The following is a 144,179-nucleotide window of genomic DNA, read 5'->3' on the forward strand; positions in this document are numbered from 1 at the left end:
TTTCACTTTTGCTGGTTGACGGTAAGCATTCAACCTGGCTATCAGAGGTTGACGCTCCCGAATTGTGCAACCGAGGGGACCAGTCCCTTAGTATCCGGGGAATACAGGGACAATCTCTATGGAAGTGGTCTCCTCTACATATGACACATGGCGATTTAGGCCCAGTCTGTGCTGTGTGTGGGTTTTTGTCAAATGTCTTTTGCTTGCCCCCAGTCGCCTTAGGCTCCTTCTTCTTCTTCTCCTTCTTCTCCATGGGAGCTTGGCTTTTGCCGGCTCTACCCTGTGAAGATGAAGGATTGGAGGAAGGGTTATAAGAAGTAGAAGGCTGGTGGGCAGTTCTAGACTGATCTAACTGTCGACTCGACTGTTCAGGAACCATGGTGGTCTGAAATACATTAGTTGAGAAAAGCCAAATAGGTAGGCCAATTGTCAGTCCTGGAAGCGATAATGTGGCCATGTGGGGCGCACCAACTTCTCCCCAAGAGGAGAATGGACTAGGATTTCCATCATGTGGAGTTCCTTGGTTGGGGCGTTCCATGTTCTCAACTTAAGATCAACGCGGGAATAGGAGGTGATTATGTTCCGTTTAAAATAAATTTTATAACGACGCTTAGACACAACTTGCTTTTTCACTTTTTAAGAGTCGAGAAAAAGCTAAAGATGACTCTAGTCTCCTTCGATTTTTTAACGAGCCCGAAGTGACAAATGCTCGGATGGAATTTTTCAGTTATAGAGTTTGAAAAAGGCCAAAAGAAACTGCTCTGGAGTTCTAGGCAGAGGGTGTGCCAAACTTTTCGCAAAACCACAGAATACGTTTTACGGTACGAGTGGTCGATCTTCGTGAATGTTGTGTTCACTGCATTGCGATCAGTAGGGCGGCCGACACGGTTTCCTATTGGATAAAGGCTTTATTCCTATAGGGGTCTCCCAATATATACGCGACGGTACGTGGGAGCACAAGTCCGTATTGATACTTATCGCTTCACCGTGGAGGAATCACCCAACCACTCAACGCTAAGATATCACGTTTAACGACGCCGGAGCACGTCTCTAGCTTAGACCTCTATGTGTTTGTGTTATGTTTCAATGCGTTGTTATGTAAATTCAATTTATTTTAAGGTTGATCTTGTTTAGCAGTTTGCCTTTATGGACCACCACGAGATGTATGATAACACTCCTAAATGCAGTCTAAGATGATAAGCAAGCTTTTCAATCTTTCAACTTTGAAAACCTTAACTACTGAGGGAAAAGAAAGATAACACCTTTTCACACAGATCATAGAGCACACACTAATGCATTTTCCCTAAATCAACATGCAGACTATCATAATGCACATGCACAATGCAAGTATTTCTTTTCTCTTTCTTAATGTTGGTGTAATACAAAAAGAAAGCTGTTGTATAATTTTGAATTCAATTTCAAGTGAAAGCAAACAAGCTTGTCCAAAATCAAAAGACACCTTAAGATTTACTTGTTTCGACACTAGAAATATAAAAATTCAAACCAAATGACGAAAGCAAAAGCTCAATCAGCTATGAACAGCAAACAAACTAACTCTTAAGATCAAAACGACACTTTATCACAGGTCTAGATCTAAGAGGCCACAGCAAGACTCGTTCACTTTCGTTATGGGAAACTGTAAATGTACAAGAAATACACAAAGAACAAACACAGTTTCTTTATACAACTGAGGCGGAATAGTGACAAGGGAAGTTGGTTTCAGATAGGCACATTGACTGGTAACAAACAGCAAAAACAAGAGTGAAAACAAGGCAAGAACCAGTAGGAAACCCCAGTAGCACAAGGCAGGACTGGTCCAGCGCAGGTGGAACACTGCCTGTTTGACCTTCAGCGCAGGTAGCCCCTTCGGGAACTGCGCTGAAATGCAAACAGCCTTTGTACAGCCTGCACTGAAGAACGAAACTTTCGTTTCTGGTGGTTTCCGGGTCACAGATTGCTCAAAAATTCACAGTTTTTGCTCACATCAGAAGCTATCAGTCAAGGACACACTAAGGGATGACAAGGAGGATGAAAAGCTATCACTAAGATCTTATTAGAGTCCTTGTGGATCAGCTCTTCAAATCATAAACTTGCCCAGAAACTGAGCTAGAGTAGCTACCCTCTACTTTGCATTTGAAAGATTCAAACACAGTTCGATTCGGTACTCCCTTTGTTTATGAAATGAATAGCAAAAACACAAACAACCAACAAGATACGATCCCCAGCGGAGTCGCCAATTTGTTGTTGGGAAAAGTATCCAATACGGAATGACCCTATCCCACTCTAAGGGTGATAGTACCTCAGCAACAACTGAATGCAAAGCTATTCAAGATTACTTCTTTATGAGATGAGAGAGAGAAGAAAAAGGGGATCCACTAACCGTTATCTTCCGCTAATGGTTGATCCAATCTTCCCTCTTGCTGCTTGCTCCTAGCTCCTTGCTCTTTCACCGGCCCAGCTACACAAAGATCTTGTAAAAGCACAAGAAAAGGAAACTACAAGAAGCATACATCCATAACTGATTCAAGGATTAGAATAAATCAAATATACAAGCATCAATTCACCATAGAGACACATGCATATAGAAGAACCTCAAATACTTTATTAATAGAAGAAGTAAAGTTCTGAGAGTGTTACAACCATAATAGGCCCAATCCAGCAACACCTCCCAGCAGAAAGAAATCTCCTCTTCACCTCCTTCAAAGCAATCACCCAATAGTTCTATACTCAAACCAACAGCACTTCCTTACTTGCACAAAATTCCAGCCTCCTCAGACCTCATGAGAGAGCTCTATATATAGGAGATTTGGAGAAAGGATGAGTCAGCTTGAGGCTGGCATGAAGCTGACTAGTGTCCTCTCCCACTTCAGTTAAACTTCAGTTCTTGAGTCCACTTGGAGATTCTTGCTTCCACTTGGAGATCAAGACCCTCTTACTCATCACAAGGCGAATTCCTTGACCTAAGTGTCAGTTTGGAAGCTTCCTGGGCAATTGACACCTTGCAGAATGATTGTGCCACTTGGCCAATCTCACCCAGCGCAAGTAGCCTTCATTAGATTTGACATTCATCGCAGGTACAGAGTGGAGCAGTTGACATTCAACGCAGATGCTCAGTGGAGCAGCTGACATGATCCAGAAATAGCCTGTTTTTGAGTGTTTTCAGGTGGAGAACTGATTTTCAGTGCTGTGGTTTGCTGACCTTGTTCCTCTAGGGGTAGGAACAACATGTTTAGGGACTTTGGATCCCTCAGATTATCGACATTTCATGCTTCATGCTGTTAGGCACAAAAATGTCTATAACAGGGTGCAAAAGGAAACAAGAAAAGAAAAGAAGAAAGACAAAAGAAAAACAAAGTAAGCAAATTGAGAAATAAGAAAAAAGAAGCAAAAACTACTCCTACTCCTAACCTAAGTAGAGGATGGGCCAACTCATGTGAAGTGATACTTCCAATGCAACCATCGACACATTGTTTGGCCCATGTAGGAGAAAGTGTGATTGACAAGAAAGATATGCAAGCAAACCAACCGACAAGAAAGATACAACAATGTAAACAAATATGTTTGAAGCTTGAATGCATCCACTAAAAAGTAATGCTTGAAATCACATGAAAGGCACTCTGCGGATGTATGATGGTGTCCTGTCATGTTGTGTGTGGAAGACAAGCATGTACAAACCTTCAAACTTGAAAGAAGAGCAAACATAAAGAAAGAAGAAAACTTCCGTTTTACAACAATTCTTTCTATGTTTGACTCCTCCAATGCATAAGCAATAAGATTGTGTGATTCTGGTGGAGGATGCGAAAACTATGAGATGGTTGGACTTTTAGTTTAAACAACAGAGCGATGAGGAGCCTAGGGAGATTCAACATATTTTTGATCAGAAGTGTATCTAACCTCAAGTATACGAGAACCTAACATAACCATGAGCTCAAGATGAAGTGCCTCGACAACTTGAGGGGTTTCCACTTAATCAAAAGATGGATTTGTTAGTCCCTTACAATTTCCTAGGCTGAAAGGAGATCGAGAAGAGTAACCTCAAACCACTTCAGCTCAGTAGCTAGCCCTACTGAGCATGAGAGGGATCTCTCAAAGTTTCTTATCAGTGAAATGACTTTAAAGCAAATAAGTTTTAGGCTAGATATGTATAATTGTTTGTGTATTGGTGAAAATTTAGATTTTAGGGTTTGTTGGACTAGGGTTTGGAGCCACAAATAGGTCTAGGCTATAGGAGTGCAGAAGCAAATATGGAAAAGAGCTAGATGTCAGAAGACCATGGTGTATTTAGAATATTGTCAATGTAGTATAGAAGAGAGAGTGAAGAAGAAACTAATGAGCATAAATAAACATGATTTCATTAGCTTAGGAAGACATAAACATAACTATGAAAACCAGATAAACAGAGCTTGAGAACAAGAATTCTGTATATTTCACTGTAAGGAATCCATAGAAAGAAGAGATATCATGTAGATAAATATTTTTTAACCATTAGAGAACAAATAAAATGAAGAACAAACACCATGAATTCATTGGGCTAGAGTTCCTTAAAAATAGCTGCAATTGTCTCTGTATTAATTGAAAACATGATTACACGCAAGCCTCCTCCAAAAAAAGTCCAACCCTTCTCACTGAAAGAGAAATGATACATATAGAATCTCTTAGACCACTTTCACACCTTCAGGAGTTGAATTCCTAGGTGGAGGAACTGACTCCAAGATTTTCTCAACCAACAGGTGAGAGTGAGAAGGTGAAACTCAAACACTTCTTAGAGAGTTTGTTTAGGAGTTTTCTTCCTTTATGAGGCCTAATAAACATAAAAAACAACCTATCATGTACATTTATTCATGCCTACATCACCTAGCCTCGAAAAAAGTGCCATTACATAAAGATTTTTGACTTTGACTAAGTCAAACTAGAAACTAGAAATTTTACATAGTGAAATTTACAATTTAAAACACAGAAAAATGTAGAAGCACAGCGCTGACTTTGAGCTCACTTTTAAGTGCCTTCCTGAGGTCCAAATGAAGATATGAGAGAACATTCAACTATCCCTTCAAGTCTAGTTTCTAGAACAGTTTGAATTTTTTAAAATGACCGATTGGAAGGCCTTCAAAAATCCATTCTCCCAAGGTCACTCAGGGACCATAGCGCATGTCAAAAAAGGGTTTAGAAAGCTAGATTTTTGCCACTTTTCTCAAAATCTAAGCCACCTCTGTAAAATATGAGAAAAAAAAAAATTAGATGATAGCAAGAGCTTTCCAAAAATATAGAGTTTTCCTAAAATATATGCCTGAGGAAAAATTGCAACGCCAAGGCACTGCGCTTTTGGAATTGCTAAATTTCTGAATGAGGCTTCAAAATTCACAAAAAACCAAAACTACTCAGAATTTGCTCAAAATTGGCCAAGAGCTGTAACATTATAGATGTTAAACCTTCATATATGCTTCAGCAAGCATATCCAAGTTTCCTTCATCTTTTTTATCCTTTTTGGCTTCTTTGAGCTTGTTTTCAAGCTGATTGACCTTGACATTGCAAATCATGTTTTCAACCTAGTAGTGGTGTGCCATGTGCCTTAGCAACTTATTGTCTCTGCTTTCATTCTGTAGAAGCTTCTCTAAGTGATCATTCACCCTGTTGAGCCAATACTCCTTGTCTTGATTGACCTCAAGAGCAATTATGTCCTCTAGGTCTAGCTCTTCATTCAACAAAATGTGTTCCTCTTCTTCTTGCAATGCCTTCTTTAGCCCTTTTGTTCTTGGCCTTTTCCTCTTACCCTTCCCTTGTGTTATTTCAAGCTCACTTGACTCTATGACTTCTTTGCCCTTGCCAACCTGCTGCAATAATTTGGTTTGCTCTTTTTCCATGATCAATTGCTTTGCTTTGAGCTGACTATTCTCCTGTTCAAGGAATGAAATGATGTACCTTTCTCTCTCCATGTTTACTGTGAGCTCTTTGATATGATAGTCTTTATCTCTGATCATCTGTTGCATGCTTGAAGTCTGATCCTCTACCTCTAAATCAACCAGCTCAAATTCATGTTCAACCATGTCTTTATCCCGCATTGTTGATACCTGCTTTACAGATGTAGAAGGCTTGGCCCCTTTCTCACAATGAGAAGAAAACACAAGCCTCTTCCCTCTCTTGTACATCCTAGTCACCTTAGTCTTATGTGATTTTGTTCTTTCAACTAATTTACTAGAGGACCCCACTTCCATTTGCTGTGTTGGCATGCTAGAGGGTTGAGCTGCTACATTGGCTTCATGCCATTTTAGGGTTGTTTCCAAAAAAGTTTCCCAAGTCATACCTTTCTCTACAATTTGATGAAGGACTATAGTCCTGTTTAGACTATGATGAAAAAGGCTAGGGTAGTTCTCTTTTTTCATCTGAATCCTCTCTAACATTTTGGCAATGCTCCTACATAGGTAGTTGCACATATTGAGTGCCTTTTGAGATGTAAAGTGCATTAGGAAGAGAATATGATAGGCATATAATTTGGAGAATCTTCCTTCAAATGTAACGAACTTCATGACAATCTTCATCAAGGGGGCATACTTTTCCAATAAGTACCTGAAAGGCATAAAATGAGCATGCTTTTCCCTGTATGGTGTTTTCAAGAAGGGTCTATAATATCAAGATCTAGGCTCATCCCCTTGAACCAATATTCACCATCGTCTGGTAGCCTGTTAGGTCCCTATAATACTAGTGATTCCCCCATTACTATTGTCATTGTATCCCTTATTGTTATTTTTGTGCCCCTATTGTCTCCATATTGTTATTATTGGCCCCATAGAGCCCCACTATTGTTATTTTTGCGTCTTTATATTATTATTGTTAGGTTAGCTGGTTATATTGTGACCCCTTAGACTCCTATATATAGAAAGGAGGTTTTTTCATTTGTATCATCCAAGAATTGTTCATTTGTGTAATGTAAAGGAGGTTGCCCCCTCGAAGACGCTGAATTATAAGGCGTTGATCTATCTTTTTATCTTTTTGTGAGCTGGTTTCCTAACATTTGGTATCAGAGCTTTGGATTCTAGGGTTTCGCTGCTCCAAATAGGTCATCGTGGAATTTTCGCTATAAATTTTTTCTGCGACGCTTCAGAAGCGAAAAAAACCTCATTTGAGATGAAATCGTGTTGAATCTCGAGTCCAAATTTCAAAGCTTGTCTCACTATATTTTCGGAGATATGATATCAGGAAATTAGGGTTTTTGCAAGCTCCAAAATTTAAGCTAAAACAGGTCATCGTGGGATTTTCACTATAACTATTTCGCTACAAAGTTTCAGAAGCTAAAAGAAAAACCCATTTGAGAAGAAATTGGTCTGAACCTCAACTCTGAATTTTAGATCCTGTCTCGCTATATTTTTGGAGATATAGTCTGAGGAAGTTAGGGTTTTTGCAGACCCCTGAATTACATTCCAAACAGGTCACCGTGGGAAAATCGTCATAACTGTCTCTCTGAGCATCAGATTGAAATTTCGTAAGAAGTTACAGAAAGAGGACGGACTTTAGTTTCTTGTATATATTTTTCAGATCCAAAGGTCAAAACAATGACACGTGGCACTTCATACAAGTTCGCTCTTCTAAAAAGGTATATAATCAGGTCATCTTGGGAGATTGTGCATAAATCTTTCTTAGAGAATCCAATTTTGATCAAACTGGTGGCATTGGAAAGAGGACACAGAGGGCTACGGTAGGTCACGATTTCAGAACTGGAAGAGCTGAAATCACAGAAATACATCAGATTCAATATCAGGCTCCTACAAAGTGAAAAAAAGGTGTGTAGTGTTTTTTTTCAATTTTTGCATAAGCTTGTTTTGAAAGAAAGAAAATGGAAACACCTAGTAAACAAATTGAAAGCTCTAGCATGACTCATGAAGAAGAGGAATAAATGCAACATGATATATCAAAATTACAAGACCAAGTACAAAAAATGGCACTCACACAAAAAGTAACAGAAGCTAAGATGGATGATTTAAAGAAAGACGTAGAATCTAAGATGGATGGTTTAAAGAAAGGCATAGAAGCTAAGATGGATGGTTTAAAGAAAGTTATAGAAGCTAAGGTGAATGAAATGAAAGCTAAGATGGACAATGTGGAAGCTAAGATGGATGGCGTGGAAACTAAGATGGACGATTTGAAGACAGATTTGAAGACAAGCATGGAAGATTTGAAGACAGATTTGACAAAGTTTCTACAAGAAATTCTTACTAATGGCGAAAGTGTAGTAAAGGAAACTCGTGATGAGAACAAAATAAATGTTAATCATAATTACATAGACTCTAATGTTGGATCGAAGAACCACCCTGTTCCAAAGATTGATATGATGAAGTTTGATGGCAAGGATCCTGGAACATGGATACTACAAATGGAGCAATTTTTCAATCTCCATAATGTGTAAAACACACAAAAGGTACGCACTGCAACTTTACATTTGGAACCAAATCAGTTTGTATGGTATCGATGGCTTTGCTCTCGTAAACAAATTGTCACTTGGGCTATTTTTATAGATGAAATGATAGCACATTATGAGGATACAAAAAGCAACACTTTTTTTAGCCAATTGATGAATCTCAAACAAAAGGGTTCAATGATGGAGCACATTGAGGACTTCCAAAAATTGAATATAAGGGTAAAAGATATTCCAGAGGAGCATAGGATTCATATGTTCATAGGGACTTTAAAAGATAACATCCAACATGAGGTTCGCCAACCCGATTAATTGGAGAAGGCATTCAGGTTGGCAAGAAAAATGGAAAGAAAAATTATGGCAACAAGGAATCCTACCACTCACAATCATAAATATGGAAGTGTTGTTGCCCCTAGCCATCCACAACCAACAAGGTTGACACCACAACAATTGGAAGAAAAAAGAGAAAAAGGGCTTTGTTACAGTTGTGATAGCAAATACACTAAAGTTCATAAGTGTGCCGAGAAGAAATTATTTTACATAGATTGTGAAGAGGAGGAAGAAAATGAACAAGAAATGTCAAAAGAAGAGGATATACACTAGGAAAAAAACCCTAGAAAAAGAAGAAACGAATCCGACCATATCTTGTAATGCATTGGTTGGAATTACCACTCCTCAAACTATCAAGATAGAAGGGCATATGAAGAAGAAAAAGGTAATAGTGTTGATTGATTTGGGAAGTACCCATAATTTTATTCATTATAAGATAGCCAAAGAATTGAATTTCTTCCTATATCCAGCACCAGAGCGTCAAGTGATGGTTGCAAGTGGAGGAACCATAAATCTCTTAGGAAAGTGTCATAATATCAAGCTATCCCTGGGAGAATATGTATTGAATAGCCCAATGTTTTCCATTCCAATGGGTGGTGTTGATGTTGTACTAGGAGTCCAATGGCTACAATCCTTGGGTACAATAGCTTTTAATTTTCAATAACTTTTCATGAAATTCTCTTCAGAAGGAAAGGAAACTGAATTAAGGGGTATCGCAGGGAAACCGGGAAAGATAATTAGCTCTAATGGAATGACAAAGCTTCTAAAGAGAGAACAAAGCACAATTATGTTCACTAGAGGTTCCCACATAGAAATCATCCATTTCTCCAAATCTCCAAAAAGTCTTGGACAATGATTCCAAGGTATTTGAGATTCCCAAAGGCCTCCCACCTATTCGTGATCATGATCATGCTATCAATTTGGTTCCAGGAAGTGCTCCTCCAAACATCAGGCCTTACAAATATCCCTATGTCCAAAAGAGTGAAATTGAACGTATGGTTGTAGAAATGCTAGAGGTTGGTATACTTCAACCTAGTCAAAGTTCTTTCTCTACTCCAGTAGATTTGATTCACAAGAAGGATGGATCATGGCGCACGTGTCCAGATTATAGGGAGCTCAACAAGCTCACTATTAAATATAAATTTCCCAATCCTGTCATTGATGAATTACTGGATGAATTGCATGGATCAATTTACTTCACCAAGTTGGATCTTTGTTCAGGATATCATCAAATCGGAATGAAGACTGAAGACATTCCAAAAATAGCATTTAGAACTCATGACGGTCATTATGAACTTTTGGTCATGCCTTTTGGCCTTACTAATGCACCTTCTACATTTCAAGGCTTGATGAATTCCATTTTCAAACCCTTAGAAAATTTGTGTTAGTATTTTTTGATGATATACTAATCTACATCAAGTCTTGGAAGGATCATGTCCAACATATTGACATGGTGCTCAAGCTATTGGAGGAGAAACAATTATATGAAAAAATGTCCAAATGTTTCTTTGGAGTACAAGAGGTGGAATATCTGGGTCATATTGTATCTCATGAAGGTGTTAAGGTAGACCCTAACAAAATTAAAACCATTAAGGAATGGAAAATTCCCACATCCATAAAGCATCTAAAAGAATTTCTCGGGTTGACAGGGTATTATCGCAAGTTTGTTAAGAATTATGGGAGAATAGTAGCACCTTTAACAACATTATTGAAGAAAGATGCATTCTCATGGACTCCAGAAGCAACGAAGGCCTTTGAACATCTTAAAAAGGCAATGTGCCAAGCACCAGTCTTAGCTACACCAGACTTCAAAAAAACCTTTATTGTGGAATGTGATGCCTCAGGAAATGGAATTGGTGCTGTTTTAATGCAAGAACAAAGACTCATTTCTTTCGAAAGTCATCCAATCAAAGGAAAGTATTTACACAATGCTATTTATGAGAAGGAAATGCTGGCAATACTACATGCACTTAAGAAATGGCGACCCTACCTAATGGGAAGACACTTCAAGGTAAAAACAGATCATGATAGTCTTAAATACTTTTTGGAACAAAGATTATCTTCAAAAGAGCAACAAAAATGGGTCACAAAGATGTTGGGCTATGACTTTGAAATCATCTACAAAAAAGGAAAGAAAAATGTTGTGGCAGATGCACTCTCAAGAAAGGATGAGGATGTGGAAGCATTTCTTTGCGCCATTTCTATTATCCAACCAGATTGGATAAACGAAGCAAGGGATGAATGGAAGAATGACGAGGAAGTGTGGGCACTCATTCAAAAGATACAACAAGATCCCAGTACATCTGATACATTTATCTGGAAAAATTATTCATTATGGTACAAGGATCGGTTATACCTATGTAAGAATTCTGTTATGAAACCAACTCAAGAAAAGATAGAAATGATAGATCAACGCCTTAGAATTCAGCCTCTTCGAGGGGGAAACCTCCTTTACATTACATAAATGAACAATTCTTGGATGATACAAATGACAAAACCTCCTTTCTATATATAGGAGTCTAAGGAGTCACGATATAATCTAGCCGACCTAACAATAATAATATAAAGCCACAAAAATAACAATAGTGGGATTCTATGGGGCACAGAAGTAACAATATGGGGACCATAGGGGCACAACAATATTAATAGGGGGTATAACTACAATAGTAATGGGGTAATCACTAGTATTATAGGGACCCAACATGCCCCTCTCCTTCAAAAAAGTGTTGTCCTCAACGCTTGAGTAGTTCTGGATACTTCTGCATAAAATTCTCATCCTCCCATGTGGAATCTTCAGCGGATAACTTCTTCCACTTGATAAGATACTCTGAAATTGATCGATTTCGTAGCTGTCGAGTTCTTGTTTCTGTGACTGCTTCCGGTTCCAATATAATTTTTCCTTCCTCGTCAAGTTCTGGCAATATTGTTTGAATTGGGAGCTTGTCGCCTATAACCTTCTTTAAACATGAAACATGGAAAACTGGGTGCAATCGAGAAGCTGCAGGAAGCTCCAATTTGTATGCCATAGTACCAATCTTTTGCAACACCTTGTACGGACCATAATACTTTGGTGATAATTTATTATCCTTCTTAGCTTGCTTTAGGGACATTTGCTTATATGGTTGTAGCCGTAGGAATACCCAATCACCTACATCAAAACTTCTTTCACTGCGATGTTGATCTGCCTGTTGTTTCATTCTATTTTGTGCCAACACGAGGTTATCCTTTAAGAGTTGGAGGACTTGTTGTTGATGTTCGATGTGATGTTCCACTGCCTGAACCTTAGAATTTTCTCTTAAATATGATGTGATGGATGGTGGTTGATACCCATAAAGTGCCATAAATGGGGTCATTTTTGTTGCTGTATGGAAGGAAGTGTTATACCACCATTCAGCCAGAGGCAACCATTTGACCCATTGTGTCTGTTTATCAGATACAAAGCAACGAAGATATCCTTCCAAACATTTGTTTACTATCTCAGTTTTCCCATCAGATTGAGGATGATAAGATGAGCTATGAGCTAACTGAGTACCAAGACAAGAAAATAATTCTGTCCAAAAATTTCCAGTGAAAATGGGATCTCTGTCACTTACAATAATCTTTGGGTTTCCATGTAGCTTTTGAACTGTTTCCATAAATGCAGTAGAAACTGTACTGGCTTTAAATGGATGTGATAATGCACAAAAGTGTGCATACTTGGTAAGTCTGTCAACTACCACCATGATGACACTCTTTCCCTCAGACTTGGGTAAACCTGTGATAAAATCCATTGAAACCTCCTCCCAACGTTGGCTTGGAATGGATAAAGGTTGTAATAGACCCGGTGTCTTAATTGTTTCAACTTTATTTTGTTGGCAAACCAAACATTCCGCCACAAACTTTTGAATATCTGATTTAAGGCCATCCCAAAAAAATTCCTTCTTAACCCTGTGGTAAGTTTTTAAAAATCCTGAGTGCCCTCCTAAGGGAGAAGTGTGCAATTCCATAAGAATCTTTTGTTTTAGCTGGGAATTCTTACAGAGGTATAAGCGATCTTTGTACCATAACGAATCATTTTGCCAGCTAAATGTATCAGACGTACTGGAATCTTGTTGTAGCTTTCGAATAAGTGCCCACACTTCTTCGTCATTCTTCCATTCCTCCCTTGCTTCGTTTATCCAATCTGGTTGGATAATAGAAATGGCACACAACAATGCTTCCACATCCTCATCCTTTCTTGAGAGTGCATCTGCCACCACATTTTGCTTCCCTTTTTTGTAGATGATTTCAAAGTCATAACCCAACATCTTTGTGACCCACTTTTGTTGCTCTTCAGAGGATAATCTTTGTTCTAAAAAGTATTTAAGGCTATCATGATCCGTTTTTACCTTGAAGTGTCTTCCCATTAGGTAGGGTCGCCATTTCTTAAGTGCATGGAGTATTGCCAACATTTCCTTCTCATAAATAGCTTTGCTTAAAAACTTTCCCTTGATTGGACGACTTTCAAAAGCAATGGGTCTTTCATCTTGCATTAGAACAACACCAATTCCATTTCCTGAAGCATCACATTCCACAATAAAGGTTTTTGTGAAGTCCGGTGTAGCTAAGACCGGTGCTTGGCACATTGCCTCTTTAAGATGTTCAAAGGCCTTTGTTGCTTCCGGAGTCCATGAAAATGCATCTTTCTTCAATAATGTTGTTAGAGGTGCTGCTATTCTCCCATAATTCTTAACAAACTTGCGATAATACCCTGTCAACCCAAGAAATCCTCGCAGATGCTTTATGGATGTGGGGATTTTCCATTCCTTAATGGCTTTAATTTTGCTAGGGTCTACCTTAACTCCTTCATGAGATACAATATGACCCAAATATTCCACCTCCTGGACTCCAAAGAAACATTTGGATCTTTTTGCATATAATTGTTTCTCCTCCAATAGTTGTAGCACCCTGTCAACATGTTCAACATGATCCTTCCAAGACTTGTTGTAGATTAGTATATCATCAAAAAATACTAACACAAATTTTCTAAGGAATGGTTTGAAAATTGAATTCATCAAACCTTGAAATGTTGAAGGTGCATTGGTAAGGCCAAAAGGCATGACCAAAAATTCATAATGACCCTCATGAGTTCTAAATGCCGTTTTCGGAATGTCTTCAATCTTCATTCTGATTTGATGATATCCCGAACGAAGATCCAACTTGGTGAAGTAAATTGATCCATGCAATTCATCCAGTAATTCATCAATGACAGGAATGGGGAACTTATCTTTAATAGTGAGCTTGTTGAGCTCCCTATAATCCGGACACATGCGCCATGATCCATCCTTCTTGTGCACCAATACTACTGGAGCAGAGAAAGAACTTTGACTCGGTTGAATTATACCAGCCTCTAGCATTTCTGCAACCATACGTTCAATTTCACTTTTTTGGACATAGGGATATCTGTACGGCCTGATGTTTGGAGGAACACTTCCTGGAATCAGATGAATAGCATGATCATGATCACGCATAGGTGGGAGACCTTTGGGAGTCTCAAATACCTTGGAATGATTGTCCAGGACTTTTTGGAGATCTGGAGAAATAGATGATTCCAATGTGGAAACATCTAGCGAACATAATTGTGCAATTACACCTCTTTGCTCCTTTTTTAGAAGCTTTGTCATACCATTAGAGCTGATTATCTTTCCTGGTTTCCCTGCAATACCCCTTAATTCAACTTCCTTTCCTTCCGTAGAAAATTTGATGAAAAGTTCTTGAAAATTAAAAGCTATTGTACCCAAGGATTGTAGCCATTGGACTCCTAGTACAACATCAGCACCTCCCATTGGAATGGAAAGCATTGGGCTAGTCAATACATATTCTCCCATGGATAGCTTGATATTATGGCACTTTCCAGAGCAATTTATTGTTCCTCCATTTGCAATCATCACTTGACACTCTGGTGCTGGATATAGGAAGCAATTCAATTCTTTTGCTACCCTACAATGAATAAAATTGTGGGTGCTTCCTGAATCAATCAACACTATTACCTTTTTCTTCTTGATTTGTCCTTCTATCTTGATGGTTTGAGGAGTGGTAATTCCCGCCAATGCATTACAAGATATGGTCGGATTTATTTGTTCTTCATCTAGGCTTTGTTCCTGGAGTATATCCTCTTCTTTTGACCTTTCTTGCTCCTTTTCTTCTTCCTCTTCACAATCTATGTAGAATAATTTCTTCTCAGCACACTTATGACCTTTAGTGTATTTGCTATCACAATTGTAACAAAGCCCTTTTGCTCTTTTTTCTTCCAATTTTTGTGGTGTCAACCTTATAGGTTGTGGAAGACTAGGGGCAACAACACTTCCGTCTTTATAGTTGTGAGTGGTATGCTTCCTAGTTGCCATAATTTTGCTTTCCATTTTTCTTGCTAACCTGAATGCCTTCTCTAATGAATCAGGTTCCCAAAGGCGAACATCATGTTGGATATTATCCTTTAAAGACCCTATGAACACATCAATCCTATGCTCCTCTGGAATATCTTTTACCCTTATGTTCAATTTTTGGAACTCCTCAATGTGCTCCATTATTGAACCCTTTTGTTTGAGACTTATCAATTGGCTAAAAAAAGTGTTGCTTTTTGTATCCTCATAATGTGCTATCAATTCTTCCGTAAAAATTGCCCAAGTGATAAATTGTTTACGAGAGCAAAGCCATTGATACCATACAAACTGATTTGGTTCCAAATATAAAGTTTCCATACGTACCTTTTGTGTGTTTTGCACATTATTGAGATCGAAGAATTGCTCCATCTGTAATATCCATGTGGCGGGATCCTTGCCATCAAACTTCCTCATATCGATTTTTGGAATATGGTGAGTCTTCGATCCAACATTAGCGTCTATGGAATCATGATTAACATTTCTTTTGTTCTCATCATGAGTTTCCTTTACTACCTTTTCACCATTAGTAAGAATTTCTTGTAGAAAATTTGTCAAATCTGTCTTCAAATCTGCCATGCCTGTCTTCAAATTTGTGTTCAAATATATCTTTAAATTGTCCATATTAGCTTCCATGCCATTCATCTTAGCTTCCACGCCATTTATCTTAGCTTCTGTTAACTTTTGTGAGCGTGACATTTGTTGCACTTGTTCTTGTAATTTTGATATATCATGTAGCATTTCTTCCTCTTCTTCATGAGTCATGCTAGAGCTTTCAGGTTCCTTACTAGGTGTTTGCATTTTCTTTCCTCGGGGCATCAGTTACCGATAATAATGCTCTACTATGCCCTTTGAATTCCTTCAAAATAAATTTTCAAACCAAGCTTAAGCAAAAATTTAAAAAAATCTACACACCTTTTTTCACTTTGTAGGAGCTCGATATTGCCTCTGATGTATCTCTGTACTTTCCAATCATCTAGTTCTGAAATTACTACCTATAGTAGCCCTATGTGTCCTCTTTCCAATGCCATAGGTCTGAACCAAATTGGATTCTCCAAGGAAGAGTTATGCGAAATATCCCACAGTGACTTGATTATAGACTAGTTCAGTAGAGCAAACTTGTACGACGTGCCACGAGTCCCTGTTTCAACATTTGGATCTGAAAAAAACTTATAAGAAACTACAGTCTGTCCTCTTTCTGTAACTTCATATGAAATTTCAATCTGATCCCCAGAGAGAAAGTTATGACGATTTTCCCCAGGTCACATGTTTGGAATGTAATTCAGGAGTCTGCAAAAAGACCAACTTCCTCATATCATATCTCTGCAAATATAGTGCGAAAAGATCTGAAATTAGAACCCAAGGTTTAGCACGATTTCTTCTCAAATGGGTTTTTTTTGCGACTTCTGAAACGTCACAGAAAACAAGTTATAGAGAAAATGCCACGATGACCTGTTTGGAGCAGCGAAACCCTAGAACCCAAAGCTCTGATACCAAATGTTATGAAACCAACTCAAGAAAAGATAGAAATGATAGATCAACGCCTTAGAATTCAGCCTCTTTGAGGGGGAAACCTCCTTTACATTACATAAATGAACAATTCTTGGATGATACAAATGAAAAAACCTCCTTTCTATATATAGGAGTCTAAGGAGTCACAATATAATCTAGCCGACCTAACAATAATAATATAAAGCCAAAAAAATAACAATAGAGGGATTCTATGAGGCACAGAAGTAACAATATGGGGGTAATAGGGGCACAACAATATAAATAAGGGGTATAACTACAATAGTAATGGGGTAATCACTAGTATTAAATGGACCCAACAAATTCCCAACTCAAACAAAAGATTCTTAGGGAATTGCACACCTCTCCCTTAGGAGGGCACTCAGGATTTCTAAAAACCTACCACAGGGTTAAGAAGGATTTTTTCTGGGATGACCTTAAATTAGATATTCAAAATTTTGTGGTGGAATGTTTGGTTTGCCAACAAAATAAAGTTGAAACAATTAAGACCCTAGGACTATTACAACCCTTATCCATTCCAAGCCAACATTGGGAGGAGGTTTCAATGGGTTTTATCAAAGGTTTACCCAAGTTCAAAGGAAAGAGTGTTATCATGGTGGTAGTTGACAAACTTACCAAATATGCACACTTTTGTGAATTATCTCATCCATTTAAAGCGAGTACAGTTTCTACTGCATTTATGGAAACAATTCAAAAGCTACATGGAAACCCAAAGATTATTGTAAGTGACAGAGATCCCATTTTCACTGGAAATTTTTGGACATAATTATTTTCTTGTCTTGGGACTTAGTTAGCTCATAGCTCATCTTATCATCCTCAATCTGATGGGAAATCTGAGATAGTAAAAAAATGTTTGGAAGGATATCTTCGTTGCTTTGTATATGATAAACAAGCACAATGGGTCAAATGGTTGCCTCTGGCTGAATGTGGTATAACACTTCCTTCCATACTGCAACAAAAATGACCCCATTTATGGCACTTTATGGATATCATCCACCATCCATCACGTCATATTTAATAGAAAATTCTAAGGTTAAAGCAGTGGAAGATCACATCGAGCATCAATAACAAGTTCTCCAACTCTTAAAGGATAACCTTACCTTGGCGCAGAATAGAATGAAACAGCAGGCAGATCAACATTGCAGTGAAAGAAGTTTTGATGTAGGTGATTGGGTATTCCTATAGCTACAACCATATAAACAAATGTCCCTCAAGCAAGCTAAGAAGGATAATAAATTATCACCAAAGTATTATGGTCTGTACAAGCTGTTGCAAAAGATAGGTACTATGGCATAAAAATTGGAACTTCATACAGCTTCCCAAGTGCACCCAATTTTCCTTGTTTCATGCTTAAAGAAGGTTATATGTGACAATATTCCAGTTTAAACAATATTTCCAGAACTTGATGAGGAAGGAAAATCATATTGGAACCTAAAGCAGTCAAAGAAACAAGAACTCGACAACTACGAAATCGATCAATTTCAAAGTATCTCATCAAGTGGAAGAACTTACCCGCTGAAGATTCCACATGGGAGGATGAGAATTTTATACATAAGCACCGAGAACTACTCAAGCATTGAGGACAACACTTTTTGAAGGAGAGGGGCATGTTAGGTCCCTATAATACTAGTGATTCCCCCATTACTATTGTCATTGTATCCCTTATTGTTATTGTTGTGCCCCTATTGTCCCCATATTGTTATTATTGGCCCCATAGAATCCCACTATTGTTATTTTTGTGCCTGTATATTATTATTTTTAGGTTGGCTTGGTTATATTGTGACCCCTTAGACTCCTATATATAGAAAGCAGGTTTTTTCATTTGTATCATCCAAGAATTGTTCATTTGTGTAATGTAAAGGATGTTGCTCCATCGAAGAGGCTAAATTCTAAGGCGCTAATTTGTCTTTTTATCTTTTGTGAGCTGGTTTCCTAAAATATTCCGGTAGAAAATGAAATGGAGGCCACTGAAAAAGTGAATTCAACACCAGCAACAATATAACTTTCACCTTTCAACTGCGTTGGAACCCAATCTGTCAATTGTTAATTGAAACCCACTTCACTCACCCTTTTGCAGAAATCCAAGCAACTCACATCTTCAAAGCACTATTTGATAAAGGGAGATGAGTTGATTTCATTGCAATTTTATGGCTCACATCTGATGATTTTCCCTCCCTTGTGATGTCTCTTCCTCTCTCAGGGTGAAGATTCTACTTCCATGACAATAGTAACCCTAGCAGCAGGAAAATGAGAAAAATTGTGAGGTATGAGTGGAAATTGGAATGATGGGTAGGTGAAGTTTGATGAAATGGTAAAGGAGGTTTGAAAGAGGTGGATATGATCTATAGAAAACTGATGAAAAAGAATGAAAAAGAAATGGCAGAATGATATGATTATGAGAAGGAAAAAAACAGAGGTTTTAGTGAAAATGCCCAAAATCCCTAGGAATGAACTAGGGTTTCACTTTTAGTGAGGTAAATTTATGTTTTAAGGTTGATTGAGTGGTTTAAATAGTTTATCTAACATGTATAAAGGTGTAGGGCAAGATTTTACATGTTAAAAATCAAGAAATGAAAATGGCCATCATCAACCCTATCATTTTTCATGAAAAACTCACTGCAAAACCCTAATTGGAGAAATCTTTGGCATGAAATGATTTTGAAAAAAAAAGAAGCAATTGGAATGATGTACTTACTTGTATCTTAGCTTAGGATGCAATGAAATCATGTTAACAAGCTTTAAAATTGATTTTGGGAGAGATTCAGGCAATTTCTAGACAATCTGGCCCAAGCACAATGCAGTTAGCCTAAGTGTAGCGCAGTGTTCCTGAGCACAACGCCATGCCTCCAAGCGTAGCGCAGTGTCTCTGAGTGCAGCACCTTGATATTTTTTCCAGTTTTGCCTATGGAAACTAGTTTTTCTCTCTTTTGGGTAGGAGATCTCGATATAAAAGAGTGAATGAGAGGTAAATAAGACAAGTTTGGGGCTTTTGAGTTTATATAGGAAAATTAATTTCTCCTTTTAAAAAGAAATGGGACCCACAAACCTTTGAAAAACTGATTTTTTCACTTTTGAAAATAGAGTCACCTTTAAGGCTGAAACCTGAGCTGTGTTTTCACTTTCCTGAGCACTGGAACTTCTTCTTTTGGAGGTTTTCAAACTGAAAGCATGATGAATTTGTGATAACTCAACAAATCAATGTCAAAGAGCTGTTTGTGATGCTCTATTCAATGTTGGATTTATTCATGATAATGATGGACCTTGGAAACCCTATCGACCTAATGTATGACCTGAAACTGAATGAAATGATGATGATGACTGACTTGCTTTTATTATGACACCTTCATAGAAATGTGATAGGTGACCAACATGAGTGAATTTTCAAAAGACTGAACTCATTTCTAGATTGACCAAACAGTGACCAAATTTTACTATGTAAACCTAGTGACATGAAAAAAAATTGATTTTGATAGTCCTGACAAGCTTAGTAAAATCACATTTGATCTAGGTGACAAGCTAACAAGACTGACACTCACAGGATCATCAAAGACCAGTTTCCTAGAAAGATCAACAATAGGTCAATCAAAATTGTGATCAGATGAATGAATGAAACGATCATGACAACCACGATCAAAAAACTCAAAGTGATGGACAGTGGCATCCTCATGATTTGATGAATTAGAGAGAGGGGATGATGAACAACGAGAAATTTCACCCTCTATGTTTCCGGAAATGTAAAACGATAGATTGGGTGGATTTGGGAAACTAGATTTGTCCTCTCATCAATAGAATGAAGAACTGACATCCCACATATTCAGCGAATGATCAGAAATAGAAAAATTTGGAAATGATTTTTCATGAGATGGAACATAGATAGAAAATCCATGGAAGATGTCAGGATAAAGAGGACGAGGTGCAAACAGAAGGAGGTCATCCTTCACCGCAAATTGTTGTTCAAACTCCCACACATACTCATTAAAAATAATAGCGCATGTTTGATATTCAACACCAACTTTGTCCAATACTTTATCCTTGTGAATATCACATGTGAGATCCGAGATGGATGAACACAACACACCAAAATCCAAAGGATCAAAGGAACCAAAGGATGGAGAGTGAGGAGATGAAATCACATGAAAACCATCGGGCTTTTCGACCAAACCTACGTAGAAATCCTAAACAGGTGGGGTAGGAGGAGATGGTGACAGATCAACAGGTGGATGCTCAACTTCTCCCACCTCGACCTGTGGAGCTAGAACTGTTTGATGAGAAGGGGACGGAGGATCACTTGGGACAACAACCTTGTCCATCTCAGATTTAGAATCTTTAACACCGAGGTATGTTGGGAGAGGTTTGAAAGAGTCTAACATGTGTGGATTGTTAGAAATTTGAACAAGACACTGAAATATTTTCTCCAAAATTTCCAATCAACTTCATCTTCAGGAAATTCATAACAACAATGAAGAAAATGATTGTGAAAATTCTGAAGAGATTCATCAGGTGATTTTTGCAATTTTATTTTTTTTTATTAAGTTCTTTATGGTTTGTTGACGCCTCTAAAATCCTAGCACCAACATTGGGGATAACCACCCAGTCTGGACCTTAGTATAGCTCCTTTTCCATTTGGTATGGTGGCTCCAATTGGATATTATGGGAGCAGTTTCCTAGTAATGTATGTTTTGATGGATGATTGTTTTATAATGTATAATGAAGAGGATAATTGTTTTAACCTATAACTCAAAATATACAAATATACTTATATAACCCAAGTATTCTATAAACAATGTGATTTTTTATTATTCCTAATAGATAAATATTCATATAGATGGCTTACTTATCAATAGAAAGATGCATTCACATATAATGATTACTATGTTTAAGAAATTAAACAAAGTGACTATAAAAACATATTGCATTCATAACATTGTATATCATTGATATATATCTCTGAAATATAACAATTATAAATCTTTAGAAATGACATGATAAAGAATTATTTGAAGAGCATACATATATCAACAATAGCAACTTTTAAAAAAGAATGCTTCATCACATAAGGAAACAAAACAAAAGAACAGTGATAGAAATACCACATGCATTTGAGTCTTTCCAATGTAAATAACACTCTGATTCCACTTTCTTATTTGAGAAAACTTCTAGGAGATACAAAAGTGCAGGTCTTGAAAAAGTTTCTTCACAAAAATGTAGAACCTTGATCCACTACTGATAAAAATATATTCAGAAGTACAAAAGTGTAACTTCTCAAGTCAATTTTTTATGCAAATTGAGGACCCTTTCTTAAAAGACATGAAAGGGTTTAAATAATAAAATAAAAAACTAACTATCAATAAAAATTGCTTTGAGCTATTGAAACTGCAAACATGAAAATTTGGGATTTGATTTATGAAAATAACAGTGTGATAGCCTTTGAACTGATTCATTGTATCTACTTCTTCTCTTGCACTTGCAGCTGACAAATTGAGAGCATTTGTTGAATTTCCAGAGGATGACTCAGCCTGGAATGTAGTTGAGCTGTGTATGTAGCATCTGAAAGTTCAGGAACCATGAGATTGACTGCATCAGCAAGGAATTTTGTGGCCATCTGCTAGCTGTGCGGCTTGACTAGGAAAAACCAAAATGCATCCCAAGTCAAGTTTTGCACTTTGTCGATTTGTTCTTCTCTGCTGGCCAGATCTTGTCTCCATTGATCTTCTAGCACTTTTGCTTTCGGGAGCTTTCCTGAAGAGAAATCGGAGATCAAGTTAGCTCCATATAAGCTATCATTTACCAATTCGATCACACTGTTCATTGTAACCTTGGCTCTGGAAGTAGCTCTTTCAGCCTTTATTAACTTTGATTCCCACTCCGAAAACAAGATTTCTTTGTGCGATTCTTGGATTTTTGGTAGATTAGTAACCATGCCTTCTTTTGAACTTTGTGAAGAGAGAAATTTTGTGAACTTATCATCTGCGTTTTCAACTTCTTTCCTGGTGTCAACTACCTGTTCAATGAGTGATGCAGTGATAGTGCACAATGGGTCAACCAATCATATCTTATGGCAAAGGATATTTAGTTTCTGAGATAAGGCTTTGGTCACTTCCAGGGCTTCTTTCTTGAATTCACCAATCTTCGGATAACCTTTGAATTTCTCTCGCTGTAATTTCAGCTGTGAAATTGTTCTTCTTTAGCCTTCTTTTCCTGCTGAATTTCCACTTGAAGCTTGTTGAGTTCTTGAGACAACTTTTGTTGTTTCTAGAGAGCCTGCTGATTGATCCTTTGTTTCTCCAGATTTAACTGTTCTTTTAGTTGCTCATTCTGTTGTTTTTGCTCTGCTAGTTGTTGCTCAAGCTGACCGATCGTCTGCTGTTCCACTACCATTTGCTCTTCAAGTTGGGTGATCCTTTTCCTTAACCAGTTGGCTAACTTCGAAGGCCTTGTCCATTGTAGCCGCTGTATAGGCACCTGCATATTGAGATAACTTGGTTAAATCATCAGAAGGATCGACTTCTGAGTCTTTCCATATAACATTCATCAGTTCATCTTAAGGATTTGAGAATGTTCCCTGGTCAATTTTTCTCTTTTTTCTCTGCCTTTTGACCATAGCCCTATGCTTTGGAATGTAAAATACATCCAGGGGTGGTATTTCATCTACCTTCAATACAATATCTTCTGAAGGATTCTCTAGAATTATTTCAATATCATGCTGAGTGTTATCTGTGCTGACTGCCCCTCCAATTGTAGTACTAGTAACAATAGGCTCCTGTGTTGCGGGTGATTCTAGTATAACGATGTTTTTGGAGTCATTGTGGTTCTTGATCATTTGATCAAATTTCTCCCATTCCTTGATTAAGCTGGAATCAATGTGCACATTGGTATCTAGGAGCTTGCTAATCTTTTCATTTGTATGCTCCTTTTCAGGACTCTTCTCAGTAATTTGTTCTTCATCGTGGCCTTCTTGTTGCACCATAAGGGTAGTGTTTGTAACCTCTGTGTCCTGAACTTCATAAACTTATCTATCCCCCCTGCTCCCAATTTGATCCCTGCTAAATGTTTGACCTGTGTAAACAACTCAGCTGAAGCGAACAAGTCATCATATTCATCTTTCTCATGTTCAAATTTGGTAAGTTTCACCTGAGTGGTAAAGTTGTAAGCCACATTGTTTGGGTCATACTGTCTCTTAGGAATGACTGCTAATTTCAGAATTTTTATCTTCTCTGCTTCTTTCTTTGCATGTTTGAAATCATGCAATGAGTAAGTACCACAGCGGAGGGGAAATGAAGGCCACATTTGTTTCTTGGACTCTTTGAGGTTCCTGGACATTCCTGTTTCTGTTATCTAGTAAGCTATTTCTCTGGCCAATAACTTATCAGGAATGTAAAAGGGGAGAACATGTGGATCTGTGGTGCTGCCAAAAAGCCTGACATAGGGGAACTTTTCTTCACTGAACCAATAACCGATTGATGTTAGGTCAATGCTGGCCTCATCAAATAACTGAGGAGAAGGTTTGTTGAATATGGCATGATGGACGGGTAAAACAAAACCATGGCAAATTCTATATATATGATCTTTATTATGGGCCTTCCATAAATACTTATGATAAATGTGAATAGGAGTTGGATCTTGAGGAGTCCATTTCCAACCTAAAATGGGGAAGTCAGAATTGAAACAAATGGTATCCATAATGTAGGCGCTCATATAAATTGGGGGTATTATTCGGGTAGTTACAAACTTATTTCCTCTATAATCAAGGATTTGGTTGGCTATTTTATCTGATAAAATGGTTGCCCAATCCATGATATAAGAGTTAATTGCTGCTTCCATTAAAGGTACCATTTCGATGGAAAAGCTCATTGAATCAGAGGCTCCAAAGAGTCTACATATTATAGTGTCAGCATAGCAATAGGGAGATGCTGAGTCCACGGAGTACAGACCAGAGGATTCATGCTTATGATTGTTTGGGAAATGTATCCATTGCTTGATAGGGTCTGACTCTACCTCGTTTTCCTTGGCGAAAGATTCTAAAAATGCCTTGTTGTAATGTTTCTAGGGGTCCAGCAAATGATACATCTTCTTGACATCTTCTACCTTGAATGACCCGAACATCCTTCCATCGGCAGTAAAGAATGCTCTATCGGTTATGTTGATACTTTCTATTACCCATCTCACCAAGTCATTGTATGGTAACACTTTCGCACGAGCTGCTATTCTGTGGAGGAAGGAGTTGGCTAAATCCTTAAGAGTATTTTCTAATTTATCACTTGAATCAGTTGTTCCTCCTTCTTCTTCAATTTCAGTTGGATCCTAGGCTTCGAGTAGATTCTATATGCCTTCCCATGAAGTCTTGCCAAGGCCTAGATAGGTAGTATCAGCTATCAGCACCAACTTTGCTGGTTCATCTTTCGCTATGACAGGGACCTTTACTTTTCGAGATTTCTTAGTCATTTTTGCTGAACTGATGATTTCAGATTCACTCTGCAAAATGAAACAGAAGGATGTAACAATGGAAAAACTTGTTCAAATCTAATACACGGTGCGCAGGACTAACAACAATTAAGCGTAATAGATGCTACGGATCTATGATATATTAATCCACCACAGATGAAATCCTTGAAGGATTCAACCATAACTGCTTATTAATGATTTCCCCGTAACTTCCAATGTGAAACTTTAATGCCGTGATGGTATGTCACATCGCAAATTTATAACGGTCCTTTTTAGAATGGGTATCGTGACTTCCCGATCGGCGATTAGCGATAATCGCATATCACAGATTGGGAGTTACAAGTGTCGTGCTTAAATGGTTCCTTTGCATGGTTGTGATTGCAATCAGTGGTGAGCTGGCATGGGGAGGCGACATGCTTTTAAAATTGATAAATCGTTTGAATTTTCTTTATAATTGACTTATAACTTTAAACCGCACATGTTCGTAATACTTCATGTTTTTCCTTTATTGAAAGCACGCTACATGATAATGAAATCGCATCGGAAGATTTCAAAGGGGCTTTTGGGATGTGTTTTATGATTTTAGCGATGCGCGATTGTGATCAGCTTATCGCATCGGAGGATTTCTATGGAACACTTGGGACGACTTCTTGATGAGTAGCGATATGCGATTTCTGATGGAGTTATCACATCGGCGGATCTCAATGGAACACTTTAAGTCCACCATTGAAATAAAGGTTGTGTATGATGCGACATATTCCCTTAATAATTGCTTTCATTCAAGAAAGCTTTATGATAAGATTTTATTATAATTCAAATAGGATAGGACTTTATCAAGAGGACTTTCATGGGTTCGATGGATCTGCAAATTGCGATTGTGATTTAACCTATCCTAAAAGAAAATTTTATATGACCTATTATAAAAAATTATTTTCAAACATTTTATTGATTTTATTTATATTCTAAAGGGGACCCATTTCTTATTAAAGTTTTATATAAAAATTTTGAAATGGGGAGGGTTGTTGTATAGCACAACACGGTAATAAAGAATGAAAGCACGATATAATTCTCTGAACATGTGATCAAAAGAGTATATAGAGGCTGAGGGAAATGTGTGACACCATTTCTTTACACGCCCTTTGAACGTGAAAGAAAATGACACACAAACAACACCATCCAAGCGGACATCATGCCTATCACAAAAGCCAACAATGGAAACTGTGTGCCTAAACAAGGGTGTTCCATTATTGCCATTGAACTTATATTTGGAAAATTCATCTATAATGTTTCTTGGTGCTTCAAAATAACACATCATGAGAGAAACATGTCGGGGTTATGATTTCAACAGAAGTCTTGAAATATGTGCAGAAATTAAAAAATACTTCAAATGCTCATCTTGTCATCCGGCCTTCCTTCTAGTGCCGGAAACGTTGACATTGCTAGGCCCACCAACATTTAGGGGATCTCCCTGATATGAAGTCCCAACTAGACCTCAAACCGTTTGGAGTAGGAGTCCCAATAGCCGGTGCTAGTGTAATGCCTTGACCGCAATAGCGCGTAGAGGTAAGTAAGATAACTTTGGGTAAGAGCAAGTGTGTGACCCTGCAGAGAGTCAAGTGCAATGCATGAAGGTTCTGACACATGAAGGGGAAAAGGAAGTGCACCCCTTAGAACCCTGTAATAGTGCGCGACTTGAAAGGAACACACGAGCGGAATGACATCACAAGCTAAAATGTAGAATAGTCCACAAATTAAAGTGACAAGTTGATCCAATGACGTGCATTCAAAAAGATTCATACAATTGCATACAAAGTAGTTCATAAGCAAATGCGTAAGTTAAACAACATACATTGCTAAAGCAACTGGAATAGTCCAACTACAATAACAACATATGCATTAAATCATGTTGGCTATGTTATTATTATTATAAGTGGAAGTTTCATCCATACATACACCATTGACAACCACTAGCCCCGATAGTGGAACATTACAGTCAAGAACACCTGCTCCTCTAAAGAATTATACTCGCTCTACATTGTGGAGAAGCCAAGGTTCGTCACAATACTCCCAAGCCTTTTCTAAGCCTAAACCTAGCCAAAAGCTTGGGTGACCCTTGACATTCCCCCTTTTGACTCTTTGACTACCCTCATGACTCTTCAAATTATTTACAAATAACTCATTACATAACATACTTACCTTTCACATTCCACTACTGATACTTGAAATTTCACTTACAACATGTTTACAATAAATATTACAGTTTACACATGTACCATGTGAGACAAAATAGGCTAGAGAAAACCTTAGAATAAAAAACACTATGACTCCGAAGTTTGGGGAAAGACTAACTCGGAAACATCCACTTGGTGCTTCTCAGTCACATATTGATGCCAAGCTTGGTACAGTGTGATGATGTCCCCAAACTGCTTGATGGTGTCTTTCTGATAGCAGACTCTTGCCTCCATAGCATCTGGGTATATGGTCTTGGAACCTGTATCCAACTTTTCATGAAGCATGTGCAACATGGTGTTGACCATGACAGGTCCACCAATGTACTTCTGCATGTTAGGTCAATATAGTCGACGCTTCCGCCATATTAGTTTTATGAGTGGTTAGATTGGTATATTCGATGCCATAATATATAACATCAAAGGACGAATAGGGTGGGAACAGAAGTAGGTTAGGAAGGATAGGAGAAGATAGATTAGTTGGAGCCCAATAGGGTCAGGAACTCAGGGGAATCTCATCTAAGCTATTGGAACATGTATTCCTTTGTTTATTGATTACTTATGTAAATGGTTGCAATGAAATTATTACTTATTTAATTTTTGGTAAATAAATTTTAATGGTATATTATCATCAAATAAATGTTTAGATATAAATAAGTTATTTCTCATCTTATTGTGTTTAAAATTAGATAAGTTTAGTTTTTAGTTAGAGGACCTTAGGAAGGAGCCTCACAAGAGGCCCATCCAATAAGGACTATACATTGTAAAAATGAAAAATAAATAAGTTTCATGGTAACTTATTAAGATTTCATGAAATAAGTAATTATCATGTAGAGCACATATTAATGTTATGTAAAAGAACTATCACATATCATCACATGACCAAGACAGATTAGACTTCATTTATGATTAAATAAGCCTTCTTTTATTCACATTTGAAAAATAATCTTTTTAAATGTCTACTAAAACTAGGTGAATAGCCGCAATACATTTGGCATGTTATGATGGTTCAGATATTGACTATGTTGAACTAACCTGTAGACTTCTCAAGTTTAGATGGTGCACAACACGAACGTGTAGCACTGCAAACACTAATGTGTAGGAATGGAAGTGGAGACACACGGTGCCCAAGAACAGGTAATGATACAGGAGTATCTACGAAAAACATTAATATAACTTAAGGTGGTGTAAAAATATAAGTGTAGAAATAAAGCTACGTGTCCAAGATAAACCGTGACTAAAACAGAGACACAAACCCCCATTATATCACACAAAAATATTCATACAAATTATAAAATCATTAACAAATATAATGAAAACTATACAAATGAGCTATGAAGCTAAATAAGGAATCTTTCCATAAAAACATTTAATGTAGAATTAAGTTTGATGAGCTAGGAGGATTATCAAATATTCTAGTCAAATTTATTATACAAACGATCTACAATAACTGAGAACTTTTTAACAATTTGAAACAAGTAATACTTGCAATATGGATAAATACTCGAATACTTTACACTTTGGGTAAACTGTGATTTCATCATATGAATGAAGAGACAAGTGTGAAGAAGCATTAAGAATTTAGATGATGTTTTGCAGCACAAAACAAATATGAACCATATGAAGTCCAAATTGTTATTCAATGATTCAATAGAATCTACAGTGCGAGATTTTTAAACAACATCCTACTCGGGCAAGTGTGGCTTTAAGGATTTGTACACAATATACTAGACAGATTAGGATAAACCTTCATTAGTTTACCACTACTACAAGTCAACAATTCTGTAGGCTTTCTGGATCTGTGAATACTTGCAGGATTCATCACTTGAGCCTCCAAAGCATTGGTTGAGGAAGAATGGTCAAAGGCAGAACGCTGCAGAGGTGTGACAATCCTGAATGGAAATCGAATGGTAATGACAACAACAATGCTTCCTTCTAACATCAGGATGACCTTGTTCCTGGAAAGAGGGAAAGATGCATTGAAGTGGAGGTGGATGCAACACAGTTAAGTAAAAACTCATTTTGCTTTGCCTCAGTCGTTGTTTGTCATGTTCCCCTTTATCAGATTTCCAAACTCACCCTTCTCCCCCTGCTTAAATGCCCACTATGATAGTAGAATTTGCTTGATCTACTTTCTCTATTATGAAAGTCAATGTTCTCCCTTCCCCATCATCTCCACAACCAACATACCATAACAGTAAACATCACATTCTTCACCACATATCTTGGGTAGCCTATGAGACAATCAAAATCTGCAACTTTCAGCAAAGAATGGGAATAAAAAAAATAACACCTTGGGGCTTCATATCACAATGTCAGATAACATTTATGCACTCTTCATGTAGGTATACGACTGCAATGAAACAAAATTGTTTCCAACCAACTTATAATCATGGTCTCCATTACATATCAGGAAACCATTAACCATATATTCATACATCAAACCTCTTTTGGATCCTAGAGACAAAAACCCAAAAGACCACTCTAGCCACTTCATCGTCTTTTGTAACCTGAAGACAACAACACAAAGATCATTATAGCCACTTCGGCGATGAACAATCATTTACTCTCTTGAGATTCATCCAAAATTGACTGCCACTGTAAGCTTCCTTTTATAAACTGTTCAACAAGATTACTACAATATATCGAATATAAAGAAACGTAAACAATGGATCAGTTTCTCACAAAAAAATGGGAGTTATAACATAATCATTTTACTCTAGTTGAAAGCTCCACTTCATCCAAGATTACAGACGTTATTCCTCTGGTTGATTAGCTCATGATTCCATTTCGGCTACTAATAACAACTGGCTTTTTAGATCACGACATTTTTGAGGGTACTCCCTTCAGACAGGGGCACCAAGAGATCTATGACTCCAGATCAATGAGGATCCGTGGGACCTCACCCTGTCACACAAGATCTCAGCAGCAATTCCGACTTAGATCCGTTCCTTGGAGACAGGCTAGGTTCTCCAACATTCAGCAGTGTGTGAACCCCACAGGAAACGATTTAGTGGACAGTCTGCACTTGCCATTGACCCTTCATCGGGCCAACAGACTTTGTTGAGTTTATTTAGTGTTATTCATTCAGCCTCAGATGTTAGGAGAGATATGGGTCTAATCCTCAGACCTATTAGCTCTTGGATCTTCTACGCTAAGGCCAAATGTTGATTTACTTCATGCATTGTATCTTTTATAGGACATCGTTCTTCCACTTTGTATACACATCAATGTACTCAACAGTTCCTTGGACCTATTTTGTAGTCATTAGTTAGACATAAATAAATTATCTTATCTTATCCATAAAGGTAGTAACTGTTAACTGTACTGATTTACCAAAGTGAATTGGACAAATGAGGTTTTTTGAACAGTTAAAAAAGGAAGAGATTTTGGATAAATTGAAATAGGGAGAGTGAATCTATGGTGGTCTCTTGGGTTATTGTTCCTAGGGATCCAAAATAGCTTTGATGTATGAATACATGTTTATCAACGGAAACCATTACCACGAGTTGGATTGGATCAGAAATAGTTGGCATAGCTTGGCTATATTGCATCTTTGATTGTGACATAAAGCTCTACAATCTTATTTTTTTTTACCCACCTCTTGCCCAAAGTTGCAGACTTTGGTATAGCGAAAAATCATATAGAAAGTAAGATCACATCTCAGTTATTCATGGAGGCACACTAGGTTTCGCCTCCCCAGAGATATGGTAAAACATGTGTATGACTTGTCACTGAGAATGTGATGTTTACAACTATGGTATGTTGGTTATGGAGATGGTGGGGAAGATAGAACATTGACTTTAGTCAGAGAAAGTAGATCAAGAAAATTCTACAATCAGCGTGGGCATTTAAGCAAGTGGAGAAGGGTGAATTTGGAAATCTAAGAAAAGGAAACATGACAAAGGAAGACTAGGATATAGCCAAAAAAATCACCCGAACTATAGTACATCCCATTCAATATATCTCACTGAGTCCGTCCATGAAGGAACACATCCAAATGTAGAGGGACGAGCAGGAGGTGCTGAATCCATCCTTGTTTACACACCTATGCAGTTTTGTTCCCCTGATAACAATTTTTATTTAACTTATGCTTTGGAGGTTCAAATGATAAATCCAGCACACATTAAAACTGTCAAAATCTCCAATCAAGGCAGTATTCAAAATATTCTGCTAGGCTATGTTCTACCTTTTGAACCCTAGTGACTGAAACGGTTGAAAACCATGATCGTATTGGGAAGAGCGCTCCATTCGGGACCAAGCATCAACATCTCTTATAACAAAGGAGTTGTCTTCTCTACAACAAGTTTTGCACTTTAGAACACCTTCAATGGTAGATGGTTTCATAGCGGGAGATATCTCGGAGCAGTTTCGATCCCACGATCTCAACCTCCAGTGTTGCGCAGAGGGCACCATATTTCGATCATACCCACTATTTTGTCGATGTCATATCCCTCTCCCAGTGGGAGCACTATGTTAGAAAATTATATATTATGGAGCAATGGAACACATAAAATATTGCAGAAATATAAACACAGAAAGTGCATAAAACAAGAGAGACACAGATATACGTGGTTCACCCAGTTTGGGCTACGTCCAGCCCGAACAGCTAGTCCTTCCTTTCTATTATCCAGCAAAATGAAGAGACACAACCTACAGTAGATCCGTTGTAATATCCTCTGTTTTCTCTCATAGTCTCACCTCTCTATTTCCCGCTCACAGAATACACATCTATCACACAGCCTCAAATACAATGCCCTCATAGAAAGAGAGGGGTTGCCTTCTAGAGCAAAAAACCCTAAACTAAACATAAGTTCTACTGTCAGATCATCCGCCTAATGAACGGCCTAGATTGACTAGAAATTACTATACTTTTACAAGGCAGCGAATATTTTACGGGCGGCGTTGCCACCCCCATTTCGAATTGGGGTCCAATGTGGTGATACCTTTGAATATAGAAGATAATCAGGCTCCACACCCAACACACTAGCCCATTAAAAGAAATAATTATGTGGATGCGAGCCCTATGAAGGCTATCCCACCTAGCGGAATGAAAAAATTAACAACTATATTAAACCCATTGCCCAGATCGGGTTCCTAGAAACCCTTGAAGGGCCAAAAATCATGGCCTTGGCAGCTCATCTTTAACAAAACCCTTGTATTTCATCTCAAAACCCCAATCGTCTCATTCAATAGGAACAACGGCTCTATCACATGCAAATGAAAGATCTGGGGTTTTAAGAAGTTCTACATCAAAATGGACAAAACCCAAAAGGCAACAACTACCAACCGTCTCTTTATCTATTCGCTTGACACAGAACTAGTGGAGATATTTGAGAAATCCTTCTTAGGAAAGTGTCTAACACTGACGTTGAATTCTCTAGAAAGCATTGTTATTGTGAAGACAAGGCTTTTGGACAAGGTGGGACTTTTCTCTAGATCAACACAGGCCGATATTTATTCTCAAAAGTAGTTTTACCCTCACTGATTCAATGGATACCTCTTCGATCTTGACAAACTGGGATGATGACACAAGGCTGCTGTCGCATGTTACCAAGAAAAAAGTTTCCACTTGAAACATGCATAACCAACATTGGCTTAACATAGCTATGGAAGATGGATTACATATTAAAAAGAAAATTTGGATGAAGCAAAATAAAAAGTGGTTGAGTAAGTGGAATATCAAGGTGCATGAATGCCCTAGCACCAATGAGGAAATAAAAAAAAATTGTGATGGAAAAATTTAGCACTGCCATGTGGAACAATCACAATAGGCGTAAAAAAAAATACTACATCAAAGAGTTCAATCAAACTTAAAAATACTGCATCAAAGAGTTCAATCCAACTTGTGACCATAGTGAGAAAACATATTTAGGAGTAGCTATTAAAGAAAAAGCAAGGGTGCTAGTGGCACAATTGAGGACAGTGTCACATCATATTAGATGTGAAACTGGGAGGTGGAAGAACCCCAAGGAAGTGTGGGAAGAAAGAACTTGCATTTTTTGCGATAAGGGTGTGGTGGAGACGGAATGGAACTTTGTCATGGAGTGTGCAACATATAAGGATATCCACATTTAATATGAAAACAATCTAAATGTTGACAACATGCACCATCTATTTGGAAAAGATAAGATTAATCATATTGCTAACCATCTAGTCAAGACTCATAGCCGAAGATCCGACATCAAAAGGAATATGAAGATGAGTTAAGGTTGTTATTCTCTGGGTCCCTTAGGCTGCTTAGCGTCGTGGATGTCATTAAAATCATTCATTCAGTCAGTCACTTCCGACATTGGTATAAAGGACAAAATTAGAAAACTTTTGGGATTGAATGATGGCCCCAAAATTCCTACAACATTCTCGATTTGGGGTGGCTAGCGTTGGACTAAAAACGACCCCATAATTCCTGCATCCTTCTTGATTTGGGGTGGCTAGGGTTGGGCTAAAAACGACCCCACAATTCCTGCATACTTCTCAATTTCGGTTAGACTAAAATTGACCCCACAATTCCTGCATCCTTCTCGATTTGGGATGGTTAGGGTTGGACTAAAAATGACCCCACAATTCCATCATCCTTCTCGATTTGGTATGGCTAGGATTGGACAAAACATGCTCTCTCCCAAGTAAGATTTAAAATTGACTCTTCTATGAACGTTTTTCCTTTTGTTAGGCATCAAATTTTGGTTATTTCAAAATAAACATGTAATCCTTGTTTTGTTAATAATTTTAAATAAGCCCACGGGGCTTTGGATTGACGGTGAATGGGTGCGTTGTTAAGACACTCCTTGCGATAGGTCACTGGTTCAATTCCCCGTGGGTACTTAGTTTAGTCTTAGCCTAGAAAAAAAAAAAAAAAAAAAAAATTAAATAATATCATAATGAGGGGAGTATAAAAAGATGGAAAGTTTCAAATTTGTACACACACACACACATATATATAAACACCTTCATCTTTGTCCTATGCAGAATTTGCATACAGATTTCTTTGGTATTGGTCGCTCTTCATTATCATAAAGACTCTTAATGTAGATGAATCCAGAGCACAAAGAAAACAAGGACAAACGAGGACAAGCTTTCCATGATGATTTCAACAATGTAGAGGTTGGTGGAATCGAGGATGAATAAACTACGGTAATCAGAAGAAAATGTTGAGGAAAGTGATGAATAATACTTGGTATTTTTAGATTTGATGATTCATTGCCACTTGCACACTATGGTCATTCAAAGCACAGAATTGATGAGAGACAAGTCAGACCTCGCATTTACTGTTAACTACCATCCAAGAATAGTTCACTTTTGACATAGATATTTCCCAAATCTCTGTTTTGTGCATGAGTATCGATCGCTTGCCCTCACGTCAACACCCCGGTCATTTCAAGAAACAAAGCTTGGTTCGTGGACACTGTACACTTCGGAGCCGAGGCCATTGTCGCCCCCCAATGACCAACTCCTGTACAAATTGTGCCTATTCAGGGTCTCCACTGGTTTTTTCTCACATAAGTTTTTCATGAATTTCCCACACAATTTTAGTGTATTTGTCAGAAAATACTTTCCCACACAAAATTTCAATGTATTTGTAGGAAAATTTCCCAACACAAATTAATCTTTGAAGGAGAAGTCTAACCATTTTACAACTTGGGCTTTCTTTGACCACCATTATTAGAGGAATTCTACTATATAATTTTTTTATAGAATTTTTTCATTTTGTTATATGATTTTTTGAATTAATCGGGGAAAGAAAGTTTAAATTTAATACAATTGATGTTTATATGATTTCATTCTATTATATTTGGATGTTTAATCTTTGACGGAAAAGTCTAATTATTTGCTTGAGGGAAATGTTTTTTCTTGGGAAATTACGCTATAGATGCCATAATATTTAATGTTTTTTTATAGTCTTTTCTCACATATACAGACCATATCTATAATAGCATATTTGCATATGCTATATCTATATCTGATGTTTTTTTATAGTCTTTTCTCACATATATAGACCATATCTATAATAGCATATTTGCATATGCGAAAAACAGGTGTATAAGTGAACGAATAGCTTGTACCAATATGGAAAAATAAGAAAATTGGAGCTTAATATTTTGAATGTGTTATGCCGTGAACTCACTCTTTGCAAAAGTTATTACATTTTGTAGCTTATTAATGATTATAAATTTTCACTTTTGGATTCAATGCAGCGAACAAACATTCCAGACCATACATGTTTGATGAGAATGTTGAATATGTGAAAATATTTTAGGTATGTAGTTTGTTTTTTTTTGGGGGAATTACTTTTTATATATATCTATATATCCAAAATTTAATTTCTTTATATGATGATATTGAATGTAGTTTTTGAACATTTATATAGTTCATACATATTATCTAAATTTTATTGTCTAATTTATTTGCAACAATATCTACAATCCCTATTTTCATATAAAAACAATTATGAATATAATTTACAGAAATTAAAACAAATTGGTAAAAATAAATATTAAAAATCATGTAAAAAATACTTTAAAACCAGTCAAATTTAACCATTGTTGCCAAGTATCTTTCCCACCGCCTCAAAAATACTTCATCATTTCATAAATGTAAAGTTCATGAAGTTTTAAATCAATGTTGTTCATTAAAAATGAAAATACACTAGATTCCAATCCAGTGAAGATTATAAATATTTTAAAACTTATATATATATATATATATATATATATATATATATATATATATATATATATATCTCATAATATTATTAAAGTTTTAAAATTATGCTGAAGGAAAGTCATCAAATCCTTTATCATGTTTTTCTCACATTGTCGTCAAAAATCTCATCCTTTATTATGATTTTTTCAAAAATCTTAACTTTTGTTATGATTTTTTTCAAAATTTATCAAAGCTCTAGCTAGATTTATAAAGAAAAATAACTTAAAAACATATTATTAAATTTATAAAAATATTATATAAAAATAAAGTATTTTTATTATAAACATTGTTTAATTATTTTCTATTTAATTTTTTAATTTAAATTTAATAATATTTTTTTGGGAAATTGTAATTTATTGTTATTTAAATTATATATTTAAATAAAATAGATTTAATACTTTAAAAAAATGGGACACTCAAATTGTGTTAATTATACATTTCTAACTTGTAATTTCAATAAATACGTACTAGCAATTGCACCTGATGTTGCAAAGGAAATGTCGTAAGGCAGTATAATAAGTATAGTAGTAAAGAAGAATGGAAACTGTGGACGAGGCCATGCATATAGCTAGAGGATATGGCATTGGTGGTGGGAATCAAGAAATCTCCAATGTTGTTTATGTTTTTGTATTGTACAGAAATTTACTATATGAAAATGCTGGAGGCAAATCTAGTACTAGACACATTAGGGTTATCATTGAAATATTGCCTGCATATTTCTTGTTTGAACTCTGGATCCTAAACAACTTCCCTTAGATTCAATTCATCTACCTTGGTAACAGCTACTAAACAACCCTTTCATACATCAAGCAACCCTCAAGCTATAGAACCAAAACTTACTCGGCTCATGCGACAAACTCTGTCCATTTGCTCCATTTGCAATCAAACAAGATTTGATTCTTGAATGAATAAACGTAGCATTATAGGCTTCAAAATCCATTTTGGAAAGATTTATGTTTCATCCTGGCAGCAATATCTATAAGGATGGGAGTGCAAGGACTGGCTAGTAATGCCATAGCATAGATTGAAATTTCAACTGGTATATTTGGTGTCACAAATTAAGGTTTCTGTTCTGTCCAATCACAGTTGTCTACAATTTTTCCACAATTTTTCCAGACCCTTTTCCAATTATCTTCCCAAAAGATCCCTTGGCTGAGATTCCTTTGAAACTGCTGCTCCCCTCACTGAAACTCTTAGATTGTCTTTGGGAGGGACAACCACTAGTTGTGTTATGCTACTGTGATAGAAAGGGCAAGCTGGAGGAGGATAATATGTTGTGGTAGGATTAGGTTTATTGTGACAACATAGTGTTAGAGTGCAGAGGGCACACATTTGATGCCCACAATCTTAAACTTCAATGGTACACAATTGATCAAAGCAAATGCAGCAAACCTCATATTCACTAGCATCAGAAAAATTATCTTCAATGTCATCTTCTTGATCAGTGGAAGAAGACACTGAAGAGGCAGCTCCAAACGGAATGCTTTTCTCCCTGGCTCGATTGGCCTCCATAAGGGCCTTTTCTAACAAGAGCTTAGCCTTTGGATTGAGTTGATTATGAATTTCCATGGTGTAGGCCAAACTAATGGTTCTGCAGAACTAGGATTCAGTAAGGTTGCACAAGCAGAGTGTTTGTACTTAAGAGCTACCGCATATGGGATGCATCCAGACGCATCTCGTTGAATGTAGTCAACACCCCAAGCCAACAATTCTCGCACAGAATCCAAGCAGCCTCCTCGAGCAGCAAGGTGCAGAGGCGTGATCCCTGGTCGTCCATGAGCTCCAGTGGTTGCACAAACTAAAGCCCCATTTCTCAACAGCAACTTAACAACCCCTGCATGTTTCATTCGGGTCGCAAGGTGTAATGAAGTGGCTCCAACCCCATCTCTCACATCTACAAACCAAACAAATTCCCAAGATTCTGCAACGGGGGTAGACTGGGCAGTTGAGAGAATATCTTACAAGCAATTAGCGTGGCCATAGTTTGTAGCATAGTGCAAGCAAGTTCTCCAATGAAATGAGTCAAATAGCAATATATTTGCACCAGCTTGAAGAAGCCTCTCAATGCAGGAAACCTTCCCATACATGGCGACCATCATTAGAGGAGTCTTTTTATTGCAACTCGGTGCATCAAGATGCAAATTCTGGTCCAACAGATATGACAGGACATCAATCTGGTCATTTGTAGCAACAATATGCAATGGAGACATATTTTCATAGATGGTGGTCTCTAAGATCAAATGGGGCTCTCGCTCAAGAGAAACCTCCTCCCTTTGCAAATCCCCTTGTTGGATGGCAGAGAAGAAGGCATGTTCATTGGAGACACTACAGCTCAGAGCCTGACCCATTTATTACCAAATCTTGCCTATTGAATCCCCAATGCCCTGAGCCCCTTATCAACACCTCTCAAGCATTTGAATCCTGAAAAATCTAACTCGAGACTCTTGAAACCAATCGTGTAATCAATCAATCAATCAGTGAATCCCATCTCTGTTGCATCAGCAAAAGACAAATCCACTAAAAGAACAAATACCCAGCTACAACAGGTTTCTAAACATGCATAAAAAATGATACTATCTATCTGCCAAGTTCCATGTACAAATAGTTTGACATCCACTTACGACTAGAAAGCAATCCAAAGTAGTATGGATTATTTTAAGTTCAAAGGTCTCATGAGCTACTATACTACAGATTCCATTATTCTTTTGTCAAACTGCAAACCTCTATAAACAATGTAACCAGTGAAAATACTAACTAGTTAAAAACAGAAAATTGAAAATTAGTGCGCACATGATGCAGAATACCAGCTCCTATGTAGAATGAATTTAGGTAAATTTTCACCAAGAAATCGTGCCACAAAATTAATTACTGTGGAGAATTCAATGAGGATCAAAGAATTAAAGGGAGCTTTGTCTCTGTTTCATTTCCCAGGTCCTAATGCAACTTCAGAACTAAATTGGAAAACGAGAGTAAAAATAGCTTTAGATGCAACACAAGGTAGTTTTTTCATGTCCTCTTTTCTGTGATGTACTTTATAAAAATTTAAACGTCGGTAGATGTCTACTCTATGCTTCAAAAGGAAAACGACATATTTTTCATGCAATTTCTTATGTAGATTTCTACTTTTATCTCTTAAAGGGAATTAATGCATAACAATATCTCCATTTTTATTCAAAGGATTGGAATACATGCACGTAGATTGTACCCCGAAGATTATTCACAGGGATGTGAAAACAACGAACATTCTTCTAGACAACAATTTAAAAGGAAACCTTGGTGACTTTGGTCTTTCAAAGGTATGGATTGATGAGGAGGATGGGGAGCCTTCTCATGTTACCACTATAGTGAAAGGAACTGCAGGATACCTTGATCCAGAGTATATCATACACATAACTTGTACCCTCTTTACAATAATAGTGATGGTGAAGGAATTGTATTTGTTGTAGAATCTGAATTTTTCATTTTTCTTGCCATTCTTAGCTCATATTTTCTTTCGGTTTTGTTTAACAGGTATTTTAGCACTCAAAGGTTGACTGAGAAGAGTGATGTGTATAGTTTTGGAGTAGTTTTGTTAGAGATCATGTGCGGTATTACTTCCATCTAAGAAACATCATTGTGGGTCATACAGATAAAATAAGGGTTTTCATATGATGTTAGAGTTGGATCTGTCTCTGCAAAGGACAAAAGTGGGAGTTGGATCTTCATCCTCGTAGCAATATCTATAAGTATGGGAGTGCAAGGACTGGCTAGTAATGCCATATCATAGGTTGAAATTTCAACTGGTATATTTGGCATCACAAATCAAGGTTTTTGTTCCATCCAATCACTGTTGTCCACAATTTTTCCAGACCTTTTTCCACTTATCTTCCCAAAAGATCCCTTGGTTGAGATTCCTTTGAAACTGTTGCTCCCCTCACTAAAACTCTTAGATTGTCTTGGCTTGTTGGTCTTTGAAGAATCATTGTTCGTGCAACTCTCTTTGGGAGGGACAAGCACTAGTTGTGCTATGCTACTGTGACAGAAAGGGAAAGCTAGAGGAGGAGAATATGTTGTGGTAGGATTAGGTTTATTGTGAAAACACAGTGCTAGAGTGCAGAGGGCACACATTTGATGCCCACAGTCCTAAACTTCAATGGTACACAATTGATCAAAGCAAATGCAACAAACCTATTCACTAGCCTGCATATTGGCACAAACAAAGACAATCAATCAGTTGCAATGATAGTCACTTGACATTTAAAGAAAATAGATAACCTGTACAACTTCTTAGTCTGATATTTTACCAAGTTCTAACCAAACAATATACATTTGAGATTAGAAGAAAGAACGCACATCATAAATATTATCTTCAATGTTATCTTCTTGATCAGTGGAAAAAGACACTAAAGAGGCAACTCCAAACATGATGTTTTTCTCCCTTGCTCGATTGGCCTCCATAAGGGCCTTTTCCAACAAGATCTTAGCCTCTGGATTGAGTTGACTTATGAATTTCCACAATGTAGGCCAAACCAATGGTTCTACAGAACTGGGATTTAGTAAGGCTGCATAGGTAGAGTATTTGTACTTAAGGGCTACCGCATATGGGATGCGTCTGCCAAGTAAAACACATTAATCAATAGTCTACGGAAATCTCTTGGTAAATTCTCTCTTTTTATCTCCTATTACAGTAGTCCTATTTGTAACAAACTAAACATATAATAAAGTTTGAGTAAACAGGAGGAATGAAGTTATGCCCTCAGAGAGAGTTAAGGGAGTTCTCACCTAGATGCATCTCGTTGAATGCGGTCAGCACCCCAAGCCAACAATTCTCGCACAGAATCCAAGCAGCCTCCTCGAGCAGTAAGGTGTAGAGGCTTGCTCCCTGGTCGTCTATAAGGGAAAAAACATACAAATAAGGGTGGGTTTGATTAAATCTTGAGGCGGAAGGCACCTTGCCTATTCAGTCACAAACAACAAAAATACAAAGTTTCCTTTCAAGTTCGGATAGAGCACATGTTGTTCAAGAAAGAAAGATCCATTTGACACAAATTTTCAAGAAAAAAACCCAATTTTCACGAAAGAGGCACACATGTTATTAAAATGAAGAGCAATATTTCAGATGTGACAACTATGGTTTCAATGATACAAAGAAACTAATTACAAAATTGGGTGTCTCTATCTCTTACCCATGAGCTCCAGTGGTTGCGCAAACTAAAGCCCCATTTCTCAACAGCAACTGAACAACCCCTGCATGTTTCATTCGGGCTGCAAGGTATAATGAAGTGGCTCCAACCCCATCTCTCACATTTACAAACCGGGAAAATCCCCAAGAGTCTGCAATGGGAGTAGAATCAGCGGTCAACACCCCAAGCCAACAATTCTCGCACAGAATCCAAGCAGCCTCCTCGAGTAACAAGGTGTAGAGGCATGCTCCCTGGTCATCTGTAAGGGAAAAAAACATAGAAACAAGGGTGGGTTTGATTAAATCTTGAGGTGGAAGGCACCTTGTCTATTCAGTCACAAACAACAAAAATACAAAGTTGACAATATTTCCTTTCAAGTTCTGATAGAGCACATGTTGTTCAGGAAAGAAAGATCCATTTGGCACAAATTTTCAAGAAAAAACCCAATTTTCATGAAAGAGGCAAACATGTTATTAAAATGAAGAGAAATATTTCAGATGTGAGAAATATGGTTTCGATGATACAAAGAAACTAATTACGAAACTGGGTGTCTCTATCTCTTACCCATGAGCTCCAGTTGTTGTGCAAACTAAAGCCCCATTTCTCAACAGCAATTGAACAACTCCTGCATGTTTCATTCAGGTCGCAAGGTGTAATGAAGTGGCTCCAACCCCATCTCTCGCATTTACAAACTGGGAAAATCCCCAAGAGTTTGCAACAGGAGTAGACTATGCAGCTGAGAGAATGGCTTCCAAGCAATTAGTGTGCCCATAGTTTGCAGCATAGTGCAAGCAAGTTCTCTGATGCAACAAGTCAAACAACAATATATTTGCACCAGCTTGCAGAAGCCTCTCAATGCAGGAAATCTTCCCATACATGGTGACCATCATGAGAGGAGTCTGTTTGTTGTGACTCAGGGCATCAGGATGCAACAATTCTCGCACAGAATCCAAGCAGCCTCCTCGAGCAGCAAGGTGCAGAGGCATGCTCCCTGGTCGTCTGTAAGGGAAAAAACATACAAACAAGGGTGAGTTTGTTTAAATCTTGAGGCGGTGTGAACCTTGCCTATTCAGTCACAAACAACAAAAATACAAAGTTGACATAATTTCCTTTCAAGAGAGCAGCCTCCGCCCTTTGCAAATCCCCTTGTTGGATGACAGAGAAGAAGGCATGTTCATTGGAGACACTATAGCTAAGAGTTTGACCCATTTATTACCAAATCTTGCCCGTTGAATCCCCAATGCCCTGAGCCCCTTATCAACACCTCTAAGGCATTTGAATCCTGAAAAATCTAACTCGGGAGTCTCAAATAACTTACCAGACAACCTTGAGAAAAGTTTCACCTTGCTTGTAGAATCTCGGTCCGTGGAATACCATGGTGAAGGTGTAGAATATTTGTTCGTGGAATACCATGGTGGAGGTGTCGAATGAGACATTTCATGTACACCAAACCCTCTTAGGCCGCGATAAGTAAAATAAAAAGATTAAGTTTCTATTGTTATTGTTTCAGTTATAACCAATTTTTTTATTAACGGTGGCAAACATTTTAATCGTCTAACATCAAATCAGACAAATCATAGTAAGACAGGTAAGACAAGAGAGGAGTTGATTTCAGAGGGGAATGCCTTACGGCATAACTAGAGTTTGAGCAAAATTATCTAAAAATATACTAGAAAATAATAGAAACTTAAAACTATATTATTCCAAAATTATCATATTTAAATAAATTCGCTTTCATCTTATAAGGTTCAACAATGATGTGTGTTGCTATGACTATGATGTAAGCTTATTATAACATCATTGAGCACCAAGATTTTTTATCATCATTATAAATCTAGTAACAAATTAATAAATGTGATATAGTCTTGAATCTAGATTTGAAAGCATTTAATTTCAATTTTTTGTTAAGATAAAATAAAAAATATGGATGTAAATACAACATGTAATTAGCTATATGAAATGATCATCACCATAAAGGTGAAAGTGATATTAGTAGTGGTATTTTTTTTCCTGTGGAAAAAGTCGTAATTTCCATTAATAAAGATGAAAATTATATTCTGTATATGCACAAACATTACTTTGATATGGCACTGCCTATCCAACCAAAAATGAAAGAAACTGTGCATTCCTCATCGCAAGGAGTTCATGTAATTCAAAAACACTTATAATTTAAACTGTCTATCCTCTTCTTAGAGGGATAAATAGTAACCGATGACTATTTATAATATAACAAAATTATAAGGATTATCATCAAAACTGAGTAAAAACTGTTTTATTTCCATGCTTCTGTTATAGTGCTTCAGGGTCTACAAATGCCCTGTGATTAGTAGTGGTATTATATATTATATCTTTCATAATAATATAAGAACAAGAGTTGCATGCAACAAATGTCTCCGAGGTTTGTAAATATTGCAAGCTAAAATAAAAATAAAAAATTAAAGATAGTTAGCAAGTGGAGTTATATTCTATTCCATTTAATTTACTATTTTTATTTTGGGTGTACTAAATAAAAGAACACATAGTATTACACATAGATATTTGGACTCTCGAATCCTTATTTAATAGTTGTTCATTTATTATTAATGTTTGCAATATCTGGTTGTGTTGTCGAGGATTTTGGAAGTCATACCCCTAAATTTTAATGTGTAAAAACTTGATATCTATGTTAAGGGTCAAACTTGTAGTGCTTATGGTTGCAAGAAACACTTAAAAAAGTTCAAATATGAGCATTCAAAGAAGTTCACTATGTTGGATCAAGAAAATATTAATAATTTAGTGTTAGTTCATTAGAATCTTCCATATTTGGAACCATAATTAGAGGCAATGGAGATGTTGAAGAAATTGGGTTAGTTGAGGTCAATCCAACATCTCATTGGATCATTGAGTGTAACAACCCTGGTGAAAATTCCATGTAATAATAAAGGCAAAATAATAACAACGGTTATGGGACACTTATTCCAAGCTGAATGTTGGGACAAAACATCCTAGTGTGGGTGTTCATTTGGTTTATTATGGCTAAGGAAATTGGCAAAGGAAATGGAAAAGGCTTTGGAAAGGCATGAGGCATTAATTATCATTTTATTTATGAAAATAATGGAAATTAGTAGAAAAAGAAAGAGAAAGGTCACAGGTTTCCTGTGAGGAGGAAAATGAAGAAAATAAAGACCTCATTAATAAAAAGGTTTCTGAGGATCAGTTGGTACCTTTTGTTAGTTCAGTTTTGGAGCTCTCTCTTTATTCTTTGTCTCTCACACACTCTTGGACACTTAGATTTTTCTTGGAACACTTCAGCATTGGATCAAGAAAATTAAAGAAGGCAAAGGAAAGCAAGGATCAAGCAAGGAAGAGCAGGATCTAACAACTACAACGAGATTATTTGAAGGTATCGATTTTCATGTGTGATTTCCTTGCTAGTTTTGGAATGCATGGTTATGCATGTGTGTTCTTGGTTCTCTTGTTGTCATTGGCATGGGTTTTTCTAGGTGTGACAATGTTTTTTAGCCTAGCCTTTCCATTTCTGGATAGCCTTGGTGTGATGGGGTTCTCATGTTTGGTTGAGTTGGATTTCCAAATGGATTTGAAACTGAGTGAGGTGGATCTCTGAAAGAAAGAACACATGGCCTAGTGATCCTTGAATCATATTGTGGATTGTAGTAAAGCCTTGGCCTAGTAACCCCTGAACTGGACTGTGGGTTGCAATACAGCCAGATTTTGGGTTGCCTCAGTGGGCCTAAGAATCCTTGACTGATAAATGGAGGGATATATGGTAAATCCTAGAGGTGGGTTCCCTTGATCAGGCCTAAGAATCATTGGTTGGTGAATGGCAGGATATACAGTAAATCCTGGAGGGTGGTGTCTCGATTATGGCCTAGTGATCTCTGAATCAGACTGTGGATTGTGGTAAATCCTAGAGACTAGGAGACAGTAAAATTCCTCACGATGTAGGTGGAGAAATCCAGTAGCATCCATGCTTATTTGGTTTTTTTTTTTTGTTATGATTCCCACATTCATGCTTGGAATATGGAATGGGGGTGATTGGCTGAAAGAAATATTTGGTTCAGCCAATCTATGGTCGGGTGGTTCGTGGAAGTCCCAAACCCAGTTGGATTTTTCATTCATTAATAAGAGTTCCTTCTCCTTGGTATTTCATGTGTAAATGTATTGGGTTATATGTGGATTCTATGGTTGTTGTATCCTTATTATTTATGTTGTTTATATGTTGGTTATGAGCGTGTTTTATGACAGTGATGATGTATGGCTCTCATCATGTTTTGATTTATAAATGAATGAATAATGAATATATGACCTAATAGATGATAATGCAGCTAATGTGATAAGGCATCAATTCTTCTTAGTGATGTTTAGATAAGTATGAGACTCTTGTGCTCAGATCTATTTTATGACTTGTAGAATGCATATTTGTGATATGTTTGAAGAAATGTCTGTCATGGATCGTAGGGGTTTAGTCAAGTATTTACTCAAGTATTTGCATTTGTATCATTGTTTCAATGTTACTTTTAATTTCTGGAAGTTTCATGAAGTTTTGGGCAGTGGCCTGATACCTGGCCCTGAAAAAGTGGCATAGAATTCAGGGTCGTTGGCTCTAAACTAGCTGAAAAAGACCCCAATCACTTGCATGCCCTTGTTGTGAGAGTAACTAGAGGGCCCCAGTCGCATGCATGCCCATGTCATGGGAGCAACTGAGGCTCTAGGTTGTCTCAGGGGTTGATCACCTGGAAGGGTTGGTTGGCTCCTTAGGGTTATGTAGCATGTGTAGAAGGTCAGATTGGTTGTGTTGTGTCAGTTCCATTTCCTTAACTAAACATGGGGAGTTGAATAAGATCATAGTAGTCTCTCGTCACATGTTTACCCCAGTGGACCAGTTAACTTGGGTAAATGTGGTAGGAGGGTGTTACAGAGGGGTATCAAAACATGGTTCACCCCTTGGACTAGATGGGCGGCGTGTTGGTCATGCATTCATATCGGTGGCATATGTGTTCTCTATGCTTGTGGTTTATGTGCTTGTTGAATATGCATGGTGTTAGTCATGGTTGTAGTGGTGTCACCATGTGAAAGTTGATGGTGTTGATGTTGGATGTGTTTATCATGAGTATAGGTCGGTTATGCACATTAGTGTTTGTATGTATCGAGTATGCATGTATGTCTTACATATGTTTATTATGTACACATTGACATGGTTTTAGTTGTCATGCATGAGGTCATGATGGGTGGTTGATATGGTCATGCATTGATGACTAAAATATGGTTAGGATGACATCTATATGTTGTTATGATTATATTTATACATGTATTGCGCTAATATGGTTGATCTTGCAGATGAGATATCCTCCTCGAACTATATTGAGGTTTTCTTATTATGTTTATATTTTGGTTTAGCTGACATGATATACTTTGAAAGAAGAAAACAACAAAGATGACTAGCAAGATGGTAGACTACAGTTCCTGAGACTCTCCTTATGGATCAGATGAGCAATGTGGTGTTGGGCATTCTTTCGACTTAGCAGACACATTGAGAATCTTGAAGGAAGAATTAAGGATTTACAAGGCAGATAATGACATAATCATGCAGGCACAAGAGAAACAAGTAGAAGTCAATGTGGTAATCCTTTAGAGTTTGTTAGAATTGCAGAGAAAGGGACCACTTCAGATCAACCATGGATAGGAGAACAAAACAAATGGGGCATATGATAGTAGATCTCATGGTGGGCACAGGTTGGATAGGGATGACATGGTTAGAGATGGCAGGTTCTTGGATACTTCAGATAGGAGAGGTGATAGACACAGGTACTATTCTAGTTCTGGTTTTGACAAGCACAATTATCGTCATCGTTATCGCCGTTACAGGAGTGATAGGGGATATTTTTCGGATGAGTTTAAGAAAGCTAGGCCACCTACTTTTGATGGATATTTGAAGAAGCTAGAGGATGCAAAGGCTTGGTTACTTGGGATGAAGAAGTTATTTGAACTACATGAGTACACAGAGAATATGAAGGTCAGAGTAGATATCTTCAACCTCAAAGGGAAAGCAAACATCTGGTGGGATGATGTAAGATAGGTCAGAGACATCAGGACAAAAGACTTGAGTTGGCATGAATTCAAGAAACTCTTTAGGAATAAATACTTGTTAGAAAGGTACTACGATAGCAAATCCAAGGAATTCTATGAGCTCAAAATGGGATCGATGACAAATGAGGAGTATACGACCAAGTTCTTGGAGCTTTCGAGGTATGTACCATATCTTAAGGATGAGAAAACTAAAGTTCAGATATTTGTCAGTGGATTTCCATTATAATTTAGAGATCGGATTGAGTAGGATGAGCCTCGGTCACTTGAGGAGGTTATTGGGAAATTGAAGCATTATTATGAATAGTCAAAGCATAAGAAAATATCTCAGCAAGTAAGGAAAGGGAAAGGTAAAGGTAAAGGTAAAGCTTCCTCACTTGAGATTCCTCACAAATTTGGCCTCTTCTTCATCTGATTCACTGCATGAGTTAGGATGCTCATCCTTGCACTTATTTTCTTGCACTTCTTTTCTACTTTGAAGGTTGATTCTTTGGCTGCAAACTTTCCCTTATAACTCCTCGTCTCATAGGTAGTGAGTATTCCAAGGATTTGATTTAGAGAGAGAGGGATCAGATTTGGTATTTCTTCAATGGTTGATACCTTGGGATTAAACCTCTCCAGAAGAGATCTTAGCACTTTTTGACCTACCACCTCTTCATCCATTTTCTCATCAAGTCCTCTTATGGTGTTCACAACTTCATCAACTCTTAAAAAATACTTTGCAATCTCTTCATCACCATGCATGCTCAAAGATTCAAATTGCATCCTAAAGCCTTGGAATTTAGCTTTCTTTACCTTGTTGTCTCCTTCATAATAGTTTCTCATCTTCTCCCAGTGATCCAGGTGGCTCCAGAAATGCTCAGATTTAGAAGTGGCTTCAGAATAACTCAAAAATAAAAATTGTCGGATCGAAGCAAAATCAGGACTAGATCAAAGTGCTCGTCACCCTGATTCCAACGGTGTGAATGACACTCAAATTCGAGCTCATATGGTCGAGTTATTCACGGTCAAACTTGGGCAAGTGGCAGGGTTAACGAGGCAACAAATTGACCGAGACCCGACTCATGGAATCTGGTCACCAGAATGAGCGAATATGTTAGGTACTTAATTTTCCCAATAACCCTTATTTTTGTCAAAGTTAAAAAGGGTCAGTTGGTTTTATAAGAACCAAAAATTATTAAAATATGGGTGGCGGGTTGCCACCCCCGCCACACCCGACCTTGTAACAGATCATACAAATGGCGCAACGACCAGTGGTCAATGCAAACATTAAACCATATAAATATAACATAGTTGTTATATGGCCCACGACCATTGGAAAACAAAACCATATGTGGAGCCAACGGGGCTCGAACCCGTTGGGCCCACCCCCACCGGACGACCCCATATTTAAACTTAAAACAAAATCCAATGCAAAAAAAGTTTCACCGCTGGTTATGTTAAAAGGTACATTACCACCAACAGATCAGTTAAAAAAATGTTACCAAGTTGGGGGTCGGTGGGGTTTGAACCCTCGACCTCCCAAATCCAATCTTAGCACCTTACCATTGGATCAAACGGTCAACATTGTAATTTCCACCACAACAATTATATATATTTCTTTGCTAACCAGTCAATGGGGGAGAACCGATGGAGGTAGAATTGTGCACGAAGGCCAAGGTGAAATCATGCCCAGTGGAATCTTTCCCAGTCAGAGGAGTGGAACCCTGACACAAGAGAATCTCAAGATGTCGAAAAGATTCCTTGGGAGGTAAATTTTTACAGTGACAAAATTTGATGTGTTTATAGTCATTTTTGCAAGTTTTCTCGCCAGGAGTCCAACCGTGCATTCAGAATCTGCATCTGAGCAGTGGAAATTCAGGTGCCCAGTAGCATAGAATCTTTGAAGAATATTATGGAATCTTAAAGATTCCCTTGGAGGCTGAATTTTGCTAGTGTCAGAATGTAGCCGACTTTATACTCATTCTTCATAGAATTTCACAAAGAGCATAGTGGTGTGCTCAGAATCTTCATCAGAGCAGCAGATCTTCCGAGCATCTTCAGGAGGGAATCTTCAAGATTCCTGAGGGCCCAAAATTTGACGGTGTCAGAATTGGACAAGTTTATAGTCGATTTTACACCACTCATCGCCAGGAATTCAGTGGTGCAGTCCATTTCAGCAGCCGAGCTTTTCATTTTCGGCCATATTCGAAAGTGGAGGTATATGATGCAGTTATGTTATGCATCCTTTTTCTTTGTTGAGATGATGTCTTATTGTTGAGATCCCTGTGTAACACTATGTTGAGGGATAATTGTTGCCACATTATTGTGAGAATGTATTAGCTTGTCATGCTAAAAGAAGACCCATTTTGAGTGAGAATTTTTGTAGGGAGAACGTCTCGTGGAGAGACACACCACTCTTGTTGAGGGTATTTGTCCTTGTTATGACAAAGAACATGCCATGTACATCATCATCATTAGCAAAAATTAATGAAGTGACCTCCACTATCTTGACACCGGGCCTAGAGGCGTAACCCACACTGGGTGAACTCCGTTATCAATGTGTTTTGTGTTCTTGATTTGTTGATCATCATTATGTTTCCTCTTGTTTAAGCATGCACATGTGATTGTTTTATGCTCTTTTAAATGCAATTCTAATAACATCACAAAAGTAAAAGGCCTTGGATAATTCCAGTAGCTGAAGAGATCTAGATCAAGTTTGGTATCAGAGCGGTCTTCTTGTTGATGTGAATTGCGAGTATGAATGATTGAACATGCAAAAAGAAATAAAATGGAGGATAACAGAGATATGTACGAGGACCTCCTCAGGATGTCCAAAATGGTAGACATAATATACGTAGCTTATGAGGAGAAGATGGCAAGAGAGGAATGGGAGAAATAAAGAGTAGAGGACGATGCTCCATCTACCCCTTCCAGTGAACATTCATCACCTTCATCATCTTCTCATCATTCGAATGAGGAGATCATGATCCAGATCTTGGGGGGAGGCCCCCAATATCTGAAAAACTGCAATGCCAGAAAGAAAGGGAGAGAACACATAGTAAAGAAAACCACAAAGAAACTTTTTTTTATTAAAACATATAATAACTATAGAGGCTACATTATGGTGGACAATCTGCCCTTTTACAAAATGTGACTTTTTACTTATAGCTTTTTTTTATTACAGTATCATAGGTAAATTCCATGGGTGGGTAAATACCATAGGTGAATGAATATCATCAGTTGATATCACACACAATACCATGGGAAAATACCATGGGTGAATGAATACCATGGATGGATACCACTTACAATACCATGGGTAAATTCCACAGGTGGAGGAATACCATGGGTAGATGCCATTTTCCATTCGGATCATTCCTCCCTCCTTAAGAAGCAATGGTCCCCATTGCATGAATTTCCCTCCTGAGAAGCCTGTGTTGAATCTGAAGAGCCACTAAAGAGAAGGTTTTTGTGTAGTTAACCCATAACCATGATGAACGAAGATCCGAGAATAGAGATACCTTGTAATGCTTGTGACCAACTATGATACTGATAGTGTGCGGCCTAGCAAATGGTCTTCGATGAAGTGTGGATTTGTGGATGACCCATAACCATGACAAACAAAGATTTGAGGATGGAGATACCTTGTAATGCTTGTGACCAACTGTGATATTGATAGTGTGTGGCCTAGAAAATGGACTTCGATGAAGTTTGGATTTGTGGATGACCCATAACCATGACAAATGAATATCCGACGATAGAGATACATTGTAATGCTTGTGACCAACTATGATACTAACAATGTGCGTCCTAGCAAATGGACTTCGATGATATGGATTTTGTACAGTTGATGCATAACCATGATGTTGATTATTGTTGAAGTAGTATGTGCCTACATAGCCTACGGTGGGAGGAAAATTCTCTAAAGAACCCGATCCAGATGCTAATATGTTGAAACTGATGAATGTGAAGTAGGTGCCTACTAAAGTGGGGTGCTCTCCAAAGGGAACCTGCTTTGAATGCTGCTCCAGGTTTAAAATGGGCATAACTTGATCAATATAACTCGGAATATTAATTATAGCCCATTTTTGGAAATATAATGACCATTTTGAATCTTCCCATGTGGTTGAAATCCCGACTTGGACACTTTGGAAACTCAAATTTGCGCTGCAACTATCCTGCCATCACAAAAGTTCTAAAAAAAATAGTTGATTTTTAATCAATGATATCTCCCTCTTTCGAACTCTGATTCAACCAATTTTTTTTTGAAATTGGGTTATTTTTCAAGAGGAACTCAGATCTATTATCATTTTTTTGAAATTTGGCACAAAAATTGATATGAGAGCCACCATACACAGATTGCCATCAGAAAAAATTATGCAACATAGTTTATTTTAAATCAGCGATATCTTCTTCATTCGGACTCCGATTCGACCGATGTTTGTTTTGAATTTGGGTATTTTTCACAAGGAATCTAGATTTGTTATTTATTTTTGTAAATTTTTCACCAAACATTTCAGATATGATCTTCAAACTCGCTGCCCAAAAAAAATCCTGCAAAAAAATGAAAAAAAGAAAAAAGAAAAATTCTTCTCGCTTTGCCCAAGAAAGTGCCCTATGGAGGTCATAGCACGTGCCTGAAATTTGTTGAATATTTCTACAAAAAATTGAAACTGAAATAAGCATCAAACCCTCATTCCCATGGAATCGTAACCTGACTATGATACAACTGATTCAGATCTTGGGGGGAGGCCCCCAAGATCTGAAAAATTGAAATGCTAGAAGAAAAGGAGAGAACACACAGTAAATAAAACCAAAAAGAAACTTTTTTTATTAAAACAAATAATAACTATAGATGCTACATTGTGGTGGACAATCTGTCTTTTTACAAAATGCGACTTGTTACTTATAGCCTTTTTTTGTTACAATACCATAGGTAAATTCCATGGGTGGGTATATACCATGGGTGAATGAATACCATCGGTTGATGTCACATACAATACCATGGGAAAATACCATGGGTGAATGAATACCATGGATGGATGCCACTTACAATACCATGGGTAAATTCCATGGGTGGATGAATACCATGGGTAAATTCCATGTGTGGATGAATACCATGGGTAGATGCCATTTTCCATTCGGATCAGATCAATCAGAACCTTCAAGCAGAGAATTTTGAATTGAGGAGGCTTCTACAAGAGGAGAAAGAGGAGAAATAAAGACTGCAAATTTAGCTACGAGCCACGGAAGAGGCCTTGGCAAAATTGAAGCGCAATGAAGGCTTAGCAAAGCCATCATCACCTATTTCAAAATCAACAGTTGAGGTAAACAATGTTGATCGTTCTTCAATTTCATCTTCACATAATGCTATTTCTATTAGAAATGTGGAGGTACCCATTTCAGGAACTAGCATGAGTCTCCTTACCAAGATGGTGTATAAAGGAGGAGGACTTGGTGTTGATGGCCAAGGCATGACTCAACCATTGGAGGTTGTGCAAAGACTGCAATTTGCAGGTTTGGGGTACACCGAAGGAGAGAGCTCAAAGGTTTCTGAAGCATCCAAGACATTGTTGAAACCGTCGAGGAAAGAGAATGATGGGAACACATCACCATCCTCCCATGGCAGTGCACATTCCAGAGGAAGAGTTAAGGCAAGCTCTCATCGCCATAATTGCACGAGAGGCAACACAGAGAGGTATAACAAGTCTCAGTATTCTAGATTTCATTTTCGATTACAAGTATTTTGTTAATGATGAACATAAATCATGGCATATAAAAACATGTAGTTTTTTTTGTTTACATAACCTTGTGGTTGCTCAGTGCTGGAAGAGAATGGAAGCAAGAAAGAGGATGAGGCATAAAAGGCCTTTTCCACATAAGGGAAGGAGGCAGGTTAAGCAGGTCTGGAGGAAGAATACTTTTTGTAGTCATTGCAATAGAGGTGGCCATCAAAGAGCCACATGTTGGAGGCTCCATCTAGAGCAATGTCTTAAGGACAAAGCACCTGTGCAGAAACCAGTTGGTGAAGTTGTTCAACAAACAAATCCACAACATTCATGGTGCTCTGCTTTATTAATTAAAAAATGGTTACTAGACACGATAACTTGTCATGGCCTCAATTTGTAAATCATGTGTTGCGACTTAAAATGTAAAAGTGATGATGTGTTTTCCATCACTTGTTGAAGCAACAATGATGTTTTGGCCTTGTATTGATAGTTGGGGTATTGTTTCCATTTTGATGTAAACTTGACCACAAAGTATGTGTTATAAACTTGTGGTAAGTATGGGATGATTGGGTCATGATTGGTCATGTAATTGAGCATGTAATTTGCAAAATATTGTACTACATCTTTGTAGAGGATGCAGGTGTCGGCTCATCGCTTACATCTCCAAAGAACAAAGGTGAAGGAGAAGGAAGGGTGACCTGTGATGACACTTGTGATGCAGACACTGTACACGACAATTGTAGATTATGTTCATGCTTTTGGAGGACCAAAATATTCTTAATGGGAAGGAATGATCCAGGTGGATCTAGACACATTCAGATTCAGAAGTGGCTTCAGAATAGCTAAAAAATTAAAATTTCCGGATCGAAGTGCTCATCGCTCTGATTCCAACGCTGTGAACGACACTCAAATATGAGATCATATGGTTGAGTTATTCACGATCAAATTTTAGGTCAAACATGGGCAAGTGGCAAGGTTAATGAGGCAGCATATTGACTGAGACTCGGCACATGAAATTTGGCCACCGGAACGGGCGAATTTGTTGGGTACTTAATTTCCTAACAACCCTTATTTTCATCAAAGCTAAAAAGGGCCAGTTGGTTTATAAAAAACCAAAAATTATTAAAATATGAGTGGCAGGATGCCACCCCCACCACCCCCACTAGAGAATGTCATAACAAAAAAGAAAAATCAATGATATGATTGGGGTGGAAGGTGGCCAAACCCCGCCACCCCGACCTTGTAACAGATTGTATAAATGGTGCAATGGCCAGCGGTCAATGCAAACCTTAAACCATATAAATATGACAAAGTTTTTATATGGCCCACGACCATTGGAAAATGAAACCATATGTGGAGCAGGTGGGGCTCGAACCTGCCCGACCCATGTGGGTCGGCCCTTGCCAGGCGACCCAATATTTAAACTTAAAACAAAATCCAATGCAAAAAAAAAAAAAAATTGCTAACTATGTTAAGAGGTACATTACCACCAGTGCATATGTTGACCGTTAGCAGATCAGTTGAAAAGGTCGGCGAGGTTTGAAACCCCGACATACCAACTCCAATCTTAGCACCTTACCATAGGATCAAATGATCAACATTGTAATTTCCGCAAAACAATTATATATATTTCTTTGCTAACCAGTCGACGAGGGAGAACCGATGGACCTCTGGAGCAGAGAAGCGGAACAGAAACAGAATGGAGGCAGAATTGTGCATGAAGGCCGAGGCGGAACCTTACCCAGTGAGAGGAGTGGAACCCTAACACAGGAGAATCTCAAGACACTAAAAATATTCCTTGGGAGGTAAATTTTTACAGTGACAAAATTTGATGTGTTTATAGTTAAGTGGGCCTAATGGTTAAGAGCATGTGTTTCCTCCTAAGAGGTCACAGGTTCAAAACCAGAGGGGGGTAGAGTATGTATGCCTTCGTAGACTTAGCAGTCAAATCGCTGCGTGGAGGTGGGTCCCTTGTCCCACAAACAAGGGGGTCTCATACACCAATCTGGTGTCTGGGTTGGCTATGACCTTATAAATGGATATTATTATTATTAGTAATTTTTTGCACGTTTTCTCGATAGGAGTCCAACCATGCAGTCATAATCTTTATTTGAGCAACAGAAATTCAGGTGCCCAATAGCACAGACTTTAAAGAATATTGTGGAATCTTAAAGATTCCCTTGGAGACTAAATTTTTCCAGTGTCGGAATGTAACCAATTTTATACTCATTCTTCACAGAATTTCGCAAGGGGCATAGTGGTGTGCTCAAAATATTCATCCGAGGGCCCAAAATTTGATGGTGTCAGAATTGGACAAGTTTATAGTCAATTTTACACCACTCATTGCTAGGAATTTAGTGGTGCAGTCAATTTCAGCAGTCGAGCTTTGCATTTTTCAGCCATATTCAAAAGTGGAGGTATATAATGTAGTTATGTTATGCATCCTTTTGCTTTGCTGAGATGATGCCTTATTGTTGAGATCCCTGTGTAACACTATGTTGAGGGATACTTGTTGCCACATTATTGTGAGAATGTATTAGCTTGTCATGTTGAAGGAAGACCCATTTTGAGTGAGAATTCTTGTAGGGAGAACGTCTCGTGGAGAGACACGCCACTCTTGTTGAGGGTATTTTTCCTTGTTATGACAAAGAACATGCCATGTACTTCATCATCATTATCAACAATTAATGAAGCAACCTCCACTATCTTGACACCGGGCCCGGAGACGTAACCCACACTAGGTGAACTCCGTTATCAATGTGTTTTGTGTTCTTGATTTTTTTATTGCCATTATGTTTCCTCTAATTTAAGCATGCACATGTGATTGTTTTATGCTCTTTTAAGTGCAATTATGATAACATCACAGAAGTAAAAGTTATTGGATAATTCCGATAGCTGAAGAGATCCAGATCACCCATATAGTTTTGGTAGATGTGCAATCCATTACTTTGACAAGCTTTGTTCCAGATAGGCTAGCAAGTAGGGCATGCATTGGTTTAGCATTGCATGACAACTCCAACTTATGATATTTGGTTATCATTGTTGGAGGTCTTATATATTCTTCTTCCACATCATCCCATACATAAGCTCCAAGTGATTGAATATAGGTCCTCATCCTCACTTTCCAGAACACATAGTTTGTTCCATTGAACATAGGTGCCTTATTGGTAAATCCTCCTTCCTAGTTCACCATGGTCCTTGATCTTTATTCCATCTGTTAGACTAATCAGAAGTAATGTTCTCTGATACCAATTGTTGGAAACTAGGACAATATTGAGAGGGGGTGAATCCATATTGTAACAATATTACAAATTAAAAAAAATGTTACTTAGTCCACACCATTGAATACTTCAACAATAACTTAAGTAACCGTAACACACATGAACAAGTAATTCTCAGAACTACTCTTTAATTTATTCACGAGGCAAGTTACAACTTGCAAGTACAAAGTACTGGCTATGACCAACAAGAAGCTACAACTTCCCAGTTTATCAGCTACAACTGAATGGAGCTACAACCCCACCTATTCTCCAGCACCCACTGGAAGAAGCTCCAACCCCTAATCAACAAGATACAACTTTCTTTGACACTTGATGTTCCATTTTTCATCTATTTTCGTACTAGGACCATGAATTCCTTCTCTTATTTTCTAACAAATAATTTATCCTTTTCACCCCTCAAAAATCACCTACAACAATCTCTAATTACTATGAAAAACACCACCTCACCATACCAACACCTCCCTGCTTCAAAAGCTTTGTCTCGAAATCAATTGGTACATTCTGCTTGATGATGCCTTCTTTTATAGATTTTCTTTTGCTATCTTTGACTTTGAATTTGTGCATGAAGTCTTTATTTTTTCCTTTGTCCCACTTCTTCTGTATTTTAAACTGTGTTTGTTGTTTTGGGCTCCATCTCTAAGTTAAACTGACCTTCTTTTCATTTTCTTCCACTTAAACTGAGTTTTTCTTCTATTTTTATGCATTCTCGTTTTTTACAGAGTTTAGCAGTACACTTGCTATTTTTATCTATATTCAATTCTGACTTAACTGCCAAAACTGTAGTTAAACTAGCAGTTCCATTGTTTCTTCCCTTAAGCCCCTTTTCCTTGGCCCTTTTTCAGTTTTTTGCCATAGAACTGGTCTCTGCGACCACTTTCTAAGGCCCTCGACATTAAGCCCTTTCAAGTCCTGTTGGGAGCCTTTTTATTTTGTTAATGCCTCCACGCAGTTGGTCACACCTCTATGTGAGGCGACCAAGGAACACTGCTTAGCTTCTTCCAAGATCCTCTGCGACTCTTTTCAACTGTCACTCCTATGGTCAGTCCTTGTGGCATAAGGCATGGTGAAGGCACTTAGCCCGTAGCTCCCAATTTGGATCTTCTATTTAATTTAATTCTTTAAAAGTTATGGGATTCTATGATCTGGGGTTATCCCCACACTCTATAGCCGTTGTGCCCTTGATCTCAACTGTTGCATGGAAGTTGTGCTTGGTGCTAAGTCTAGAGCCCCCTTTAACCCATTGGTGTCTTGCTATTGGGTTGATGTGTCCATGAGGACCACCTAATGCTCTCTCTATTGGCTACCTCTTCTAAAACTATGGCCCAACTCTCTCTGCCCAACGCTGTTACCAAATTTCATCCAGCAAACCTGTCAGTGAAATGCCTACGGGATGAGTTGTCTTGTGCATCCTCCCAGTGCCTTTTTAATTGGTTGCTACTACTGTCAATAGGTTGATGTGTCTCGACACTCATTCCCTAACAAAACCTCTTGTGCACCATTTTAAATCTTTCGAGCTTATTCCTCTGGGTTGACATCACCATGACATCATTGCTGCCACATGTCGTCCTCTGAGTGGTGACACATGTCACATGGAAAAGGGCCACTTGGGTGCCCAAAAATGTTGAATCTTCCTGCCATGTGTCCACCTCCTATCAGATGATGCTAATGTCATCCTTTGTTGTCATTCAGGCCAATCATGAGCCGCCACCTGTCTTGTTGTCAGAGAGGAGAGAGGATGTAATATACCTTCCATTACTGTAACCTTATTTGGTTTATATTGGTGGAAAAGCCATGAAAAAAATTGGATCGATGATGTAAATGAATAATTATTAATAAATAAATAAATAGAGTGTATGTACTTGGGAATGAGACACTTAGAAATGAGATTCTTTCCAAAACAAAAGAATATAATCTCATAGGTAAATGAGATTGGAAAATTCTTCATGATAAGAATTCTAGATAATATTCTAGATTAGCTTAATGGATGGGAGAGAAAGATCCATTAAGTTGCTTAGCTAGAGAAAGATGCTAAGCTTGGAAAAAAAACATAAAAGCATTGCGGGAGAGAAAGGTGGGCTTTTATGGAAAATCCTAGGCAAGTGGATAAAAAGGTCCACAAAAGCAAGACACCGCTAAAAGGAAACTTTATCATGGAATATAAGTATTAAATACTTGAGAAAAGGATCAACATGTTGTTGATTCCTTGGCAAGACACTCTTGGCTCGAGGGGAACTGGTGGAAAATTCAAGCTTGGGTGGTTAGTGTCTTGCTCTAGTACAGGTTCAGTTGCAATCTTGGCTACTATTATCTGGTTAGATATATGAAGGGTTATGAAGTTTGTTATATAACAATTAGATGTGTAGCAAAGCATAGTTAATCTTATTGTGTTAAAGCTTACATAGACGCATGTTCAAATTGGAATATGTTCTAGGTTAAATTACCAAAGAATGATGAATGTTTGTTGCACTGGTTTGAGTAGAAAATAGCTAATTATCTTGATTATAGTAAGAGCATGCTGGATAGCGCTTAGGTGGGATTCAATTGGTATCTTTTACTGTTAAATTAGGAATAAATTCACTGTGAAAGGAAATATAGGTAAAGGGATTAACTAAGTATATTTTATTGAACACCATATTGGCAAAAATCGTAATAGCATGAATTATGATCGTGAGCATGTTGTAGCTAGATTTGTCCAACTCTATCTAAATGGGAAGGTGAAAAGTAATTTCGCAAGTTCAAGTTTTATTTTCTTAACTACTGTTATCATATTTAAGATCCATAATTGGATAGGCACAATAATATGCTGAAGAATTAAAGGACATGTTCAACTAGAGAGTCAAGTGAAGGTGGATTGGTTTCCTAAGAGGAGGTTAAATTTAACCATTAGTCGAATTGGTTAATCTGTTATATGGTTTCTTGTTCTCGAAACTATGCTTTTTATTACATTGAGGTGTGTTTTATACTTATTATTGTCATCGCTGCTAAATAAATAGGATAATTCGGGGAACAACCAGAAAATAAATTAATCTTTAGTCTCACGTATGAGAAGACAAAGGAAATATATTTCAAAATTCGTTTAAAAATTGTAAATATAGACCACTGAATTGTAAGGGGGTCAGTGGCTAATTTCAAATAGGGACTCCCTTAATTATTTCTAGCAATAATTACTATAAGAATAAAGAAATGAGATACTAGTGAAGATGTGTAGTATAGTTGATAAGCATAGATGAGATATGCGTTGAGCACCGAACTTAACTCCTTGCAATTAGAAATAGTATACGTAGAAAATGTGTGCACTGCTAATGAGACAAAGCAAGAATCTCACATCAATTACATACAACACACAATTAAAATTAGAGTCGAAATAGATAGAAATGAGCAAATTAAATAAAACCAATACAAATTCTTAAACAAAGACTTAACTGCACCCCTACTATCCATGACATACATTTTTCCAAACATGTCACAAATATGCATTTTACAGGTCATAATAACATATTTGAGCATAGGGGTCTTATACTTATCTAAGAATCACTAAGAAGCATTGATGCCTTATCACATTAGCTGCATTATCATCTATTAGTCATAGATTCATTGCTCAATAAATTACAAGTTAAAACATGATGAGAACCATACATTTTCACTGTCATAAAACATATTCATAACCAACATATAAACAACAAAAATAATGAGGACCCAACAACCATAAATGCCACATATAATCTAGTAATTTTATACATGAAGTACAAAGGAAAGGAACTCTTATTAATTAATGCAAAAGCCAACCTGGTATGGGACTACCACGTTCCACCCAACCATAGATTGGTTGAGCCAAATCTCTCTTTACCCAATCACCCATGTGCCATATTCCAAGCATGAATGTGGGACTCAAACCAAAAGAACCAACCAGGGCTTCCCGAGGCTAAACCACCTCACCCTCATCAATAGAATCAAGATTTACCACAATCCTCACCAAATCACTAGGCCATAAACAAGCATGGATGCCACCATATTTCTCCACCTACACCGTGAGGAATTTTCCTATCTCCTAGTCTCTAGGATTTACCGCAATCCACAATCTGATCTAGGGATCACTAGGCCATAATCGAGACACCACCCTCTATGCTTTACCATATATCCCGCCATTCACCAGTAAGGATTCCTAGGCCTGATCAAGGGAAACCACCTCTAGGCTTTACCATATATCCTACCATTCACCGGTCGAGGATTCCTAGGCCCACCAAGGCACACAATACATGGCTTTACTGCAACCCACAGTTTGGTTCAAGGTTCACTAGGCCAATGGATTTACCGCAATCCATACTCTGGTTTAGGGGTCATTATGCCATGTGTTCTTTCATTCAGAGATCCACCTCACTCAACTTCAAATCCATCTGACAATCTAGCTAAACCAAAACATGAGAACCCCATCTCACCATGATTATCCGGAAATGGTAAGGCAATGTTGAATAACACTGTCACACCTGGAGAAACCCATGCCCATGACAACAAGAGAACCAAGAACACACATGCATAACCACGCATGCCACATCTAGCAAGGAAATCACACATTCAAATCGATACCTGTAAGTAAACTCGTTGTAGCTGTTGGATCCTGCTCTTCCTTGCTTGATATTTTCTTCCTCTTTGCCTTCTTTTCCTTTCTTGATGCAATGCTGAAGTGATCCAAGAAAACAAGTGTCCAAGAGTTTGTGAGAGAGAGAATAGAGAGAAAACCCTAAAAATGAACTGACCAAAAGCCATGAACTGATCCTCATAAGCCTTTTTATTAATGTGGCCTCTATTTTCTTTCATTTTCCATTATTTTCCTTCTTTTTCCTCCTCACATGCAACCCGTGACCATTTACCTTCCCTTTCTCCTAATTTCCATTATTTTCATAAATAAAATGCCAATTAATGCCATTTTTCCTTTCCAAAGCCTTTTCCATTACCTTTGCCAATTTCCTTAGCCATAATAACCGAAATGAACACCCACACTAGGATGCTTTCCCAACATTTAACTTGGAATAAGTGTCCCATAACCGTGGTTATTATTTTTCCTTTATTAACTTTTATTACATGGAATTTTCACCCTTAGGGGAACGTCGTCCTCAGTTTTCAATGACCCCTAAAACCAACAATACTGCTGAAAGTAAAACATATTTCCCATGGAGCTTTATAACTTAACTCCTTGCAGTATTTACAATGATCAACTTGCTGAGAAGCAAACCTACATGAAAACCATAATGACATGACACCCATACCACTTATTGGATCTTTATAACACAACTCATGGTGGTATTTACATCCATTACATATTTACATTACCAAAACACCACATCAAACATATACCCAAAACATATACCAAAAAATATATCAAGGAAATTCTCTCAACTAGTGAATAAACAAGGATGCATATCCCACATCTGATCCGTCATCTCCCATGTAGCTTCATTGGACCCAAAGTGCTTCTGTTGCAATTTAACCTGCTCGATTGCTCGATTCTAGAGCATGAGGACCTTTCTCTGCAATATACACTGAGGTTCCACATGGAATTATCCAACTGGCTCCACCTATAATACAAACCAGTCAATCACATGATCAACATATTTAACATACTTCTTAAGTAATGACACATGGAAAACATCATGGGCTTTCACTGTCAGAGGCAGTGCAAGTCGATAGGCTACTGGTCCAATCCTTCCATGAATCTTGAAAGGTCCACAAAACTGAGGTGCCAGATTGGCACACGATCCAATCCGAAAGGAGCTCTTCTTTGACTTGATGCACAAGTACACATGTTCCCCAACCTGAAAATCCTTGAACAACCTGTTCTGATCTGCATAACTTTTATGAATGTCCTGTGTTTCCTTTAGATTCTTCTTGATTACCTACATTTCCTGTTCCATTTCTGCTAACATGTCTGGTCCAATCAATATCCTATTCATCGGGTCACTCCAACTGATGGGAGTATTACAACTCCACCCATACAATGCCTCAAACAAACTCATCCTCAGTGATTTCTGGTAACCATTATTGTAAGTGAACGCAACCAATGGAAGGTACTCCTCCCATCCCCTCTGTTGATTCATCAAATACATCCTCAACATGTCCTCCAATATCCTGTTGACCCTCTTTGTCTGTCCATCTATCTGTGGATGATAAGTTGTACTGAAGGCCAAATTTGTACCTAAACCTGCAAACAAATCCTTCTAAAAATTGGATGTGAACTTTGCATCCCTGTCAGACACAATCTTCTTCATAACACCATGCAATCTGACCACATCTCTGATTAAGACCTATGCCACATCACTAGATGAATATGTAGTCTTCATTGGAATGAAGTGTGCTACCTTAGTCAATGTGTCCACCACAACCATGATGGAATCATGTTGTCTAGATGTCCTCAACAAACCTGTAATGAAATCCATGGAAATGACCTCCCATTTCAATTATGGAATCAGATTCGGCAGTAGTAGTCCACCTAGATGCCTACACTCTGCCTTTTCCTACTGACAGTCCAAAAATCTAGCCACAAACTCTGCCAAATCCTTCTTCAGATTCGGCCAATAATAAAACTTCTTTACTGCTATCAATGTCTTTTGGTAGCCTGGGTGACCTGAATATGATTTCACATGAAACTCCCTCAATATAATCTTCTCGAGCTAAGTGTTGTCTAGAGCATATATCCCCTCCCTAAATCTGATCAAGCCATCTGCTAAGGGATGATAGTATGCATCTTGCGTACCTATGCCTACACCACTATCTGTAACTGTACTTGTACTCCATTGTCACTTGTGCATAATCTCTCTATACCTGTCATCCTACTGACCTGCATGTAAAATCTGATCCTATAAGTTTGTCCCATAAGAACTCATAACTGCAATGTGATTTACCTGTACCCTTCTACTAAGAGCATCTGCAACCTTGTTCTCTTTACCCTTGATGTACTTGATCTCAAAGTCAAACTCATTGATCATGGCCAACCATCTATCTTTCCTGACATTTAGATTCAGTTGGTCAAACAAGTATCTCAACCCACTGTGATCACTCATCAATACAAACCTCCTGCCAAGAAGATAGTGCCTCCACATCTTCAATGCATGAATGATCATTGCCAACTCAAGATCATGTGTCAAATAGTTCTACTCGTGCTCATTCAGTTTTCACGACTCATAACATACTACATGTCCCTCCTGCATAAGGACTCCAACAAGTCCTCTCTTGCAAGAATCTCTACACACTAAAAACTCTTTGTCCAGGTCTACAATATTTAACATTGGAGCGTTTGTCAACAACTGATTTAACTCCTCAAAACTTTTTGCATATTCCTTTGTCCATTCAAATTTTTTACCTTTCCTCTGCAATGAGGTAACAGGATGTGCAATCTGAGAGAAGTTCCTGATGAACCTCCTATAATAGCCTACTAGTCCCATGAATTATCTTACCTCATCCACATTTCTAGGAGATGCCCACTCCATGATATCTCTTATCTTCTCTAGATCTACTGTTATGTCTTCCTTGGAGACCACATGCCCCAAGTAATGTACCTATGTCCCAAAGAAACTCCATTTACTAAGATTAGCATACAACTAATTCTCTCTCAACAATCTCAACAATGTCGCTAAATGTTCGACATGCCCTTCCTCATTCTTAGAATATATCAAAATGTCATAAATGAATACAATAACAAACTTGTCTAGATAAGGACGCAAGACACTATTCATCAAGCATATAAAGGTAGTTGGAGCATTAGTCAAACCAAATGGAACTACAACAAACTCATAATGCCCATACTTGGTCCGAAAAGTTGTCTTGTAAATGTCCTTTTCCTTGGTCTGGAACTCACAGTGTCATGTTTCTCGGAAAATTTATGTTTTCTCTATAATAGTTTCTTTTTCTCCCAAAATCCTCCTACTGTTTCAATGTTTGTTTTATCTCCCCTTTTGAAATCAATGGCAAAGGGACATGCTAAGGATGAATTCTTATAAAGTGACTACTTGTCCATGTTGCATAATTGTTCATGTATCTTCCTGTGGACCTTATCCTCTTTATAAAATAATTCTCCCCTTGAGAATATTCTTCCATGTCATGTAAATCTCCCCTTGTCAATAACTTATATTTTGCAAAATATTCCTGCTATGTACATCTTCCTCTTGATCTTAAGCTGAAATCGATGATCCATTCCTTCCTATTATACAAATCCTCTAGTCTACAATATAAGGCCTAATATGAATGGCTCAGGTTCCCTGGACTATTTAAATACCTTGTCAAATGGTCATACTCCCTTTGTATACATTTGCAACATGATTTTCCCAATCACCTTGATCTCTTCTAGCAAATGGAAACCTCCCTGCCAATGATCATCCTACCTTCATAATTTTCTTCTTCAAGTTTTATTTCACACAACTACATTCTTGAAGAAGCCTTCATCACTGGATTAAGTCTGAGAGAATATATCTAACCTTGGTTTATCCTGTTTCATTCTCCATTACTTGATGTTCATTCTCGAGTTATTAGAGATTCCTTCTCCCTTATACCATCTCAAATTGATTCTATAGTCACGAGCTATGTGTCCTTCTTTAAGACACGTGTAACACCCTCTGTTGGGCTTGAAAATGAACAAAAATGAACCAATGACCTGTTTTCATAAATTCTAATTTGATTGCTCATATATCTGAGCCTGGGAATTTGATCGTATCCTCTATACCACATCATAGGTTTTTCAATCCTATGCTTTGTTTCCAAATGTTTTGCATGAGAAACAATGACCAAAAAACATATTTTGATACATGGATGCATGAAGTTGTCTTGATGAGGTATATCTTCTGAAGTTGTTCTTTGGAAGAGATTCATCTATTTAAAAATTCTTTATTCCTCTTCCATTGTTGCTTGTGGATTTCTTGAGAATATTTTCTATCATGGAAGGCTCCATACTTTCATTCTAATTTTTCTTACTTGAGCTAGATGGATCTTGTTGATTCTTGATACCTTTCTAAGAGTCATGAGCATGTTTGGGTTGATACATCACTTTCTTGGGATCATCAAATGAGTTGTTTCTAGATCTAATGGATGTAGGTACCCGGTTTTTAGGTTTCTTTACATTTGATGTTATTGAGATATCTTTATCTATAAATGTCTCATGATCTTCCTGATAACCAAGGCATATTTTGATGAGAGGAGATCTTTGGATGATGAGGATGTGATTTAGAGACTTAGACCCTTTGAGAAGTTTTAAGTTGTGTTTGAGTTGCTCCAATTCTTCTCTCAAAAGCACAATTTCTTCTTCTATTTATTCACAAAGTTCTTCCTTTTTCTTCAGTTGTTCAAACATAAACTCCTTTACTCTTTTGGCTTGTTCTAACTCAACCTTGAGAGAAATAATGGAATTTGTATCTCAGTCTTTGTCTTGCAGTTGTTGTTCTAGTTGATCCACCATATTTCTAAGACTTTTTATTTGCTTCAATGCACTTCTAATTCCTCCTTCATAATTTGTTTATGCTTCAGTGAAGAAAAAATTATCACCTCTTTCATCATCAGTCACACTTTCACTACATTCGTAATCATTTTCTTCTTTTGAGAAGTTTTTCTTTTTTACATATCATCTTTTCTTTTAATCCTTAGACTTAAACCTCATTTCATCATCACTATCATTCATTTTTGTGAAATGACATTTAGAATCATAGCATCCTATTCTTCAACATTCAAAGAATATAAAAGGAATCTTGCATTTAAACTTTTTGGTTCCCTTCTTTTGCTTTCTAACGAACTTGGCTTCTTCTTTATCATGATAGATTCTTCTTTATTCCTACACTTTCTTCCTTCTTTGGCTACTTTGATTGATATTTCTTTTATTCCTAACATTTCCTTCTTTGTCCTTAGTTCATATGTTGAGAGTGTTCCACGAAGCATATCCATGTTTAACTTATCCATGTCTAATAGCTCTTTAAGGGATGATACATTGGGATTAAATCTTGAAGGAAGAGATCTCAATATTTTTCGAACAATAAAATCATCCTCGACTTCTTCATTAAGGCTTGTGATAGAGTTGAAAACCTTTTCTACTCAAAGAAAATATGAAGCAATATCCTCATCCTCTTCCATTTTGAAACTTTTGAATTGAGCCCCTGTAATATTGTAGCTTGGCTTCCTTCACCTTCTTGTCCCTTTCATAAAGAAATTTGAGCTTGTTCCATAGATCATGGGATGACTTGCAATGCATTACTTTGACAAATTATGTATCTGATAAACCACTCAAAAATGGCATGTTTATCTATTGCATTGGATTAATAGAGGCCCTTACATCTTTATCATTCGATGGAGAATCTGTAACATGATAATTATTCTCTATGTTGCCCAAGAATCAACTCCAAGGATATGAGGTAGGCTTCCATTCTTATCTTCCAGAAAACATAGTTGGATCCATCAAATTGAGGAGGATTTCCTGATGATATGATAGAGGCCATCTTACCTAATATCAACCTTCCAGTTATTAGTTATTCCTAAAGGAATCCGCTCTGATTTCAATTGTTAGACCAAAGAGTACACTAAGAGGGGGGTGAATCATGAATTGGAAAATTCAACCTTTCAAAACTATTTCATCAACAACTAAATATATAACAATGCATCACTAAATAACATGCATCATGACAATGAATAAAACTACACATCAAGTAACAATCATAATATCAACACATGAAAACACCATCTTTTACATGGAAACCCTTGCGAGATAAAACCACAAGTATTATTATCTTCAATCTTCAATATTCAATTTACAATGTTTATTGAATCAACTAGAAGGAGACACCCATCCCCTGAAAAATGCAAGCACTGAATTACTTTAGGATACAACCTGATTGAGGCACCGACCTCGAAATGATGCAAGCACTGACTCGATATAGGCAACAACCTAATTGAGGCACCAACTTCTGATGATGTAGGCAACAACCTTATTGAGGCACCAAATTTCAATAATGTAGGTGTTGGGAGCTTGAAAAAATTGAAAGGGGGTGAATCAATATTATGTTATGTGGATCATTAATTAATCTTTTTTCCCTTTTATTTCACAATTAATTGAATCATTAATTAGCAACACCAAATATGATCAACAACAATTAAACCATGAGCAACATATAAATATCAACGCGCATAAATATGAGAGATGAAACACATAAAACACATTAACATAGGATATAAGGTGGAAACCCTTCCAGGAGAAAAACCACCATGTTCTTTGTCTACTTCATCTTCTTATTATTATAAAATCTTTTGTTTACATCATATCATTGGACACCACCAGTGTGCAAGCCTTAACTTGTGATGAATCTGAGAAACCACTCACTCTAGGCCACTACCTAATGGAAGCCACCATTTCCTCAACTTTGTAGGGAACCACCTGCTGGAACCCACCACTCACTCAACTATGTAGGCCATTGCCTGTTGGATTCCCTAACACCCAATAGTTCCTCTAGCCACCACCAAAGGGAAGTTGCCACTCCCAAAGTTTTCAGGTCACAACCCAAAGGAATCCACCACTCCCTGAATCAGCAAGCCACTACTTGCAAACAAGCCATCATTTTCCCATTAAAGACCCCAAATGTCAAGCTCTCATGGACCACTTTTCATCCATTTTCAAACTAAAACCCACCTACAACAAACTCAAACAATTGTAGGCCACGTTTCATCCTATTTTAAGACTGAGCCCACTAATCTTCTTAGATCAAACTATTGAATCCAAAACAAACTCTATCTCTATAATACAAACATTATCTATTCTCATAACACACACTTTACTCATCAACTCTAACATATCAACTCAACAACATAGTCTCAAGACACCTCTCACTCAACAACATACATACATCAATATATGACAATACATGGCTCTTTGTTGCATATACACCTCTTGTTTCTCATTAAACTCAAACTCAAACAACTACACCATACATAGCAACAATATCAAACTCCAACTCAACAATAACATCAATAAGACCCAAACACCCTAGCAACCACAATATAAACTGCATCCTCCATGAAAATACAAAAACAACAATATATGTAGCATATAACTACTACAACGATACATAACATGCTCAACTATGCACTCCTGCAACACACTGTTAACAATGATTAGACATTATGAACTCTGTCTCTAAGAAAAAACTATGTCCATGTGCACTCTACAAGTGTAAACAATTCATTTTGACATCGATCCATCTCTGTCACACCATGTGCACACACTAAACATCAACAATTAATCAATCCATGTGTAGGTACCTCTAATCTCTTTCCAATCATTCTGCTACACTAATCACTTTCCATCACACTGCCTAATCTATCAATCTCACATACAGGAGCGCTCAACTTATTCCAATTGCAATCTACAGAAAAGTATGCTCTTTGTCTATGTGCACTTTCCAATTAACTCTCTAACCATGTGCATTATCTAACCTCCGAATCGATAATCAAACCACAGTTTAAATTATTTCTTTCATGTTAAAACATACTAGATCAGGGTAATGAGATAAGTGTGTTCCACTACATCTAATGACCAAGTTGATCCACTAACACCATAACCAACTAATCAATGTGTTCACATGCATGGAGACCAAATCAAATCATTACTAAATCAAACCATACATTATTTTCCACTACATCGCTCTAGAGTTAATCACTTGTGGAAACCATGGGAAAAATGTTAGTTTAGCCCAAAGTATTTAATTTTTCACCTTAAAGCCAATGTCGTGGGCATAAAATATGAATCCTAGGGCGATTACTACTAGAACAACAAGGCAAGATCGCGACATTGCAGCAATACCACTTGGTGACAACTTTAAGACCAAAAAAGTCTATGTACACATGGAAACTTAAAATTTCTCTACCCAAATATGCCACCAACACTTCAATCCACTTCCTCATACACCTCTAGAACCTCTGCAACACCAAGAACACATCAAATTTGATCAAAACCATGCACAAGGTCATATGTCTATTGACACCAATTCCTAACTCAACTGGATGACTCCCCATGGTTGAGATTAATGTCAACACTATGCTGCCAACAATCTCCCCTTTTGTTATTGCTAACAACCTTTAGCCACACTACCAAACTGGTCATCTTTCCAAACCTGACTAGCTGGTCTCATTCTTACTCTAGTGGTTGACTCATTCTCCCCCTTTGACATCAATGGAAAAGGGTGACCAAACCTTGTTGAACACACCATGATGGCACTGATTGAACTCTACTGATACTAATTGTTTTCTGATGAAATCTGATCAGCTAAACACCTGCAAGACAATCATTAAGAACTAAGAAATCTATTTCTCACTCTACAACCAATAGACATCAATGGCTATGCCAACACTCTTATGACTTGATGGAAACTCCTAGCATATTCTCTAAATCTTCCAAGTCTCTCCACTCCAAAACTCCAAACAGAGCACATATAGTCTTATCTAGCCTATAGATTTTGAAAATCCTAGTGCTCAGTCAAGTGTCGCATGTGGAGGTTAGAGGAGTCAAAATAAGTACAACCTAGCTTCCAAAATTACTTCTCAATCCTTCATGTGAAAAAAACTCTTTTCACACAATTTGAGATTAATCAATGCTTTCACTTTCCAATTTGAGTTTAGCCACCATCATAGAACCTATTTCAATGACCAAAAACCAAGGAACCTACTTCTAATACATGATTAGTCATGTATTGTATAATTCCTCCTATTGTCATCCTTGGAGATTTGAATCACAAGTGCGGACAAACAAATTCCCTTTTATGACATTGATATGTAGTAATATGCATGGAAAATTTTAGGGGCTAATATTCGCAGGTGGGCTAATTTTCCATTGTTTTTCCAAAAAAAAAGATTCGCCAATTTCCATTTTTTTCTAAAAATGATTTGCCCAAATTTTATAGTATAAAATTATTTTACCTTAAAAGTTGCCAAAATTTTACAAACACTATGTAAAACCATTATAAATTTGAATATTTTTCCAAAAGTATCTTCAAACATTTTATACTTTGCATGTTAGCGAGTAGTAAGATTCGCCAAGTTTTCTAAAATTTAAAATAAATTTGTATCCTTAAAATTTTCCCTGGTAATATGTGGTTTCTGTTCACTTTTCTACCTCATTTGAATTAAACAAATTCTTTTGACAATATGTATTCATTTTATTGGAAGAATAATTATTTTCAAAGACATTAAATAAACAAATGTAATGAGAATGTGAAGTCCTATAAGTTATGCTACATTAATTCTAGCTTATTCTCCTAAGCATGATATTAATTTTGTCATGGTCTATTTCTATAATTCTTTTGGGAATTACATCGAAGGGTTCCAAGAACATTTCAAACATGCAAAACACTTGTATGATGGTTGCCCTTTTATCTCAATCTTTCTATTTTTAATGTAATTTTGTCCTCTTGTTTATCTTTCAATCCATGGATGGACAAGTAGGAGCTTATAAACAATGCTAGTGAGACATATAACAAATGGATAGGATGTAAGCTAAGATGAATTAATGTCACCCCAATCATGAAGCCAACAATCATGAGAAGCACAAAATTTAATTGGTCAAATAATAGTAATGTAAAAGAAATGCATTACTGCATATTGAATACAATGAACTTTGTATTAATTCCTAAAATTTTAATGAAGGTGTCATAAATGCATCATCTAATACTGCATATGCATTATTTTACAAACTCTCCCACGCTAGATATGGCATAGCATTCCATAAGTATTTGATGACAGAGTCATGAAGAGACATAACATATAGCTTCACTCTCAAAATAAGAAAAAAAGAGTCATGCACTAGACAGAGAGGGGTAGCTAGAGAGGCTAGACCATTTTATTTATATTTTACTATAGTCATCTTTGAAATCAAGGAAATAGGTGGTTTTGTGGGCTTCTTAGGAGAGGCCACATGGCATGTTAAGAGCATGCATATTTAACCTTTCCTTTTTGGTTGTTTAGGGGTGCATTCATACATTCATTTATTTCATTATGGGAGTTCTTGCTTCTTTGGGAGAAGAGCTTTGTGGAAAAGAGCCATTGTTAGTGGTTGTATTAAGGAGCGGTCTAACCATTAGACATTTTTTCCTTTTTCATTGAAATCCAATGATAGAATTTTTTGTTCGATTGTGAATTTTAGTTTAAAACACCTTTTTGAATGTATATATGGATTCAACACCCTAAAAAATCCCCAAGGCACTCGATTTATGTAGATTATACAACTCAAAAGCAAGATTCCAAGAAATCCTTATTGGATTTGGGAAAATTTGACTAGAAAAAATGCATGGAAAAGGGAAAAAAACATCTAACAATTAGACTACTTCCATTGTGTTAATATGTGTTATTATTCTAGCCTAAGAATATGATTGAGTGTATGTATGCATTAGCATTACTAGTGAAATTGTCCATGACTAAGAGTCTCTAGAGCTTCTAACATTGAGATTTTATGACCACTAGCACTGGAGACCTAGAGAGAAATGGAATAACCTGAGGAACTGCATTACAGAGAAATTGATTCCTCAAGTTCATACCAAGCTAGGGGGTACATTACATATTGGTACAAGAGCTAGGGGAAATGTCACAGATTGATCTCAAATTTGTGTCAAGCCAGTCTACTCCATTTCCCTAGGGTACCCCCCCAACTTCTATCTTATAAGGTTCATCACAAATTGATCTCAAATTCATACCAAACTAGGGTACCCCCTAGGGAAATGGAAAGGCTTGGCATGTACGTCATAGATTGGTAGCAAGGTAGGGGTGTGTCACAAATTGATATCAAACTAGGGGTACATCACATATTGATCTCATATTTGTTCATCAATTAAGCTACTTTTTTTTCAATCCAATCATTACCTCTAGTATGTATCTCCCCGCCTCTTGGCCTAAGTTCTATTCATTTTTTTATAGCACGATCACAAGAAAATATCAAACTCAAATTGTTGATGTTATTAATCTAGAGCTTGAATGTGAGTCTAGTCACCTAGCTTCAATTTAATGGGTTCCATTATTCATTTACATAAGTCCACTTTACATGGATCCAAGTACAAACATGCAAACCTTACTCGAGGATTGATCTATCCCCATAACACCAAAGAAAGTTCTAACATCAATAAGGGATTTGTCATCCCAAATATCCAAATCAAGGCGAGGGATACAAACCTAGATGAGAATTGCATAGGGGGGCATCCACTTCTAGGGAAAAATCTAATAAGGTATATCCGTGTCAAGCCCACGGAGAAGTTATTAAGGCAAAAGATTAAAAATTTGTCTTCTATATGCTCAAATGTAAGGCGTAAAATTCCCTTGTGAAAAAGTAGATCAAAATCCTTCCATCTATTTATGTTAACCAATTATTAGCTACCCAACACTCCATTTATGTGGAGGATTTCCATATCCCTATAAAGTAGTCAAACAAGGAGCATTATTGAAATGTGATTACCTATAACTTGGTCAACCAAGGAGCATTCCTACAAGGATATTATAAATCGCTCAACAAAGGAGTATTCATACAAAGAGATTACCTATAAATTGGTCATTAACCAAGGAGAATTCGTGCAAGGATATTACCAATAAATTAGCTAACCAACAAGCATTCTTGGATGGAGATTACTTATATTCTTAGTGACGTATGTGTCAATGTGACCATAGGGATTTAATCTAGATTTTTAACAAATTTCAGTTGTGGAAAATGTGAACTTGCTTCTTTTTTCTATTAAACTTCTAATCACAAGAGAAATATTTAGACATCATAAAAAAAACTCATGTAAAATATATGATTGTGCTGAGAGGTGCTTTACAACCTAGCATGTGGAAGATGTTGAGGCATAACGTAAGTATGTCAACAATTTTAAAATGTCGACTCTATTACACATTACATATGACAAAGATACACATAGAAAAATATACATAGAGAGAAAAAATAACTAAAAACAATTAAATGTTGGCTTCAACAAATCAAAAGTAAATGTATAAATAAATATATAACATACAATCAATCAATCGGTCACTCACTTGTTGTGATAACATACAATCTTTTAATCAATCACTCACTCACTCCTTGAGGATAATTTTCTCGTTGAATTTATCCCTTGCGTTCCCTGAGTTTGTTGCATTACTGGGTAACTTTTTTTTCTATAAAGAGAATCAGGTCGTCGATCAACTAAAAGAGAAGAACCCCTATGTCATGAATTTCAACATGGCCCATGAAGAGGAGGAGGAAGAGGAGAAGTTTTCTCTGTAGGTTTTAACCCCATACAGAAATTACCTGCATAAGAATTCTAAAACACAGAAAATAAACAATGCGAGAGCATAACACATAAAACACATATACACAGATATTTTCCCCTGGATCCCAAAACCGGGACTACTAGCTTGAATTTTAATTATGTTCCTTTCAATGTTACAATACATATTTATACATGTCGAAGCATCCAATACCATGGACCGAAAACCATCACGTCCAAAACCATGGACGGAAAACCATCGCGTCCAAAACCATGTGTGAAAATCATGCACAAAACCATAGGTAGGTCCGCCCAACCTAATATGGCGTCCAAAAAAGATTTTCCCGGGGCGCTACCCTGGACCCTGTAGAGGGGGCTACCCACCCCCCCTCAAACCCCCCGGACAGGGGGCGTTGCCACCCCCCCTTTAACCCCCTTGCTGCACAATCAATGCAACAAAGGGGGGGCTCCACCCCCCCTCTAACCTCCCAGTTCACTACGTGGGCTAGTCATGGAAAGAATAACACAACCCAAAGTCTCTGAATGAGTACTCAAGGGCTAGGGCTCGAGGGCCAAGACATGAAATGAGTTCAAAATGCGGTGTGGAGGCAGACCAAATTTCATGGTTGAAAAATAACCCCAGTCCATCAAATATAATGAAAAGAAAGATATTTCGTCATGAAATCTCTATCTTTAAAAGGAAAGGTCTTTTTGTTTTGAAACCATTATAGTTATTTTCACTTTATTGTATGAATAGTGAATTTTGTATTGTTCCAGCCTTCAAGCTAAGGACATCCTAACTAGTTTTTATTCTCACATAAATTCTCCATGATAAGAATCTATGGACATCATGACTAATTGTTACTACACACTCTAAATTTTAAGCCTTTAATCTTGAATTGTTGTTTTCTTGGGAGTGGAACTGGGGACGTATTGTGTGTTTGGCCAATCATGGGTTTTAAAATATATATTAAGCTGAAATAAATGTTATAATAAATTATTCACTCAATGTTTCAGAGCAATATCATTTTAATTTCTTTGTTAGTATTTGTTTGTCAAACTTAGATCCATATCAATTGAAGAAATTTATTTATTTATTTTAATTAGTTTTCAAAGTTCAGAATGTTGATGAAAGGAAAAAAAAATAAAAATTGTTCATTATTCGTGCACTGAGTGTCAGTTCGGATCCATATAAATTGGAAGAATCTTTATTGAAGTTCATGCATCCAGTGTGAATTTTTTACAATTCCTATTTCTCAATTCCCTGAACAATACTTTTTTCAGGAAAGAGAAAACCAACAAATTTCGATTAAATAAAAAGATGTTTACATAAAACACGCATATAGCATATGTGACAATATAATCTTGATATTACATATAAGTAATAACAAGATACAAGGCACACAACACCCCTAAAGAAACCATGTAGGGAGAAATAAATACAACCCAACAATGGTCATCAACTCATCATTCTAGCAATGTCGAAAGATACTCTGATCGACAAGATAACACGCGCAGATGTTACTTTGAATGGAAAGATAAACAACGTCGGAAGATACTCTAACCCGTAAGACCATAATAACACTAGAGGATACTCTGTCCGACAAGAAAAGCCTAGAGATGCTTCGACGTGCTTGAAAACAAAACCAGGCATGTAGGTCGTAGAAAAAATTGTGCAGGGCACATGCCGCCTTGATAGTCGTCAAACATCAAGTCCAATAGGGTAGCATAAAGCAAATCCAAAAGTCTCAATGAAAACCTAGCAAGAAATTTGTGAAGCATCGTCCACGAACAACAGGGCACCTACAAGCATAAACTCTAGGTTCAGGGATAAACTCCAACGGAGAGAACACCTGCAAAAATTAAACCACCAAACAACTAAAGGAGAGCAGGGATGACATGCAAAATCTTGTGGCGGAGAGAAGACAATGCCCGAAACACCAGAGCTAAATCAATATGAACATCAACAACCCAACGAAACCCCACAACTCCAGGGGTCATGATGGAAATTCCTCCAACAACTATTACCTCTTCCTTGATCCCTTACCAAATGACATTGTTTCAGTGAAATAATTTGCATATGTTATTGTGGCCTTTCCTTCTAGATTTAAAATAAAAAAATAAATGCAATTATTCATTGATCATTCAACATTATGAAGAAGGAATTGAGTTTATGCTTAGAATACTTCATATTTCTTAACAACTTTGATATTATTTCACAATATTCCTTTTACATGTTTGATTAAAATATATTTTGTATTATATCATAAATATCTCAAAAGAAATATTTTTAAATTTATTTTATCTGATAAAAAAAATACTCTTATAATTGATTGCGCCAAAAGGTGCTCTCCGACCTAGTATGGAAGAGATGTTGTAATGTCCAGTTATGTTATTGTTACCTAAACGTTTTAACTCGTCAAATTACCTAAAAAATATAAATAAAATAAAATAAATTTGAGGTTACAATTGGTGGATTTTTGGTTCTTTTTTGAATTGTACACACACACACACACAAATATATATATATATATATATATATATATATATATATATATATATATATATATATATATATATATATATATATATATAACCAGCCAAGACCCATCTTAACTCCAGATCCACCAAGGGTTGAGAGGGATCACATCTCTTTTCACTTTAAAAAGAGGTTTTCACCTCAAGAGATTTGATCCCTCTTGGCGCTTGGTAGATCTGGAGTTAAGATGATCTAGGTTGGTATATAATCTCGAGACTTATAAATTTATATCCTATCGATATAGCTATGTATTAATGTGAAATCTTTATGCATATCCTAAAACATTTATTGTATTATGTTTATGCCAATGTTCTGTGTTTGGAATCATAAAATGTATGGTCTCTCTCTCTCTCTCTCCCTTTTTTAAATAGTATTAAAATATTGTATTTATAATATTGATTAATAATAATAATAATTTATTGTATTTATAATATTGATTTATTATTGTAACAAAAAGCCTTTTTCACAATTTAGTTTAAAGAACATGTATAACCAGCCTAGGTCTATCTTAACTCCGGATTTTCCAAGCACTGAGAGGTATCAAATCTCTTTTCACTCTAAAAGAGGTTTGAATCTCAAGAGATTTGATCCCTTTCGACACTCTATAGATCCGGAGTTAAGATGGATCTAGGCTGGTTTTATTACAATGAAGTTATTTGATACAAATGGTTGGACCCTTTTATTCATGACTTGTATAGTTGCACTACCTAATCTCTACAAACTACCAACACTAACTATTATCTACTAACATAGTAGATCACTTAATATGTATGCCATTTATCACACATCACTAGAGTATATATTATTGCTTCGAATATATTATTAAGTGTTATTTTTTCTAACATTCCTAGTTTATTATTAGTGTTATTAGTCTCGGCCAAGACAACATTATCACAATTAATTTGCTTGTTGACCAATATTAATTTAGCATTGACCAATGCAAATTATAATGTTTAACTTTGAAAAATAAATATTTATTTTTCAATATTATTAAAAAAAACTATTTTTCAAATATTTAATTTGACCATAACTTGAAGGTCTTATTGTAGATTTTGCACAATACAATGCCATGTAGATAATTGACTGGCATGTTTTATGCTATAATTTGAAAATACAATTGCAATTTTCAAGCCAAGATGTTAATATATTTGTGTAATGATTTTTTATTGTTTACATTTGCAAGAAAAAACCACCGAACATTAAAATCCTTGAAAATAGCACATACTCAAGAAAATAACATATTTACCACCATAATTTAAGAAAGTCTTTGCATAAAAAATGGACACGATAAGATGCAAATAATTATATTTACCCGGAGTTACTTTCCACTCTTTTCCCCCAAGAAAAAATAGTAATTTCCATTAAGTAAAGATGAAAATTACATGTAGTAGATGCATTAATATGCATATCAGTCTAGAAAGAACTAGATGTGAATCTGATTTAGTCATAATATATCAAAAAATATAAAGTATTATTAGATGATGTTGCATAGAGTCTCACAGGTCATGTTATGAGTCATACAAAATTTTACAAAAATAGAGAGTTCATCATAGTGGTTGAAATGTATCCCTATGTCTGTATATAAGCAAAAAAAAGAACTGTGAACTGTGAACTATGGTGTTGCCTGAATATGACATTTTGCGAATGGGTGATGGTAGTATTGGTAGTATTCTGCCCCATTGTGTTCATGAATCAACCATGTACTCGGAATCATTTGCACCCCTTCCTTTGATAACTGATCAGATATGGAGTTCCTCTCCCTGTAAATATGAGAACATATAATGTCATCAAATTGATTTCTAAGTAGACGAGCCTCCTCCAAAATATTGTGTTGAGTGTGTGTGTGACAATGGGTAGTCTGTTTGAACTAGTCAATGACAAGTTTTGAGTCTCCAAATATTTGTAAATTTTTTCAACCCTTCTCAAGCGCAAATAATAGAAGCAATTTCAGACTCATTAGTTCAACGAAATTGTTTGAGCCAGTCCCAAAACTAAAGCTCATTTTGTGATAATGATTTGTGTTGATGTATAATATAACACCACCTCCACTACTATTTGAATTTGTAGAACCATCAAAATATGCCCAAGGTTTTGATGGTCAATATTCTCCGTTGTGATTATTCGAGGTTGCTTAGTTGGCAAGTCATCAGGGATGAGTGAATAGATGGCAAGTATATTCACCTCGATTTTTTCAGGGTAATACATCTGCTCCTTGAATATCAGATTGTTCCTTGTGATCCATATAACCCAAAAAATGAGACTCGGGAGATTCCACATTTTTATGGGCTTTAGTTGCTGACACCAATCCTGCCACATAGTCTCAATCGTTCCTCCCTGCCATCTATAGATTATACCAAGAGATAGGGAAACCATGTTCCATAGACTCGTGGATACCAGACAAGAGATGAAGAGGTGCTCAACGGATTTATTTGCATTGCAACAAAGAGCACAACATGTGGGTCCTTGAAGAGATATTTTCTTAAGGTTGTCTATGAATCTTATTTGTGAGAATGCTCCAGAATAGAAGTTTTGATTTGGGATGGATTTTTAATTTCCATATACTATTCCGCCACCAATTCTTAATCTTTAGCTCCTTATAATTGTAAGCTATGAGGTATCATTCTTTAGGATTGTACACTCCTCTTTTAGAATGGTACCAGATCAACTCGTCGTCCCTGTCCATGAGTCAAATATGTGAGTTTTTCAAAGAGTTAATGTAGTCCTGCCAGTGTGGATTCCATTGTTCAAGAATGTTTAACTCATGTGTTGTCATCCAACCTTGTCCCCATATGGATGTATTATCTAGATTTGGTATTTGGTTGATTGTTTGGATCCCTTGTCTATTTAATAATTGAATGAGTTCATGGGGGAGGGTATATATGTTGCCATAACTGGACCATGGATCGATGTCGATGATGGCAAGGTGCCCATATATAATTCTCCAAGCCAAACCTAATTCAATGATGTTGAAGGAAGCAAGGACCTCTTTCTAGATGTTTGAGATATTTGATTTATGTTTGTTGTCGAGGCAGATCCAATCAATGAGAGACAGGGAGTAGATGTACTTACTTATGATGATCTATGTCCATAAATTTCTTATTGTAATCAACCTCCAACCTAATTTGGAATCCGATGCTCTGGAGAAAGTGCAAAGGTCCTTCAAGCCCCATCCACCCCATCACTTTAGCATGGCAAGTCACTCCCACTTGATCCAAGAAAATACACGACCTTCCTTTTCTTTGCGCCATAAGTAAGAAAAACATTTTTTTTGAATAATGTTAAGGATACATTTGGCGATCTAGGTGAGATCCATCCAAAATACAGGGATAGCCTCCATAATATATTTGATCAGAATTAATCTGTCAGCACTGGAAAACCATCTGTGACACCAAATGTTAATTCTTTTTTCTATCTTAGTAATCAACCACTTCCAATCTGTCTTCCTATAATCATTTGGCTTCAACTTGAATCATAAGTATTTTATTCCATCCTCCATATCAACCAATTGGAATGGAAATATTGTCGTAATATAGGTAGTTTCATCTCTGGAGCATCCTATGGCAGAAATGGTAGATTTGGGGGGATTTATATCCATCCCAGTGGAGCTTTTGAAAATATGAGTAATATGATATAGCATGGTTGCATCTTTTCTTGTTCCATTTAATAATATCAGTACATCATCAACAAATAGAAGATGTGATAGTGTAAAGTTTCTAGTGATACCTATTCCCTGGAGAGATCCTCGAGCTTTGGCATTTGATATAATTTTGTTGAGTCCCTCCATCATAATAAGGAATAGCAATGGAGAGAGCAGGCATCCCTGTCGAAGTCCCCTTTTAGCATGGAAAAAATCAGAGGTCGCACCATTCACTACTGCAAATGAGGTTGTAATGATACAACACATGATCCAATTGATGAAGTTGTAATGAAACCCCAAATGTGTGAGCAACATTCTGATATACAACTAGCTTGCTTTGTCAAAATCTTTGGCCAAGTCGAGCTTAACAATTATGCCTTTTAGCTTCCTGGTCTTTAAACTATGCATTGCCTCTTAGGCAACTCTGATGGCCTCATGAATCTGTCAGTTCTCTAGGAAGGAAAATTGTTCTTTTGAGATGTGATTCAAGAGAATAAGTTGAAGCCTATTTGTGATCATCTTTGTAATGATCTTATAAATGCATTTACATAGGGAGATAGGCCTAAAGTCATCAAAATTTTGTGGGTTTTCCTTCTTTGGTATAAGTGCTATGAAAGTGGAGTTAAAAACATCATACATATTGCCCGAGGTTCTACATTCTTCTACTACCTTCAATATGTCATTACCAATTAGATCATATAATTCTAGGAAAAATTCAATCAACCAACCATTTGGTCTAGGGCTCTTATCTTTCTTGAACTAGTGAAGCAAAACCTCCAACTCTCCCAAAGTTATAAGGGTCATAAGTTTGGAATTTTCATCTTCATCCACAAAACAAGGAAAAGAGATGCAGTTTGTATGCTATCAGGTAGGGAGAATTCTTGTTGTACCTGGAAGGTAGTTCTAAAGTGTCTAACCCCCATCCTTTCCAACTTGCTAAAAGTAGAATATTTTCTACCCTGTTGGTATGATAATTCCTAGATGGTGTTAGTATCCCTTCTGCCCTTCACATATTTCTTAAAAAATTTGTTATTGTCATCCCCCGCTTAGAGCCTGATGACATGACTTCGAATCCTCCATTTCTCTTCTCTATCTTTGAGATTCTTTTCTTCTTTATTAAAGTTGGATCATTCATATTTCCGCTTCATTATTGTAATATCCCTCCACCAACAAGATCCTCTAGTGACCTAATTTCATCAGAGATATTCTTGAAGTCTTCGTCATCTTTTTTCCTTTTATGTTTTTCCCATACGACCATTTTTTGTTTGATCAATTTTAGGTTCTCCTCAAATCTCCTAGTTGCAGTTCCCCATTCCTGTAATTCCACATGTCTCCAATTGCTTCTAACAATTTGTATGAACTCTCATTCCTTCAACCATGTGGCATTAAATTTGAAGGGAGCATTTGGCTTCCTGGTGTGTTTGACAAGTTCCAAGTATACGGGGAAGTGATCAAATATACCCCTAGTGCCTACCCATTGTCTGTATAGGGAGATATTGTCCAGGAAATATTTTGTAATGAGAAATCGATCTATCCTACGAGTTATTGCTTGATCCCCAATTCGTCAATTCCTCCAAGTGGGTAGAATCTGAGCTAGCCCAGTGTCAACAAGATGATTGTCTTCAATCCAATAAGTAAAAATTGGTAGAGATGGTCCCGTTGTGAGTGGGTGCCCCAAATTTCGGACATGCCCAATGAGAAATTCAAATCCCCACCTATCACTAGGTTGGCCGATTGCATAAATGATTTATTCATAAGGTTGTTCCAGAACATCCTCCTTTCCCCACATGGTCCATATACATTGACTATTCTAATCTCCATGCCAAACTCTACAGAGATGATATCCACTCCTAAGATACCATCACATCCCCAAATTTTCAGGATTTTAATGGTGATGGGGTTTATCCCTAAAGCCAGACCTCTAGATCTTCCTTTGGCATCTATAGTGTAAAGTTCCCAATTGCATAGCATTCCCTTTAGCACAGTGGAAATGCTCATATCATCACCTAAAGTTTCTTGCAAAAATATCACATCTAATTTGTTCTCCCGAAGCAGCTGCTTTAGGGCTAGTTTTTTGGGCTGACTAGCTAACCCTCTACAATTAAAAGAGAGAAACTTCATTTGTTAACCTGACTCAAGGTTTTTCATGCTCTAAGGACCCTGTCAAGTGAAATTTGTCTGTCTTCCACGATTTCTTGGTTGGCTTGATGTATAGCTTTGGAAATATGAGATTTTCTACCTCGGGGGGCCTTAAGGATCTTAGATGGGGATAAAGGCCCTAATCCACCACATACCTTCGGAAATTCATCCTCCTAGTGTCTATCCCTAAAATGTGGTCTCAGGTTGTAATGGGGCGCTCTACAGGAGACATTTGATGATTCCCCGAATATGGATAAGGAAGGGTAGGGAGATGAGTAACATATAGTGACAGGTTCAATCGGACAATGGCCAACCCCCATGTGTGACAGAGAAACCCTTTCTAACAAGGAAACCAAATTTGAAACAGATAGATGAGAACTATCAGAAATAGTGATATGATGTAAGGGGGAAGAAGAGGTGCCCGGTATCGGAGGCGAGGAGCCAGAGGCCATAATATTTGCTTGTGGTGTGTGCCTGACCAGATCCCCCAATGAACCAGATACGCCATCCATTTGATGGTTTTCCGACCCAAACTGAGAAGCATAATGTGTCCCTTGTGCTGGAGGCCCACAAGAATCAATCCTCCTAGAACTCCATTTATCAGCCATGTTGTTTTGGAGAATTTAGCGTCTACGGATAAATACTAATTCCCTAGATAAGTAGTTGTATCTAGAACAACAATTTAAAGTGTTTTAGACTTTTCTTATAAGCAATATATAAGATGAGAAAATAGAAAGCCTACCTATAGGTCCGATTTCCTCTCATCTCCTTTGTATCGATTCCATTGCTCCTTCCCGTACTTAATCTGCTTGAGAAGTACCTTGTAAACACAACAGAAGACAAAAACCGATCAAAGCATATGATCTATTGAATATAAGTGAAAGGAATCATATACAATTCACACACATAAGCATTATAAAACAATACAAACATATGGGAAAAAGGTTCAAACACTTTATTAGATAGAAGAAGGAATTACAACCATTGGTGTCTGATTCAAAGCCATTCCTCTAGCTTGGATCCCATCCACATCACATCAAAAGCATGACAAACTTGTAGCATTACAATACTTGCTTCAAAGCCAAATCTCATAGCAGCATTATCTCCTTGCAATTCAACATAATCCATCCCCTAATCACTTAGATGAGTGGTCAATTTATAGGAAGATGAAGGAGGTTTTGTCATTAATGGTGGCATTGAATGGCCTTCCATACTTAGAATTAGTTCCATGGAGGAAGGTATGAGAGGATAGGATGCACCTTAACTCATTCCTCATCCATTTTCGAGCTCATAGGAGTTGATAAGTGAGGGAAACTTCTAGATGACTTCAAAAGATAAGAATATTCCCCAAACCATATGTGAATTTCGCTCATTCTTGCCCAGTGCAGGTAAGAGGAAGCCTAAGTACTCTGCAGAGCACCTTGGCAGTGAACTTAACTGCTCTGCAGTGCACCTTCATAAAGGATTACCTACGCTAGTCCCTCCAGAGGCTATTTTTGGATGTCTTCAAGTCATGAAACTGTCTAGGAAGGAGGCATTCAAAGAGGTGACTTGTTTAGGGCATGAAGAAACTGAAATTAGGGTTTAATGAGCCCGAAAACATTGATCTAGATGTTGGGATTTTATGTGCCCAAATGGATCTGTAACAGCTACCCCCTAAAGAATGAAGTCAGAAAAATTCCAATGTCGAATGAAATGTTTTACGATGTGATGAGGGGGTATCAAAGTGGAAGGTGGTCTACATCAATTACAATAAATATATCATGATATTTGATTTTTCATGAATTGCTGAGGGAAGGCATGCCCATGCTCAACTTATAAAATTTCATTACATGTACATAAACAGTCGTCTACAGATATAGGCCCATGATCGGAATGACCATCAATGTAAAGCCATTGTACATATGATTTAGTACTCCTGAAATCGCAGCACGGATGGATGAAACTAGATCTAGGGTCTTCTATCTCGTTCAATCATTTGCTAAAGTGTGAGTCTGACCATGTGAATATGTGATATGAAGTCAAACATGGGAAGACACCATCTGATTACCAGCCAATGATGTAAGCTGTTAACAGATGCGAGAGAAATCACCGATAATGATAATGATCCTCAAGGTATTGCAATACATTCTACATGATGTGAATTGATGATTTGATGTTGAACACCATACAAAGTCTTTTGGTCGAAGGCCATTAATGTATGCCTATCGTCGGAAGCAAGAAACTTGCCATTGATGCATGCAAGCCTCAAGGTACTGAATGGGTGTTTCTAAGTCAACTTCTTGGATAATGTGTTGATGTTCACAAGAAGTGATTTGTCGCAGGAGGGCCTTGATGTATCCCACATCAACGACGGGAAACAAGTGTAGTGATTTTAGAGATGGAATTTGATTGACGACACAAGGTTCAGGAATGGTGGTCATGAAAATGAAGGTTTGTAGTATTGCAAAAGATGACTTCTCTTGAACATATCGGCGACACTGAATCAATTGGCAGCATTGACCCAAAATCAAAGTAATGGATGGTGTGATAGACCATAGGTATGATAACCATCAAGCAGATAACCCAACCAAAATAGTATAAATGAACTGGCAGAATTGAACCAAAAAAAAATGATGGATGGTGTGATAGACCATAGGTATGATAACCGTCAAGTAGATAACCCAACCCAAATAGTCACAGAGATGAAGTGAAAGTGTCATGTTCAAGAGTGACTTGCTATCATAAAGAGGTTTTCCCCTTTTCCCATTTCCCCAGTCATTGTTGACCAGTACCTCTTTATTTTTATCAAGCTTGGGGAGGATAACATATGCTTGTTGTATAATTTCACCCTTCAGGCGAATCCATCGCTATTTTATGTTTTAACGAGTCTAGCGAAGGTGAAACTTGGTCTTGTCTAGATGGACAAGTTTGTCGCTATTTGATGTTTTTAACGAGTTTAACAACAAAGATAACTCAATCCTTTTCATGTTTAGAGAGTTTGAAAAGGGACAAAAAGAAAACTCCACAAGTTCTTTTTCGTAAATTAATCTCTCAAGCCCGAAAAATCGTAAAATAATACAAGAGAGATATCGTTTCCAATCCATTAACGAGCTGGAAAGGACAAGCGCTCGCAATCTTTTCATGTTTAGAGAGTCTGAAAAGAGATTAAAGAGGACTCCACTTTGAGGAACGAGTGGTGTCTAGGATAGCAATTGGTTCAAGTGATGCTGGAACTTCTCAAAACATGTTAATTTATGTGAAGAGGCTTGCTAATAAGACCACTCATTGCAACTGTTCCTCAAAAAGGTAAAACAACCAAGTGAAAGCATATGATCGGCCAAAGGGATGGTGGCGATGGGATGAAAACAACCAAGGCTCATCTGATGAAATAGGTTGATAGAATGGCAATCACAAGGGTTAAAAATGGAAATGGATTCATTTTTACACAAGCTTGAACCATAGGGAAGTATGCTTGGATTCAGTTTCATGTTTACACAAGCTTGAAACGAAAAACTATTCTTGGATTCATTTTCATTTTTACGCAAGCCTAAAATGAAAAACTATGCTTGAGATTGGTTTTGCATGCCCCCAGCATGATGAAAAGGAGAGTCTCCTGTAACCAAATGGAAGTCACTGCAGTGACACAGGATGGTTATCCAACACCTTTTTGGCTTCGTCCAGGTAGGGACAAAGGTGAATGGGGTGATTCCCTTCACATAGCCTACAGGGAAACTTAACTTTACCACTAGGTGCATGCCCCCCAAGCTTCATTACATTCACCTAAGTAGACTACTTGTGGCTATCAAGTGGATGGAATGAAGGTTCTTTTACGAGATTAATTGAAAGACTCAACTGGGATTTTACGAGATCTAATCAAAGACTCGACTTGGAACTTGGGACCTTGTTTCATTTTTTACTGAGCTTGACACAAGACAAGGAACTATGCTCAGATTCCTTATTTCATTTTTTTAATAAGCTTGACACAAGACAAGGAACTATGCTCATACCCTTGGTTTCATTTTTTAACGAGGTTGACACAAGACAAGGAACTATCCTCATGGACCTGTTTCATTTTTTTAACGAGGTTGACACAGTAAAAGAACTATCCTCATATCCTTGGTTTCACTTTTGAACAAGGTTGACACAAGGCAAGGAACTATCCTCATGGGCCTGTTTCATTTTTTAATGAGGTTAACACAGTAAAAGAACTATCCTCACAGACCCTTGTTTCATTTTTTAATGAGCTTGACACAAGACAAGGAACTATGCTTAGAGACCTGTTTCATTTTTTTAATGAGGTTGACACAGTAAAAGAACTATCCTCATATTCCTTATTTCATTTTCTAGGGAGGTTGACACAAGACAACGAACTATCCTCGTATTCCTTGTTTCATTTTTTAACGAGGTTAACACAAGACAAGGAACTATCCTCATATTTCTTGGTTTCATTTTTTAATGAGGTTGACACAAGACAAGGAACTCTCCTCATATCCTTGGTTTCATTTTTTAACGAGGTTGACACAAGACAAGGAACTCTCCTCAAATTCCTTGTTTCATTTTTTAACGAGCTTAACATAGGAAAAGGAACTATGCTCATGGGAGTTGTTTCATTTTTTAATGAGATTGACATAGTAAAAGAACTATCCTCATATCCTTGGTTTCATTTTTTAATGAGGTTGACACAAGACAAGGAACTCTTCTCCAATCCTTGGTTTCATTTTTTAACAAGGTTGACACAAGACAAGGAACTTTCCTCAAGGACCTGTTACATTTTTTAATGAGGTTGACACAGTAAAAGAACTATCCTCATATCCTTGGGTCACAACCCATAAGAGGTCATGAAGGAGAGATCTAGTTCCAATGCCCCCAGTACATGATGTACAACATCATTGAATTGATCGTCGGTTGATGTAGGTATGGAACAGGTTGCCACATAATTGACCCATGGTGGGGATGATACCATTGGTACAAAAGGACCAATTATGGAAGATGGTTGATTGGAAGCCATATTTGGACCAGGAAATGAAAGTTGGTCAACGGTGACAATTTTGCCTTCATGCATGAAACAAATCACTCGAAAGAGTGTTGAAACAATATCTCCCATGTCATAAACGTAGTTGTGCCCAAGAAGTAAATTATAATATAAAGGGCCTGTGACTACCATCACATTCAGGTAAACGATTTTTCCTCCCAAAGTAATAGGTAACTGAGGGAGGATCCCTAATGGTTGACTAGTTCCTCTATTAAAAGCCAACAGATTCTGGGTAATAGGCACAAGTGGTGGCGAACCGAGCGCTTGCCAAGCAGTTGAGGAAAGAATACTCACAGATGCACCTTCATCTATAATAGTTCCAGATACAATCATATTACAAACCTGTAATATGATCTGGAAAGGCACATAAGAAGGAAGAGGAAATCCTGCCAGTCGATTCAAATCAAAGGAAGTGACTAGACTACTTGGAGGGGGTCTCGTAGAAACGGGAGAATTAACCCCTTGAGTTATGAGAGTGGGAGGATTTTCCTCCCGTCTTGATGGAACAAGAGGATTTCCCCCAAGCTCATTAGAATCTGAAGAAACAAAAATAACTTGAGTGGTATCATATTCACTCTCTTCGAGAAAGGTACAACTAGCTGAACGTGAAATCGGGTCAACTGTTACCTCAACCTGTTGATTTGGGTTAGGTATAAACTCAGAGGATTCACTTTCAGAGAGAGTGGGTTTGACCGAAGGTTGATTTTGGTCAGTCAATTCATCAACTAGTGAAGGATTTAGGGAGATTTTTCTGTAACCAGATGGAAGTCGCTGCGCTAAAGCAAGACGGTTATCCAACACTTTTTTGGCTTCATCCAGATAGGGACAAAGGTGAATGGGGTGATTCCCTTCACATAACCTACAGGGAAACCTAACTTTATCCTTCTTTCCATGAACTTTACGACCACTAGTTGATGGTGTGTCACCAGCATGATCTCGAGAAGTTGATGACACAGGATGTTGTGAACGAGAAGACCGTTCTTCTAATATCTGAGGACTATTAGGACAATTTCGAAGAAGATGGTCTCCCGCACAAAGTTTGCATGGATATCAAACTTTGTGAGGCTTGATGGACAGTTTCTCATCAGATATTGCATTCAAAGCAATGGTTGCTTGGTTGGCCCTCTGTTGAATTTTCTTCTTCTTCTTCCCTTTCTTCTTCTTCTTAGCCACTTGGTTACTAGTACTAATACTTTCACCAGGTGAAGAGGAAGAAGGGGAGGAAGAAACAACCGAGGAAGAAGGAAAAGGGTCAACATTAGGATCAACTGGAGGTTGATTTTGTCCAGCTAGAGGTGTACTCGATTGTGGATAAATCACGAAATTTTGAACCAAGGAGGTTGAAAACAACCATATTGGCAAGCCACTGGTAAATCCCAGAAAGGACAATGTAGCCATATAAGGAGCACCAATATTTTTGAAAGGAGGAAAAGGACTAGGATTCCCATCAAAAGGAATTCCTTAATCGGTGGACTCTGGATTTATCGCCATATGTTTCAACCTAAGATAAACTAAGGAGTGAGCATGGAGGATGTTATCCGCGGTCAATAAATTTTATTTTAATCAAAGTAACATAACAAAACAAAAGAGGGATAATCTAGGCAAAAGGTTTACCAAGCAACTGTGAACTGCAGAATACCTCCCGGCGAACCAAGAAGTACGGGCAGGCAATCTCCTTGAATGTTGTGTTTGGTGTATCACAGTGTATAAGGCAACTGACTCAGTTACCTAAGGATGGATAGAAACCTAGTGTTGTCCTCCCATATATACCTGAAAGTACGTGGAGGCCCAATTCATATAAGTGTTGTCTAATGCAAAATCGCACAGTGAGAGCATTCCCATATACTTTACGTATTGTAACACCACCCTATATACTCGAAGGTACGTGGATGAGCTGCGATATACTCATGTACGTGGAATGAGGTATCACACTCGAGATGTATTGCATACAAGTTAGCGACAACTGCTTTGCTTTACGACACCGAAACACGTTTCTAGCATAGAACCACTAAATGTTTTTTGTTAGGTGACAATGCTCCATTAGGTAAATTCAGATAAATTTTAAGTTTATCTTCTTTAGAATTTACCCTTCAAGGTTCACCACTTTATGTATGTTTGAAATTCCTAAAATGCAACTAATATGATAAGCATTCTTTCCATTCAATTTAACAATGAAAATCCCTAGCTAGTAGGGATAGAGCAATCAGATCTTTGACAAAGAGCAAAGAGCACAACTAATGCAATTTCCCTAGCTATTCCTTTCAAGCATTCACAAACTACAATATGAACGATGTAAGTTTTTCTTTTCGAATTCCTTAATGTTATGATGAACAAAAAGGAAATATGCACATATAATCAATCAATCTTTCATAAGAACGAAGACTTTTACAACAGTTCTAATTCGAAGGAAGAGAAGACTTTACGACACTTTCTTTTGAATGAAGATTAATCAGCTATATTCTAACTTTTACTATAGACTGATAATGACAAAGAAAATATTTAAGAAACATTAATCAATCAAATCAAAGTAGGGCTAGCAAAGGAGATAAAAACTGATTCTCTGAGACATAACATTCATTGATCAATCAACAAGCAATCAAACAGAGGAAATTTGGAAAAAACTCAATCCAAAGGTGGGAATTTGACCTAAGGTGGATCAGCGCAGGTCAAAGAGGGCCTAACTGCGCTGCAGAGCATTGTCTCTCACTCAAGGGTGCTCTGCAGAGCACTGTCCCCTGACCAAGCCTGTGCTGATTTCTAAGAGGCCACTCAAGAGTCATCTAACCTCAAATTTTGACCAAAATTCAATGCAAAAGAGCTGAAATAAAGTCAATGAACACAAGTAGGGTCTACAAGAATGTCTTAGGAGGTGAATAAGCTATTAGGAAAGGTGATAGTTCCCAGTGGATTCACCAATTTGTTTTGGAGAATTTAGCATCTACGGATAAATACTAATTCCCTAGATAAGTAGTTGTATCTAGAACAACAGTTTAAAGTGTTTTAGACTTTTCCTATAAGCAATAGATAAGATGAGAAAATAGAAGGCCCACTTGTAGTTCCGCTTTCCTCTCATCTCCCTTGTATCAATTCTGTTGCTCATTCCCGTACTTAATCCGCTTGAGAAGTACCCTATAAACACAAAAGAAGACAAGAACCGATCAAAGCATACGATCTATTGAATATAAGTGAAAGGAATCAGATACAATTCACACACATAAGCATTATAAAACAATACAAACATATGGGAAAAAGGTTCAAACACTTTATTAGATATAAGAAGGAATTACAACCATTGGTGTCTGATTCAAAGCCATTCCTCCAGCTTGGATCCCATCCAAATCACATCAAAAGCATGACAAACTTGTAGCATTACAATACTTGCTTCAAAGCCAAATATCATAGCATCATTATCTCCTTGCAATTCAACATAATCCATCCCCTTATCACTTAGATGAGTGGTCAATTTATAGGAAGATGAAGGAGGTTTTGTCATTAATGGTGGCATTGAATGGAATTCAATACTTAGAATTAGTTCCATGGAGGAAGGGATGAGAAGATAGGATGCACCTTAACTCAGACCTCATCCATTTTCGAGCTCATAGGAGTTGATAAGTGAGGGAAACTTCTAGATGACTCCAAAAGATAAGAATATTCCCCAAACCCTATGTGAATTTCACTCATTCTCACCCAACACAGGTGAAAGGAAGCCTAAGTGCTCTGTAGAGCACCCTGGCAGTGGACTTAACTGCTCTGCAGTGCACCTTCATAAAGGCTTACCTGCGTTGGTCCTTCTAGAGGCTATTTCTGGATGTCTTCAAGTCATGAAACTGTCTGGGAAGGAGGCATTTAAAGGGGTGACTTGTTCAGGGAATGAAGCAACTAAAATTAGGGTTTGATGAGCCCTAAAACACTGATCTAGATGTTGGGATTTGATGTGCCCAAATGGATCTATAACACATTCCCTTTCCATCCTTGTACTCCTGATTTTTATGAAGCATTGGGAAATCCCTATAGATGTGCCCAATATCATGACAACATCGACATCAAAACGAGACTCCCTCATAGTCCAGTTTCTGATTTTGAATGTATCCTTTATATTTCGGGATGAGATTGGCCACTAATCCCTCTCTAGTGTCCAGTGAGACCAGAACGCGAGCACAAGTCGTGATTGTCGACTCCAGCAATGTTTTTTCATAGTTATAATACCTTCCTAATTCATTACCAATACATCAAAATATATCTTCCCTCCACATATGCATGGGTAACCCCGAGAATCTAAGCCAGATAGGCCCAACACCCAACTTCTCACGCTCGGGGTCAAATAGGGGCAACCAACATTTGAACTGGGTAGGGGCATGTTCAATGAAATAGTGGTTGTTGCTAACCCAATAGAGTTGTTCAACATTGTTGAATTTGAGAGTGAACCATCCGCGAGCCAAGACCCTAATCTCCAGAAGGCGGATTAGGTCCTTTCCCCAATTGTCTTGCACCCATTTCCTTAGATGGGCCATCGAATATCTTCGACCCCTCACTCTTCCAACCAGTACTCTTTCAGTTGTATCCATGACTTTGTCAAAGCTAAGCATGTCACCCAAAATTAGAGATCGATCTTTTTTCTGCACTTTTGTGCACTTGGGTTTCTTGTGTTGTTTAGGGTGTATGCCTAAACCTAGGTCCCCAGTGTCCTGTGGGGTTCATTCCAACATTGGAGAAGGTGGGAGGGTGACCACCAGTTTGTGGGGAGGATCCCTGAGAGAAGAATTGACCCGACTGAATATGGGCTTGGAACCCAAGAGCTTGTTCCAGTAGACTAACCCCAACCTCTAAGAAAGATCCACTACCTAGGGCATGGGAATCAAGGATTCCATCACCGCAGGGGAATCTGGGACTCGAAATGATACAGGGCTTGGTGAGATTGAAGTCCTCACTGCCTAGAAACCCTTCGCAATATGGGGGAGCGAAAAAACCTTCCAAAAAGTGAAGAGCCTCAAGGGAGAGGTCGGTCGAAGAGATCCCCAGACCTGAGCTTGAGTGTCATTCACTATCCTCAGTCAGACTGCCCGAAAACCCTAATTCCGCTTGGTTTTGGTTTACCGCTGCCTCAAAGTCTAAATTATGACAGAAAGGAGAAAGGCTCACATAAACAGTGGTAGATGTTGAAACCCTATCCATCGAGGTGCGAGTTGTAGCCTAGCTAGGAGATTCAACATGTTGAGGTGGTGTTTCCACCCAAATCAGGATTCCCTCTAATGGTTCTACAGTGTAGTCAACTTCATCAACCTCCATACTTCAGTAATCCGAAAACTTTGACTGTTGTTACAGTTGATGTTGCTCCCGACACAACGTTCATGGGAGGGCTCTCCAAAATGACTGGATTAAGAAAGTGACCAATAGAGAATCGGTTTACCCTAGCTACAGACCATAGAGATATGACCTAACCATGCTTGCAGCCTGTGATATTCGATACGGAGTGTGAAACTGTAAGGACCACAGAGCTTCCATCCCCCCCGTCCAATTTAGGTTTTTTCTCCTTACTTTCCACTAATTTTTTTTTTAAATCTTAGTAGATCCTTCCATTTTCATTAATATATAAGAAAGTTACAACCACATAAAACTGGTTAGGTGGCCTCAACTTGCCCAATGGGAATCCAAGTCTGTTGGCCACCTAACCGCATGATAAACCATCCAGTAGCAAAAAGTGATAAGTCTTTCTACCCAAGCTATATAATTTTATATATCATGTCCTTGTCCATACTCTATTTTCCTATAAACATATACAACTTCAAACTGAAAATTAAAAGTTATCCACATATGTACTAGTAAAAAATTAAAAACCAATTATCATCCTATTCATCTTGCTCAGCAGAGATGAATCCAGATCCTTAGCATTGGAACCAGGGAACACTGTCTGTGAGAGAATACATGGAAGGTGTTTCTCGATGCGGCTGAGGCGTTCATTCTATTTTTGCATTTGGAATTGTAGCTTCTGGAAGTCTTGTTTGTAATTGGGGAAGTCTTGCACTATTGTCGCCGTGCTCACTAAAATTTTCTCCAAGGCCTTGCCCAGGAGGCTTTTCATGATCCAATATAGGTACAAGGTATGTTTGGACTGGGTCACCCACTCACGAGTATGCCTAGGGTCTGACACTGTCACGCGCCAATCCTCCATCTCTATTTTTTTCGCGCTTGCCTAGCGGTTCAGGTCGGCTTCCCATTCCTCAATCAATATCCTAATTTCTTCATTGGTCCCTTCGCGGTATGCATTGGCTGCTTCATTAATGAGGTTGGAGACCAACTTCTTGCCTCTTCTCTCACCCGAGGAGCTGGGTTGTTCCTCTTGCTTAACCACCCAAGGCCTCCTACCTCGACCCGTTACCTTCACTACCCTTGCCATCACAACTCAGTCCCAATACTTGGTAAGAAAATGGGTGTTGCCATATCCCTGTGCAAGTAGGGGTGCAAACCCAGAAGTCCTTCGCTCCCAAGTGAGCCTACCTCCCCACACACCTTCCGTGGGAGAAAAAATCTGTAATTGTCTTAATATTAAACTTTAGCTCTCCACCACTCGTAGTCCCTACATCCAATCGAAGTCCTCCAACCCACCCAGGAATTCAATTTATTTACCCCCAGGCCCATTTGCATAACAACCAGAAACAGAAATTAAGAGCCCATCATAGTCAGCTCCAAGAATATTATAATAATTCCCAAACCCAGGGTGATGAAACACCTCAATTGCGACCCCCCGGAAGCTTTTACATAGGCCATGGGTGCGAATCCAAACAAGCCAGTCAGCCAAGTCGTTACCATATTGGTACCACCAGTTATGCAGGGATGCAAGCTTCCTTTCAACCCCATAAAAAATAGTAAAGAAAACCCTATATATAGAGCTGAAGGTGACCCAACCCCAGACCCCAGGGTCTTCAAACCAAGCCAGACAACAACATTCCCCAAGGTTGACCCTACTATCCCAAATAACCCCATTCAAGAGAGGATAATTTCATAGAAAATTGAAACAGAGGCTATAGCCATTAGGATAACATAATGTTTCCAGACTAATGGCACCAGAGGCTTCCACCATCCCAATTTACCCCCACCCGTAGAAAATTCAACCCCATGAAAAACCCAATCCCAAAACCAGACACTCAGATGCATGGAGGAGGGGGATAAGAAACAATTTACATACTAGGTTACCCTCGCCTATAGCTGAAGAGTCCACCGCCTCTTCTGGAGTCACTGCACTTCTCTTTCCATGGAGTCCCTCGTCCACACTACAATATCTTGGGCACTGAAACAACCTACAAACCTCTCAGAACACTTTCCACCAAACTCAAACCTTAACATACTAACTTTGTCGTCTTCCACAGTGGTGTTATCCTTATGCATGCAGGAAGCCACCGCATCCATCGCCTCGAGCATGTGGGGGGAGTTGGGTGTGTACCCCGACGTACTTTGCATTAAATCAGACTTGATGAGGTTGCCCTCTGACTCACGCCACAATCGGGGGTTCCCTACTTTCCACTATTATTTTTGTGTTCCTTAACACTTTAATAAGTAGGGGTAAAAATGTGAATGTGTAGGTTTACTAGTGGTTACTACCCACGATAATTTATGTAAGTCCTTGAACCTTGGTAGGAAATTAATTTCTCCACTTCAAATATCAATTTATTAGTCTCTGTCATATCACGACAATAACAATGGATTTCAATGTTGACCACTATTAGTTTAACATTGATTAATGCAAATTATAATTTTATATGCATTTTTTTTGAGAGAATAATTTATAACTTGAGTGGCATGGACTAAGTTACCTTACAGTACTTGTTTATTCTAACACCCTCTCTTTTATATTAAATTCATGTTTTCTTTTGATTTCCCTAGTAATAATCTATTACAAATTGAGAGAATAATTTCTAACTTGAGTGGTAGGGACTAATATGTCTTGCCACACTTATTTATTCTAACACCCTCTCTTGATATTAAATGTGTGTTTTCTTTTGATTTCCCTAACAAGAAATCTCTTATAGAATAACCAATAACAAATATATAAAAATACAAAATCATAATAAAAAACATATTTCAAAAAACCTCTCTCTCACCTTGAAAATTGAAAAGGGACTTTTTGCGTCACTGGCTGCGAGAGCGTGACCTAGCCGACTCCCACTCCTGGTTCTCCCTCAACGCTCGAGGCTGCAGGCCGTCTCGGCCCTCTGGCAGCTCTGGAGGGCAACATTTCTCAATCCTTGCGTTGTTGGGTGCCCCTTTGCGTGCCCTTGTGGTTGTTGCACCCCTGCGCTCAGCCCTGAGGTGCCCTCAACATGGAATCCACCGGGGGCTCCTCCAATCCGCCTCCTGAGGTGTTAGCATTCCGAGCAATGATCGATGCTGGTCCGAAGAGAGCCCCATCGGCGATTCAGCAGAAGTTCATCAAGAAGATGGAAAAGATCCCTTCAGTGGCCCTTCCTAAAGAAGAAACGTGCAAGGCAGCTTTGAATCTGGCAGAGAGAGGCCTCATTGGCCAGTTCACAAGCCTCTGGCCTTCTCCTAAATCAGTACAAGACTGGACTCAAAGAAACTGGAACCCACTTATCAAAGAGGGCATCAAAAACTACTTTCTAGGAAAAGGATTCTTTGTTTTTGTGTTCAAAAGCTCGGAAGACAAAAGCTTAATATTCAGGAATGGCCCATACTTCATGGGACCGCAGGGATTGTATTTGAATAAATGGTCCCCGGACTTTGACCCTTCCCAGGATGTCCCTTCTGCTGTTCCGGTCTGGGTGAGACTCCCCCATCTGCCTCTCCACTGCTGGAACCAAAAATCCCTTGAGAACATCGGAAATGTGCTGGGTAAATACATAGACAAAGCCGCAAGAAAAGATCAGTACTCATGTGCTCGCATATGCGTTGAATTTGACCTAGAGGAGGGGTTACCGAAAGCAATCCAGCTCACAGTAGCTGGATGGACGCACATCCAGGAACTGGACTACGAATAGCTACCCTTCAAATGTAGACACTGTCATGAGCACGGACACTTCGCCAAGCACTGCAAGAAAAGGGTCGAAGAGCAACTAGACAAACAAAATGGGGAACAATGGACTCTAGTTCAGAAAACAACACACCCAAAAAAAGGTGCCGACAAAGGAAACACAACAGGGATTCCAAGCAGTTCTAAGCCCATCCAGGAAGATGAAGCAAACGCAAAAGGGACAGCAAGCACTCAGACCAACCCTGCAGCCACAGAGCAGGAAAATCTGGGGCAGGTAGAAAGCACCCCACCAAGCAAAGAAGGAGAGAAAGCAAAGCAGACTGAAGTCACCCAAGGCAGCCCATCCAATCCCTCTTATGCAAAAGTTACAAGGAAAAAAGCAACAGAAAGATCAGGATCATCGAAGGATGAAACCTATGAGTGCCCCTCTAAAAGAGTTGGAAGGAAATACCGCAAAGAAATGAGAGAAGAAGAGGTCAAAAGACTCAAAACCCAAGGAAGTCAGACCACAATAGAAATGTCCATCGGATGAAAATACTAGACCGAGACCTTCCAAGGGAGGTCCCATCCCTCCTCTCAGTAAATAATGAAGCTCGTCTCTTTGAATTGCAGAGGATTGGGGAACCCCTCTAAACTAGAAGTAGTCAAAGACCTATTAAAAACAGAACCCTCAGACATCCTCATGCTCCAAGAGACCAAGATTCAAGGGCAAGCCCTTCTAGATATCAGTAAGTCAAAGTGGAAGAAAAATACAGGTAAGGCAGTCAGCACCAGGGGCACTTCTGGAGGACTGGCTACTCTTTGCTCAGAGAGCACCTTCCAGCTTCACAACTTTAAAGAAACTCAACACGGGATCTACACAGAACTCATGCATAAAGCTAGTAAGTTGAACATTTCCCTTTTCAATCTGTATGTCCCTGTAAACTACTCTGAAAAAAGAGAATGTTGGAATTCGCTTTCACTTTTTCTTGAGCAGCACTCCCCAAGTAACATTATCATAGTGGGAGACCTTAACATAGTAATGAAACCAAAAGAGAAGAAGGGTGGCTCCTGCACCAAAGACTCCATGTTGGCCTTTGTGGAGGAGCTCTCCCAGAGCTGGGACCTCTTAGACTTCAATCCAATCTGTGGGCTTTACACCTGGTCTAATAATCATGTTGGGATGGACCACATCTCTGCTCGTCTGGATAGGTTCCTGGTTCAAAGCACCATTATGATGAATAAAAAGATCATCATCACAAAAAATCTACCTAAATTGACCTCAGATCACAAGCCAATTCAACTCCTTCTAGAAGATGAGGAAGATCTAGGGCCCATTCCTTTTCGCTTCAGCCCTCTTTGGATCGAGAAAGCGGGCTTCATGGAAACTGTTAAAGCCACTTGGGATAAATCCTTCTCAGGCTCCTCTAGCTATATTTGGGAATAGAAGTTGGAGGCCACAAAACAAGCGTTTAAGGAATGGATAAAAAAGCTAGACCCCACTCCAACCAACCAAAGAAAAGAGGCAGTTCAGATGTTGCACTCCCTGAACAGAAATGGAAAAAAAAGACATCATAGAAGAGCTCTTGGACAAGGAAGTAAAAGCCCAATGATCCACTTATCAATCCTTCCGGGTTGAAGAAGAATACTGGAGGTTAAAATCTAGAAGTCTTTGGTTAAAGGTTGGTGATCGGAACACCTCATTTTTCCATAGACAATACAGAGCCAAACTGTCCTAAAATCATATAGCTGAAATCAAAACTACGGAGGGCCAAGTCTGCAAAGGCTTCAACCAGGTTAAAGACGCTGCTGAAACTCATTTCAGGAATTTATACAACGATGGAATCCAAGGTAACACTGAGGAAACTGCTGACTTCCTCTCTAATATCCCTCTTCTCGTTAACCCTGAAGATAATATAGCGCTTTGCAGACCCATTTCTGAGGAGGAAATTATCAACGTAATTTGGTCCATGGAAGCTGACAAGGCCCCTGGGCCTGATGGATTTACAATCCATTTTTACAAATCCTGTTGGGAAGTTATCAAAGCTGATCTATTTAAAATGATAAGAGGTTTCATGAAAAAAGCTAAGATAGGAGGAGGAACCAACTCCACCTATCTAGCTCTAATCCCTAAAGAAACCAACCCTGAATCTTTTGCAAGATTTAGACCTATTTCGTTGTGTAACGCATCTTATAAAATTATAGCCAAACTCTTAGCTAACCGAATCAAGCCCCTGCTCAAAAGATTGATCTCTAGTTCTCAAGGCAGATTCGTGGAAGGCAGGTACATCATGGATAATGTTATTCAAGTACAGGAGACCATCCATGCAAGTAAACAGCGAGGGGAGAAAGGTATGTTGATTAAACTTGATATGGCAAACGCATTTGATAGAGTTAACTGTTTGTTCCTTTGCAAAGTTCTGCTCTCTTTTGGTTTCTCACAGCAATTTGTTCAACTCATAAAAGCATGTATCGATTCCCCATGGATAACTCCCCTTATCAATGGTCGCCCATCTAACTTCTTCCAAGCTCGGAGAGGCATTCAGCAAGGATGCCCTCTCTCACCCTTTCTGTACATCCTCATGGCAGATTCCCTCAGTAGAAAACTATCAGTTGAAAGAATTGTTGGCTCCCTCCCAGGTCTCAAACCTTCCAACGGATCAGCCCCCCTGAACCACTCTCTATTTGCGGATGACTCCCTGCTCCTTGGAGGAGCTTCCTCCAGAATTGCGAAAGCCTTTGACACTGTTTTGAGAAGTTACTGCAGGGTATCTGGCGCACTTGTTAATGAGAGAAAAAGTGAAATCTTCAGTTGGAACACCGATCAGCAGGAGATCAATAACATTTCTAAGATCTTGGGGTTCAAAGGACACGCTCAATGGGACAGGATCAGGTATCTTGGTCTCCCTATAACCTCAGGAGTGAATAAGAGGTCCCTCTGGAATGATATCATCAGCAAAATCAAAGCTAAAATCGCAGCATGGGGAGGCCACTGGTTAACAAAAGGTGGCAAAACCATCCTAATCAAATCTCAGTTGTCAGCTCTTCCCATCTATCAATCAACTTTCCTCTTGGCTCCAAAAAATGTAATGGACCAGATCTCTACACTTCTCAGGGACTTCTTATGGCAAGGAGGGAAAGGCAACAAGAAAAAATGCATTTAGCTAACTGGGACTTGGTCAAGAGGCCGATTGCTGAGGGTGGACTGCAAATTCGTGACCCCTCCCTAGTTAATTCAGCGCTAGGAGGCAAGCTCCTGTGGAAATGATTCACGACCCCACTCATCCTATCAGCATCACTCTTCGGTCAAAATACGCAGATAACGCTGCCCCCAGGAATATGCAATTCGACAAATCTGTATCTTGCACGCAGGTCTGGAGGCTCTGCTGCAAAAGCAGTAAATTTTTCAAAAAACACTTGTACAAAATCCATAGCAAAGGCAAGCACACGCGTTTGTGGAAAGATCACATAATGGGGTGCGATCCTCTGGCAAAAAACGAAGAAATTGCTGAGCTCAAAGACTCGTTAGAAAGAGCAGGTATAAACAACATTTATGATTTGTCAAACTGGGACAGTCGTGGTGATTGGGTAGGGTAGGATCTACACGGCGTCCCTGCACGTCTAAGCGACCAACAGAACCTGCTTGAGGAACTGCTTGAAGAAGCTGCGCCGGTCAACAGATACATGAGGGACAGTTGGGGCTAGGGCCTGACAGGAACTTACACTGCAGCTAAGGGATATAGAGCTCTACATGGCTATAAGAATAGTAATCACCCACCCTCCTTTTGGAAACAGGTTTGGGAGCCGCTAGCCCTTCCAAAAGTTAATTTTTTCTTCTGGACTCTGGCTCACAATAAACTCTTAACGGGAGACAACCTTGTAAAAAGGAAGATCGAAGGGCCTCATAGATGCGTGCTTTGTAGAAGTAATCTAGAAACTACCCAACACCTTTTTCTGGATTGTCTCTTCGCCAAAGAGGTGTGGGGACTTATACTTCAAGATTTTCAGATCTCCCTCCCTTCTCAGATCTCTGTCCCGGACCTCTTTGCTTCATGGAGTGCCTGCTACCCTCATCGCATCCCTCATAAGTCTTTCTGGCGCAAAGTATGGACAGTCCCCAAATTTGTTTTCTGGAAACTTTGGCTGGCACGTAATTAGCAAATTTTCAAAGATATACAGCATTCTCCGATTCAAGTTGCTGTAAAAGCTAAGTCTCTGCTCTTGGAAGCGGCCCAGCAGCAGTATCACAAAGAAGACCCTCTGCTCACGCCGGAAGAAAAGAGGTGGCTGGCCCTAGAGCCACATCCCCGAAAGTACCTTCTGCCCCCTCAGAAAGCTAATCCGGACTAGCGAAAAAGAGAGCCAGATGACATCTTCCAAAATTGGTGGAGGGCCCAAAAATTAACTACTATATTCTTCGATGGGGCGTCCAAAGGGAACCCTGGAGCAGCAGGCGCTGGTGGGGTCATCTACTCCACGGATGGGTCTTCTAGAGATACATTTGCATGGGGCCTAGGCCTGAAAACAAACAATCAAGCTGAGATACTTGGGCTGCTCAAAGCCTGTCTTATTGCCAGAGAGAAAGGTGCTAAAGATCTCCAAGTCTTCGGAGATTCAGAAATTTTAATAAAAAATTTAATCAAGGGGGAACTCTTCAACAACGCTGGTCTCAACAAAATTTTGGGCAGATTGAAGAGAGTCTTACAAGACTTCGACTCACACAAGTTCTATCATATCCTCAGAACCTCCAACAGTGAAGCAGATCGGATGGCGAACATCGGATGCACTCTCATGAAAGGGAGTTTAATTGTAAACGGGGAAAGATCCTTCCAAAAGCTGTGAAATTGTTGTATCTCAAAGGCAGTAAAAAAGGATAACAACCATGTAAAATTTCCAAATTTAATAAACCTCTAATTTCCAAATTCTTGAATTTCCAAACTCTTTAGACTTTCCAAATTCCAAAACTATTTATACAAATATCCATACTAAATTAAACCTACTATCATTCTATCAAAATAAGGTAATTCATCATCTATTTTTATCATTGGTTATGTTTCACAATCTCCTCAAAATAAGAATTCATCATCTATTCTTATCATTCTAGCATAAAACCAAAAACATACTCTTTTAAACATATTCTAAAATATTCTCGAAAATGATGTAGGAGCATAATATCCCAAAATTAATCTTGTAACCTTGGCCCAAGGGGTCATGGAATTTTCCAAATGGAAGTGAGTGGATTCCCTAAGTAAAATTTGTATAAAATTAGAAATAGTGAATTTCTTATATAAATACAAGTGTCCTAGTTCTAGAAGAAATTTAGGTTGTTAGGGGAATTTTGATGAGCTAACACTCATGGCCATGTAGTGAATTGTAAAAAGGGACAAATTGTCATGTAGTTTCTAGATATGAGGACAAGTGTAGTTAAATTAGTGAGTTGTTGGAAACAAGATCCATCATGTTTGTTGTAATGCTTGATATTTTAATGAAAAGTGACTAAGACAATCTAGGAGAGAAAATACCTTGTGACAAAAGAGACAATAGAGAGGAAGAGAAGAGAGAGTGGTAGGGAGAGGAGAGGCCAAGGAAGAATGCACCCATACTCTATATTAGGACAAGAAATCCTTTATTTGAAATTCAGAGCACTTTTATATGCACTTGTTATTGTGAATATCTTTGTTTATTGTGATGAATGTTTCTATTGAATGATAATAGCAATATAAAGGAGTATATGATTGTTTTCCTCGGGAATATATGTGTTTCCCGTGGAAAATGAATGCAAAAAGGTTTCTCGGGAATTGTATAAGTTATGCATGCAGGGGTTTCTAGACGTTGATTGATTTTTAGTGGTATCAGCTACAAGAATACTAGATTCTCGTAAGAAGGTTTGAAATACCTTTTGAGGAGTGGGAACGTAGCCCTAGCAAGGAAAAGTATCCATAGGTTATGTTTGGTGGAAAATGTGTGTGGGGATTGTTTTTGGAAAATTATCATTGATATACAAATTAAACTGATTAGGAACCAAAAGGGGTCATCAAATGTCGCAAGTGGGGATAGATTTTCCCTCAATTATAAATCTGTATAAAAGTAGAATTAGTAATTTTGTTGTAATTGCATGTGTCCAAATTCTAGAAGAATCTGAGACGGTTGAATTGATAGTTAATTTTAGTAAGCTAGTATTTTTCCCTTGCATGGTATTTTGTAAACAAGGCAAGTGTTTAGGTGAGGAGCAGTCAGTTTTAAGGGTAAAGGATAGGTGTCTGAAAAGGATCTTTGTCTATTTGTAATTTATGCCTTAATGTTAGTTATATAGACAATTATAGTGTCAGAATAACATGGGGAAAATGGGAGAGGAGGAATAGGAGGAAATAATCAATTGAGGCATATTGAGTAGGGTCGAGAGCCACTGTAAAACTATGCGTAAATATTATGTTATGATCAATAAAATGATTTCCCTTGAATGCATGTTTAATTATCTATTTGAATGTATGTTAACACCTGTCTAAGTGGTGAAGTGAGGACTCTATGTTGAGTAAGACCATGAGGAAGCTTTGTGTCTAAAGAGGTCGAGAGAAAGGACTTGTATGTGTCAGAGAGAGCTCTGTAAGTACCTCTTGATTAAAGTAATAGAATGTGTTTACTTTCATAAATGTGTTCATATATATATGTGCATTCTTATTTTGGTCACAGTCTTCCCAAGTCTTGGATAGGGTAAAACATGAGAATCTAGTGTGGTATTGCAAACATCCTACTAGGCATTAACAACACTCAAAATAGAGAACTAGAGTGACCAGTGAGTGAGAACCCCAAGTAGAGACCAATGTTGTAAGGCGCAGATTCTTGTAATCAAAACTGAACATTCAACATGACGTGTGTTGAAGTACCCAGGCAAATCAACAAGTTGTCTAGTAAGCTAAGAAAGGTAGTGAGTGGGGTGCATTGAAGGCCAGAGTGTGAAGTTGCAGGCATTCGATCAAGGCATTGATCAACGTTGTTGATCCCAAACAAGAACATTGCAACCAATGGAGGCCTGAGTACTCAAAACACATTAGACTCTTGAGGGGGTCAACTGACTAGGGCTTCATTTGTGCCTGATAACACTATCAAGCCCACAAAGAAGGATCCCATTTGGTTCCAAAGGTGGCTAAGATCGAGTCCAACTTTGTGACCTGATACAATGACAACCGTCAACATGAGAAAAAAATTTGACCACTAGTTGGAGTGAGTCTTCGCCAAGGTTATTTGGGTAGCATAGAGTTAGGCCTAAGCACCTTTATGATTGAGATTGAGTGCTTTCAAATACTAGGAGACAGGTGTGTGTGTTGACTTCAAGTTTGACCTGGGAGCATTATTACACACTTTAAGCAGGTTTTGTGAGTTTTCAAGGCACAGTGGGAACAAATCTTCAACTAAGGAGGTTGAGAACTGTCTAGTGACCTAGAACAACTAAGTGGGTTATGCGAAGATATTTATTAAGGGTGGTTGTGTTGCGGGTAGTGGGGAGGTTTAGAACACAAGCTAGGGGTGAGTACAGTCACTATGAGAAAGAACTTGTGGAAATTTTAGGAAAATCAAGATTGTTTATTGTGTCAAAAGTCAAAGGAATAGAGCATTTGACTAGTGGGTCGTAAAGTAAGGCTCCACAGTTAAGGCTACTAGAAAAAGGGACCGGAAGAGCCAATAACGGGAAGTTGAATGAATGAGATGGACTGCGTTGAATGATGGAGATATGAGAGTAGCCAAAAGGTATGCAATAAGTGGTACTAGAGCAATATTGATGCTCTTGGGGATTGACAAGTGATCGAGGAGGTTTTTGCAGCAAACCAAAAATATTTATAATATTTCATGAAGAAGAGAGATCAAAGTTGAGACAAAGAAACCAAGAAAATTTCAGGCAAGAGGAAACTGGGAAAGAAAGTAAGGAGGGAAAGAGACTCATAATGGAATAAAGGATTGGAGCAAATTAAAGAAGTACCAACCAAGTGTAGAGCTAGGAAGAACTGATATATTGAGACCTCAGAGGTGAAGGAACTAGTAGGTAACTAGTTTGTAATTTTTTTTAAATGTATACAAGGAGTTAATCCTTACAGTGGTAATAGTAGAAGGAGTGGTAGGAGAGGACCAATAAAGTTCTTAAATTTCATGGCAAGAACCTTATGACAAATAGGCTACAAAATAAAACATAGAAGGTTTCTAGTTGAGGTCCTCAAAGAGAAGAGAACAAGTGGAGTTCTCAAAAGGTGAGAAAAGTGTAGAAGCCATAGAAGACCAAAGCATGCTCAAGAGAGTTCCAGAGGAGGGAACCAAAGGAAAAGCAAAAGCCTAGGTTGAGGTGAAGTGGGTGAGGTATTGGGTAACAAGTGATGGAGAAGAATTGTTACAGGGGCTTGAGTGTAGATCACAATGAGCAAGAGAAATCTCACAAGAAAGGAGGAAAGAAGATGGCTACTAATGGACATAATTCAAAGAGAGGCCATAACAAAAGGGAGAAGCATGCCAAGGAAAATGACATGAATCAAGAAGAAATTGACAAGGAGATTTCTGAGTTGAAGGAGAGATTCAACATAGACAAAATGAGGCTTGAAAGAGAAAATCAAAGGTAGAGATGGGACCTAAGGAAGAAGGCCAAATTACTTGTCAGAAGTTTTTTTTTAAGAGGAAGCCCCCTAAAGCTAGAAAGCTAGGGAGGAACATGAAGCACCTGTTGAGTGCTCAATTTAAGGAAGAAGAGCTCAAAGTAGTTGAGCCTAAAGTTGAAGTAGTTCATTATTTTGAACCAGAGCAGGGAATAGTCCTTGGTGATGAGGAAGATGTTGAAGCAATACTATCAGAGAGTCTCATGGACTACATAAAGAGTCCAAATCAACATAAGGATTTGTTGATAGAAGATATGGTGGAAAAAGCACCATAATGGTAGAGGGAGCTACACACAAAGGATGTCTATGAGACAATAAATTAAAGTCTCATGGGATGTTAGCTAGAAGTGTTCGTAGCATATATACCATATGGGGCTAAAGAGACTGGTGATTAGGATACTGATGCTATGTGTATAGATGCAGATCATAAGGATTGTCAAGAGGGACAATCATTCATTACTATCATAAGAATAGAAGAAAGAGAAGGAGTACCTTCCTAAATCATGGAAGGAAGACAAAATTTGATGCTAGAGGCATTAGAAGAGGCAGGGTAACCTTTTGTTTTTAATATTGGTGAATTTTATGTGAATGCATGCTTTGCATGTGAGGAGAACGGACAACTGGTCCAAAAGGAGAATAGGAGCACTAAATTGATCCAAGAAATCCAAATTGAGGTAGTAGATGCTAGACAATCCTCAAGGAAGGATGAGTTTCTCAAAGGAAAAAACAAGGCATAATGAAGCTAAGATAACTTTGCAAGCAATTGTTAGAAGTGACCATGGATCCTAGAATCCATGTGAAAGATGGATAACACAAAACCAAGTTTATGTTAAGACAAGGAAGGAGGCAAAATTATCCCTCAAATGTCATTAAGGAGGAGGCCTTGAACATTCAAAGAATGCATCTATAAGAGAGCAATTGTAGAAGAGGGGACGAACAACATTATGATGCAATTTTCTTTACAGATCGGTTGATCAATCTAAGGTTTAAGGATTGGCTTGAGTAATACTGTACAAAGAATGCAATCAATAAGACAAAAGTGTCGAGATTATTGCTGCAACTGGAGAGCTTGGTTCAACAACAAGAATTATGAATGTTGGCACCCAAGGGATAGTACAATTAACCACAAAGAGAGACTCATTTGTCATGTGAAGTCCTTGAGATGAAGACTACAATTGTGGAGGAGATTGTATTCTAGTATGATGGCAAAGGATAACCAAATGAAGAGGAGAAGAGAGAAAGATTATCTCTCATAGAGCAATGATGGTGGAGGTATCCAAGTTTTTTGAACACCTTAGAGCTGATGTTGGATGATGAAATGACAATTGAGGTCATGAATGTTTTCAAGTGAGCAGGATCCATTACATGATATGGATTTTGATGCAACAAGTGCCGAAGGAAGGGTACAAGGAGACAATAAACAAGAGAATTAGGTTGGCTCCAAAAAGAGACATCAACAAAGCAAGTGGGCAAGAACAAAGTAGAATGTGAGACTTTGGGAGGATGAAACCCACAACAAAACCATGATGGAAACAAGTAGATGAACAACAACAACAATGGATGGATGGATAGCTGCAAAGTAAGGTATGGGATCCAGGTGAGCTTAGGACAATAACAATCCAACAAGGAAAAAAAAATGGGCAACTACAACACAAATTGAGGACATTTGATCAGGAGGTCAAACTTTTTCCACGTGAAAAGTTTGATGTAGGGGCATCAACACTTGGGAAAACTCCTTTTTTTTCAAGAACCAAAAGGGGATCATGAGATGTCGCAAGTGGGGATAGATTTTTCTTCAATTATAAATTTGTATCATGCCCGATAACACTATCAGGCCCACAAATAATGGGCCCATCGAGTTCCAAATGTGGCCAGGACGCAATCGCAACCATCGACTTTGTGACCATTGTTCGGAGTGAGTATTTGCCGCTGAGGTTATTTGGGCAGGGTCAAGTGTAATGTTCAAAATTGAACCCATCCTTGGGATCCTATCCCTTCCTAAAAGGGCTAAAAAAAATACACTTCGAAAAAATATTTAAAATATCAAAATCGCTCGTCAATTACAAAGGTTAGATTAAATTTCTATATTTCAAAAGAAGGGAAATAATTTTAATAACCTGTCAATACTTTTTTAAGTTTACAAGAATTTCATGTTTGGACTTGCACATAAATCACTCTGATTAGTGACAGTTTCGTAGAAGAGAACCACTCATCTGAACTTAAAAGGAACAGAACAACTTACAGATATAATCATAAGCACAAATATGCAACAGGAAAACACTTCATTTCATTAATAGAAAAATATTGAACTATGCTTACAAAGAGAATGGAAATAAGATAACTCGAGCGATGGTAGCTTATCTCTGAGAAGAGATGTGGCGGCTACATGCCTCTCAACTGTGTTACAATGAGGCTCAAGGGCCTATTTGTTATTGGAAAACATGAGAAAACCCTAACCCCAGGAGATGTTGCACCAAGAGTTTGTGGGCCACATTGGGGTTAGTTAGGCAGCCAACTTCCTAGGGTCGTAACATGGTCATATTATCTCCATTTGGCGTGTACGATACCTTGCTAGAAAGGTCTCTTTGAGTACTAAAAGTTTTGCTGCAGGCCCTTGCTTATGGCTATGTGCTTGACGCAAACCACAAAAAATCAATGTTTAGGGAGGTCAAAACTACTCCGGAAATTCAAAACCTGAAAAACTGCTAAAAATAGTAAATGCTGAAATGAACAAGGAAATAGATGAAACTAACTAGGGGGTCTAGGTGGAATAGGCGGGTGGCCACCAATATCCACCTAGATCAACCACTCAAAGTCTAGATGGCCTCATACTATTTAATAGTTATGTCAAGATTTGGGGACATTTCCTCAGGCCCCCAACTTATGCCAACATGATGTAACCTGCAACAATAAGACATGCAACTGTCATGGTACCATTAAACTTAGCACAAGGTGGCGGAGCACATTGAATACCCATTCAACAACTCTATGTGTGCTCTCGCTCCTCCTTGATTATCCTTGAGTGCTCTTTCCCTGCATCCATTTTTTCCATTTTCATTTGAATTGTAACCCATCGTCCATAGAAGGAAAGTTATCATTCATCATTAGAATATAAGGTATTCTTCATTATCCTCCTCATATCTTCATTAGCACATTTTTCATTCTATTGATTCTTCAATGCAACATTCCTTGAAGTAATGACACCCTTTGTGGTTACACAATGTATCCTGGGCACCATAGAATCCACACCCCAGGAAATCAACATTGTGGCTAGATACCCTGAATGCAACTACTTGCGATATCCTTCCATCTCACGCATGGATGTTTGAGTTGTTTTCTACATCATTAATGGTGGAAATTTTTATTGTCATAATTGTATGACTCTACCAACTATGAAAAAATATCTATCTTATACCAAGGGTATTGGATTCCACAACTATACCGCTCTCATTCAAACTCTTGCTTGTTTTGCTTTTTTGCTTAAATCCATGCGAAATTCTTGTCCAAGTACCATTTTTCATGAAGCGTTTGTTCTCTGTCATAAAGCCACATGTTTCGTTGAATGTTACAAAACATAATACAACAAAGCAATGAATAACCTATCAAGAAATCTATAGGCAAATCTTATGGCATCTTGTTAAGGTTAAATTTTGTCTATCTCAATCTTGCTAAGGGATTTTTAATTTATGTATTTACTTACTCTATTGTTTTTATTTATTTAATATGTGTAAATCTTGAAAAATGTCTCGTATTGATCGTCCTAAGAAGGATAAAAGACAACTATCAATTGTTGAATCATTTCACCTTGTAAAACATTCTAATCAACCATGTAATATTCAAAATTAAGTTGATGCTCATCTACATGAATACGATGAATCAAATAGTGTAGAGCTTGTTGAAAAAGAAAACGAATCAAAGAAACACGAAATAATATTAAAATCTAAATGAAATATAAGATTCCCATGGGCTTATGTTGTAGAATATTGTAATGGTAATGAAAGGATAAAATGTTCTTGATGTGTTAAATTTAAAAGTGAGACTCCATTTGCGAAAGAGGGAACTACCACTCTTCAAGTTAGTGGTCTAAGTGGCCATGCAAAATCAAAAGCTCATAATTGTTTTTTACAACTTTTGGAGGGAAAAAGCAAATGAAACAATATTCCAATCACTAAACATGTAGAACTAATGGTAGACGCTGAGAATGAGAGAATTATGTCAATGATTGAAAATATGTATTTTTTTGCTATAGATGATTTATATTTAGAAATATATAAGTCAATATGTGACTTGAATAGGTATAAATGCACTCCACACATACTTCTAATAGAGGAATATTCTTCATACACAAATACCACACCAAGAAAAGAGTTTCTTCAATTTGCTAAAGAAATGTATTGGAACAAACTAAAAGAAGAGATTCTACATAGCCAATTTTATTCAATTTTAGTTGATGAAAGCATTGGTCAAATTATGGAACACCAATTGATTGTTTATATTACATATTTGACGAATGGAGGAAGATGTCAATGTTTAACAAAGTTTATATGTTTGCTTCAAATAAAGGATGGAATAACTCAATGTATGTATGATCTAGTGAGAACTCTTTTAGCATAAATGGATTTATATTTGATGAAGTTTGTTGGTTTTGGTTTAGATGATGCATCTTCCATGAGGGGTATTCACGAAGTTTTATCTTCAAAGCTTTGTATGATCCTCATTTATTAGTTATCCATTGCATAGCTCATAGGGAAGCATTAACAACCAATGAGGCTTCATCTCATTTTCCAGAGTTGCAATATATTAACAAATTTAGAAAAAAAGTCTATTCACGACATGGGAAATCAACTAAAAGACATCGAAAAATGAGAGAGCTAATGTATACATTTCAAATCACTAAGTTAGTGGTCTTTCAAATTCATCAAATTAGGCGGCTCTCTAGAGGAAAGGTCTTGGAAAGACTTGTTACACTCATGCATTCTTTGTTAAAGGATTGGGAGTTAGGGGAGAAAAAAATGTATGAGTTGGCAATGATATTTCAAGTGCAATTTTGCATCCATCTACTTGCAAACATGCTCGTTGAATTAAATAAGTTGAATCAAAATTTTGAAGAAGATCATGTTGATATTACATCTATTAGCACTATTTTGTTGAATATTCTGCATACACAAATACCACACCAAGAAAAGAGTTTCTTCAAGTTGCTAAAGAGGTGTATTGGAACAAACTAAAAGAGGATATTTTACATATCCCATTTTACTCAATTGTAGTTGATGAAAGAAATGATCAAATTATGGAACACCAATTGATTGTTTATATTACATATTTAATGAATGGAGGAAGAGGTCAATGTTTAACACAGTTTATATGTTTGCTTCAAATAAAAGATGGAATAGCTCAATGTATGCATGATCTAGTGAGAACTCTTTTAGCATAAATGGATTTATATTTGATGAAGTTTGTTGGTTTTGGTTCAGATAATGCATCTTCCATGAGGGGTATTCACAAAGGTTTATCTTCAAATCTTTGTATGCTCCTCATTTATTAGTTATCCATTGCATAGCTCATAGGAAAGCATTAACAACCAATGAGACTTCATCTCATTTTCCAGAGTTGCAATATATTAACAAATTTGGAAACAAAGTTTATTCATGGCTTGGGAAATAAACTAAAAGACATGGAAAATTGAGAGAGCTAATATATACATTTCAAATCACTAAGTTAGTGGTCTTTCAAATTCATCAAATTAGGCGGCTCTCTAGAGGAAAGGTCATGGAAATACTTGTTAAACTCATGCATTTTTTGTTAAAGGATTGGGAGTTAGGGGAGAAAAAATTGTAAGAGTTGTCCATGATATTTCAAGTGCAATTTTGCATCCATCTACTTGAAGACATACTCATTGAATTAAATAAGTTGAATCAAAATTTCGAATAGGATCATGTTGATATTACATATATTGGCTCTACTTTGTTGAATATTCTGCATACACAAATACCACACCAAGAAAATAGTTTCTTCAAGTTGCTAAAGAGGTGTATTAGAACAAACTAAAAGAAGAGATTTTACATATCTCATTTTACTCAATTTTAGTTGATAAAAGCACTGGTCAAATTATGGAACACTAATTGATTGTTTATATTACATATTTGACGAATGGAGGAAGAGGTCAATGTTTAACAAAGTTTATATGTGTGCTTTAAATAAAGGATGGAATAACTCAATGAATGTATGATCTAGTGAGAACTCTTTTAACATAAATGGATTTATATTTGATGAAGTTTGTTGGTTTTGGTTCAGATAGTGCATCTTCCATGAGGGGTATTCACAAAGGTTTATCTTCGAAGCTTTGTATGCTCCTCATTTATTAGTTATCGATTGCATAGCTCATAGGGAAGCATTAACAACCAATGAAGCTTCATCTCATTTTCTAGAGTTGCAATATATTAACAAATTTGGAAACAAAGTTTATTCATAGCTTGGGAAATCGACTAAAAGACATGGAAAATTGAGAGAGCTAATGTATATCTTTCAAATCACTAAATTAGTGGTCTTTCAAATTCATCAAATTAGCGGCTCTCTAGAGGAAAGGTCATGGAAAGTCTTGTTAAACTTATACATTCATTGCTAAAGGATTAGGAGCTAGGGGAGAAAAAATGTATGAGTTGGCAACGATATTTCGAGTGAGGCCCAAACCCCTTTATGATTGAGCTTGAGCGCTTTCAAAGACCGGGAGGTAGGTGTGTCTGTTGACTTGCTTCCAAAGACCGGGAGGCAGCTATGTCTGTTGACTTCAAGATTGACCTGGAAGCATTATTACACACAGACACACTGAGTTTTGCGAGGTTTCGAGACACAGTGGGAGCGAACCTTCAGCCAAGGAGGCGGAGAACGGTCTAGTGACCCAGAACAACCATGTGCGAAGATATTTATTAAGTGTTGTTGTGTTGAGGGCAGTGGGGATGTCAGGGTCGAATAGAGTGAGTGCGAGAAAGAACGTGTGGCAAAAGCGGGAAAATTGAGATGGCTGCCTGTGTCAAAGGTCAAACGAACAGAGCATTCGACCAGTGGGTCGTAAAGCAAGGCTACTGTAAAAAGAGACGGGAAGAGCCAAGAGCGGGAAGATGAATGAACGAGATGGACTGCGTTGAATGATGGAAATACGAGATCTGGAGACAGTGTTAAAGGTAAGTGAGTTTTATTCCCCGCTTCATCCAAACTCGAAATCTGTGTATTTAATAGTGAAATCGTGTATTTAATCGTGAAGTCGTGAGATTCGATCTCTTGGGAAATGAGAGCTATTTTTTGAGATAAATTGTGATGTGTGGGGCAAATAGTTCTCAGGTGGCAGAATGTTTGATTCTGTGATTTGAATCAACACTGATATGCTTTAAATTGTGTTTTTGGTTATATTCATGTCTGGTTATATCATTTATTGTATAATTCCTCCTATTGTCTGCCTTGAAGCTGAAAATCACACGTGGGAACCAACAAGTTCACTTTTCTGCCTCGTTTGAACAAAACAAATTCATCTGACAATATGTATTCATTTTCTTGGCTTTATAATTGTTTTCAAAAACTTCCAAATAAACAGATGTGATAATAATTTGAAGTCCTATAATCTATGTTAAGTCCTAATCTTGATGTCAATTTTGAAGTGGTCTATTTCTCTAATTCTAGGAACAGTTCAAACATGATAAACACTTGTACGATGGTTGCTCTCTTATCTCCATCTTTCTATTTATGGATGATATTGCCTTCTTATCTCTCTTGATGGATGGATAAGTTGGAACCTATAAACAGTGTCTGCAGGATGTAGAACAAGTGGACAGGATAGAAGCTAGGATGAATAAATGTCACCCCAGTCATGAAGCCAGCAAATATGAGAAGCCCAGAATTTACCTGGTCAAATAATAATAAGGTAAAAGAAATTAATTACTAATTTACTACATACTTAAGACAGTGAATTTTGTATTGATTCCTAGAAATTTTATACATTGACTAGCTGTATTATGCCTAGAAATAAAAAAAGTCATAACTGAAGGAGTTACAAATTCATCATCCTATACTGCACATGCGCTATTGTACAAGCTCATCCACACAAGATCTGTTATAACATTCTATTGGTAGCTGAAGAAAGTCATGAAGAGACACAGTATACAGCCTCACCTGAACTTCACTCTCAAGCCAAGAAAGAGTCAAGCCCTAGCTTGAAAAACTAAAAGTTCGCTTGCTCTACAGAGAACATTTATGCTTCTTTGATTATAATACTTGTGAGAAAAACAAGAAGCTTCCCCAGATAAAATAAGCTGGAGAGGAGAGGAGAGAAGAATGCATGGATTCCAAACTATCAAGTGTGTATTTGTTGATAAATGCAAATACAGGTAGAATAAGCAGATTAAGTAATATTTCAAACAGCAAACATTTGCAAAGCAACCAATAATTTCTATACATTGATGGAAAATATCTGTCCGTGCGTTTCCCAGAGAGGTACTATTAGGTTGTACATGAGAGAGTTCTGTCATGCCCATTAATCCTAGGGACATGTGACCTCTCAATGCTGGATGCACTTCCTTTTAGATATTATCTACTAGAAACAGATTGGTTTACCCCATTCACTGGTAGAGCCACTGTACTCACACTACCATGTTCCTGACTTCCTAAGTCAATCTTTTGAGATTCTTCAGTGTCTTCATTATATTGGCTAGCGACACAGACAGATCCTCCCACTGAGACCTACAGAGTACTCTGCGGCAGACTGACTCCGTTGTGAAGAATGCTATGAGGAACATCACCTTCCAAGACACGAACTATCTGAAAAACATAATTGCTGTCAGATCGGGTATTTCTACAACTAAATCCTCCCCAGAAAGCATCATGATGCCATCAGTTTGAACTTTGAAGGAAAAAAAACCGTCTGAAGGTCAATAACTTATGCAAGCAAGGACTGTACCCGTTCCATACGCGAGCGGCTTCTTGCTAACTTTTGAATACAAGAAGCTGCACATGCAACTACCCGTATCGTATCATTCACATTATATTTGTTCTGTAGGCGGGGATCAACAAGGGCATCTAGATTGCCATCTTCCATTGCTCGAGCAAGCAAGGGTCGGGCCTACAGAGTGATAAAAAACATAGACCACCTAGAATAAATTCTAACCCAAATTTGCATGAAGATTTAAGCAGTCAAAACAGTATACAAATAAGTTCCGATTTGAAGTACTAACCGAATAGACTAGACTACTTTCCGGAAATGATAGAGTTAGATCTAGAGGCCGGCGGCCAGTGATCAATTCAAGCAGCACGACACCGAAAGAGAAAACATCAGATTTATCTGTCAGTTCCCCACTTGACACATATTCTGGTTCCAAATACCTATCCAGGCAACAATAGGGACTGAGAGCTCCAGTTTAAAGGTACAAAAGGTATCTACAAAGTCAAAATGCACTGGAAAGAGATTTACCCAAAAGTCCCCTTAGGCCTTGTGTTGACACGAGGAGAACCTTCTGAAGCAAGTTTTGCAAGGCCAAAGTCTGCAATCTGTGACAACAGATTATATCAGATTTCAGCATATACTGTGAGGTTTAACATACCATGAACATAAGGTTACCTTTTTTTCGAAGTTGGAGTCTAGTAGAATATTTGAAGCTTTGATGTCTCTATGCATTATCTTCGGATAACCTGCAATTTAGAACAATGTCAAAATATATAATAAAAGAGTCTTAAAGTAAGAAGACAAAAGCAATATAGCATACCGTCTTCATGTAGATAAGCAAGTCCACGAGCTGCTCCAATTGCAATCTTCAATCTAGTTGGCCAGTTCATGCTAGGCTGACCTTCAGCTGCCATAAAATATAAACTTTATTGGAAATCATAGAGAATTATACTTCAAGTGACTTTACTAGCATGAAGCAATTTGACATTTACTGAAATACTCTTTCCTCGTACGTAAAAGGATACTAGCATTGATTCATCTTATCCTAGGATATGTAAGCCTTTTGTTTTCTTTTTTTAAAATGCATGACAGATTGAAGATTAAAATGGATCTACGCTATTTATTAAAAATGCTTAATACTAGCATTTTTTTGTTAGACATTATGTTAAAATTAAGAAAATTAAATTGTGGGCTCTTTTCTGCGTTTCTTTAGCATTACACATGCACAAATGAAGTGTTGAAGGTCTCACCCAACGCAGATGTTGGAACAGCTGGCTTCTAGTCAAAATCATAAGTGAATAATGGAAGAATTGTTACACATATGACTTACCATGTAGATGGTGCTCTAGTGTATTATGAGGAACAAACTCATAAACAAGCAATTGTTGGCTACCAACTATGCAGTAACCCAGCAATGAGACAAGGTTGCGGTGATGCACACAACTGATTATTTCCACTTCTGCTTGAAAGCCACATTCTCCCTCGCTCCCACGAACTTTTAGCTTCTTCACCGCTATATTTTTGTTTCCTGGAAGAATGCCTTTGTATACATATCCAAAACCCCCCTGTCCTAATAGATTGGTCTCTGAGAAGCTATCTGTAGCAACCTCTAACTCTTCATAGGTGAATTTTTTTGAGATATCAAGACTAATGCCTGGAGGAGGAGGAGGTAATTGCTGCTGTGATACCGGAAAAACAGAGCTTAAATCATCTCTACTGCGAAATATAGGTTGGGGAGGTGGAAGAGATTGCATGAATACGGAAGTTGGAGGAGGTAATGGCTGTTGTAATCCCGGAAAACCAGAGCTTAAATCATCCCCACTGCTAACTACAGGTTGGATAGGTCGAGGACACGGCATGAATACAGGAGGTGGAGGAGGTAATGGTTGTTGTGATGCCGGAAAACCAGACCTTGAATCATCTCCATTGTTAAATATATGTCGGGAAGGTGGAGGACATGGCATCAATACAGGAGGTGGAGGAGGTAATGGCTGTTGTGATGCTGGAAAACTAGAGTTTGAAGCGACTCCACTGTTAAGTACAGGTTGGGAAGTTGGAGGATGTGGCATGGACACACGAGGTGATGGTTGAGGTTCAAACGTATTGCCAAGATGAACTGGATGGGATGGAGGTGAGTTAATTTTGACATCATTATTCCCCCAAAGAGTGATTGTCTTAATGCCAGGAAAATAAGGCAGGTATTGAGGTGTTCGCCCATAAAGGTCATCTGCACAATGTCAAAGAGAAGAGTTAACTGAAATATGAATTGTAGCAATTTCCTAAACAGGGAAAAATAATGTTGCTCTATCCTTATTATTGAGTTGGAAGAATGTGCGAGATTCAAAACAATTAACTAAATATCTTATTACTTGAAGTTTTAAAGCTTTTGGCACTAAATATCTGATTACTTAAGTTTTAAAGCTTTTTCCCCCAAAAAATTATAGGAACACATTAGTGTCAATTGATATGTCAACAGAGGTTGGGAGGAGTCTCCGCACAGGAAGAAGAATATATTGTTGCTAATCTAAATGTCAGCTAATTTGGGATTGCAAGCGATGATATGTGTAAAGCAAAGAAATTTAGAAAATCCAACCTATGCCAAAGGATAGTTGATCTATTACTGATAAAGAAAGTTTATACTATATTTTGAGATATGTGTTATTATTCAATTTGTTATCCTGAATATATAACAATTTCAGGTTTCTAAATGATAGATTTAGATAATTAAGAGGTCAACGATTGTTATCAACCAATGTCAACTACTAATTTCTTTAGACCAGATCTCTTGTGGCTCAAGCAAGGGAGGTTTTTGTAACTAAGAGTGCTGGAAACTAAAGCTATGAAGTGTAAAATAGATTCTAGTAAAATAGGTTGTAAAGGTTGCACAAATAGAAAATTACTGTGTTATACTACACCAAAAGAAAAACACATAGCTTCATAGAATAAAAAATTAACCATAATATAGCTATATTTGCCATCAACTAAAAATAGTGAACTCTTCTAAACCCACTACGCATTGCAAATGAAAAATAATGAACTCTTCTAAACCCACTACTCATTGCATATGAAAGGTGCTCCTTAGAGATATGCAGATCCATATAATTTGCATTATAAATTTGTTCATCTAACTCATTTTAAAATAAATAAATATATAAAAATTGGTCTAACCAACTTAATTTTAAATAAATAAAATTGGTCTACCCAACAGAGTTTAAAATAAATAAATAAATTTAACCAAGTCAACTCAGCTTAAAATTAATAAATAAACTAACTTGCGCTGGTTATGTCAACAAGTGGTTGCCATGATTTATGGGTGAAAGATTTTATAAAATTGAGTAATTCAATTTATAAATGAAATAATTTTTTCCAAATGTGTTTTAAATTGATAAAGATTTTTAAAAATTTAAGTCTAAATTGTTTAATCTGTATAATTTGAGTGTCTAGATATATTTTAGGGTGCTGAATATATTTATACATTAAAAAAATATTTTAAATAACAAAAAAAATCATAATTATCAAATTAAGTGGTTCAACTTATAAATAAAATAAATCTTTTTCAAGTACATTTTAAATTGATAAAGATTTTTAAGAACTTAAGTTTAAATTGTTTAATCTGTATAATTTGAGTGTCCAAGTATATTTTAGAGTACTGAATATATTTATACATTCAAAAAAATATTTTAAAAAACATAATCTTATTTGAAATTATATTGAGAAATTTCGTAATTTTTTTTATTTCATCTATAATTTAAACTAAACTATACTTTAAATTTTTTTTAATGCATTTACATTTAACATAAACAAAAAAATCAAACAGCTGTAAAAAGGACTCATTGTTGCTCCATTAAATAGGGTTATATTTTAGTGGACTCAATGCATACTCAACTCCCTAGAGGCTTTCATACACATAACCATTTCTAATTTATATATTATTTAAACCATGATTTACCGTTTGTGAGCCGGATTCTCTGAAGCTGACTCCTCCCTTCATATATTTATATTTTGAAATAATAATGTAATATAACATTTGTTTAAGCTATCTGTCCTTTATAGTAATGAAATAATATTATAATATTATTTTTGTTTAGACCCCTCTTTCCCTATATCTTATTCTTTGGCATAATATTATATTGTAATATAACGTTTGTTTAAACTATCGGTCCTTTATAATAATGAAATAATATTATAATATTACTTTTGTTTAAACCCTTGCTTCCATATATCTTATTCTTTGGCATAATATTATAATATACTGTCTTTTAGTAAATATTACTTAGATTTAAAATATATATATATATATATAAAGAATATTATAATATTATTTTGTTTAAAATATCCGTCTTTACGCATAAAAATGTGCTTTACCATTATAACATATTTTCATATCTTTGTTTATTTTCATAATTTTGTTATATTATAATAATTATTTCAACACTAACCAAGCAAATGAGATGTTGTGGCATAGTTTGGTATCGTAATCCATATTTAGAAAGGAATTAAATCCGGTGAGATCTAGGTATGTGATAGAATAGGGGTATTAAAAGAGAATAGAGTAGGAGTATAAAAACAGGATATGTATCTGAGAATTCTGTTTCTTTTTCTTTTAAGGGAACTGTTTATGGACAAATGTTAAAAAAAAGTGATTATTTTAACAATTAACTTTGATTAGTTTTATAAGTGTTTTTTATTATTTTAACAATTAACTTTGATTAGTTTTATAAGTGTTTTTGATTATTTTAACAATTAACTTTGATTAGTTTTATAAGTGTTTTTTAGTTTAATGGCTTATGCATTATTTCCTTAATACCTGCCGTATATGCAAAATGTTATTATGTTCCTTTTTCATAATACAAAATTAAGGATGTCTTTTCCTTAGAAAATAATATTATAATACTCATTTAAATTTAGTTATATTTATATATATATATAATTATTTAAAATATATTTTGTAATATTTTTTATTATAAAAATAAAGGTTAATATTGTTAATATATTTATTATGTTTTTAGCATAGTATGAAAGAGATTGTAATGTCTTGTTTTGTTGAGTTAAGTAGCTCATTCTATAGCCTAATATGATGACGATGTGTAATTTTGTGTGTGCCTTCGTGCTCAACATGAATTGACGTAGAGATTGTAATGTGTTGTTTTGTTGAGTTAAGTAGCTCATTCTATAGCCTAATATGATGACGATGTGTAATTTTGTGTGTGCTTCCGAATATGATGACGATGTGTAATTTTGTGTGTGCTTCCGTGCTCAACGTGAGTTGACGTGTGTCCCTCTTAAAAAAAATGGTTGATACAACAAAAAAAAATCTAATATATGTGTTTGGTTTATTTAATTAAAAGTATTATAAAACATCAACTCACTCTCAGTGGCCATGCTAAAAAGAAGTGGTAAAAATATTTCACTCAGTCTAAACCATAAATAAAATATTTCAATATCCATATGAATTAACATAATCTTCTATCAACTTAATAGAGAAATAAGGTAGTTTAAAAAATAAAACTATATACAAATAATATAAATAGAAAACAAAAAAATTATGGTTAACATTTTAAGTAGTGTATATGCAAGTAAATTTTGAAGATATTGAATCTATTTTATACATTCACAAATGCAATTTAAACAATGAAAATTACAATTGGTTTATATATTATATTATAGATCTATCAAGCTTCCGAAGGGATTAAATCGGTTAGATGGATTCATACTATTTATATAAACATTTTGAGTCAACAAATTACATAAAAACAAATAAAAATAAAATGATTTTTTAAAAATAAATTTTTAAATAAAAATTAATAATTAAAATAAAATTGATATAAAATATCAATTTACTCCACTAAATTACATAAAAACAAAAACAAAAACAAATTAATTTAAAAAAGAAATTAAAAAATGATTAAAATAAAATTGAGATAAAATAATCAAATGTATGGTTTGAGGCTTTTGGGATTTAGGTTTTCACAAGTCATGATTTTTCTAATGATATTTTTGTGTAAGAAGGTCTATATTTAGGGTGATGTATTTACGATCTTTCTGCGGTAATAATTTACGATCTCTGCGGTCATAATTTACGATCTCTCTGCGGTAATAACTCGCGATCTCTTGCAGTAATAGAAAAACAATCCGGGGCACGTGTTATCGATCTCTCTGCGGTAATAATTCACGATCTCTCTATAGTAATAATTTAGGGTGATGTATTTACGATCTCTCTGCGGTAATAATTCACGGTCTCTCTACGGTAATAGAAAAACAATCTGGGGCACGTGCGTCTACGGTCCGGCTTGTTGATATCAGGTGTACACATTTCTTATATTTTTCTAATACATATATGCTCATATATTTTCAAGTATGAATAATTCACCACAATTACCAAAGATTACCAAAGGCAGACCTAACACAGTTATTCTATAGAGCCTCTATGAGTATATAGAGTCTTTAGAGAAACGTAGAGAAGAAAGTGAAGTCAAGCTACAAACAGAGTTAGCAGCCATGCTGAAAAATAAATTCACATCTCTTGAAGACAAGATCCAAAAAAAAATAAAAAATAAAATAGAACTATTGGAGAATAAGACAGAGGCAATGGAGACTAGGTTGCAGGTTATAGAAAAACAAAACCAAGATATAAACCAAACATCCAGCAAGTAGATGTTGATACTTTAGAGAGTTTAAAATGAAGGACATGATTAAAGAGCTAGAAGAAAAAGTTAATAGCCGCCTCACCCTAAATAGTGTGGCAGGTAAATTAGATATCAAACCAATTAAAGATGAAATGAAAAAATTGATAGAATTAGACCATGAGCATAACAAAAGGGCCTTGAACCTTATAATATTCGATTTGAAAGAGGAGGTAGACGAGGATACTTTAGCCATAGCCCAGACAGAATTACATAACAGATTACAAATTGAAACAATGTGTCTCACAGAAGCAACAAGGTTGGGGAAACTAACTGAGAATAAAGGAAGGCTGATCTGAATAAAGGTGAGCTCTACTGACCATAAGTATGACATACTTAGTAAAACCTCAAGTCTAAAAGGAACGAGAATATTTATAAATGAAGATCTCATTCCAGAAGATCAAGCAAAATTGAGAAAGGAGGTTCAAAAGGTAAAGGAAGCTAGGAAGGAAGGAAAATGGGCAATAATCAGAAATAGAAAATCTGTTCTTCGAGATAGAAACCAAAAAGATAATAATATATAGCAATTCAACATGCTCCGGATTCTTTCTTGGAACTGTCGAGGCTTTCCATGGAACAAAGGCCCCAAGCTAAGTTGGATCTCGAATGATGTTGATATTATTTTGATTGTTGAAACTTGGGAGCACGAAGAATCTAAGGTCCCTAACATAGATGGCTTTTCATTATGGTCTACTTGGAATAAGCGATCCTCCCATAGAGGCATTGGGGGTATAGCTTGTTACATTAAGAAGAGCATCTCTCCCCATGCTAGGATTTATAAAAATGACCCGTACAACCAATATAGATGGATAGAAATTACTGACATTTATGATAAAAAGACCTACATAGCAATCTGTTATTTCCCCCCATCAATTCTAACTTCTATAAGAAAAAGAATCTAGATAAAAATAGTCCTTACAATGATTTAGAGAATGATATTTCTAGCCTAAGGAATGAAGGCAATATCCTTTTAATGGGTGACTTTAATGCTTGAACTTCAAGCAACCAAGCTATTCTTCAAGCAATCATTCCAACCATAATCCTCTTTGGTTAGACGAAGTCCTTCCTTTGGCTAGTGGGTTCAAAAGGAGCTTTGAAGACCTCGAGGAGAATTTGTTTGGGTTGTAGATAGTCAAGATCTGTAGTGCTCAGGATCTCATAATTTGCAACGGTCTAAAGAAGTGGCCCAATTCTAGCCAGATGACCTGCATCCATGGGCTTGGTAGCAGCATGGTAGACTATGTTATCTCTGATCTCCCTCTATACAATGAAATAACAAATTTTAACATCTTAAACAACCACGAGCCTGACTCTGATCATAGGCCTTTACTTATAACTCTCAATTTTTTCATGCATAGAGATCCCATAGAAGATAATCCTTATAGCCAAAAGAAGTTAATCTTTGATAGAAATAAAAAAGATCTATTTCTAAATGAATTAAAAACTAATTTGCTTCCTTTATCTAGTATAGACAACATAGAAGATCTTTATCATAATTTTACTACAACCCTCTCATATTCTATTAACAAGTTCTCAATTGAAGTTTCAAGTAATAAAAGAAATAGCAAAACCAACCCATGGTATGACAAAGATTGTAAAAGTGTGAGGAGAGCAATTAAGGAAGCTGTTGATGAATCTCTTAAAATTGGCAAGATAAAAATATACAAACCCTAGCTAAAAGGAAAAAAACGCAGTATATTTGTAAAAGACAAGAGAATCTCTTACACCTCCCTAAGGTAGCTCCTAAGAAATTCTGGAGGCAGATTCTAACTAGGAAAACTAAAGATAATAATAAAATTTCTTTACACGATTTAAATTCCTATCTTAAAAAGCTTTATGAATCTCCAAATGTCATGGATAACTTTGAAACGCTGCTCACAACGAAAGAATTTTTCTCATTAGACGACATTGATTTTGGGGTTAATCGCTTGGCTGATGGGAAAGCTAAGGACATTGAAGGTTACCAGGCGGAAATCTTAAAAATTGGAGGTCATGTGCTCACCCCCCACATTCACAAGCTTTTCAATCAAGCGGTCAAGCAAGGGTTCCCTAAACCATGGACTCAAAGCCTCATTATCCCTATTTTTAAAAGTGGGGATACAAATAACCCCTCTAATTATCGGACAATTATGATCAGCCCTCTCCTAGCCAAGTTATATGATATTATTTTGGAAAGGAAGTTGAGCATATGGCTTGAAAGTGAAGGTAAGCGGGCTAAAGGCCAAGCGGGTTTTAGAAAGTAGTACTCAATAACAGACCACCTCGTTATGCTTAGGATCATTGTGGATGAATGTCACAATGATAAATCCAATCTCTTTTGTTTCTTTGTGGACTTTATAAAGGCTTTCGATACAGTTCCTAGAAACAACCTTTGGAACAGATTAGAAGAGCTAAAGGTTCCTTTTGAGTTGAGAGCTATCGCTATAAGGTTATACGAGAATGTAATTGCCAAGTTAAAAAGCAATGAGGGTTGGTCGAAAGATATTAAGTGTAATATCAGGTTAAACAAGGTTGCCCCCTCTCCCCTACCCTATTTGGCATTTACATCGACAAGCTAGAAGGTTGTTTAGAGGAAGTAGGATGTGTTGGCACGATCTTAGCTGGGATAGTCATCATCCTTCTTCTCTACACTGACGATATTGTTCTTCTTGCAAGGTACCAATCTGATCTTGATAAGAAACTTAGACTTCTTAAGGATTTCTACTCTACCATGGGTATGATTGTTAACACTGACAAAACAAAAGTTATGATTATCAAATCCAAGAAGAACACTTACGCTAATTTTATGTATGACAATAGTAACCTAGAGGAAGTGTCTTCCTACAAGTACCTAGGAATTGATATTCATCACAAGCTCAACTGGAACTATAGCATTGAGAAAAGGATTAATGGGGGATGGAAAGCTTATTGTGGTCTTGAAAATAATTGTAAACGACAAACCTCGTAATGTGGGATAGAAAGAAGTTCCTCTTTGAAACTTTAGTCACTCTGATTACGTTATATGGATGTGAGGTTTGGGGTTGTGGCATCTCTAGAGAATCCTGGAGAAAGATTGAGTAAATCTAGAAGTGTTTTATAACGTATAACCTCAAAATTAAAAGCAACACACCCTATCCTATTCTTCTTATAGAAGTGGGCCTTTCCCCTATCGAGAGCCTATCTATGACTAGGCTTCTATTGTACAAGCACAAACTCAATAACATAGGAGACCATAGACTTCCTAAGCTAGTTTTAAATTCCAGCCAAAACCACCTAAGGCTCAAACGAGGTTGGTATAAAGACACCAAGGCCTGGTTAAACTATTGGGAGATCAACGAGAATGTTGCATTGCAAAACATTAATAACATTAAAAATATTGTTACTTCTAAGTTCAAAGAAAAAATGTGGTGTGAGAAAGATTTAGCAGCTAAAAGAAAATTAAGATATTATAAGGAGGTCATCAACCCCACCCTAGAAGATCAAAAGTATCTCTCTGTTTTAGCTAGCTCAAAGAAGAAAATTAATATAGCCAAGATTAGAACGAACTCTCATGAGCTCCATAGTGAAATGGGTCTTTGGGCAGTTCCTAAAACACCATGGATGGAAAGGTTCTGCCACCACTGTGAGAATACGAACATCGAGGAAGAAAATCACTTCCTCTTAGAGTGTCCCGCGTACAACCACATTAGATCTCAGTTTCAAAATCTTTGTTGCAATACTGACCTTCCTAGCCTTTTACGATGTCAACATTACAATGAGCATGAGAGGTTTCTCTCCAAGCTTTTTGAGCATAGGAATAAAATCTTAAATCAAACTAAATAATTCGTTTCTTTAGGTCCGATAGACCAAAATTTAGTCTTAGTAGACGTTAACCATCATCATCATCATCATCATCATCATATATATATATATATATATATATATATATATATATATATATATATATATACTTATTTAGAGTTATCTATCTTACCTCTAGGAAAGGGATAGTCACTTGAGGTGCAAACGTCTTTTCTAGTGAAAAAAGATTAAAGTAATTTGTTTTTGTAATACATGTGAATTTTTAAAGTAAAAGAAATGAATTATTTATTAATTTTGTTTTCTATTTATGCACTCATAATTTACTTAAATGGCAAGTCCAAACACTTATTTCATGTTAAATTTAATTTCACATCCAACGAGCATCCACAATGCACATTTTTAAGTGGAACCACACTAAGTAAAATTGAAAATACATGAAAATAACATCTTTGAAACATGTTTTCATGTATTTTCAATTTTTTTGCTTTGGATCCCCTTAAAGGTGTGCAAAGTGGGAGCCTGCACTTGACATTTGCGTAAACCTATAAGAAAATCTATTGAAAATATGATAAAAACAATAGTTTTATTCATTTTTCTTCCAAAAATGTTTACCTCTAAGGATGAGATCATCATCTTGAATCTTATTGGTTCTTCTAAAATTGATTTTGTTAGTACATTTCTAACTTGAATCTTATTGGTTCTTCTAAAATTGATTTTGTTAGTACATTTCTTGTTTTGAGGTCCATTTTTAATCTCAAAATTCTACTCATGATCAAGACCATAAACTTCTAACACCAAAACCTCTATCATCCAAGATATGCCACCATGATGAGGAAACCAATCATTACAATCCACCACAAAAGCAACAAGTGCAACCACCATCGAACCCAAAGGTTTCGAGATTCTCCCCAAACCTACTACCAATGTCCCAATCTCTAAAAGTTGAAACCAACGTAGATCCATTTTAACTCTTGGATCTATCAAACGCTAAGAGGATCAAATGTCTCAAGGTACAAACCTCATTTTTAAATGCAAAATTTGAAAAAAGATTTGTACCTTAAAAGATTTTATCCCTTTAAACACTTAATAGATCCAAAATCACTGTAACTAATTTCATCATTAGTAATTAATAATTATAATTATTAATGTTATTATTTTATTTTTATTTTTATTTTTATTTGTAAATAATTGTATGAAATCAAAATATACCTTGAGACATGTCGTACATACCAAACTGAAAAACACTTGTGGAAACCACCATTATGCAAAACACCCAACCTAAAAAAACATGTAATCAAAACTGTATACAATTTTTTTCATCTGATACCGCGGGTAATAATGTAGATCCACATCAATAGTTGAAATGAGTTTGTTTGCATGGTCTGGATGCAAGCCTTTCGAAAACCATCCTTTTTCATACTGAAAATATTATTCCCTCCGCTAAAAAGTCAGCCAATACTAAAAATAAGCGACATGTCAAACACTCTATTTGAAAATAAATAAATAAAAGATTTGGTGAAACATTTGTGGAGGCTGCCACTCCATAGGTCATGTAATTGAGCAAGCTGAACAAAATTTAGGGCGGACTACACTTATAATATTCTTGTTATAATGCTATCTGATGCTTCCATATTTTCATTACTGATTTGAAAATGACCAAAATCAAATCATGCATAAGGTTACAGAGTAACATACCTTCGCGAGGGTTAGGTGGGTTCGGAAGGTACCGTCCAGAACTCCTCCATGCTACGAGGACGCAGGCCAACGCAACTTCAGCCACACCGACCACCACAATCTCAATAATCATAATACTGCTGTTGCTGAGTCCTGTGTGAGATGCCAAAGCTGGAGATCCAGATGAGCGAGGTGGAGAGGACAACTGCATGGTGGGTGGTGGTGCTGTAGACAAAGTAGATATACAGATTAATCTCTACACTCGTCTGTGTGCTCCTTCACTCCTGATCTGGTCACAGGCTCCATGGTCAATGCCTTGTAGATTTCACACAACTGTACATATACACAGTGTATATACAGCCTTGGACAGTCCCCACCCTTCAACCCTTCTGCCTGCGTCGAATGTCTGCTTTATGTCGATGGTCTGTATTTATAGAATTTTCAGTACAAAACAAAAATTCTAATTGAAGTTTCTGCATCATCACCTGGGAGTCAATAACGAATGAACTTTCTGCATTAAATCATTAGATCGGTGTAGAGAAGGGCCACTACTTGCTAAAGATGTAGTAAATAGAAAATGATTTTGAAGAAGTGTAGTTATGCCCAGTTGCCATGCAAGTGGAGGAGTAATAATCAATTTTGGAATGATGAGACCCAGGAAGGAGCAAGGTACGAAACTTCACGTTAATTAGGAAAAAGTTATGAATTTACGTGCATTTTCCAGACGTCTACCTCATAAGAAAAGAAATCGTGTGAATAGATTTTGATGGTGTCTGAGTTACGTTATCTTAAATTCCAGGTTTCTTCTCTCCTCTAGGTGATGCATTTTTCCCATTCTATGAAGGGAAAGCTGTGAATAGATTTTGATGGTGTCTGAATTACGTTATCTTAAATTCCAGGTTTCTTCTCACTTCTAGGTAGATGCATTTTTCCCATCCTATGAAAGGATCTAGGTTTCTTCTCTCCTCTAGGTAGACGCATTTTTCCATTCTAGGAAAGGAAAGCGGTTAGTTATTGAATAATTTTATTTTTTAATTTTGAATAATTTCTCATTAATTTTATTTTTTAATTTTGAATAATTTCTCATTAATTTTATTTTTTAATTTTGAATAATTTCTCATTAATTTTATTTTTTAATTTTGAATAATTTCTAATTACTTTAAAATTGATTAATTATACAAATATGATTTATGGTATTTTGGTTTTTACATTTTAGAAATTATATGGTGACTTATAACTATATATTTAATACCCCTCAACAAATTAGATTTGTCATCATTAATCACATAGTTTAAATGATTAATTAAAATAATGGAGGATGTAAAAGATTTTTACTTAGAGAAAATCAACTTATAACCCAGAAGCATTAATGGTAAGGTGTGCCCTCTTATAACAATTCATCATTCTTAACTCATGTCATTTATTGGTTTTTTGTAGGACCTTTGGAGAACAAAAGATTAACAATGTTATAAGAAGAAGCCAAAATGATTACGATGATGTTTCTATTAAGGAATTTAGACTTCTCTGATCCATAACATTGTATAGAAATCTTCGGCAAAATCACATAACCAATATTTCGTCGACGCGTTTCGAACCAACCAGTGTGGTTCATCGTCAGGACAAGATGAAGAACTGATCTGGCGTAGCGAGAATAAATAGAGTGTGCAGAGATTCCAACAGCTAAATCCTAACGGCTAATTTTGACCAGGTCAAACCACTAAATTAGTTAGTTAATATTTCTCGAAGAAAGTAAAATAAGGTAAATTAAGGAAATTCAATTGTTAATTTAAGGAAAAGAATAATATTAATATTATCCCAAATATTAAGAAAAATTGATATTTTAATAATAATGGTCATATTATATAATAAATAATCTATAATCCCTTATTCTTCCAATATAACCTACGAGTAAAGATAACCCATTACTAAAATTATTAGAATTTATTCATCATAGGTAATTTATTGATAATTATTTAATGGTAAATTAGATCATGTTTTTTAGAATAAATCATAAATAATGTTTAAAATCCTTGGTCAATAATCAAAAACAATATAAGATTATTAAATCATCTATATCTACTAATAGTTAATATTTCTAGAAATTAGTTACAATAGGTAAACCCTAATCTAGGGTTATTAATATTAAAAATAATAATAATCCTAATATTAATATTAATATTAATAATAATAATATTAATATTATCCTAAATATTAAGAAAATTAATATTATAATAATAATGGTCATACTATATAATAATTAAACTATAATCTATTATTATTCAAATATAACTTATAAGTAAAGATTATATTTGATGTTTCTGTCAAGTTCTAGAATTGTCTTAGTTTTTACCCACAAAACTCCACTGTATCCTTTGTTTTATAATTTAAAAGACCTTCATGCATGCATTTTCTAGTTCTCACTGTTGCATTTATGATAATCTAGGTAGGAAGTTTGCTTATCTTTAAAAAGGTTCATTAGATTAATCTTTTAATGAATAATGCTTATAGTAATGCTATCCTAAGTCTTTTTATCCTTCTATCTATTATTAACATTATTATGAAGTGCATATGGTACAACAAGAGACAACTATTTGACCTCAAGATTCCTGCATTGGGTTAAAGGATTCCTGCACTAGCATAAGGGCTGTTAGTTATCAGATGAGTTGTCAAATATCTTCGTGGATTTTGAGGAGAATATGGTGCACTCTTTACACCTAGTCTTTAGCAAGAAACTCTAATATCACAACTTCTCTCGAAATGAAACCAGTTTGAGGATTTTTCTTGAGAAGCAGATCTTGACATTCAAAGGAAGTTGATTTGAAGACCTATTGATAGAAGTCATTGTCAACTGTTTCTATTTTGTTTTTGTAAAGGATGGCTCGCTATGGCCATGGATTCTTTGTAAAAAGTCTATATAAGTCAATTTATATGAAGCATCAAGTTAGCAATACTATTGTCATTTTCATACTGTTAAAGTTAAGTCAAGTATCGCCAAATCTCTCTTGAGTTGGACCACTAAGTATCAGATGTACTGAATTGATATTTTTATTTATACAGAAGTTTCAATGCCAGGTTTAAATCTCGTGTGTATTTGATTTTGTTCATGTATTTCATTATCTTGGAGTTACTTATTTTTCTTACAAGGAAACAAGTTGGTTGGCCAGGGCCCAACCAACCTAGCTCATTATCTTTTGATTAAATAACATTGTGTGATTGGATTTGCTTTATATGGTTGTGGCATGTGTGAGATTTGGTTTTCATTATTTCCATAAGCTTGCACAAGAGATTTAAAGGCTCTGTTTATGATGTGTTTGATTTAAGAAAGAAATAACCCAGATCTCAAAGCAATCGTTGTGTATTTTTGAAGGCTTGTGGTATCGTTTTCTTTATTTTGAGTTGTTGAGCTCAACATCTTGTTGCTTTGAGATTATTTGAAAATGTTTTGAAATGACTCGATGCTAGATTTAGGCCTCTTCTTTGTGATGACCGTATTTACATTTGAAATATTGTGAAATCTAGGTTTGATGTTAGAACTCTATTTAAGACCTCATCCAACACTCATATATCCTGTTTTAAAGCAAACCCTTGAATGGTTTTCCAAAACCCTATAAGTTTCAATGAATCACTTTAATATAATGGACTATTAACCTTGAAGGTCTTTGATACTAGGTTTTATTTATCAAATTGCATATCAAAAGTGGTCCTTTTGAGGTTTCTGTGTTGTTTTGAGTGAAAGCAATATAATGATGTTGAAAGAATATAAAACACAGTGATTTCGAAAGTCTTTAACCTGAAGGATTTGCAATGCCAGGGTTTAGTGTGAGAACAAGACCCTAATGTATCTTCTAATTGAAAGAGACATATGTCCATTCGTTGATTTTCTTTTGGGCATGAGACAAAACCAAGCCACAGGTGAATACTTTAGAGATATAAGTTACAGTGGAAATGAATGTGATTATCTAGTCTTTTCATGATGACTAAACAATAAAAGAAAAACATAGTATCTTGATTGTTACATGAGTAAGACAAGTTTTCTTCACTGCTTTATGAGTTGGTGTGGGGAAGAAGCTTATTAAAGGAGTGAGTTTGTTACTTTGTGTTATCTTTTCTTTTGGACTTGGCTTCTTTTTATTGCATGCAAGTTGAAAGCTCTTCTTCATTGATCTTTACTAAAAGCATAGATTGATTCTAGGATTTAGAACATTTTCTGATTGGTTCAAGAAAGGCAAGTTTCCTTGATTGTGCATGTATTATGATTGACCTAACACACCAATAAGGTTATAATTCAAGTGCACAATGTTAAAAAGAGAGTGGTGAGGAATTTTATAGAATGAAATTGCAAATGGTACAAGAACAAGATTGATTGAATATTTTTACAGTGCATGAATGATTTGATTACATGTGTGATTTCAATATATGTTTTCCAAAGTTATTGATTGAAGCTTGTGTTTAGTTTGACTATTTTGTTTTGCTCATAATCTCAGTCTGTTTGAGGTGTTTGTGATCAAGGTGGCTAGTAACCAGAGTGATCTAGGTGTTGCCATAACAACTAGTGCAAGAACATGAAATTAGGGTTCTTTTTCATCTTCTTTTCAGAACTTAGGAAGATTGAATATTTAGTTGGAGATAGAGTTTGGTTTTGCTAGGTTTTCCAATCCTTCTTGGCATTGACTATGTTGTGCCTCGAAGTATTCGACCTCTTGGTTTGACAAGTAAGTGTTGAGGGCAATCTTGACAACCAACATTTTGGCATCGTTACCGAGGAGGTGCTTGGAGAAGTTCTGGTAAATTCTGATTAAAATTATTTCACCAATAGAGGTGAGTTTTGCATTGTTTTTGTTAAGCAGGTGTGTGCTTCTGTTGCTGAGTGTTTAAGGAGGGGTAAACTTTTTTATTGTTGCAGGAACATTTTTTGAGATAGCTAAATTTGGATTTGAATTTTTTCCAGCAAGTGTTTTTTTTACAGTCTGAATTTTCTGATTTGATTTTTCTTTTTTTAAACATGAAAGACTAGGAGGCGTAGGGGCCCGAAGCCCAAGAAGGGCACATGAAATATTGATAAATTGGAAATATTTTCTTACAGTGGGCCTTCTGTCGTAGGTAAAAACTCCAAGCAAACACAAAACAACTAGGTTGGTACTTTACACCTAGATTTTGGAGACAATAGTTCAGGGGTATCACAACCACTAGTGGGGAAGAAGAAGACTATTGGGACTAAATGATCACATTTGAAACACAGTCAATCTTCACAATCCATGGGAGGCAACTTTCTTGGAAGAAAGAAGATGAAAAATGACAAGGATGTTAATGGTGAAGGGGTTGGTGAAAATCAACCACTAGAAGAACAATCCACCTTTGGATTTCCAATTGTGTACCATGATACAATTGTTCAAATGAAAAATATTATGCCTTTAGATCTTTTGCATTTCCATGGTAAGGTACACGAGGATCTCGATTCTTTTCTTTTTGAATTTGACATAATTTGTAGGAGTTATGACTATTCATTAGATTCCCAGATGTTAAAACTTTGTCCTGCAACCCATAAAGGCCCAATTTTACACTGGTTTATGGGGTTGGGAGGAAATACTATCACTTGTTGGGATCAAATGAAGAGGAATTTTATGAAAAAATATCAAGAATATTATAAGACACGTGAAATGAAAGATGAAATCTTTACTATCACACAAAATGATGATGAAAATTTGGAGGACTATCTTGAAATATTTATGTATATCCTTCAAAGGTCCAAACAAAAATTTGATTTGAGCATTATTAGAACCTTATTTTTGCGAGGAATTTTGGATGACTCTAGGAATAATTTGAATTTTCCAGGATAGGGAGACATCTCTCAACCTTCCTTTGACCAAATTTGTGACTTGTTCAGGAAGTTTTCACGTAATCAATCCATATATGGTAAGGGAATTAGATGCAATTCTAGAAATAATAAATTTGGTCTACAGATGCTATGATTATTGGTTTGGAAAATAAAATAGATAATATGAAAACTGAAATCATGAATACTGTTAGTAAGCAAATAAATTCTTTAAAATTTCAGCAAAAACTAGCAGAAGAACAATCTTCGTTATCCATTTATTGTCCAAAATATAGAAAAAAACATCTTTCACGTGAATGTCCTACAAATGTCAAGGTTGTTAATAGCTGTGTGATATGTGCAGGTAAAAATTCTACAGATGAATGCCCATCTATACTTGGGTTGAAAGCAACATTTGAAGAGGAACATTCAGTACCTGAGCCACTACATGCCATGGGAGCTCGAAAATCATGGCCACAGGTAAGTACATGTATGACTACTGAACCTGCACCATATTATCCTAATTTTCATAATTCATCATAATATTCTTTTCAAAATATGAATTATCCTCAACCTTGGCAACATGGGTACCATCCACAGTTTGGATAGTCTCCTCCTCCTTGGAAACAAGGATGGAGAGGACCACCACACTCTCATTTCTCTTATCCCATGCCTACCCAGACATATCCTACATAATATGCACCTTACCCTATGACACAACCTACATTACTAGTTGCTTTTCCTCAATAGACACAACCTTTACCACCACCACCACCATTTCCACCACCTCAGTTTCTAGCACAACCTGTGCCCAACCCAAATAATAAAGCAGTACAAATGATTCATTCTATTGGACCGCTCCCTTTCCCCACTTATCAGACCATGCCAGTTGGGGTCAAATGACCTCCAACTAAGATTAGGAAAGGTGATACAACTAGAAAAACAAAACCAAAAACAAAAACATAGAAAACCTGTAGTAATCATTGAGGAAAACGTTGAGGAGGAAACTCATAATATTTCAAACAATGATGCTGCTTCACAGCCTATTCCCATACACTCAAAGTCCTTACCCTCTTCGTCAAACCAACCACTTGTTGGCTCGAAAGAGTCATCAGGGGGAAGACCTTGGGTTCAGGCATAGGAGGCCAACAATAGTCCGTTGTAGTCTAGGACAACGCCAACATTTTCACTACCCCAAAGGGCAAGGAGTCTCACCCGAGGCATGCTACAACCAAAAGGGAGAAGGGTTCAACATGGAGTCAATAAAGTATTAACCGGGTTGCATTCGATCACATGCATGGACACATTACATATAACATAGAGACAACAACATACTCGTGATAATATAAGGACTACTGATTACATGCAATTGATAAGACATTAAAAAATTTAAAGATTCATCATACACAAGGCCCAGATACATCACAAGTCGCAACCGCTCTTAGTCGTTCTTTATATTAATCTTAATAACAAACATTACAATATAACTCGGCTTCCACTGCAAACAACTACATGAAATACCTAGCTCAATTCCATAGGTTCGACTCATCTTCAGGGACCAAGTCTTCTAGGGTCCTGTAACCTTCCCTCTGTCTGCCGCAACTGGGGATCCTTTCACCTCCTCTCACAGCCCTGCTGCTTCTCTCCTTAACCTCGCTAAATCTATCCCCACTCCTTTCCTGGTCTTCTCCTTTTATATCCTTCTCTGTTACCTAGACTACTAGTTCTTACTCGGTTGTTCTTCCCCTCGACTGCTTCTGCACCTTCCCACCCCCTCGGCTGCCTTTGCCTTCTGCTGCCACCTTGCCGCAACTTTTGTGCAACTGCTTGTTCTGCCAACCAACCGTTGCTTCCACCCATTTCCTTCTCATCCCTTGGTTAGCCAAATTGGTCAAAACCCTTTTCAAAATTTAACCGAAGGCCCCAACAGGCCCCAACCACAATTCCTTGACTCATCCCCGAATCAAGTCATTTCAGCCTATGTCAGTCCTGGTGATCTTGTGGGTGGCGACTGCGCTATTACCTGCGTTGGTTCTGTTGTCTGCTGTGTGGGTGCTTCTTCTGCTTCGATCATTTCTTGTGAAGTGGCATCCGTTTCTGTTGCACCTTCTCGCCCTTGAGGTTCCCCCGTTCCAAACGAAGGCTCCAACTCCGGGACAGAGGTTGTGGTCTGCTACCTGAACATTGTATAATTTTGAACGGCAATGTCCCACCGTCCAAGAATTGCATCGACGACCTGAGTAAACACTTCAGCCGAGTGCGACGTTAGTTCGGTTGGCCACTAGCTTTGCAGGTCGCTCCATTGCTGCCCGCTGGAGTCACACACCTCCTTCAGAAGTAACACCTGCATTCAAACTGGTGGTTGCAGATCCCTGATTATATTTTTCGTCCTCGTAGACTCCTCCTCAATACTATCAACCTGAGCCTGAAGGGTGTCAATTTGATCGTTGATCTGCTGCAGCTGGGTGGGGTTTGTACAATCTTTCGTGCTGGAAAACAAGGTCTGTATTTGCTCTCTGAGGGGGTAAACCAAGTGGTTCTTCAGTGCCAGACTACTAGACCAGTCATGGACCTTGTTCATCAGGGCTTATCCATCGGCAAGGGCATCGGCTAAAGGTTTCTTCTTTGCTTCTAGTTCCGTGACCTTTCCCTCGACCGTCCTTGCGTAAATTGCCATTGGATCCGGTAGTGCAGATCTCACCGTCTCCAATTTCCTCTTCATCTCGGCATAAGTAGCTGTCAGGCGTGAATATGCCTCCTGGATGTGGTCGCAACAACTGACCAGCGTGCAGGTAGCCATGTCTGTCGGTCCTTCGGTATCTGCCTTGATGATGGTCGGCCATAGTGATCTAAACCGTTGTGTGACTTGGTCGACCTGGGCCTGCAATCCAGCATTTGCTTGCCACAGGTGATCATGATCTTCTGTCACCACCTGCAACTGCTTTGTTTGTTGTTCATGTTCCAGGGCCAGGTCCTCATGTATCCTTTCGGCCCTCTGTGCTGCCTACTGGATAAATGAAAACAATTGCGCTGACGACCAGTGCTGGAGCGTATCAGCCTGCATTGTGCTAGGGCCTGGGAACTGTTGTTGTAGGGGTAGGCTGCTAGAGATGGATTTGTTGGAATGTAAGGTGCGTGAATGGGCTTTCGATGATGGCGAGGTGAACTGTGGAGTGGGTGGAATGATGTTGGGAATCGGGCGGACTGTGAGACTTATAGGGGAAGGTGGCAAGTATGGCTCAACCCTTTCCCCCTGCAGATTAGCATCTAAGTTTCCCCCTTCTTGATCCAGGTGGATGTTGGTGGCCACCCACCTACCCCATTTGGACCCCCACAACTTTCTCTTTCAGCTTTTTCAGTTTCCTAAATTGTAGCACAGTTTACTATTTTTAGCAGTTTTTCGGGTCCTGAACTTCCGGAGCCGTTTTGAGGCCCTAAACAATGTTTTTTGGGGAATCTGGGGCAACATCGGTCCATGGACCGATGTTGCCTCCCAAAGTGGTAGTACTCGGATAGACATTTCTAGCGAGCTATTGTACGCGTCAAACGGAGATCGTATGCCAAAGTTACGACCCCGGGAAATTGATGTACCAATTTACCCAAACGGGGCCCACAATTTGGCGTTTCATCTTCTAGGGTTAGGTTTCGGGATGTGAAGGGTTTTCCATTGTTTCTCAACAATAAATAGGCCTTCGAGCCTCATTGTAACATAGTTCAGAACAGTTCAGAGGCATGTAGCCGCCACATCTCTTCTCAGAGATAAGCTACCATCGCCCTAGCTGGTTTATTTCTATTTCTGTTTGTAAGCACATTTCAGTATTTTACAGTAATGAAATGAAGTATTATTTCCGTTGCATCTCTGTATTTATGGTTATCGCATCTTTGTGTATATGGTTATCTCTGTAATTTGTTGCATTCCTATTTAAATCTGGATCAGTGGTATCAGAGCGGTCTGCTTTTTCTCTGTTTTTCTTTGCATGTCCCCAACGAGGTCGGGATATAAGGAATTAGGGCTTGAACTGGTCGAACCTTTGCAAGACCAACCTCGCAAATCCCGACAGCCTCCAATGGCGGATGAGAAGAAAGACGAGGGAGCAGGAGATCCTATCAAAATGTTGCTCGAAGAAGCCCTCAAGCGACAAAGGAACGCGATGATGGATAGCTTTGCGCAGATTCTTCAGCGGCTACCTAGAGGCGACACATCGGCTTCCAACAACGACTCTGGAAATGCCACACCGTTTAAGGTACAAGTTAATTTTGAAATCCCCATCTTCGAGGGTCAAATAGACGCAGATGCCATAGATAAATGGTTAAATCTGCTAGATGGGTATTTTTCTGTTCATGAATTTTCAAATCGGGAAAAGATTTTTTTCGCTCTTCTGAAAGCAGCCCCCCACGTCAAGGACTGGTGGGAAACCTACTGCGAGCAGAAGGATGAAAGTACAGGCTCACTATTTTCAGCCGCACCCACTTGGAATGACTTCTGGGATGCCATCAAGGAGCAGTACTATCCTGTCGGAAGCTATGAGGACAAATACATCAAATGGACCACACTGCGGCAGGGACGAGACCAAGATGTGCCGGAGTTCACAAACATTTTTCATACCCTTCGCACACAATTGGGTATCAAAGATTCTGAGTTGCATCTGGTACTCAAATACCGCGGTTGCCTACACAGATACATCTAGGAAGATATGGGGTTATTGAACATCTCCTCACTCGGCACAGCATACCGATACGTTGTCAAAATCGAGCAAAAGTTCAAACAGAAGAAGCGAGACTTTGGATCTGCAAATCCGAAGCCCAAAGGACAAAGCCAAGGCGGGGTGACCCAAGACAACCCGTCAAAGCCGCAGGAAAAGAACAATACCACGAAGCCGAAGAAGGATACAGGAAAGTGGTGTGAGTTCCACAAGAGTCCCACTCATAACACAAGTGAGTGTCGGACCAAGCAGTCGCTGGTGGCCGAGTTGAAGGCTTCCGAATCAGATACATGTTCTGACCCTGAGCCAGAACCCGACAAGGGGAATGGCAAAGGGAAGCAGATCATTGATGCGGATCCCAGCGCCACTTTTGCCACCGCCAAGATCTAGAAATATGAGCCCGAAAATCTAGAGGAAGGGGAGCATCTTTTCGACTCACAGATGTGGGTGAATGGTTCGCCACTACAATTCATTGTCGACAGTGGCAGCCAAAAGAACCTCGTTTCAGCAGAGGTTTTGAAGCGGTTGGGCCTACCGACTACACCACACCCACAACCGTACAGTATCGGGTGGCTTCATGAAGGACGAGATCTCAAAGTTCGCCAGCAGTGTCGCCTTCCCTACAGCATCAAGCCCTTCACAGAAGAGGTATTGTGTGATGTTACACCTCTGGATGTTTGTGATGTATTATTAGGCCAACCATACTTGTGGAGGCGACATGCTGTGTATGAGCCAAGGCCTCGTGCTATCATTATTTCTTTAAATAATTCATTATACAGGATACCGGAGGTAGCCCCACCTACTGCCACATCTTTGATCGCTGATAAGAAAGGCAGCAAGCTCATCTCCCAGACCAGGAAATTTATCTGTCTAGTTCACTCCCAAAGTAAGGGGAAGATCGTTGCTACATCCATGACCCCTGCAAAGGGTTCCTCCATGCAGCAGCATCAGCAAAGGGATACGGTCATGACAGAACACATGAACAACTTCTCCTCACCCACAGAGATACCACACAAGTTTCAGGTGGGCAACAAAGTTTGGTTACATCTGCAGAAAGAACGCCTTACAAGAGCCCATCAGAAGCTCCGACCACTCCGACATGGTCCTTACACCAGTACCAAGGCTACGGGAAACAATGCTTTGAAGCACAGCATTCCTCCATTCCTTCACTTGCACCGAGTGTTCAATGTGGACCATCGCCGACCATGCTTCCCACCATTTTTGGTCACAGCAAAGATTGCAGAATAGCTCACCAAAGACTCAGCTCAGCAGAAGCTTCCTCATCTCAGGGAGGAACTCAACGCAATGGGGACCATTGCTTCCTAAGGGGGGAGGAATGATCCAGGTGGATGTTGGTGGCCACCCACCTACCCCATTTGGACCCCCACAACTGTCTCTTTCAGCTTTTTCAGTTTCCTAAATTGTAGCACAGTTTACTATTTTTAGCAGTTTTTCGGGTCCTGAACTTCCGGAGCCGTTTTGAGGCCCTAAACAACGTTTTTTGGGGAATCTGGGGCAACATGGGTCTATGGACCGATGTTGCCTCCCAAAGTGGTAGTACTCAGATAGATCTTTCTAACGAGCTATCGTACGCGTCAAACGGAGATCGTATGCCAAAGTTATGACCCCGGGAAATTGATGTACCAATTTACCCAAACGGGGCCCACAATTTGGCGTTTCATCTTCTAGGGTTAGGTTTCGAGATGTGAAGGGTTTTCCATTGTTTCTCAACAATAAATAGGCCTTCGAGCCTCATTGTAACACAGTTCAGAACAGTTCAGAGGCATGTAGCCGCCACATCTCTTCTCAGAGATAAGCTACCATCGCCCTAGCTGGTTTATTTCTATTTCTGTTTGTAAGCACATTTCAGTATTTTACAGTAATGAAATGAAGTATTATTTCCGTTGCATCTCTGTATTTATGGTTATCGCATCTTTGTGTATATGGTTATCTCTGTAATTTGTTGCGTTCCTATTTAAATCTGGATCACTTCTGGTGGGTCCAACCCAAGCATCTGGGATGTGAGTTCCGTTGGTTTCGTCTCAGTGGTAGGAGTGGTGCCCTCTGTCTACCCGACTGACTGAACTTCTGCTTCCGCAGTCGTCCTTCGCCGGCTAGGCTGAAGGGTCTCGGATAAGGTCACGGAGGTTGAGGCAATGTGCGGGGACAACTCCCGCGACTGATGCAATGCAGTGGAGGTGGTGGTGGGGATCTCTTCAATTATGTTGGTTGCAGGGATTGATTGCTCGACTTCCATAGTAAGGTCGACGATCGGAGTTGGCAGAATAAATTTCGACTTTTTGACAGTTGGGGTGTGGGAAACTCAATTTTTCTTGGGCTTGGGGACGTGGGCTGGGAGGGGGCTTGAGCTACTCCTGTTGGGAGCTTCATGGCCAGCAGCGTCATTATGATAGGAGAAAACATGGTGGAGCCCTGGAATAGGGTAGGGTAGTTGCTCTCACCTGACTCGAAGCTAGCAATTGTCCATCGGAGTTCGAACATCCTTTCCTCCATCTGGAGCACCATCAGCTCGATTTCCTCCTCGGCTGGTCGCTTCCTACTGCTCTCTACCCCATCTTCCCCTTGCCCCTACGGGGTCAGCGCTCCAAAGAGGTACTTGTGCTTGCCTTCTGTTATCTCACAGGCCACTCCCAGCCATGACCCCACTTCTCTGTGTAGCACTTCCTCAGTTAGGACAAACCTTTGCAGTCTCATCTTAAACGTTTGAGGGTGGACACACCTTGGTCTCAGGTACGTATGCACGTGGGAGGCACCAAACCAGAGTTCTTCTGAGAATTCATCCAACAGAGCCTTGGGTATCCTCTCTGTTGACCTTATGGTGGCCAACATCTGCTCGTACCAGTCTCTGAAGGCTATTTCGTTGATCTCTTTCATGTTGGGGTCTCCTGATGCCTTCCATGGATCATATCAAAGTGCAATTGGTTGGCCTTCGAGGATGGGTTCCATTTCCCTCTCCTTCGGTGGCCTCCATTTCCACATTGCCAATGACATCAATAGATATCCAAACACAAACCTAGCACCCCTTCTGTACACGTCTTCACATGCTTCAAATAACTCATTGAGAATGAAGGTTGACCAGTTGAGAACTTCCCCTCGGCAACAATGTTCCACAACTGAGATTGCGTCCAAGGTGCATTCGTTCTTTGTGAAGTGCCACATTGTTTTGCCTGCAATGAGGTAACAGGAAAATCTAATGTCATCCTTGTTAATCTTATCTAGCTTCGCTCCTCTCCCGCCCCGCTCGGTCCCATATCTGGCATAAATATTGTCTTCACTCTGCTTCTTGCCCCGCTTAGCCCCTGTCTGGAACATTGTGCTAACTGCATTTCCACCCTCGGCCAGTCCTGTGAGCCGATTGATATCTTCCATGTGGATGGGGTACTCCTTATCCAGCCATAGTGATCCTCCATGCATCCTGCTCACTAACAGCTTGGTACACTGCATCGCGGCAAATTGAGTGCCGAACACAGGTAGACTCCTCAAATGGAGTATTGTCAATCTTTGTATTCCCTTAAATTCTTCCCTGACCTTGGAGGACTTGGTGCCATCCTCCTTCTGGAAATCCTCCGCATAAACTTCTCTTTTCATGGCTGGGAACTGGAAACAGTTTGTGAAGTCGTTGTCTATCAAATTTGCCTTGTCATACTTGCCATATAGATTATCGACCGTTTCAATTCGTGCATCCAATGTGTCTTGTGGAACTGATACGAGTCCTTTCACCATCTCCTTTCTCCTGTGATAAACTATCTGCACTGGAGGCTTCCTGCTTCTTTGTCTTTGCACCTGTTCTTCAGAGCAAACTTGTAACTCTTCTGTTGTCTGCAATTGGAATTCTGGAATTCCCCTCATTCTTCTGCGACTTAAGTAGTCGGCCTTGACATGACGTTCCCTGACTGACGAGGCCTTAATAACTAATTACTCCGTCAATTTTCCCATGCGTTTTAGCTAGACCTTGCCGCCACCGGCCGACTTGGACGTGACAACCATGACGTGGACTGGAAAGTACAGAGTGGGCTGCATGGCGTATTTATTTTTTCGTGATGGGTTTATTTATTAACTAACTTTATGCTTAATGGGAAAAGATATTGCAGCTCCTACTTTGACAGTTACTTATTTAGTTAATTAATTTGGAAATGGCTACTTGTACGACGAACATGATGGGTATCTATGTGGTCATAAATGTTGGAACAAGTGCATGCCTATGTGTATTCTGTTGATTAGGATTACATGTGTGGCCACTGACTCTACTAACTGGGATTACATGTGTATCCACTAACGCTACTCCCCCACTGACTCTGCTAACTAGGACTACATGTGTGTCCACTGACGCTACTCCCCCACTGACTCTGCCAATTGGGACTACATGTGTGTCCACTGACGCTACTTCCACCCCGACCACAAATGGGTTGCGGTAAGCGAAGACTTTTTTGCAACCTTGTTATTCCTCTGCCCTTTTTTTCGTGTTGCGAAAGGGCTTCAAGTGTGCGACATTCACCCATCCATGTAGTAAGACTCCATCCAGTTGTGCGAGCCTTACCATGCCCAAATCTCTTATTTTTGTTACTATAAATGGACCCAACCAGTGCATCTACAATTTCCCTGGGAACTTCTGGAACTTGTTGTCGTAAAGGAGCACTTGTTCCCTGACTTCAAACGACTTCCTCTTGATATGCCTATCGTGCCAAGCTTTTTGCCTTCGCTGCTCCACTGATTGATGGAACTCTGCTAAAAACCGGGTTTCATCAAGTTCCATCAGCTGGTTTAGTCTATCTCGTAAGGCACTGTTGTCTGTCATTCTCGTTGCCTCTGAGATGAACATGCTAGGTAGTATAAATTCTGCTAGTACCACCGCTTCCCTTCCATATACAAGTTGAAATGGAGTTTGCTTATGGAGTCTCTTTACTGTCGTCCTATATGCCCATAGAGTCGCAGGTATTCTTTCATCCCAATCGTCCCTATTGGCAGATACAACTTTCATGAGCCCTTTCTCCAGTATCTTGTTAAATGCTTCTACTGCACCGTTGGCTTGTGGGTGGTACGAGCTGCTCTTGTTGTGTTGAACCATGAAGGTCTTTAGCAAAGACTCAATGGTCTCGTTCAGGAAATGTGTGCCTTGGTCGCTTGTGAGGCTCCTCGGGCATCCAAACCATGAAATGATGTTCTCAAATATGAACCTTGTTGTTGTTTCTACTGTGCAGTCCTTTACAGGTGCCGCTTCTACCCACCTTGTGAGGTATTCTGTTGTTGTTATGATGTACCTTGCTTGCGAATGCCTCACCGGTGGAGAAATGGGTCCAATGAAGTCTACACCCATTTATCAAAGATTTGCACTGTGTGGATCGGATGTAGAGGCAACTCATCGCGTCGCGAAGGTTTCCCAACCCTTTGACAGACATTGCATGTCCTGGAAAATTCTTTAGAATCTTTATGGATAGTTGGCCACCATAGTCCTACGTGGAGTATCTTTCTTGTGGTGGCCTTCCCTCCTACATGACCTCCTGCGACCCCTGCGTGGAACTCCCACAAGACATCATTCCTTTCATGTTGAAAGACACAACACCTCAGTATTTGATCTAAGCCCATCTTGTAGAGGTGTCCTGCGATCAGCTTGTAATCTGCTGCCCTAACTACTAAGTGCCATCTATGTGCTGTTGTGTATCCTACTGGGCAATGACCGATTGTTAAAAATGAGGCGATCTGTTCTAGGTGGTCTGGGATTGCCTTTATTCTGAATAAATCGGCATCGGGCAATCGATCGTCCACCGCTCCTTCATTCTCCCCTGTTTCCAACCGCAACAAGTGGTCTGGTCCCACATTGATTTTGTTGGGATTTACCACTACTTCAAACGTAAATTCCTGGAACAGTAACAACCATCGGCATATTCTCCCTTCTAGTACTAGCTTGTTTACTAAATATTGGATCGCATAATGGTCTGTAAAGAATTTGAATGGCGCACCTAGTAAATAGTGTCTGAAATTTTGGAGAGAGTAAACCGTTGCCAGGGCTTCTCTTTCAGTTGTTGTATAGTTTCTCTCCACAGTAGACGACTTTCTGCTAGCATAGTACACCAGATGGTCCATATTTTTCTCCCCTTTTGTTTCCCCGAAGGTTAGGTGTCTCAGTCCCTCCAATCCGTCGTCGTCATCTAATCCTGCGTCTACGTTGTCTCAGGTTGCATATCCTGACGACTCTATTTCATACAGATACTGCAGACAATATCTGTCGGGCCCTACATCAACCAATGACTCTGGTGTGAACATAACCCCTTTTATTGCTTGGAGTGCCTCTGTCATTTGTGCCTTGTCGCCTTTGAATGAGAAGTTTCTAATAAACTTTACCTCCACAGTATCCCAATCTGATGTTTGCCGATGGAGCTCCTCTTGGACATACCAAGCTCAGGGGACAGTTCTGAGGGTATGTATAAATGCGTGTACCCATCGATCCTTCAACATTCCTTTGCTTTTCCAATTCATTATGCAATCCTTGATGTGCTTCTCGGGACTTGAATCCCCCTTGTATCTTTCCTTATCCTGTGGCCAATCTTCATCCTGACAAAATATTTCCTTCATGGCTTGTTTGACGCTCGCCCAGTCTCTTAGTGTATTGCAATGCATTTTCCACCATCTTGCTGGAGTTGCCATGAGGCCGATACTTAGAAAGGAGATCCTTTGATCCTCTGTCATTTCCCGGTCTACTCTGTCTAAGAAGGTGTCCACTGGTTCAAGGCCATGATACCTCAGATAGTCAGCTATCTCCATTTCTCCCCGGTTTACTCAGCTTATCATCACACACCGTCTAGTGGTCAGTTCGTATCCCCCCTGCTTCCATGCATCCCATGCAGCTTCTGAACCGGTTTCTGAGCTTTGGATACTTCACCAGCTTACTGATCCTTCGGTCGTGGGGTTGATGTAGTCCTCCCTCTTCCCTGTTGTGAGTGTGTATAGTTGGTCTAACCCTCCTGGCTCATCCCTGTCATCTGTTGGTTCTGTAAACCTAGGTCCTTGGTAGGGGTCTAACGGTTGGATCACCCTTAGCCCGTCTGCTTCGAAAATCATCAGTTCCTTCTTTAGGTCTATGACCGCATAGTTCTCATATGCCCAATCAATCCCCAGGAGTGCCGGGTATGGGTCCTTATCCCCCATGATGTCAATCACCTCGAATTTAGTGTGTGTCTTCACCCCTGCCACATCAACCTCTACATTCTCCAATCTCCCAATTGGTAGTATGCAGTACTGATTTTCCATTCTTAGTTGAATTGGTGAGTATTTTAGTTGAGGCTTCCCCATTGCCTCCCAAGTTTTCCTAGGTAGGATGTTTACATCCGACCCTAAGTCTAACATGGTGTCCCTTATCTGGAATCCTGCCACTTGTGTATTGATTCAAAACTCCTTGCTGCTTCTTCTCTTGTTCTATTTCACTCTTCTGGAAGCCTTCTCTGGCAACCCTGTGCATGGTCATTCCACTTCCTCTTCTTCCATGGATACCGCAGCCTTTAGACTTTTTCTCAACTCCTTCAGCATGCCTTCATCCTCAACAATTTTCAAGAACAATTTAAACCATTCCCCAATCAGCTGGGTGTGATCAAGCATGTGATCTCGCAGTCTTTTATTATCTTTCTTCACGGTCATCCCTTCGAATAGCTTAACCGCTTCTTGATAGTACTGCTTTTGGCATTCAAGCTGATACCCCTTCTGTGGAGACACCGCTTTAAGGATTAAGGGGGGGTCCTCTGTGTAGCGGTCCTCCCCTATCTTCTTCCCTCCTCTGGTGACTATATTAATATTGGTTGCGGGGAGGTTGTCATCGGTCCGTGGTTCAACATTCACCAAGTTGGCCCCTCTCTGTCTGGTCCTTTCTTCCCACTTTGCAATGAGTTCCAGATAGTCCTCCGTTGCGTGGGTATTAATTCTGCATTGTGAGCACCATGGTCTCCTCGGCAGCAGACATTCTCTAGCAACATGCCCTTCCTGGTCACAGTTGTAACACCTCACGGGCCCTCTTCCTCCCGTTCTTCCTCCTCATCCTCCCCGGTTTGACTCATTAATTCTGAACGTGGATCTGTCCAGCCTTTCTGCTAGAGCGTCCAGCGCTCAGCACTGATCGGTGTGATGCATTGTTGATGCACAAAACTCACAGTAG

The 144,179-nt window shown here is 37.9% G+C and overlaps 1 protein-coding gene and 2 pseudogenes across 1 annotated transcript; all 3 read right to left on the bottom strand.

The window, feature by feature from the left end:
• Nucleotides 1-37,125: 37,125 nt before the first annotated feature.
• Nucleotides 37,126-38,383, bottom strand: LOC149258734 (putative E3 ubiquitin-protein ligase XBAT31 pseudogene; annotated as a pseudogene).
• A 1,966-nt stretch (nt 38,384-40,349) lies between these two features.
• LOC149258735 (putative E3 ubiquitin-protein ligase XBAT31) lies at nt 40,350-94,243 on the bottom strand. The gene is made up of 5 exons (XM_089430156.1): nt 94,143-94,243; nt 41,930-42,196; nt 41,201-41,371; nt 40,797-40,904; nt 40,350-40,626 (listed from the first exon to the last, which is right to left on the bottom strand). The coding sequence occupies exons 1-5, from the start codon at nt 94,241-94,243 to the stop codon at nt 40,350-40,352; spliced, it is 924 nt and encodes a 307-aa protein (XP_089286282.1).
• An 18,771-nt stretch (nt 94,244-113,014) lies between these two features.
• LOC149258736 (proline-rich receptor-like protein kinase PERK15) lies at nt 113,015-133,175 on the bottom strand (annotated as a pseudogene).
• Nucleotides 133,176-144,179: the final 11,004 nt, after the last annotated feature.

The sequence above is a fragment of the Pinus tabuliformis genome, chromosome 6 (assembly GCF_031772625.1).
Source record: "Pinus tabuliformis cultivar Carrire ecotype Pingquan chromosome 6, CPIR1, whole genome shotgun sequence".
NCBI classification, from domain to species: Eukaryota; Viridiplantae; Streptophyta; class Pinopsida; order Pinales; family Pinaceae; genus Pinus; species Pinus tabuliformis.

Bases quoted from the DNA above. Each gene is read 5' to 3' on its own strand.
- LOC149258735 (XM_089430156.1), bottom strand. From the start codon at position 94,243: ATGGATGCGGTGGCTTCCTGCATGCATAAGGATAACACCACTGTGGAA. The intron at 42,197-94,142 runs GTTTGTAGGTTG...TTTCCCTTACAG, and splicing joins GGTGGAAAGTGTTCTGAGAG to ACGACCAGGGAGCATGCCTC. The intron at 41,372-41,929 runs ATAGTCTACTCC...TGGGGTGTTGAC, and splicing joins GAAGCCATTCTCTCAGCTGC to CGCTGATTCTACTCCCATTG.